Here is a 114,028-nt window from a genome sequence, read left to right on the forward strand (position 1 = left end):
ATAGTAGTTATATTCTTGTACATAGGGGCAATATTATAGTAGTTATATTCTTGTATATAGGGGCAGTATTATAGTAGTGATATTCTTGTACATAGGGGCAGTATTATAGTAGTTATATTCTTGTATATAGGGGCAGTATTATAGTAGTGATATTCTTGTACATAGGGAGTGTGGCGCTCCTGAGGGTTCAGTCGCCACAGAGGTACTGCACCTCCTCCTGAGGTGTGGTACCCCACCATCCAGGTAAGGTGGACACCTGACCACACTCCAACACCTGCACCCCACACCACAAAGTAGTGTAGCAAAGCACCTTTGGCGGCTCCCTGCTTGGAACACGAAACGTGCTGGGAGGTGGGTGGATTTTAGATCACATAAAAGAGCGGGAAGAGTTGAGTCAGTCATTCATTGAGTCAGTGAGTGAGGATGTAGAAGGACAGAGAGTGAGACAGAGAAGATCCCCGGGAGAGGGATGGAAGAAGGAAGTGCTGCAGCAGGCCACAGTGATCTGGGTCTGCTGGCACAGGAAAGAGACAGAGAAAGGAAGCTTGATTCTCCATTGGGAAGAACGATTAGCACGGAACGTAAGGAGAATAAGAGGACTAAGGATCAGGGTTGGAAGAGAGAACCCTTCCCAAGTGCTGAGCGCAAGGCCGGGGTCCGGTCCCCGAGGTTGTATGGATACTAATGGTCCTGCAGCAGACACCGGAGGAATAGAAGTAGTGACCACTTTATTCCCACACAAGACTTGAGGGCACAACAGCAATGATAGTGATCCAGGACTTGGTAGGAGTCCCCGACGCAGGCTACAGCTGTCTGCCGTACAAGTAGAGTTCATAGGAACATCTGACAGGAGGAACTCCAGTGTAACTCAGTACTAGGAGTACTTCACTCAAAGGCTCTATAAGAGGAGACGTTCAGAAAAGGCACACATGTTGACGGAGTGTTGGAAAGGAGGACTTCATCTTGCCTGGAAGTTGGCTGAGCTCCTGACGCGGAGCACACGGCACGGATGCGGCCACCTGTACCTGCAACAGACTGTGAGTAAAGCTTTGAAACTACATGCCCTGGTGTCCTCCACTTATTCCTGCGCCAACTCACCCAGCACTGCTACATCCCTTGCGCCCGACACTACACCATCTACAGTTGTGGCCAAAAGTATTGACACCCCTGCAATTCTGTCAGATAATACTCAGTTTCTTCCTGAAAATGATTGCAAACACAAATTCTTTGGTATTATTATCTTCATTTAATTTGTCTTAAATGAAAAAACACAAAAGAGAATGAAGCAAAAAGCAAAACATTGATCATTTCGCACAAAACTCCAAAAATGGGCCAGACAAAAGTATTGGCACCCTCAGCCTAATACTTGGTTGCACAACCTTTAGCCAAAATAACTGCGACCGACTGCTTCCGGTAACCATCAATGAGTTTCTTACAATGCTCTGCTGGAATTTTAGACCATTATTCTTTGGCAAACTGCTCCAGGGTCAGTATTATAGTAGTTATATTCTTGTACATAGGAGCAGTATTATAGTAGTTATATTCTTGTACATAGGGGCAGTATTATAGTAGTTATATTCTTGTACATAGGGTCAGTATTATAGTAGTTATATTCTTGTACATAGGGTCAGTATTATAGTAGTTATATTCTTGTACATAGGGGGCAGTATTATAGTAGTTATATTCTTGTACATAGGAGCAGTATTATAGTAGTTATATTCTTGTACATAGGGGGCAGTATTATAGTAGTTATATTCTTGTACATAGGAGCAGTATTATAGTAGTTATATTCTTGTACATAGGGGGCAGTATTATAGTAGTTATATTGTTGTACATAGGGTTAGTATTATAGCAGTTATATTCTTGTACATAGGGGGCAGTATTATAGTAGTTATATTATTGTACATAGGAGCAGTATTATAGTAGTTATATTCTTGTACATAGGGGCAGTATTATAGTAGTTATATTCTTGTACATAGGAGCAGTATTATAGTAGTTATATTCTTGTACATAGGGTCAGTATTATAGTAGTTATATTCTTGTACATAGGGTCAGTATTATAGTAGTTATATTCTTGTACATAGGAGCAGTATTATAGTAGTTATATTATTGTACATAGGAGCAGTATTATAGTAGTTATATTCTTGTACATAGGGGGCAGTATTATAAGTAGTTATATTCTTGTACATAGGGTCAGTATTATAGTAGCTATATTCTTGTACATAGGGTCAGTATTATAGTAGTTATATTCTTGTACATAGGGTCAGTATTATAGTAGTTCTATTCTTGTACATAGGGTCAGTATTATAGTAGTTATATTCTTGTACATAGGGTCAGTATTATAGTAGTTATATTCTTGTACATAGGAGCAGAATTATAGTAGTTATATTCTTGTATATAGGGAGCAGTATTATAGTAGTTATATTCTTGTACATAGGGGACAGTATTATAGTAGTTATATTCTTGTACATAGGAGCACTATTCTAGTAGTTATATTCTTGTACATAGGGTCAGTATTATAGTAGTTATATTCTTGTACATAGGGTCAGTATTATAGTAGTTATATTCTTGTACATAGGGGACAGTATTATAGTAATTATATTCTTGTACATAGGGTCAGTATTATAGTAGTAATATTCTTGTACATAGGGGACAGTATTATAGTAGTTATATTCTTGTACATAGGGTCAGTATTATAAGTAGTTATATTCTTGTACATAGGGTCAGTATTATAGTAGTTATAATCTTGTACATAGGAGCAGTATTATAGTAGTTATATTCTTGTACATAGGAGGCAGTATTATAGTAGTTATAATCTTGTACATAGGAGCAGTATTATAGAAGTTATATTCTTGTACATAGGAGCAGTATTATAGTAGTTATATTCTTGTATATAGGAGCAGTATTATAGTAGTTATATTCTTGTACATAGGGGCAGTATTATAGTAGTTATATTCTTGTACATGGGGCAGTATTATAGTAGTTATATTCTTGTACATAGGGACAGTATTATAGTAGTTATATTCTAGTACATAGGAGCAGTATTATAGTAGTTATATTCTTGTACATAGGAGCAGTGTTATAGTAGTTATATTCTTGTACATAGGGGGCAGTATTATAGTAGTTATATTCTTGTACATAGGGGGCAGTATTATAGTAGTTATATTCTTGTAAATAGGGGCAGTGTTATAGTAGTTATATTCTTGTACATAGGGGTAGTATTATAGTAGTTATATTCTTGTACATAGGGACAGTATTATAGTAGTTATATTCTAGTACATAGGAGCAGTATTATAGTAGTTATATTCTTGTATATAGGAGCAGTATTATAGTAGTTATATTCTTGTACATAGGGGCAATATTATAGTAGTGATATTCTTGTACATAGGGAGTGTGGCGCTCCTGAGGGTTCAGTCGCCACAGAGGTACTGCACCTCCTCCTGAGGTGTGGTACCCCACCATCCAGGTAAGGTGGACACCTGACCACACTCCAACACCTGCACCCCACACCACAAAGTAGTGTAGCAAAGCACCTTTGGCGGCTCCCTGCTTGGAACACGAAACGTGCTGGGAGGTGGGTGGATTTTAGATCACATAAAAGAGCGGGAAGAGTTGAGTCAGTCATTCATTGAGTCAGTGAGTGAGGATGTAGAAGGACAGAGAGTGAGACAGAGAAGATCCCCGGGAGAGGGATGAAAGAAGGAAGTGCTGCAGCAGGCCACAGTGATCTGGGTCTGCTGGCACAGGAAAGAGACAGAGAAAGGAAGCTTGATTCTCCATTGGGAAGAACGATTAGCACGGAACGTAAGGAGAATAAGAGGACTAAGGATCAGGGTTGGAAGAGAGAACCCTTCCCAAGTGCTGAGCGCAAGGCCGGGGTCCGGTCCCCGAGGTTGTATGGATACTAATGGTCCTGCAGCAGACACCGGAGGAATAGAAGTAGTGACCACTTTATTCCCACACAAGACTTGAGGGCACAACAGCAATGATAGTGATCCAGGACTTGGTAGGAGTCCCCGACGCAGGCTACAGCTGTCTGCCGTACAAGTAGAGTTCATAGGAACATCTGACAGGAGGAACTCCAGTGTAACTCAGTACTAGGAGTACTTCACTCAAAGGCTCTATAAGAGGAGACGTTCAGAAAAGGCACACATGTTGACGGAGTGTTGGAAAGGAGGACTTCATCTTGCCTGGAAGTTGGCTGAGCTCCTGACGCGGAGCACACGGCACGGATGCGGCCACCTGTACCTGCAACAGACTGTGAGTAAAGCTTTGAAACTACATGCCCTGGTGTCCTCCACTTATTCCTGCGCCAACTCACCCAGCACTGCTACATCCCTTGCGCCCGACACTACACCATCTACAGTTGTGGCCAAAAGTATTGACACCCCTGCAATTCTGTCAGATAATACTCAGTTTCTTCCTGAAAATGATTGCAAACACAAATTCTTTGGTATTATTATCTTCATTTAATTTGTCTTAAATGAAAAAACACAAAAGAGAATGAAGCAAAAAGCAAAACATTGATCATTTCGCACAAAACTCCAAAAATGGGCCAGACAAAAGTATTGGCACCCTCAGCCTAATACTTGGTTGCACAACCTTTAGCCAAAATAACTGCGACCGACTGCTTCCGGTAACCATCAATGAGTTTCTTACAATGCTCTGCTGGAATTTTAGACCATTATTCTTTGGCAAACTGCTCCAGGGTCAGTATTATAGTAGTTATATTCTTGTACATAGGAGCAGTATTATAGTAGTTATATTCTTGTACATAGGGGCAGTATTATAGTAGTTATACTCTTGTACATAGGGTCAGTATTATAGTAGTTATATTCTTGTACATAGGGTCAGTATTATAGTAGTTATATTCTTGTACATAGGGGGCAGTATTATAGTAGTTATATTCTTGTACATAGGGTCAGTATTATAGTAGTTATATTCTTGTACATAGGGTCAGTATTATAGTAGTTATATTCTTGTACATAGGGTCAGTATTATAGTAGTTATATTCTTGTACATAGGGGGCAGTATTATAGTAGTTATATTCTTGTACATAGGGTCAGTATTATAGTAGTTATATTCTTGTACATAGGGGGCAGTATTATAGTAGTTATATTCTTGTACATAGGAGCAGTATTATAGTAGTTATATTATTGTACATAGGGGGCAGTATTATAGTAGTTATATTCTTGTACATAGGGTCAGTATTTTAGTAGTTATATTCTTGTACATAGGGTCAGTATTATAGTTATATTCTTGTACATAGGGTCAGTATTATAGTAGTTATATTCTTGTACATAGGGGGCAGTATTATAGTAGTTATATTCTTGTACATAGGGTCAGTATTATAGTAGTTATATTCTTGTACATAGGGGTCAGTATTATAGTAGTTATATTCTTGTATATAGGGAGCAGTATTATAGTAGTTATATTCTTGTACATAGGGGTCAGTATTATAGTAGTTATATTCTTGTATATAGGGAGCAGTATTATAGTAGTTATATTCTTGTACATAGGTGACAGTATTATAGTAGTTATATTCTTGTACATAGGAGCAGTATTATAGTAGTTATATTCTTGTACATAGGAGCAGTATTATAGTAGTTATATTCTTGTACATAGGGTCAGTATTATAGTAGTTATATTCTTGTACATAGGGTCAGTATTATAGTAGTTATATTCTTGTACATAGGGTCAGTATTATAGTAGTTATATTCTTGTACATAGGGGGCAGTATTATAGTAGTTATATTCTTGTACATAGGGTCAGTATTATAGTAGTTATATTCTTGTACATAGGGTCAGTATTATAGTAATTATATTCTTGTACATAGGGTCAGTATTATAGTAGTAATATTCTTGTACATAGGGGACAGTATTATAGTAGAATCATAGAATCATAGAATCGTAGAGTTGGAAGGGACCTCCTGGGCCATCTGGTCCAACCCCCTGCTCAAAGCAGGATTCGCTAAATCATCCCAGTCAGATGTCTGTCCAGCCTCTGTTTGAAGACTTCCATTGAAGGAGAACTCACCACTTCTCGTGGCAGCCTGTTCCACTCATTGATCACTCTGTCAAAAAGTTTTTTCTAATATCTAATCTGTGTCTCTTCCCATTCAGTTTCATCCCATTGCTTCTAGTCTTTCCTTGTGCAAATGAGAATAAAGTTGATCCTTCTACAATGTGACAGCCCTTTAGATATTTGTAGACAGCTATTAAGTCTCCTCTCAGTCTTCTCTTTTGCAAACTAAACATTCCCAAATCCTGCAACCTTTCCTCATAAGACAGGGTTTGCAGACCGGTCACCATTCTGGTCGCTCTTTTCTGAACTTGCTCCAGTTTGTTGATGTCTTTTTTAAAATGTGGTGCCCAAAACTGGACACAATATTCCAGATGAGGTCTGACCAAAGAGGAGTAGAGGGAAATAATGACTTCACGTGATCTAGACTGTATGCTTCTGTTAATACATCCTAGAATTGCATTTGCCTTTTTTGCTGCTGCATCACACTGTTGACTCATATTCAGTCTGTGATCTATTAGTATACCCAAGTCTTTTTCACATGTGCTGTCACTTAGCCCTATCCCTCCCATTCTATATATGCTTTTTTCATTTTTATTGCCCAGATGTAGTACTTTGCATTTCTCCCTGTTAAAAACCATTCTGTTAGTTGCTGCCCACTTCTCCAGTTTATTTAAATCTTTTTGAATCCTCTCTCTCTCTTCTCTAGTATTAGCTATCCCTCCTAGCTTTGTGTCATCAGCAAATTTAATCAGTTTACCCTCAATTCCTTCATCTAAATCGTTGATAAAGATGTTGAACAATACAGGGCCCAGGACAGAGCCCTGTGGTACCCCACTTGAGACATTCTTCCAACTGGATGTACAGCCATTTACGACCACTCTTTGGGTCCGATCACTAAGCCAGTTATGAATCCACCTAACAGTTGCCTTGTCCATTCCATACTTAGTCATTTTTTCAATAAGGATTGTATGAGAGACTTTGTCAAATGCTTTGCTGAAGTCAAGATATACTATATCTACAGCATTTCCTTGATCCACCCAATCAGTGATACCGTCATAGAAGGAAATTAAGTTAGTCTGACATGACTTATTAGTTAGAAACCCATGCTGACTCTGTTTAATCACTTCATTCTTATCCAGGTATTGACATACATGTTGTTTAATAATTTGTTCAAAGATCTTTCCTGGTATAGAAGTCAGACTCACCGGCCTATAGTTGCCTGGGTCCACCTTATTCCCCTTTTTGAAGATAGGAACAACATTTGCTCTTCTCCAGTCTTCTGGCACTTCTCCTGTTCTCCAAGAATTTTCAAAGATTATGGAGAGGGGTTCAAAAATTTCTTCTGCTATCTCCTTCAGTACTCTGGGGTGTAATTCATCTGGACCTGGAGACTTGAATTCATTTAGGTTAGCTAAGTGTTTCCTCACTATCTTTCTGTTTATAGATATCCTGGATTCTTCTATTCCCTTAATAATAGTAGTTATATTCTTGTACATAGGGTCAGTATTATAAGTAGTTATATTCTTGTACATAGGGTCAGTATTATAGTAGTTATATTCTTGTACATAGGGGACAGTATTATAGTAGTTATATTCTTGTACATAGGAGCAGTATTATAGTAATTATATTCTTGTACATAGGGTCAGTATTATAGTAGTTATATTCTTGCATATAGGGAGCAGTATTATAGTAGTTATATTCTTGTACATAGGGGGCAGTATTATAGTAGTTATATTCTTGTACATAGGAGCAGTATTCTAGTAGTTATATTCTTGTACATAGGGTCAGTATTATAGTAGTTATATTCTTGTACATAGGGGACAGTATTATAGTAGTTATATTCTTGTACATAGGAGCACTATTCTAGTAGTTATATTCTTGTACATAGGGTCAGTATTATAAGTAGTTATATTCTTGTACATAGGGTCAGTATTATAGTAGTTATATTCTTGTACATAGGGGACAGTATTATAGTAATTATATTCTTGTACATAGGGTCAGTATTATAGTAGTTATATTCTTGTACATAGGGGACAGTATTATAGTAGTTATATTCTTGTACATAGGGTCAGTATTTTAGTAGTTATATTCTTGTACATAGGGGACAGTATTATAGTAGTTATATTCTTGTACATAGGGGACAGTATTATAGTAGTTATATTCTTGTACATAGGGTCAGTATTATAGTAGTTATATTCTTGTACATAGGAGCAGTATTATAGTAGTTATATTCTTGTACATAGGAGCAGTATTATAGTAATTATATTCTTGTACATAGGGTCAGTATTATAGTAGTTATATTCTTGTATATAGGGAGCAGTATTATAGTAGTTATATTCTTGTACATAGGGGACAGTATTATAGTAGTTATATTCTTGTACATAGGAGCGGTATTATAGTAGTTATATTCTTGTACATAGGGGCGGTATTATAGTAGTTATATTCTTGTACATAGGGGCGGTATTATAGTAGTTATATTCTTGTACATAGGGTCAGTATTATAGTAGTTATATTCTTGTATATAGAGGACAGTATTATAGTAGTTATATTCTTGTACATAGGGGCAGTATTATAGTAGTAATATTCTTGTATATAGAGGGCAGTATTATAGTAGTTATATTCTTGTACATAGGGAGCAGTATTATAGTAGTTATATTCTTGTACATAGGGCAGTATTATAGTAGTTATATTCTTGTACATAGGGGCAGTATTATAGTAGTTATATTCTTGTACATAGGAGCAGTATTATAGTAGCTATATTGTTGTTTATAAGATATAGCTTTTACCACAATACAGATATTTTAGAATCTATAACTACAGCACCGTGCCATATGTCACATTACAATGCCATGACCTGTTGTCCTCCACCCTTCATATTTTGGTGACAGTGGAAGTCCACTGTCAAAATAATGTCATAAAGAAATATTACTTCCTGTTGTTTGGACATATCTTGTCTCCTAGAGCCGGTAATCAGACGACATCGGAAGGAAGGATCCAGCATGAAGTTAAACGAGTCTGAAAGGAAAAGAATTGTCACATGGACGCCGGCGTAGGATCTAGATAAAATCTGGAATATTTGCATAAAGCAGGAAACAGGGATGTTTGGTATAAATAGAAACCAAACATGCGATAAGTTAGTTTCCTCTGACAGTCACAAGAATTAAGTTTATAAATAACGGCACATACTGGCACAGGGGTGAGGGGGCAACCAGTCCGGTAAAATGCTACCAGATTTCCTCAAAGCCTTTACCATAACACTGCTGTTCTACTGTAGATTGTGAGCCCTCGCGGGCAGGGTCCTTTCTCTTCCTGTAGCAGCCAGTGATTTGTGTAATTTCAGATTATTGTACTCGTTTTTATAATGTATGCCCCTTTTCACATGTAAAGTGCCATGGAATAAATGGCATTATAATAATAAATAATAATCTACCTATCTACATACCAAAAAGTGCAGCAGCCACCGTAGGCTCCACAATATGCCCAAACATTAACTGTTAGGATTATGTCACCGAGGAGGAAAGCCGGGAAATAAGCTAGGCAACCAGATAGGTTGGTAGCTAAGCGGATTGCAGACCCCAAAAACTAAGAACACAACTAGAATTAACCGTGGGACGTACCTACGATGCCCTAGATGCCTCGGCAGAGCCACAGAATTAACTAAGCCTAAAGCAAGAACGGGGAAATCTAAACTGCCCTGGAGTAGACCCCCAAAGGAATAGATAGCCCCCGAACATATATTGCCGGTGAGACAAGATGAGGCACAAACACAGGCAGAAAATAGAGTAAGCAAATGATGGGGCCCAAACTGTCTAGATAGAACAGGACAGGAAAGATACTGTCTGCAATCACACAAAAAACCCTAAGAAAAATACAACACGTCTGATATGCAAAAATACTGAGGCCACATGACCTCTCCCACACTAGATCAGAATTCTGGTGTGAACTGGAAGCAAAACAAAAGAACACTGACATAACAGAGGATTAGCAATACTGAACAGACTGACCTGAGCTGTGGCATATGGAGCGGGGTCCAGCACAGATCCCAACAGGGAACAATGCTGAACCCACGCCAGCAAAGCAGAAATTAGAGAAAGTCCAAAACGGAATCAAATGCAAAAAGCTTCAGCAAACAAATAACTTATCTGAACGATGCAGCACCAAGCAGGCAAGCAGATTCCAAAAATACACAGGAGGAAAACAAACAATCACCAGCAACAACTGATGGAAGGCTGCTCACTTAAATCTTCCCAGTCTGTAACACCTGACCTCCAATCATCCTCTTCAGGTGATTCACCTCTGTCAACCTGACCAGCTCCATTACCCACAGCAACCACCAGAGGGAGCCCAAACTCAGAAGTCAGGTCGCAAGTGTTCACAACAATTAGCTATATGGATTGACATCTGCATTGTTGCCACAAACTATACTTCTAAAATGAAGGTACTTAATTGTCCAGTTGTCAATTATGTGTGCCCACTAGCCACAACATGACGACCTCTCTGTGATGTGTCCCTATTAGACTTCCTGTAAATGTAATGGGCATATACAGTCATATGTTAAAGTTTGGGCACCCCTATTAATGTTAACCTTTTTTCTTTATAACAATTTTGGTTTTTGCAACAGCTATTTCAGTTTCATATATCTAATAACTGATAGACTCAGTTATATTTCTGGATTCAAATGAGGTTTATTGTACTAACAGAAAATGTGCAATCTGCATTTAAACAAAATTTGACCGGTGCAAAAGTATGGGCACCTCAACATAAAAGTGACATTAATATTTCGTAGATCCTCCTTTTGCAAAAATAACAGCCTCTAGTCGCTTCCTGTAGCTATTAATGAGTTCCTGGATGAAGGTATTTGTGACCATTCCTGTTTACAAAGCAATTCCAGTTCAGTTAAGTTTGATGGTCGCCGAGCATGGACAGCCCGCTTCAAATCATCCCACAGATGTTCAATGATATTCAGGTCTGGGGACTGGGATGGCCATTCCAGAACATTGTAATTGTTCCTCTGCATGAATGCCTGAGTAGATTTGGAGCGGTGTTTTGGATCATTGTCTTGCTGAAATATCCATCCCCTGCGTAACTTCAACTTCGTCACTGATTCTTGCACATTATTGTCAAGAATCTACTGATACAGAGTTGAATCCATGCGACCTTCAACTTTAACAAGATTCCCGATGCCGGCATTGGCCACACAGCCCCAAAGCATGATGGAACCTCCACCAAATTTTACTGTGGGTAGCAAGTGTTTTTCTTGGAATGCTGTGTTTTTTAGCGTCCATGCATAACGCCTTTTTGTATGACCAAACAACTCAATCTTTGTTTCATCAGTCCACAGGACCTTCTTCCAAAATGTAACTGGCTTGTCCCAATGTGCTTTTGCATACCTCAGGCGACTCTGTTTGTGGCGTGCTTGCAGAAACGGCTTCTTTCGCATCACTCTCCCATACAGCTTCTCCTTGTGCAAAGTGCGCTGTATTGTTGACCGATGCACAGTGAGACCATCTGCAGCAAGATGATGCTGCAGGTCTTTGGAGGTGGTCTGTGGATTGTCCTTGACTGTTCTCACCATTCTTCTTCTCTGCCTTTCTGATATTTTTCTTGGCCTGCCACTTCTGGGCTTAACAAGAACTGTACCTGTGTTCTTCCATTTCCTTACCATGTTCCTCACAGTGGAAACTGACAGGTTAAATCTCTGAGACAACTTTTTGTGTCCTTCCCCTGAAAAGCTATGATGAATAATCTTTGTTTTCAGATCATTTGAGAGTTGTTTTGAGGAGCCCATGATGCCACTCTTCATAGGAGAATCAAATAGGAGAACTACTTGCAAGTGGCCACCTTAAATACCTTTTCTCATGATTTGATACACCTGGCTATGAAGTTCAAAGCTCAATGAGGTTACAAAACCAATTTAGTGCTTCAGGAAGTCAGTAAAAAGTAGTTAGGAGTGTTCAAATCAAGAAAATGATAAGGGTGCCCATACTTTTGCACCGGTCAAATTTTGTTTAAATGCAGATTGCACATTTTCTGTTAGTACAATAAACCTCATTTGAATCCAGAAATATAACTGCGTCCATCAGTTATTAGATATATGAAACTGAAATAGCTGTTGCAAAAACCAAAATTGTTATAAATAAAAAAGGTTAACATTAATAGGGATGCCCAAACTTTAACATATGACTATAGCAGTAACTAAAATGAAGCCTAAAGCCATGCGCGCAGTCTTTTTGGTGAGTTACGAGAGCAGAAACTTTTGAAAGTTTTTTTTGAAGAGTTTCTGCTTCAAAAGCTCGTAGAAAAGCTGTGTGTGCACGTATGTATTTTTTATGAGGACTTTCAAGATATACTGTTCAGTTTGGCTTGAGGTGTGCTAGGCCAATCGTCGAGGCAGTCACCATCTCCAAATGTAAGCAATAACAATTAATTAGTGCTGAATCCTACCTAACCCGATTGAAAAAAAAAAAGTCCTATCAAAGAAAGGTACACCTTGTCATGGCTGGTGGGCGCACACAAAATGAACAATTTTTGCGGTGGGCACCATCAGTGCAGTTTACACTTCATATGATGCAATTTTCGCATAAGTCTTAGTGCACACAGTGTCTGCTGTTGGTTTGTATGTAGTAGTAAGGTGATGGCATGTCACTAGTGTATACCGTGTCATCCTGATCACTGGCGGTCAGAGCTCTGAACCCTCCACCTATCCGGCCCCTTGGTAATTTCTTCTTCTGCATGTCTGTTCTTTGGACCTGGACAATGCATGGAAATGTCAGTGGTGGAAGCACAACCTCAGGTCCGAGCTCCGCTAGATCTGCAGCAGAGAAAACTCTGACTGTATCACAACTGCTCAACCCAATAACTGACATATCACCAGAATCAGGGTCTCTGCCCTTACATCAGTCTACTGTCAGATTACATGGCAAGAAACCTGCTGACAGATTCCTTTTAAAGAAAAAAAAAAAATACAAAAAACCATAGAAGATGCAATACTCTATATGGTTTTATTGACATAAACTTTGATATCTCTCTTAATACAGCAGGCACGTTGGCATCAATGTTTGGCATAAGACAATCAAAAGAATTGCACTTTGACCATGAATTACATCACTTTGTGGACAGATTTAGTGTCAGATTCCCATTTTGGTCTAAAAACTGACATTCATGAATTGAAATGCGAGGGACGATGCACACAACTGTTGCACTGACGTGCTGTTTCATTTCCACACACGCTTTACGCCTCTCCCTTTAGTCACATTCCTTCTACATTTCGAAACATTGCTTTAGTGAGCTCAAGTGGCAAAAAAACAAAAAAAATTTATAATTCTGGAAAATATATATAAAAAAAAAAAATTAAATTTTTTTTTATATATATTTCTCATTTTTTTATTATTGTTATCCTTAAAATTCCGAGTCATTCCCTGTTCTCCGAGCCAATAGCAAAACTGATCCACTCTTTACACCTAATGTTGAGGCTCGGAGAACAGAGAATGATTCTGAATTAAAAATAATAGTAATAAAAAAAAAAACAAAAAAAAAAAACATAAAAGAATAGAATGGTCCCCTTAGACCCCACACTGGATGTAACCGTTCAAGTTTTATCTAGCGCGTTCCTTCACAAATTTAGCAGTAGACAGTGGTCACAGAGTTTTTAATTTTTAAAGAACACTCTACAAAAGGAGGAACATGAACCACGCTTGTATAAGGGGCAACAATTCGTAAATTACTACCCACCTGTGGCCATACATAACTGGCCCACTATGGAATGGCTGGGGCATTTCCAAGAACAGGGTTCTAAAGGGTTTTACAGAATTAGAAAAAACATGGCTGCCGTGCCATGGATTGTTCCGGTTATTGTATCTCAACTCCATTACAATGAATAGAGGGGACTCATAACCCCGTGACAGGTTGTGGCGTGCTTATATAAAACCTTTACTATGCTCTCACTCCGCTCAAAGAGGCCAACCCCACTAACGATGAATGGGTTTGACAGGACGATCCCAAAGTGGGCGCTAATCGATGGCTTCAGAATTGAATATTTCTCATGAGGCATAGATGAGAACACCAAGCAATGGACCACAGAGGCATAAGAAAGGTTTGGCTCTACACAGTCTGCCGAGAAGGTTACGCAATGCTGTATGCAATTTGTAAAAGGGTGATGCAAAATTGTGTGCGTAAAGAACACCTCAAGTTCCTTTCTGCAACTTGTCCCTCAAGAGGTGCTACTGTTATGTGATGCTAGAGGTTCCAGTTCATAGTGTTCATGTTCTATTTCTGTCTTTGTACTTCGTGTGTCTATCTGATACTTAGTACTGTGATTCGGCTTGTTTTGTCCCCTTTCAGTGGTGGTTGAGGACAACGCTTGTGAAAAGGCTTTGAACTGTAACTTTTTTGGCAATGGAATCTGACCACATCTTCCTTGGGGCCCCAGACAACGGCACATACATTGAAAAAAGAAGGTAGCAAATGCCCAGCTAATGCACATAATCAACATCATGAAAGTACCCAATTGGGTGTAGGCCAGAACAGTTGAAGGCATCATCATTGCTCCAGCCACAAAGGTTGTCAGTGCAGCCATAGCTATAGCGGAACCCATGCGACTTAGAGAAAATACTACTTTCCCTTCTCGATCTGGATCTGGAGCAAGACGATAGGCGACGCCGTAATGTACGGCAAAATCCACAGATAGACCCACGGCAACAGATATAGTGACAGATTCTAGAACGTTGAGTTCCCATCCGAGAAGAACTAAGGAGCCAACAGTAACAAATATAGTGCCCGCTATGGAAACTATGGCATACAGACTTATGATTATGTTCCACGTAGTAAGTAGCATGACGCTAAAGGCTACGGCAACAGATAATCCCATAGCAATCAAGGTTCCATCGGAAAGGCTGTCTTGAAGATCGTAAAATTCAAGGTTGCTGACAAACCATCCATTGCTGAGCCCAACTGGAGCAGACTGGAGCTCCTTTGAGATCCAAGCATCAACCTCCTTGTAGAAGTGGTGCATCTTTTCATATGCGAAGGTGAAAAGGTAAGAACTTTTAAACTCCAATACCACAGCTCTGATGGTGTCATTAATGTCAAACCTCGGGCCGGGGGTCTTGCTGTCTAAATGGTAACCGGTGCTCCTTTCGAGCTCCATGATAGCCCTTTTGATACAGAGCTCAAAAACCTCTTGCTTATATGGAAATCCTGACTGGCTGCAACAAGGGTAAAGTGAAGGTTCGTCACAGTCCTGATTTTCCATCCATTGTTTAAAGGTCTCGATGAAACAACTGGTGAAGTCCTGTTCATCCGTTTGATAGTAGAAAGTTTGGTTTTTCAACTTTTGGCAAAAATTCAAAATCCATTGTTGAGAGGCAGGGCTGGCAATATTAAAGCTACTGTCCAGTTTGAGCTTGCCCTTGCTTTTTGGATTCAAGGGATCTCCATTGTCTTCTGGAGAGATTCCCCAGACGATAGTAATAGGCATATGAAGCTCTTCCCCATGGTGAACACGCTCAAAAATAAACAGCTTTTTGTACTCCGCATCGTATCGCTCAAATGGATGGGAAGACCTAAACACTTGAAATTCTGAAAGTTCTAACGAAGGGAGTTTCATCTTTGGATTGACGCACACGATATAAGCTCCACCGATAGTTATGGCCAGGAAACCAAACACCCATACATATCTGAATTTGATGACAATACAAGGCAATACCTTCTCAAAGAAAATCCTTGATGCTTCCGAAACTGCAAAGAGAAACTCCTGTACCTTCTGGCACATTACATTCCAACAGTTTTTCTTATTATAAGGTCGTTGTTGAGGACCTTTAAAACAGGTAAAAATGTTGAGGAGGTAACGTTCATGTAGGACAACTACGGCAGGTAGCCATGTGACCATCAGAAGATAATTAACCAAAATAGCGGTGCCAGCATAGACTCCAAAACACCTGATTGCAGTGATGTTGCTGACGTAGTTGGCGTAGAAGGCCGCTGCGGTGGTAAAGCTGGTGACAAACATAGAAAGAGCAGCATGTTGCAGAGTGATACTGACCGTCTCTGAGGTCTCCGCGTGAGGTTTGTCAAATTTTGTGTAATTCCAGACGTCACACAAGACAAAAGCATCGTCCGCCCCAATTCCGACGAGAATGATCAGTGCAGTGAGGTTCATGAAGGGGAAAAACTCGAAGTTAAATACGACACGATAGAGAAAATAAGATACAATCAGTGAACTAATTATGGCGAACATGGTCATCAGCGTGATAAACATTGATCTTGTGTATATACACATGACCAAGAGGACAATTAAAATGGCGATTGCCGGATACACGGTATCCATTAAAAGATAGTCTTGAAATAAGCTGTGTTTGATTCCAAACTCTATTCCCGTGACGATCGTTACACCATCAGAACAATTCCAGTTCTCGAAACGATCTAGATAAATGTTCATCATAGACTCCCCTTTTTCGGTCGGGGAGAAGAGCATACTGTGCCTTAAAACTGGACTAGAGAAATCCACATTCTTTGGGTTGAAGAAGTCTTTGTCTACCAGATAATGGAGAATCTGGTACACGGCGTTATACTTGGTACATTTTCGAGGCACGTTTGTACACTTCAGCTGGTCCTTCCTCTTGGCGGCCGTATCCCAGCAGTCTGGTCCCAACGTTCCGTTATGATAATATTTGGCACAGGTACGAATTAATTTTAACGTGTGAGACACGTCCCGCTCTACAATCTTATGGCATGATGATCTGTTGTTAAGGATGGCAATGTAGTTTCCTAAGGTCCAGCTGGGGCAACATGAGTCTGCGGTGGTCCTCTGGCACAGGTCTGAAAACTGCGGGTGGGATCTGATCTGTAGGATGGAAGAAAAAAAAAATTACAAAAAGAGTTTCGGAAGCTCAAACTAAAAACTTGTTCTGGAGGGTCTAAAGTTGACAAAAACTAACCAAGATTTGGGTGATGGTCATCAGGACCAAAATCTCATTAGTTGACCATGATTTTAAAGACTAGCCCTTGATGTTACTGGTAAATTACCATTGACAAATCTGAATTGGCCAGCAATAAAAATTTCATTATACACGTTGTCCACATGCTGAGTAACTGTACACATCGGGGGGGGTTAAATGCCATGTCTTCCATAATTAGATTACTGCTCCAGCGCCCTCTGTAATGAGGCCGTTTTTACTGCTTGGCGTGAACCATAACTAAAAGGGCAAGAACAGTTTGTATTTCATGTTTAATTGCCTGTGTGTCCTACAGTGATTAAGAAAAGTTAAATTAGGAATGTTCGGCATCTGAATTCCATTAGTGACTTGCCCATAATTACCCAGGCCTGGGAATTCAGCAGTTTCCTCAAGTAGAATAGATCCCCCGCCACTTTATATAATCTACGAGCAAAACCCTATAGATCCTAAAAGCGGTCATACACATTAGATTGGAACAGGATGATGGGTGAACAAACATTGAAAGAACATTCGTCTTGTATACGATCATTATGCCAAGGCAACTATACACATATTTGTCCATTTAGTCAAACCTGCCCATACATATCATGGGTGATGGGGCGAGAGGATCTTTTTTGGAACAGTTCTTTCTTATAAAGATTGCTCATGAACTAGCGCCTACTGAATGAGAATTCTAAACTGCGCTGCGCCACATTCCTGATGGCGCAAGCAAGGTGGGAAGACGCCTTGGGTTTCAATGCGGGATGAAGGATGTAGATCGGCTGTCAGGTTTTTTTTTTTTATATGTGCACTATTCTTTATTTCTATGAATAAATCAAGACCTATTATAATCTATGTGCCTTTTCATATGTCCTTCATTTTTGCGGAACGATTGTCCGCGGGAATGAAAAAAAACGGAGACATGTCCTGCTCGTATCTGTGGTGTAAACCAAATTCACAAATCAATAGCCCCGTGGAAAAAACGGGTAGGAAGAGCTAAGAATTTTTTCTTCTACATTTAGGAAAAAGGAATGCAATGAAAAATGGGTCCAGCACACTCGAAAAAAAAAGCAAAACAAGGTCAATAACGTTGTGAGTTTTACCAAGTGGGTTTTCTGAAACTTTGTTGGTTCCTTTGGGTAACAAACTTTTGTCACCGTATAAAAGTTTTTGCCAAGGCAATATGACAACTGACTTTTCCCCAGTTTTGCCCTATGGAATCATTGAGGAATGCCCACATCCCAGTGTGAATTTCCAGTAATTTAACAATTTATTGGGGTTCCCCAAATCACAGTGGGAACGACACTTGGCACTCAGCTCCTTTCCTAACCCGAGACATATGGGAAGAATTCTAAAGGAAACGGCCATCGACCCTCCCCCCATATTTACTCTCAAACATTATCCATGGGACCCATACGAATAGCAGAGACTATCCAAATATCCCAACCCTACGATGTAGAGACCAGAGTGTTGTGCTTACATTTAAACAATTTCAGGAATGCGTCAAATATTTGACTTTTTTTGGTACTTACTCTTGCATTGTCTATATTGCACATGGACTTGATGGCTTGCAAACTCCATAGACTCGGTCCATTCACTGAGGTAAATACAATTCGAGAATAGTGGTCATCTGAAAGACAAAAACAAAAATCTGGTTAATAAAAAGCCAAAAATTAAAATAGTTAAAAAAAAGTTTGTTGGCTTTACATGTGACTCCTAGTTCTAGCCACACTCCAATTCCAGACCTCACCTCTGCTGGTGCTTGGCCACCATTCCCGCTAATGATTCGCAACCTTCAGTTCCTTGAGGGAACCTTTGAAAAGCAACTTGCTAACCCCCATTTTATGGCCTCTCCTCTATATGTACAGTATTTGTACCACATAATAAGCCAAAATACATATTATTGGTCCAAAATGTGTTCGTAATATCACCATTCAGATGTCCATACACCTTCAATAGCGAGATGTATTTTCAATGGAGAGAAACAGTGTAAGCTGCCGCCATCTATGAAGGGAACTTATGTCCTGGGAGAACACACGGATCAGACATTGATATTCTACAAGTCACTCCCTATCCCCCAACATCATCTATTGGGGAAGAGTCAGGTTGCCCCATACGCTTTAGGTGTGCCACCAAAATTGGTGAGCCTTTCTCTAAGTTGTATGGGGGGCTTTAGAGACTATCAGCATGCGCACCCCTTGACAATCCTCTTAAATTACATGAATATTAACCCACCATTCCCTAAGTGAAGGTCAAGTCTAAGCCTACTTGGATAACACTAGGCAGACAAATCAATGTTCTTGGAAGTTATGGCACAGAATTCAGTCGGGTCAGTCTACAACTTCATTTGCAGTTAAGGTTAAATAATTTTGGGGGCATATTTCATCTCAAACCGCTTGGGACCAAAAAAAAAAAATTATATATTTTTATTTCACAGTTAACCCACCCTTACATGGGAGAGACTTACTTGGCACCGCACAGAAAAAGCTGTCCTTATGGAAGTCCCAGTCTACCTGTCTTTTCTCTCTTTCATAGTGATCTTCTGTCCATCGTTCAGGCTGATGACTGTAACAGAGAATGGGATGAATATAGGCTTCTATCAGAAAAAAAAACTTCCACAGAAACAATTGCCTACATTTTATCAAATACACGCAGATATAATATAGCGTCATCTGCAAATCTATACCCAGGAAATTTCAACTGGACATTGCCCACTGGGATAAGGCGTCTTTTTGGAAATGTTCTCGTAAACTACTGTATACTCTGGATATGGGAGCTGTTGACTTCTTTGTTCTGGACAGAAGTTTTTGTTTGTTCTTCGGCAGCATCCGCCTTGTTTAGAGAAGCTGCCCCCCCCCCCACTGATACTTACAAGCCTCTCTTATTGCAAGACACAGCGTGAATCTAAAGACACTGGAAAAACATTGATATGGCCAAACGTGGACTACAAAAGGGAAGCTTATCATTATGAATTTACTTTGTATCTCAAGCCAGACAAATCCCAGGAGTCAAGTAGCCAATGTCAGTCCGTAGCTTCCCATGCACACTGGAATAATCTTGTTATAGTCAGGACATAGCTTGGATAGTGTCTCTCAAGCCCTGATGCTTACGTAAAGTCAGCCATACACAATAGATAGTGTTGGCCAAAAAATGGTTGGTTGTGTTCTTTACGAGAGGATTGTTGCCAGACTCTTCTGGTGGTGGTGGTTTATCTCACCGAGAAACAAGGATCAGCAGTCAAATTAGAAATGCTTTATCCTTCTCTCCTTCAACATCATCTGTAAAGGAAAGTTGGGAGGTCCCCATACATATTAGACTGTCGTGCGAGCCACAGATATTGGCATGTTTGGTCGACTATAGTTTTACGGCCTCTTGTACACGTTAGACTAAAGGCCCCCCTGTGACATAACCATACACCAAATTATACATTATAGTTGGGGGAACCTAATAAAGATTTTTAATTGAGGTCCAAAGTAATCCAGATTAAACTCCAAGATCTCTACGTGACCGATATTCCAGTCTCCCATCACAAGTTCAAACCTTATGGCGTCCGACTACACCCGTAGACTAAACAGTACTGTATGTTGCCAAGGCCACTGTATGACAAAGATCTTAAGGCAACGATGCTTTTTGGGCATTGTATGGTTGCTTTTTTTAAAAAAAAAAAAAAAAATGTTTTCAAAAATATGGCTGGGTTGGGTATCATCAATGTCTGGCTTTGGCTTTCGGGTGTCAAAATCCCGAAGAGGTAGTCAAAATGAACCCCTAAGATCTCCAATGTTCCAGTCTCACACCACAACTTTGTTCGTTACGGTAGAAGGCTCAAACATAACTATGTTTCCAAGGCCAAGTACACAAAGACCTTCATTCTAGAAGCCTATGCAAAGAAGACTTTGAGTTGTTGTACAATAGCTTAGGCAACATTTTTTGCAAAAACATAACGGCTGCCCTTTAGGGTAAGGGCACACGCTGCGGATTGTGCTGCAGATTTTTCCGCCCGGATTTGGCTAAATCCGCAGGTCAAAAGACCTGCGTTTTACCTGCGGATTAGCCTGCATGATCAGGTGATCGGATTCCGCACAAAGAAGTGACATGATGCGGATTTAAAACCGCTGCAAATCCGCCTGGAAAAATCCGTAGCATGTGCACTGCGGTTTTTTATTTCCATTGAATTTAAAGGTACTTTACAACGCAGCAAAATCTGCGCATCCGCATGGCCAAAAACGCTGCGGATCCGCAGCAGAATCCACAACGTGGAGCCTTATGGTTCCAAGCTATTGTTACCCTAAATTTATTGAAGTAGAGCAAAAAACTAGTATTGTGTTAGCCAGAAAAAACACAATTTCAATTTTTCAAGTTAACTATCGCCAACTATTAAGTTTTTGCAATTAATGACACAGAAAATACATATAAACGACTTAACTATTTTTTTGCTTGCTCATCTGCATATTTAAATGGATAATTGGCTAGTGTTGCCTTGTAACCTGTGTTCTCCACCATGTTATTCCACGTCACTAGTCTTTGGCCGATGGCAGTCCCCCTGGGCTCGAACCCCTGTAAGGTAAGATGAAAGGAATGTCATCAATGACAACAATAGAAACACAAACAAGTTGATGTGCAGAAAGAGGTCAGATCCTACAGGTCAGAGGTTACTGCCTCCAACAGGTGGATGACAACTGATGACTCCAGGCTGGAGATGACACGCTCTGTATATTAAATGCCTTGGGCTACAACTGCTGATCATCTCACATGCTTATTATGTCTCCTCACAGACATCTATTCATTCAGTCATCACCCCCCAAGGACATACAAGACTTCAACATCATCGAAAGTCAACTTATCAATAAATTACTCTCATTGTAAAGCACGGTCATTCATCATCAGCCAACAAGCTCAAAAAGAGCCATTTACTCATCACCAAACAGCAGCCCAAGAATCTGATATCTACTGAGGGTTGACCTCTGGAATGAGGATTCCTCCAAAAATACTTGGAAATCACCGGCCACTTTCAACAAATGTCTATGACTGGTTTAAGGAAATACTGCGCCAACTATGGGATCTCTAAGCAAGAGTGTCAGAGTGACTGCATCTACTTTCTCCATGCTTCTGCTTTGATATCCCTTCTTCACAATGTGATATAACTTGGGAATAGGAACAAATTCACCTTCAACTCAAGCAGGTTCCCAAGACTGACTCCCAAGACCAATCCCAAGCTAGTGAAGGACAAGGGGCAGAGAGCTGCGGTGGAAGGTCAGGTGAGAGACAAGCCTAGGACATGTGAGCAGTGTCATTTTATTATCATTATTTTTTATTTATATAGCGCCATTAGTTCCATGGTGCTGTACATGAGAAGGGGGTTACATACAAAGTTATAGATATCGCTAACAGTAAGCAAATTTACAATGACAGACTGGTGCAGAGGGGAGAGGACCCTGTCCTTGCGGACTTACATTCTACGGGATAGTGTGGAAGAGACAGAAGGTCGGGGTGCAGCAGCTCTGGTGGTGATGAGGCGGCAGCTCAGGCGGTGGTGAGGCGGCAGAATGGTCATTGCAGGCTGTAAGCTTTCCTGAAAATATGGGTTTTCAGGTTCCATTTGAAGGATCCGAGGGTGGTGGATAATCGGAAGTGTTGAGGCATGGAATTCCAGAGGATAGGGGATATTCGGGAGAAATCTTGGAGGTGGTTGTGTGAGGAACGAATAAGTGTGGAGGCGAGTAGGAGGTCTTGGGAGGATCGAAGATTACGTGAGGGAAGATATAATTAGTTCAAAGATCTTTCCTGGTATAGAAGTCAGACTCACCGGCCTATAGTTGCCTGGGTCCACCTTCTTCCCCTTTTTGAAGATAGGAATAACATTTGCTCTTCTCCAGTCTTCTGGCACTTCTCCTGTTCTCCAAGAATTTTCAAAGATTATGGAGAGGGGTTCAAAAATTTCTTCTGCTATCTCCTTCAGTACTCTGGGGTGTAATTCATCTGGACCTGGAGACTTGAATTCATTTAGGTTAGCTAAGTGTTTCCTCACTATCTTTCTGTTTATAGATATCCTGGATTCTTCTATTCCCTTAATAGGACAGTGAATAACAGTTGATGTTACATTTCCTTTCTAAGAGAAAACAGATGCAAAATAGGAATTTAAAAGTTCAGCCTTCTCAACATCCTGTCTTACCATTTCATCATTTTCATCCTGTAAAAATCCTATAGCATCTTTGACTTTTCTTTTACTTTTGACATATCCCCAAAATCCTTTATTATTGCTTTTGACATCTCTTGCAAGCCTCAATTCATTTTCAGCTTTAGCTAATCTGATTTGTGCCCTGCAGGTTCTGCAGACAGCATTATATTCTTCTTTAGATATGCCTCCCTCTTTCCATTTTCTAAACATTTTTTTCTTCCTTTTTAGCATGTGCTTAAGTTCTGTGTTCATCCATCCTGGTTTCCTTAAATGCTTCCTATTCTTCCCTCTTTTCGGAATTGTTAACAACTGTGCTTTGAGAATTTCATTTTTCAAGATTTCCCATCCTTCCTGGACATTTTTGTCTTTAAAGATATCCAGCCATTGGATTCCTCCAATTCTCTTTCTGAATCCCTTAAAATCTGCCTTTCTGAAATCTAACCTTGACGTCTGAGTCTTCACAGGTCTTCCGCCTCTAGTTATCCAAAATTCTAAAATAGCATGGTCGCTACCTCCTAGGGTCCCAGCCACTTTTACCTCCTCAACCATTTCCTCCCTGTTTATAAGGATTAGATCCAAGGTAGCAGTTCCCCTTGTTTTCTCCCTTACCTTTTGGAAGATAAAGTTGTCAGCAAGAGAGGATAAGAATTTCCTTGACCTGTTAGTTTTGCCTGAGAGAGATTCCCAACAAATGTCTGGATAGTTGAAATCTCCCATGACAACTATGTCATATTTTTTGGAGAACTTGGCCATTTGATGCATAAAGAGTTCATCCATATCTTCAGCTTGCACAGGCGGCCTGTAGTAAATGCCTACAATGGTGTCCTTTCCATTGTTCTGTCCTTGTATTCTTACCCAAACAGTTTCCACAGAACTCCCAGTCTCTGAAGCTTCAATCTCTGTGCAGATATACGCATTTCTAACATACAATGCGACACCCCCTCCTCGTTTATCAAGTCTGTTTCTTGCAAATAAGTTGTATCCTTCTAGTCTTGTATTCCAATCATGTGTATTGTCCCACCAAGTTTCAGTGATTCCAATGACATCATATTTCTTTTCCTGTGTTAGTAGTTCCAATTCTCCTTGTTTGTTGCCCATGCTTTGTGCATTAGTATAGAAACATTTTAGTTTGTGATTGGTTTCTCTTTCTCCAATATTTTTATTAATTAGATTCTTTTGTCTTTGTTCTTCCTTTCCACTTCTAATAGAGTTCTCAATAGCATTTGTCAGGTGTATGGCTTTTTCTGGTCTTTTGCTTCCCTTCCCATGTTGTTCTAGTTTAAAGCTCTCCTTACAAGTGTAGCAAGGCGACTTCCAAATACCTGCTTTCCAGTCTTCGTAAGGTGCACCCCATCTCTAGCAAGTAGTCCATCGTATAAGTAGTTCACTCCGTGATCCAGAAATCCAAATCGTTGCCGACGGCACCATCGACGTAGCCAGTTGTTCACCTGCAGAATCTTATTCCACCTCCTTGTTCCATGGCCATCCACTGGGAGGATGGAAGAGAAGACCACCTGCGCTCCCAGTTCTTTCACTTTCTTGCCTAAGTCTTCAAAGTCTCTGCAGATGGTTTCCAGGTCGTTTCTTGCGGTGTCATTTGTCCCCACATGTAGTAGCAGGAATGGGTAGTCATCTGTAGGTCTGAAGAGTCCTGATATCCTGTCAGACACATCTTTAATTTTTGCACCTGGAAGACAGCACATTTCTCTTGAAGTTATATCCGGTCTGCAGATAGCGGCCTCTGTTCCTCTCAGCAGGGAATCCCCCATGACCACCACTCTCCGTTTCTTCTTCACAACATTTTTCTTTCTCCATCCAGGAGGACTCTGAAGGCGTACAAGGTTGCTGCTTGTTGGCAAAGTCTTATCCTGATGTATTTCTTCATCGTTTTCCTGCGTGAGAGCCTGGTACTGGTTTCTGAGCAGTATGGGTGCTGACTGCCTCCTGATCCTCCTGCTTCTCTGGGTCACATGTCTCCATTCCTCTGTTTCTTCAGGTGCACTTCGAATTTCTTCTCTTTCTGTAACATGAAGAGATAATTCTGCTCTGTCTAAGAACTCTTCACCTTCCTTAATGATCTTCAACGTAGCTAACCTCTCTTCGAGATTTTGCAACTTTTCCTCCAACAGGGTCACAAGCTTGCATTTGTGGCATGTGAAGTTTGGCTTTTCCACTGGTAAATCTGTGAACATGTAGCAAGAAATGCAGCTCACCAAATGGCTCCTGGCCTCTTCCATCTTGAGATTTCTTAAAAACGATGAAAGATGAGCCAAAATTTGCGCGCCAAGAGGCGCGCGTTTTTTCCGATTTCCTCTTTTCAGCTGCAACGGCCAAAACCCAGTGATCGTTGAGCTCGCGGAGACTCTTCACTTATCCCAGAAGGCACTGGGAATATGCAAATGATCTCCTCAAGACTCTTCCCTTGGTTTTTGAGAGATTAGTTCAGAGATATAGGGAGGGGATAGGTTGTGGATGGCTTTGGAGGTCAGTGTTAGCAGTTTGAACTGGATTCGTTGGGGAATTGGGAGCCAGTGAAGAGATTTACAGAGGGGAGAGACAGGGGAGTAGCGAGCAGAGAGGTGGATTAGTTGGGCAGCAGAGTTGAGGACAGACTGGAGTGGCGCAAGAGAGCTAGCAGGGAGGCCACAGAGGAGATCATTTTATATTTTTAACCCCTTCCAGTGTCTCCAAGGAATCCAGCGAAATGATGCACAGTTGGCCACAATTTCACTGGCTTTCTGCAAATTAAGTACGGTAAATAATACAAAATCTGCTGAACAGAAATTTTCAGCAATTTCATAATGAATTTGATTCAGTAAAAATCCATTGGCTAATCTCTTGTGGCCATACAATCTAGCTATTGGTTATTATGGGTCATCTAAGTAAAAATACAAGACAAAATCATTGCGCAAGTATGGCACTATATTTTGAAGAAAGTAGCCAAGTTTTCCAAAACTGATTAACACCCTTTAGACTGGTCAAATATATAGAGAAAAAAAAAAAAGTAATTTCTGCCATCAACATTGCACTTTTAACATATAGAGTTTTCCTACAATTAATAAATGCAATTATTTTATGCGATTTGTCATTATTACAATATCGGATTGGATTTCACATATTACTAATTAAAAGTCTAATAAAAGTACACACAACTTTAGAAAGTAATGTGCACAAACATACATACCAGCAGAGGATCTGAAAAGTCTGGGAGATCAGGCACCAAAATGCCAATCAGGGCGCAGACGACGATGAGTACGGTACACATTCCGAGAACCACCACGGGCCAATCCGCTATTAAAGCTGCGTAACTAGAAGAAGTAAAAAAAGAGGAGGTTACCAACGTGATAGTCAATGCTGGCCAACATCAAAAGGTGGTCTTTCTCCAATCAGGACTACCATGGTCTATTTGATCTTTTAGGTTGATTACATATATTATAAAGGGGGTCCTTCCACTCATGACTCCACTCTACGAGACAGAAAGCAATTCCCACTTTGGTGGAACCATATATTACATGGTCATCTATGCCAAGAAGTGGCCTCCAACGATCACTGAGGAGAAGGAAAGCCAGGCCTGCAGCAATTGGAAAATTATTGGGGTGGCTTTATTCTAAGGATTGGACACGTAAATTTGTTCAGAGTCATTTTTCCATAACTAAATTCTATTGATTGAAGAGTTTGTGAGTTTTTTTTTCTTCTCATTTGCACATGGAAACACGAGAAGCTATGGAATTAAAACTGAAAGGGAGAAGATACAGATTACATAGTAGAAAAAAAAACAAACCTTTTTGACAGTGAGGGTCAGGATGCCACGAGAGGTGGTGAGTTCTCCTTCAATGGAAGTCAAGGCTGGACAGACATCTTGTCTGAGAAGGTTTAGTGAATCCTGCATTGAGCAGGAGGTTGGACACAATGAACCTGGTGGTCCTTTCCAACCCCACCATTCTATGAGTTACGTTACATGTATAAGCATCTAAATTTCAAGTGTGACAAACTCCAATGTATCACTAATAACTTCTGGTAAGTCCAATTTCGAGTATCAGAATTCAGCATCTGACGTTATAACAATTGTGTAAGTGAAGCCACGCATGGGTCAAGTGAAATGTTGGATTTAAATCTTTGAAATTTGCAAAGTTTTTAAAAAAAAACTTGAGTTTTTGGAAATTAGTAAAAGTCCAAATTGTAAGGACACTACATATGAAACCACATACAAGTTTTATCGACACTAATATGAACTTCCACTGTTTCGGTTGGTCGGGTGTATCTAAGGCTTTACAAATCTGACTTCAATTAATGTCATCATTTTACCCATTTTCAATAGTATTCTTCTATTTTATATGTGACTAACCACAAAAGAAAAAATATTGTAGTTCAGTAAGGGTCACGTAGAGCGGATCGGTCGCTACTAATTTCCTAATAGTTTGTATGAAATGGGATTTTCAACCCTTTACAGTAAGAGATTCGAGAAATAAGCGTTTTCGGTGAAAGTGATGGTTTTTCCAAATGCTGGAATGACCTGTAGGCAGGTGAAGTATTTGTCTTATGTCCGTCCAGTTTCAGAAAACAGAGCACGACGAGCTGACGGCTGTGCAATAACGCGGCATTAGATCGTGGGGCCGCTGATCTCATCCAGGGATTGTCTGCACACAGCTCGGCGCTAATACACACCGTTATTAAGTAGTCAGAGGTGAAAGCGACAAAATCCAGATGATTGAAATGTGAGGACGGAGCAGCCAAAGTACACGGAACGAGACCCAAATATAGACTAAACAAATACTCAGAAACTAGGGATAAGACTCACTGCCGCCTCCTTCTACAGGAGAGAAATACGGAAGTAGAAGGGTGATCGATAGATAATAGATAGAGATAGATGGATAGATAACTAGAGAAATGATAGAAATAGATAGATAATAAATAGATAATAGATATAGATAATAGATAGATAATAGATATGGGATAGATGATAGATAATAGATATGGGATAGATGATAGATAGAATGTTAAGAGTGAGTTGGAAGGGAGATCGTGAGATTTTGAGTGCAAACCTCCTTCCATCAGCAAGGGCATTGATGATGAAACGTGGCTGGGTCTTTCAACATGACAATGATCCAAAGCACACCGCCAGGGCAACGAAGGAGTGGCTTCGTAAGAAGCATTTCAAGGTCCTGGAGTGGCCTAGTCAGTCTCCAGATCCCAACCCTATAGAAAACCTTTGGAGGGAGTTGAAAGTCCGTGTTGCCAAGCGAAAAGCCAAAAACATCACTGCTCTAGAGGAGATCTGCATGGAGGAATGGGCCAACATACCAACAACAGTGTGTGGCAACCTTGTGAAGACTTACAGAAAACGTTTGACCTCTGTCATTGCCAACAAAGGATATATCACAAAGTATTGAGATGAAATTTTGTTTCTGACCAAATACTTATTTTCCACCATAATATGCAAATAAAAAGAAAAAAAAACAGACAATGTGATTTTCTGGATTTTTTTTTCTCAGTTTGTCTCCCATAGTTGAGGTCTACCTATGATGTAAATTACAGACGCCTCTCATCTTTTTAAGTGGTGGAACTTGCACTATTGCTGACTGACTAAATACTTTTTTGCCCCACTGTAGATGGATAGATAGATGGATAGATGGATAGATAGATGGATAGATAGATGGATGGATGGATAGATGGATGGATAGATGGATAGATGGATGGATGGATAGATGGATGGATAGATGGATGGATAGATGGATGGATAGATGGATGGATGGATAGATGGATGGATAGATGGATGGATGGATGGATAGATGGATGGATAGATGGATGGATGGATAGATGGATGGATAGATGGATGGATAGATGGATGGATAGATGGATGGATGGATAGATGGATGGATAGATGGATGGATAGATGGATGGATAGATGGATGGATGGATAGATGGATGGATAGATGGATGGATAGATGGATGGATAGATGGATGGATAGATAGATGATAGATAGATAGATGGATAGATAGATAATAGACAGCTATATACAAGTAGATAGATAATAGATATACACTCACTGGCCACTTTATTAGGTACACCTGTCCAACTGTGTGTTAAGACTTAATTTCTAATCAGCCAATCACATGGCGGCAACTCAGTGCATTTAGGCATGTAGACATGGTCAAGACAATCTCCTGCAGTTCAAACCGAGCATCAGTATGGGGAAGAAAGGTGATTTGAGTGCCTTTGAACGTGGCATGATTGTTGGTGCCAGAAGGGCTGGTCTGAGAATTTCAGAAACTGCTGATCTACTGGGATTTTCACGCACAACCATCTCTAGGGTTTACAGAGAATGGTCCGAAAAAGAAAAAAAATCCAGTGAGCGGCAGTTCTGTGGCCGGAAATGCCATGTTGATGCCAGAGGTCAGAGGAGAATGGGCAGACTGGTTCGAGCTGATAGAAAGGCAACAGTGACTCAAATTGCCACCCGTTACAACCAAGGTAGGCAGAAGAGCATCTCTGAACGCACAGTGCGTCGAACTTTGAGGCAGATGGGCTACAGCAGCAGAAGACCACACTGGGTACCACTCCTCTCAGCTAAGAACAGGAAACTGAGGCTACAATTTGCACAAGCTCATCGAAATTGGACAGTAGAAGATTGGAAAAATGTTGCCTGGTCTGATGAGTCTCGATTTCTGCTGCGACATTCGGATGGTAGGGTCAGAATTTGGCGTAAACAACATGAAAGCATGGATCCATCCTGCCTTGTATCAACGGTTCAGGCTGGTGGTGGTGGTGTCATGGTGTGGGGAATTTTTTCTGGGCACTCTTTGGGCCCCTTGGTACCAATTGAGCATCGTTGCAACGCCACAGCCTACCTGAGTATTGTTGCTGACCATGTCCATCCCTTTATGACCACAATGTACCCAACATCTGATTGCTACTTTCAGCAGGATAATGCGCCATGTCATAAAGCTCGAATCATCTCAGATTGGTTTCTTGAACATGACAATGAGTTTACTGTACTCAAATGGCCTCCTCAGTCACCAGATCTCAATCCAATAGAGCATCTTTGGGATGTGGTGGAACGGGAGATTCGCATCAGGGATGTGCAGCCGACAAATCTGCGCCAACTGTGTGATGCCATCATGTCAATATGGTCCAAAATCTCTGAGGAATGCTTCCAGCACCTTGTTGAATCTCTGCCACGAAGAATTGAGGCAGTTCTGAAGGCAAAAGGGGGTCCAACCCGTTACTAGCATGGTGTACCTAATAAAGTGGCCAGTGAGTGTAGTACAGAGATCAGTAGTCGGAGTAGTTAGGGCCAGACAGATCTTTACCGGGAAAGCTGGGGGCAACAAGGATCTGCACTGCGGAAGTTGGGGGCCACAAAGATCTGTGCTGGGAGCAGTGGAGGCCACAAAGTTCTGTACCAGGAGTAATGGCCGACACTATAACAGCTTTTATAAAAAGGCTGGAGGCTTTTCTCATAACAAATGGCATTGTGGATTATAAATAATTTCTAGTAAGAAAAATTGCATAACTGGTAGAGAAAGGATGATCTTGATGGACCGGTGTCTTTTTTCAACCTATGTAACTAAGTGACAAACTGAAGCAACTCAGAGTGTAGACCCCGTTATAGAGCGGGGGGCCGAGTGATGAGGAGCAGAAGGCAGAAAAGTCACCAACGCTCTGCTGACCCCATAACTGCAGAGTCCAGACCTCCTCTAGTATTACAACAGCACAAACACTGCGCCCCCGCCGGGAGCTTCATGGCCGAGCAGCTGCACACGGCCGTACATCACCAAGCACAATGCCGAGCGTCGGATGGAGTGGTGTAAAGCCGCCACCACTGGACTCTGGAGGAGACGTGTTCTGTGCAGTGACGGATCGCACTTCTCTATCTGCGTCTGATGGAGGAGTCTGGGTTTGGTGATTCCAGGAGGACGTTACCCCCTGACTGCATTGTGCCCCCTGTACAGATAGATGGTGGAGGAGGATAATGTTATGGGCTCCTGGAAAAGTAATGTGTAGGTGTCCCAATAATTTTGTCAATATAGTTTAGATAGATAGAAAATATATAGATCCAAATTCCTCCATATATCAATATTTAATGCTTTTTCATTACATTAAAGATTGAAAAACTTTTATTTTTGGTCCTACAATCTTCCATAACCCCCTCCACGAGTAGATCTCAGTCTGCTCTACATAGGGCCCTTTGTTTTATGGAGGCCACAAGCCTCTCGGATCCCACACACTGAGCTCCGAGCACAGACCCGGCAGTCACGGCTTACAATCTCTTTTCTGCTCATCAAATAGAACAAATTTCCATCAGGAACTGACATTACTTTATGTCTACAGTTAAAAAGGAGCCGGAAATGTCGGCAAACACGACTCAAAATCACTGAAATCTACGAGGAGTGTCCTGCACTGGAGGCCGCCAATCGTCCCAACATAGAAAAAAAAAGAAAAGCAAGGACTACATACATACAGGGGGACAATAAATAACTAAAATGGGGAAGCAGAATGAGATTAGGCAAGAAGAACCTCAAATTTATTTTCAAGAGGTCATTCAGGACCTTCAAGGGATTGTCATAGAATCCTAGAATATTAAGAGTAGGAAGGGACCCCCGGGGTCATCGTGTCCAACCCCCTGCTCAATGCAGGATTCACAAACCCATCTCAGACAGACGTCTGTCCAGCCGCTGTTAGAAGACTTCCATTGAAGGAGAACTCACCACCTCTCGTGGCAGCCTGTCCTGCTCATTGCTCCCCCTCACTGTTAAAATTTTGTCCACTTTTTACTCTTTTTTGTTAAATAGGAGCTCCATGAAAGCGTGGAGGACTAGAAACACAGAGGACCACATTCATCGAGGCTGTGAGTGTTGATAAGATGCGCTAAATGGAAAATCCACCTCGGCGCACCTTTCAGCTGCCGTGCACCCGTGTAAGAAATATCCGTTTCGGTTATAAATTTTGGCGACCTTTGTAATGGAAGTGATAATGTATATTTCAGCAGCGCGCTCCAATACGCCCCATCCCACTTTTCGAAAAGTTGCCGGAACTGGACAGAAATGGCCTAAAAACACCAAATTTTTCATTTATTTTATTAATTTTTACATTATTTTTTTTTACATTATTTCGAGTTGTGCATAACATTTCACAACAGTTTTACGCCAGAATTCAGACGTAAAAATTCTTCGATGATACATGGACAAACTATATTAGAAAGTTGGAAAACTTTCTTTGTTGAAAAAAAAGTAAAGTTTATAAAACAATAAAAAAAAAAAGAAACTTTGACGTTAATTAACAAGGCGGTGTTCTGTGTCCTGAAAATCGAAAAAATTACATCTCAAGTAACAAGTTGACGCCATAAGTCCGATCCATCCAGGAAAACTATGACAAATGCTGAAATAACATTAGAAATCAGTGGGGGAATGACACGGCCGAGTGTGAATTCCGGTGGGGCATTGGAATGGTTCCCACATAAAACGCTCAGCTGTGACGCCCACTCATGTGGGATACTCTCAGCTGACATTTACGGGCTGCGCCGGTCACGTTACGTTAGTCACAGATCAGCGGCAGGAAAAACAATCGCCCCGGATAGATTTAAGCAATTATTAGCTCAAGTCTCACGTAAGAAAATGTCTCTCCATGATGGAGTGGAAGCGTCACATGTGAATGCTGTGTGCCCAACCTGGGGATCTCCAGGTATGGTAAGACTACAAAGCCCAGCACGCCGTTTCACTAGTGTCTCTGCATAAAGAGTCCACTGATATACAGATAACCCTGGCTAGAGACAAGAGGCGCTGCAGCATCTGCACCACGGAGAGCCAAGAACTGCAAGTGCAACATCTGGGAATCCGCAGATTGGAGACCACGCACCGACACATAATTAGGCAGAAAAACCAAGGACGATGGACAGGCGATGATACTGATAAGCGTCATCACTTGCAGACAAGAGGTGCTGCAGCATCTGTGACAAAGGGTCAAAAGCCACTCGTTGTCAGGGCATGATGGAGGGTCGGAGAGACCAAAGTTAGAGACCACCGATACGCAGAATATTCAATGACGAGAAGAGGAAAGGAAAGCCATCGCTGACTGCAGACAAGAGGTGCCGCAGCATCTGGACTATAGACAGAGTGCTCAAAACGGTCAGGTAGGAGACCACTTTTTCACATAATTATGTAAAAAAAAACAAGCACAGTTGAGATGTAGTAGAAATGATCAGCTTCAGTATCTGCAGAAAAGAAGCGCTGCAGCAGCAGCATCTGAGCTATAAGCCACAAGCTGACAGGGCACATTGCTCTGGTGACAGTTTCATATTAGCTTGGGAGCCAAAAGGTTAAAAACTGCTGAACTACATGTAATATCAAGAGCAACTGACAAACAATGGAAAGGAAAGGCATCGCTGACTAGAGACAAGAGGTGCCGCAGCATCTGTGCTATGTATGGAGGGCCCAAGAGATTCAGGCTGTCAGGTAGGAGATCACATATAATTACGCAGAAAAAATAAGCAGCGGAAATAAAAAGGCAGAAAAGAAGCGCTGCAGCATCCGAGCTGCGAAAAGAAGCGCTGCAGCATCCAAGCTGCGGAGAGATACAAGCCAAGCAATGGGAAGGAAAGGTATCATTGACTAGAGACAAGATTCGCTGCAGCATCTGTGCTATGGAGGGCTCAAGAGCATCAGGCTGTCAGGTAGGAGATCACATATAATTATGCAGAAAAAATAAGCAGCGGCAAAAAAAAGGCAGAAAAGAAGCGCTGCAGCATCCAAGCTGCGGAGAGATACAAGCCAAGCAATGGGAAGGAAAGGTATAACTGACTAGAGACAAGAGGCGCTGCAGCATCTGTGCTACGGAGGGCCCAGGAGCTGCAACAGCTGGGAATCCACCAACTGGAGTCCACCTGTATATAATTCAGAGAAAAACAAGAACTGCCAAACAGTGAAAAGTGTAGACAAGAAGCGCTGCAGCATCTGCACTATGGTGAGCCACGAACGGCAGGGGGTTACGGTTTTGCATAATTTGGAGAGACATGGATTGAAAGCCACGCTTATATAATTATGCAGTAAGAAACAAGGATAGGTGAGAGGCAGAAGAAAGAATAGGTATTACTAACTGCAAAAAAAGAGGTGCTGCAGCATCTGGGGTATTGATAGCTACGAGCGACAGAATGCAAAGCCATGCAGGGGTTGTGGTTTCAGAGGTGATGGGAAGTGAGAGGTTGTTATGATTATACACCTAATGGTCAAAAAACAAAAGTGGAATAAAATGGCATCAGTTACTAGAATAAAAAGAGGCGCTGCAGCATCTGTGCTATATAAAAGCTAGAAAATTTGACAAAAAATAATTAGACGACCGGTCAAGAATTCTACAAGATCTCAATATTCACCAAGGAGATTTATTAATTTATTCTTCTCTTCATCAAAGACATTAACGCCAATAACCTGTCGCAAATTTCACGCAAAGTCAGATTTAGCTTCGCCCCTTAGGATGCACAAACATGTCGCAGCACGAGCTTATAAAAGGAGCGTTTCACTTGCACCATTTTCGGAATGTACGTAACGCCACTTTCTAGATCAGATGCCATAATGAGTATTTTATAAACAGTCAGCAACTGGCCCAGCTGGGCTTGTGACAGCCAAGCATATGACATACTAAAAAGCAGAGTGTACTCTAAACAGATTCAATAATTGCTGCTGCTAAATAAAAAAAAAAATATATAAAATATTAAATTTACCTTTTGGGAAGCTGGAATGGTTTTTCAGTTCTGCAATAAAAAAAACAAACACAAATATTAAGAATATAAAATGTATAAAATAAATAAAATATGGAATAAAACGGTGAATATTAATTACAAAGAATAAAGAGAAAAATATAATTATATTCGTGGCCTACAGGTCTGGATTAAAGGGGTTTCCTACAGGTTAAAAATGGCGTTTAAAAGGGCAGAGACTGGCAAAATAAAAATAAAAGTAGTAATCCCCTTCCTTTACTGATTGTCCTATTTAAAAGGTCAGCCGGTTCCTGATGGACTCTGCTTTCCATTTTTGACTTAATACCCTAGAAATAGCCAGAAATTTCCTCTCTGCCAATCAGTGCTGTGTTCAGTGACCGGCTGCGCAGGCGTCTCCATCTAATTCCGGTATGTCGAGACCAGCGGTGATCACTGGAACGGGAACTGAGAGGGTCTCTGGTGATAAGTAGTACTTCTCATTTATTTTTTCGATTAGTCTTTTTAAATATAATTTTAATTTCTGGAAAACCTGTTAAAAGTTAGTGGGGAGTGCAGCAGACCACCTGTGAGCTGGACTTAAAGGGGGACGTCTCACTGGATATTTTTAGTATCTCCTCCAATTGCCACTGTTCTGCTGATTCTTGAGCAGTTTTTCTTTTTCTTCTGCGCCCCTCCATTCCAATGCTATGCCCCCCTGTAACAATGGTGCAAAATTTTGCTATTCGCCCAACTGGATGTGTACCACAGAACTTATTTGGGCGTGGCCAAATTTTGATTGGCCGGGATTTAGAGGAGAAAAAGTAAACGCCCACAGAGATGTTCGGCTGGTTGAAGGAGAAAATTTGCACCGTTATTAACAAGGGGAATAACTTTGCAATGGAGGGGCACGGAAGAAAAAGAAAAACTGTTCCGGAATCAGTGGAATAGCAGCTATTGAATGATGTGATCAGTTTAAATAAAAAAAAATTCTAGTGAAGGATCCCCTTTAATATCATAGCCACATATAACACCCATGTGGCCTCTCCACTGAGGTCTGTATCCCCCCTCCAATAAATCCGTTCCTATATCTACAGTATATATGCACAGTATTCCTCCAATACCGTCCATGATGCAAATGTTACCATACATAAATGACTATAACCCCCAACATTCGAGAATCGTAGGAAAACAACCGGTTTAATTAGGCATTGTTGCTGACTTTGTAGTATTAGATATTACACAGTCATCCAATACCGTGGAAATTTTTTTGCAAATGTCTCTGCCATTTGTGCTTGGCGGCACCAGTCACCAATAAATCCCAGCTACCTCCGATGTCACAAACCTGTTGCGTTCCCAGAAACAAATGGAAGGTCGCAGCCTGGGAATGACATTTGTATAATTATGTGCCCCCCTCCTCCTTCCTTTCAGTGAAAGCAAAACAACGCTCTACTAATTCAAGGGGGGGGGGATGCTGGAAACGCGCCATCACGCGCCATGTTACTAATCTGCATGGGCACCAGATCAATGGCGACCACTCGTTACACAGGTAATAAAACAGACAGCGCATATGAGAATCATAACCATAGAGAATAACCCTGCCGAGAGCAGAAAGCCCTTTGAAGATTTTCAGGGAATGCGCCAACAGATGTGAAACAGCTTTAGGTGGAACTGGAGGATCTCGTTTCTCCTAATCATTTAAGTTTCCAAACTAAAATCACTTTGTTGAAGATCCAAATGGCTACTTGTCTGCAGATTATGCCATTAGTTCTGCAACTCAGCGGGGCGGCGCGTCGGGAGAGGTCAGATCGGCATCGAGCGCCTACATGCGAGGAAATTACCGGTACTCTAACGTAAATACATATATTAAAAAGTTTATCTGCAGACCCATGTAAAAATCACAGAAAAAAAAAAATTTCAAAAATGCATCGGAATATTCCTTTATTCCGACAGTCAATAGTGTAGAATCAAATGAGATACGGACTATAAGGAGCAGAAAAAGAGGAGCAAATCTAGACCCCATAATTCATCCCGATCGGGTCAAGATCACTATAAACTGCTGCCTGAACGGTCCAATGATCGGACTGAAATTTGCCAAATCTTGACAAATCTGTCGCCGGTCAACGACACGAACGTGCGTCGGGAAGAATCCCCCCCACCCCGACGCCTGTGCGGATGAAAAATGTCCACACGGTACCAAATCTGGCAATTTTTGGCCAAAGCCAAAGAAAGAGGAGACTAAAATCCATCATGGACGAGCGAAAATGCAGAGAGGTACCGTCGTGCTCCTCTGTCAGAGTCCAATCTCAATTTTGTTAAAAAGCATAGAAAAAAAAAGTTATTAAAAACAGACTTTTCAAATTGAACATCATTACCAATCCGCTGACATTTTATAAAAGCAGGAAAAGAGGAGCAGATTGATATATAAGTTTGTGTGAAAAGAGTTTACATAACATGTAATTAATCCATTTAAATCCCTGTTTATATTGGGTTTGAGTCCAGTGGGTGGAGTAAGGTTAGGACCGCCCACTGGACTCAGCCAAGAGAAAGCATAGATTTAAAGTAAATTACTACAATTTCTACTGATTCTTTCCTGATAAAACTATATATCAATCTGTTCAGCTGCTCCTGGTCTGTAATATTCTGCCAACAGATAGTAAGAATCTTCAATGTGACGGAATCCTTTAATTCATGGCTCCTTTCCACAATTAAATATGTCAGATATTGTATCATGGCCCCAGTCTTCTTTAACATTTAGGAGGCAATTTATACTTTTTTTTTCTCTTCTGCTGGGAGTTTCAGTATATTTTGGTGAGACTAGAACAGTATTTGCCTTATTTCTGTATTTAACATCATACTAAACACTTCATAAAAGCCGATCGTACAGACGCCAACATTTCCCTTAACCAATCGGTCAAGTAGAATTACAGAGCGGCTCCAGAAGTGTGACCGAGATACGAATCTATGAAACCACCTGTGAAACGGCAAGAAGAACCCTCAGAGATAAATACTGGTTTGCTTTATATTTAAATCAGAGCTTTAGATTATGGGATTGTTTTTATATTTTTTTTTTTTATTAGAGTTTATGTCGTTGAAAAGAAGAAGAAAAGTGAATGTGGACGTCTACAATTTCCAGAACACAATCCCTGCACTGTAACAACGAGAGCTCGGAGCATCAATATCCGACTGCTGGACGGGATCCAAGCGGTGGAGCGGCTGGAATTCTTCCACGGATATTCCCACCGATTCCCGCAGAGAGAGAACGAGTAATGGCCAATTGATGGACTATGGGGTCACGCCACAGAGATAATGTGGTTAGGGCTAGTTTGGGTTCAGTACTACCAATAATACACATCAATCCTGTAGAAGGGATTTTTATTGCTTTTATTATAAATTACTTTTCAAAATTAAAAAAAAAAAATTGTCCATGTAAGACATCACAAAAGGTTACGAATGGGGATAAGTAGGACGTAGGACCCCAATGATGTCCAAAATAAAAGAATCCCAGCACTTGTTAAGCTGAGAGATGGGTCGCCTTCGGGACAACATTTTATCGGGCTGAATACTAGAGATTCTACATGGTCATTGAAAGCTTATCTAAAAAAGCTGACCTTCTGGACAAAAACGCAATGGGACCCAAACACATTATATGAAGTTTTTTGTTGTTTTTTTTTTGTAGGTCACTTTTCTTTTTTTGTCTTGCGATATTCACTGACTTTTTCTTACAAGAAATTTTTCATCGGTTTTTAGAATTTTTTCGCAAAATTGAAAAGATGCTTTTTTTTTTAGGCATTAATCTTTTTTGTGACTTTTTGGGTTTGAAAATTTAATGTTCGGTTAACATTTTGCAAAATTCGTGCACAATAATTTTTTTTTTTTTTTTTACATACATAAAATCACTCTAGGGTGGAGTGTCGTGGGGACTGGAATATATATATATATATATATATATATATATACATATATATATTAGTCCAAAAATTTAGTGACTCAATAAAAACTTGCAATTTATTAATCAGCGGAGAACCTCGCCCATGATGACGAACATAAAATAGAAAAACAACAGACGAACGTGCAAAATACATTTTATAAAAAGGTTCGAATGAAAAACCGCAACAAAAAAAAATACTAAAAAGTCAACAAAAAAAAACGTGCAATTGAAACATTGACTCAGGCCCTTTATGTTAAAAATATAGATTGGGGATATTTAGCAGATCAATCCCTTCCATGATAAGTGGCCAATCTTGGAAGCCGTTTGTAGACCCATCTCATATTCGAGCATTGGCTCAAATTACTTTTTAGTTACGGTCTTAAAAAGTTGGCGCTGTCTGCATCAAACGTTCCAGACACGACTTGATCAATCTGAGGAGCCAAGTGGTCCCCAAGCCTAGTCTGTTGCTTCTGGAATCTAACTGTTTGGATAGTATTAAGGCCTCATGGAGTGTTATGATGCCATTTTCTGGAGTGGCCTAACTGGCTCATAAGTGTACAGTATTTTTGCCACTTCTGATCCCCAGAACTTTTCCAAGTGTTGATGTCGAATTCAGTTAGGACATCCATGAGGGTTCCAGTTTTTGGATCCTCACCCAAAAAAAAAAAAAAAAAAAGCCAAAACTTCTCATTACTCGCAAGTTCAGCTTCATAGAACATCATGAATGGCCAAGGCTGCCATATAGGCAACAAGACTAAGCAAACAGCTACTAGCTGACTTCACCTAACAGATCAGGCTGGCCAATCCACTTGGTTTCAATGGAAATCTGGCTTATCCTCTAAAGCAGATGTTGAAGGATACCTTAATGTCGCCTTATGAACTTTGGATTCCATGGACCTCTTCCATTTGACCTCGCATCTCAGCATTCCGATTCTTGGTTTAGACAAGTGGCTTCAAGTAAAGAAAGTTTTTTTTTATAGAACCCAGTTTAGCTAATAAAGATCTAATGAGTGAACTCATTTATCTCAATCCGAAAAGCAGAATTATAAATGCAGCACCGGATGTAATAAAAATTTTAAACGTTCATTAGTCCTTTTCAAAGGTATCAACATTTAGTTGTGAAATTCAAGCGTTCTTCAAATGAATTTCCTAAAGAGGCACAGACAAACCCTAAAAAAAATAAAAAATTGCAACGGGCATTTTCATCCAAAAGACTTTGGATTCCCACCAATGATAATCTTTGACATGTCAGAATTGTCTCGATTGTATGTTTCTAATCATCTGCAACAGATTTTGTTCTAATCTCAAAAACTACTTTTCGCCCTATGGGCAACACATAGGAGACAACTGGTACATTGTGGAAGTTGGGTCTGGTGATCCTCATTGACATTGTTGTGAGGAGCGGACGGGTCTGCACCACTGTAACCTGTACATGGCGGTGAGTAAAACAAGCCCCGACACTAGACGCGGGGTCAGAGGTCACACCTGCTATCATTAAATATTTTTACTTCTAAGAGGACGCATAACAATATGTGCGCACCAAAGGCATTCCAGCCAAGAAACCAATCCCCTGCAGCTGTTATCTCGGGGTCTGTACCACGCCGCTCAATAAGGAATATTATCCCCCGAAACCATCACTAGAAATTATTTTGCTATGCTCTTAAAGTTGAGAAATGCAAAGCGACGTCCGTCCCCTCCTCCCACACAATGGAGGAATTTCCAGAGTGAAGGCGAAGTAGCGGCACCCGGCAATTTGACCTCGGATCTGTAATTTTGGAATTAGCGCTTTTGTGCGTCCTCGGTCATTACAGATCTATTTCAGACGTGACAGAGGCTGGAAGCAGAAGGGTGGGACACTAGATAAGTGCTATTTAGCTAATGACTAGACTACCGGAGTCACTTTTTGACCAAAATTTTGGTAGGACTTAACATTTCTGTAGACAAATGTATAAGAGTCCAGGAACCCCCGCCAACGCCACGAGTTAAGAACCAACATTAAAATACCGATGGACCTCTAAATCTGGGTTTCATGAGCTTCGAAGAGTTAAGGGTTCGTGCAGACGACTGTGTGATCCGACAAAACATCAGTTCGTACTCGGATCAATGTTACTCTATGGGGCCATGCGCGAATCATTTTTTTCGTCGAATAGAGCCTGTCCAGGAAAAAAAAAAAAACTCGGCAACGCAAGAACAATGAGTCCGTGGATGAAATCGGAGTGCAGTCCTATTTTAGAGAAAATGGAGAAATGCACCCTGATCGCACCCTGATCTTCATGTGCTACTATTCAGGCCTTGCAATAAATTCCGCTTTGTTTTACCATCACAATGGACAATTAGAGTTGAGCAAAATGATTTCCAGGACCCTGGTTCAGGAGGCCATGTTGGTAGTCAGTGGCCACCAAACCAGAGCCCTGCGAACCTCCGACCTGCCGGCATCCCCGGCTTAGTCAGTCTGGCGCAATATCATGCCTGCATGGATACCATGCCAAACCTACTAATCAGAAGAGGGACCGGGAAAACGGGCGGATAGGAGGACGTTCGCAGGAGATTTGGTCCGGTGGCCACGGACTATAGAGCTAACTGGTGAACCACAATCATTTTTCCCCATGTCTACTAAAAAGGCTTAGAGGTCGACAACTACGTTGACACCACTAATCCGCACAGAACAGTTGTCAGTCCCTCTCCCTGCTCTCCTCAAAGCATAGTGGGCAAAAAAGGGTAAATGATAAAAACAATCTGCGGAGACCAGAATAATCTGTGATCCGTACTAAAGCTTTGTTCACGTTACGATTTTTAAATTTGCCGTATTACCAAGATCGTGGAAAAAAACAAAACATCCTAGTGTGAACGCAGCCTAAGGGATGATGGGAGTGACAATAAAAAAAAAGACCACAAACAATATAAAAAAAAATATATATATATTTTTATACTATCTGATATAGAAATGTTACTACATACAGGGAACAGTCTGGTTGCTCTTAAAGAGTCCATTTCACCTTCAATTTAAAAAAAAAAAATAAAGCTTTGGGACTAAATTGCCTGAAAAAGTCAAACTGCAGGGAAAAATAACGTCATCATTTAATACAGCTTAATGTAGAGCTGCGCGGCGAGCATTACATCATACGGCGCGCCATGCCAAGTCTCTGCTGCCTCATGAGAAAAAAAATTGCATTGCGACATCTCACACATTTTTACGAGCTGTGAACAGGCCACATAAACCAGGTTTTCGCTTCTCGCATAACATGACATTGTCCCAGAAACTGGAGGCGTCTCAAAATCTCCACCTGTCGGGACCCTCGTTGCGTCTGGTGGGAAAAACTGTTCCCCTCTCCATGTCTCTGGATCTGTAACCTTAACACGGCTTCTCCATCCACGGCTACGCGGCACATTGCCGGCAGATGTCGTCACACTACTATTGACCCATAGTGTGGTGGTCAAAAAATCCTTCATGGGAAGGTCAACTTTGGACACCCCCTTTCTTGACAATGAGGGATCTGCAGCCATCTTGTTGACACTGCAGGAAAACACGGGAACATTTCCAGTAGAATATCTCGCAACCGATCAGATCATGTGATGACAGCAGCGGTAGAGGAGTATGTTGACCTTGTGGGAGGAAGTGACCTGTTCATCTGTTATTACCAAGCTCACCATTAAAGGTTTATTCCCAGCTTCCAAAATGGAGGTTATGCCACAAAGACCTCGTAAATATAAGCATTTTTGCAAATAAAATTTTCAGCTGTTCTTAACACCTTTCCTATGTTTATCGCTCATTGCCTTGGAGACCGACCACTTCCGCTAAACAACACAACATGCTCAGTGCTTACAAGCTCTATTTTTTTTTTTTTTTAAAAGTGAGCTTGTGAAGCTCATAATTTTGGCCACCTTCCGCTCAGCGCTTACAATCTAGATAGCTGCGATGGTCCGTTTCCCAATGCAGCGAGAGTAAAGGAATAAAAAGAAAAAAAAAAAAAAAAGATAATATCTCAAGAATGCCTGTAAATTTTAATAAGCAGTAAATTGTAAAAAATGTTTGTACCTGTCTGACTATATCCATTTATGAAGCTGCTGATATTTAAATGACAGATCATCTTCTAACTAATCAGATCACAATAGCGATGACAGCAGCAGAAGAGGAGTGTGCTGATCTTGTGTGAGGCAGTGACCTATCCACTTAGAATTAAAAGGATCATTAGAAATGTTCTATAGACATTAAAAGGACAAGGACAAAACCACCTGAGCCAATCAGATCATGAAAAGCAGCATGAGAGGAGTGTGTTGATCTTGTAAGGAGGCAGTTACCTGTGTCTCGTAACTGCAAAAGGTCACTACAACCTTGGGATAGACATTAACTAATTAAATGATCAGACTAAAAAAATATAAGCAGCAGCAGGAAAGTAGTGTGCTGATTTTGAGGGTGGCAGTGACCTGTCCACTTGTAATTGTGAATGTGGCATACACATTAAAAAGGCCGAGGAGAGAACATCTTGAGCCAATCAGATCATGATTATGAACAGCAGCAGGAGAGGGTGTACTGATTCTGAAGGTGGCAGTGACCTGTCAATTTGTAATTGAGAATGTTGCATGCACAATAATAGGCCAAGGAAAGAACAGTTTGAGCCAATCGGATCATTATCATGAACAGCAGCAGGAGAGGGGTGTGCTGATTTTGAGGGTGGCAGTGACCTAATCTACTTACGATTGGGGTTATGTGTGACAACACTGTAATATTTTACGATTAAACGTCTATAAAATGAGTGATTGTCTCGCCCCACCCCAGGAGTCAAATTTGGCCAATAACCTCACGCATTCATTACACTACGCAGGAGGTTTTCTGAGCCTCAATCATTAGTGTTTTGGGCATTGTCAAACACGGAGCAGGCTCCTACTGAGCTACCTGGGGTCCTTAGGAACTCAGGACATACAAAAACACCCTTAAAACCTAAAGCTCAGTGTCCCATCAATAAAAATAATCGCAACAATAAAGACCAAAAAAAAAAAAAAAGTTTCCTAACTCTTTTTCGTAGTGTGTCTGACATGCAGACATCGCACATTCCTCACCCTGATCCCCAAAACTTTTCTTCCTCTCCTGCCCTTTGGCATCAAAGAGCTAAATTAGAGGAACAGAAGTTTGAGTTTCTAAATTAAATTCCTGGCGAGCAGCGCGCCTCGGGGCGACCCTACACTTTTGTTTACAGGTTGAATGGTCACAGAGAGAACAGCGAAGAGGGATGAGATTACACAATGCGGGATCGTTCCGGGAACGGCGCGCCTCTCCGCGGAGCATCACATGGTTTTCATTGGGATATGTTTTGGGTTTACCCACAGTATTAGGAATATCGGCACATGTGGGGCGCAATCTTCTCATCTCATCATATGGGTTGTTTTAGAGTCCGTGAAGTGCAAAAACAAGAGGCCGAGATGTGGGTGGGATGTGAAGAGCGTTGAGCCGAAAGATCTCGGGATTTTCAAGGACCGGATCCCGACTGCCGATATGCCGGAGTATTGTTCCCAGTTTATGACTTCAATGTATAAACCTCTCAGAGTTGTAGGGGATAAAACCAGAAGCCGGAGTGTAGGCATTGCCGTCATCAAGGACGGAGGACATCGGTCTGCATAGGTGCTGAATACACAAAACGGCTGGTGGAGATTTATAATCTGCACTTTATGCATAGACTCCAATGTTTATTTTTCATGAAGCGGACCAATAAAAAGATGGTTGCAAAAGTATTTACACCCTGAAATTAATGAGCCCCTATCCGTGATTGCAACGTATAACGTGGATTCATAGGGTTAGCTGACCCTTCGGCGCTCACTCTTCACCGCCCTACCCCCATCCTTCACCACGAGGTAAAAAAATCGTTAAGATTTTTTAAATGTTCATAAAGCCATAAAATTGTGAATGTCTCCAAATCTGCTGAAAGCTGATACCATGCGTTATGGAGCAGAACTGACAGGCGTCACAGGAGGCAACTATTTTTTGGGCTTTGTCTAAAATTGTCCAATTTATGTAAGTGCAAAATGAGAGCGTGTTATGTGCCAAACTCCCCTGCAATGCAGCAAGCGAGCGTTCAGACAAGGACAGGATGACAACACACCGGGAATGACTGAACCGAAGGAGACGCTGGATTAATATTATAGAACATTCCGCAGGAGCCGCGCACTGACTGATGGTTCTAATTACAACGATATTTACAGTATCTACGCAGGATATCAAATTCTAATGCAAAGTCAACAGGGGATCTTGGTCAACCTGGTTCTTATAACTATTTGTGTGTTATAATACTGCCCCCTATGTACAAGAATATAACTACTATAATACTGCTCCTATGTACAAGAATATAACTACTATAATACTGCCCCCTGTGTACAAGAATATAACTACTATAATACTGCTCCTATGTACAAGAATATAACTACTATAATACTGCTCCTATCTACATGAATATAACTACTATAATACTGTATGTACAAGAATATAACTACTATAATACTGCCCCCAATGTACAAGAATATAACTACTATAATACTGTCCCCCATGTACAAGAATATAACTACTATAATACTGCTCCTATGTACAAGAATATAACTACTATACTACTGCCCCCTATGTACAAGAATATAACTACTATAATGCTGCTCCCATGTACAAGAATATAACTACTATAATACTGCTCCTATGTACAAGAATATAACTACTATAATACTGCTCCAATGTACAGAATATAACTACTATAATACTGCCCCTATGTACAAGAATATAAATACTATAATACTGCCCCTATGTACAAGAATATAACTACTATAATACTGCCGCTATGTACAAGAATATAACTACTATAATACTGCTCCCATGTACAAGAATATAACTACTATAATACTGCCCCTGTGTACAAGAATATAACTACTATAATACTGCCCCCTATGTACAAGAATATAACTACTATAATACTGCCCCCTATGTACAAGAATATAACTACTATAATACTGCCCCCTATGTACAAGAATATAACTACTATAATACTGCCCCCTATGTACAAGAATATAACTACTATAATACTGCCTCTAAGTACAAGAATATAACTACTATAATACTGCCCCTATGTACAAGAATATAACTACTATAATACTGCTCCTATGTACAAGAATATAACTACTATAATACTGCTCCTATGTACAAGAATATAACTACTATAATACTGCCCCCTATGTACAAGAATATAACTACTATAATACTGCTCCCATGTACAAGAATATAACTACTATAATACTGCTCCCATGTACAAGAATATAACTACTATAATACTGCTCCTATGTACAAGAATATAACTACTATAATACTGCTCCTATGTACAAGAATATAACTACTATAATACTGCCCCCTATGTACAAGAATATAACTACTATAATACTGCTCCCATGTACAAGAATATAACTACTATAATACTGCCCCCTATGTACAAGAATATAACTACTATAATACTGCTCCCATGTACAAGAATATAACTACTATAATACTGCCCCCTATGTACAAGAATATAACTACTATAATACTGCTCCCATGTACAAGAATATAACTACTATAATACTGCTCCTATGTACAAGAATATAACTACTATAATACTGCCCCTATGTACAAGAATATAACTACTATAATACTGCCCCTATGTACAAGAATATAACTACTATAATACTGCTCCTATGTACAAGAATATAACTACTATAATACTGCCCCCTATGTACAAGAATATAACTACTATAATACTGCTCCCATGTACAAGAATATAACTACTATAATACTGCTCCTATGTACAAGAATATAACTACTATAATACTGCCCCCTATGTACAAGAATATAACTACTATAATACTGCTCCCATGTACAAGAATATAACTACTATAATACTGCTCCTATGTACAAGAATATAACTACTATAATACTGCTCCCATGTACAAGAATATAACTACTATAATACTGCTCCCATGTACAAGAATATAACTACTATAATACTGCCCCTGTGTACAAGAATATAACTACTATAATACTGCCCCCTATGTACAAGAATAACACTACTATAATACTGCCTCTAAGTACAAGAATATAACTACTATAACACTGCCCCTATGTACAAGAATATAACTACTATAATACTGCTCCTATGTACAAGAATATAACTACTATAATACTGCCCCTATGTACAAGAATATAACTACTATAATACTGCCTCTAAGTACAAGAATATAACTACTATAATACTGCCCCTATGTACAAGAATATAACTACTATAATACTGCTCCTATGTACAAGAATATAACTACTATAATACTGCTCCTATGTACAAGAATATAACTACTATAATACTGCCCCCTATGTACAAGAATATAACTACTATAATACTGCTCCCATGTACAAGAATATAACTACTATAATACTGCTCCTATGTACAAGAATATAACTACTATAATACTGCTCCCATGTACAAGAATATAACTACTATAATACTGCCCCTGTGTACAAGAATATAACTACTATAATACTGCTCCCATGTACAAGAATATAACTACTATAATACTGCCCCTGTGTACAAGAATATAACTACTATAATACTGCCCCCTATGTACAAGAATAACACTACTATAATACTGCCTCTAAGTACAAGAATATAACTACTATAACACTGCCCCTATGTACAAGAATATAACTACTATAATACTGCTCCTATGTACAAGAATATAACTACTATAATACTGCCCCTATGTACAAGAATATAACTACTATAATACTGCCTCTAAGTACAAGAATATAACTACTATAATACTGCCCCTATGTACAAGAATATAACTACTATAATACTGCTCCTATGTACAAGAATATAACTACTATAATACTGCTCCTATGTACAAGAATATAACTACTATAATACTGCTCCTATGTACAAGAATATAACTACTATAATACTGCTCCTATGTACAAGAATATAACTACTATAATACTGCCTCCTATGTACAATAATATAAGTGCTATATAATACTTGCCTTTCTAAATAATGTACAAAAGGGAGCTGAATAAGTAAGGAATTATTCATATTTACACGTTAATAATGGTACAATTCGCTCATTGTTCTGATGAAAACAAATGACAAGTAAAGCTTGAAGAAACTGAAAATAAAGTGCAGAAAATTAAGGGAACTGACATTTGCTTCTTGTCACTTTTCAGAAACAGACGTCATCGGCCCGTAAGTCGGCACAGGAATGTTCCTCTTCTAAAACACTTTGATTTCATCAGGAAAGCTGCCTACTGCTCTGGGAGTCAAATAAAAGCTTTTGAAGGAACAATAAAAAGGCTTTTTAAAAAGCCTCCATGAGTCATTTTCTGAAAAGAAGCCAAAAATAGGAAACGGAGGGCAGCGCAGCACCGGAGGAATCGCTCCTAATTGACCATCAAAAAAAAAACAAAAAACCCAAAACCTCTTGCTCTTTATCGGACTTGTCTAGCAAAGATGAAATCCTACAAGGCGGTCAGTGGACACAATAGATTTGTTTGACAGCTGCAAACTCAAAATAGATATTCTTAAGAGAAAATCCGGAATCGGTCCTGATGAAGGATACCAAGGATCGGGGCAAAACATAATGGTTAGGAGGATGGTTCAATATAAAAAATGGTGCCGAATCATACCGTTCTGCTTCTATAGCGCCCATATATAATGGATAGGTGTTGGTCAAATGATCAGTGGACAGAAATAAACCATCTGCTCCGAGTCCTCCATACACAGGAACACTCATCTTGACCGAATGTATTTCTTTGGTCTTCATGGGAGACTTCTTTTAAGGCTGATTATTTCTTGGAGAAAAAAAAAAAAAGGATCGATGGGAGACCCCCATACAGAGTAGACTGTTGGCGGCCTCATGCTTGGCACCCTTATCCATCATGAAGGTCACATTTTATTAAGAATATCACAGAGCAGATCTATTGATGATGTTTGGATGAAGGCTTTTGACAGCCATGATTGACCAACAATGATGCACCTGTAGCGATGGTCGTCCGGATGGCAATGCCTATCCAATCATCGGCAACAACTTGATGGTTCATCAGTGGGTTGGAAAGTCATTGGAGAATAACCAGACAAAACAAGGTAAAAACAGCCAAAACAGGGCCAATGGGGTTGTGATGTAAAGGGGTAGTGGTATGACCAATAATACTGGCTTAGACAGTTTGTAGCCTTTAAAAAAAAAAAAAAAAAAATGTATTTTGTATTGTGAACAATATTTTTTTTATTCCTCTTGTTAAGTTTATGCCGTTTCTACAAACTTTGCGTAATCAATAGTATAAAGGAATTAAAGAAACTTTGTAATACACCTTATCAAAGAAAAATTCTTCTTTCTCCACTTATGAGCCACTTTATCTCCTCCCCGTCACCTGAACTGGTCGTTCATGCTAAAGAAAACAGCTTAACTTCATCTTGTTCAAAACTCACTGTGGGATCAGATTTCCACTGCCTATTGGAGTCTATAGAGAGGAGAAGAGGGGAGGAGTAGAGTGAAGAGCAGTCAACACAGTGAGAGAGCAGGCAGACACAGGCAGATCGTGCTGCAGGTTCCATAAAATATTTTAGTACTGGATTCACAGCTACACTGCTCGGCGCTGCTGTATAATGTCGTCTGCGGTGCTGTTGCTTCTGAACATGAGCTACATAGAGACAGTAGAGCAGGAGCCCCTCATATCTGTGTGTGCTTTGTATAGGACACATCATAGCACCTAGTCTACAGTTACTAGCTCAGGGACAACTAAAAATTATACACAAAGTCTGAAGAGGAGAAAACTGGTCAAAAACGCATACAATGGCCAAAAATAGTGCTATTCCTCATGTTCAGCCCCACAATCCTCAAAAAAAACAGAAACAAGAGGTCCAGTTTGAGGTGCAATATGTGGTCTGCTGATCATGGACAGTAGAAAAGTAAAAGATAATTGACAACTGTCAACCTCATCTTCTGTCCAGCAGAAATAAAAGGCACTATAGACACAAGATCCCCAGAAAAGATCACCATAAATGTTAGCTAGTAATAAATATCAGGCAAATGTCAACCACAGAACTAACGTCTATAGGGCCGGCCATCGTCTTCTCCAATGTCTGCAGTCTGTAAGGGGTGGGGGAATTGTCCATGTTAGGTTTTGGGAAACTGATCTCCCATTTTCCAGGAAGATTGTCAGGCTGTGCTCATCTCCACCGCCTGTTGGAAGAAACGTACGTCTGGCCGCCTATAGGGAAGACGGGAGAGATAACCAAAACAAACCAAAATCCAAACAAGCCAAATCCTAAAAAAAATCCAAAGCAAACCTAAAGCAAGCCTAAGGCCACGTTCACATCTTCAGTATTTGGTCACTATTTGTAAGCCAAAACCAGGAGTGGGTGAGAAATGTAGAAGCGGTGACGCGTTTCTATTACACTTTTCCTCTGACTGTTCCACTCCTGATTTTGGCTTACAAATATGGATGTAAAACACTGACCAAATACTGAACGTGTGCACGTCGTCTAAAACAAACCCAATTCACCAAACATAAAACATGTTAAAACAAGCCAAAAACCCCGAAACACCAAGCCTAAAAACAAACCCAAAACAAAAAACATCAAACCTAAAAAATAAACCTAAAAACAAGCCAAAATCCAAACAAGCCAAAAGAAAAAAAAAACAAAAAACACAACAACAATTCTACATAGAACACAGGGGGTTAATCTCTTGCTGATCTGTTCTACTTTCAGCTGGGAAATGAGTAAGCAGAGGTAGAGGACAAGAGGCTGTGGTTTTACATTTTTGCCCTAATACAGTGGGGAGGGGGGAGGCTCCTGCTGCAGCCAGTTGTCTTATAGTCAGACACAAAACATTATAGAGGAGGAGGGAGGACTTGATTACATTCCTGAGAGACAAAGAGAAGATTTCTTTATGTATTTCTCATAATTGGTATTGGAGACAAAATAGGATTTTTTTTCTTTGCGATTCTCTATAGCTTTGAGTTCCTTTAAGCAGTTGTGTAATGTTTCACCTAAAGACCTATTTGATGTTATATTCTGGATTACCAGGGGCTCGTACGTTCATAGAACGAGTCAACAAGGAGTGGAGTCAACAATAAACTATCGACGTTGTAGCCGGTTCTCCGCTAATTACCGACGTGCCGTCTGTTATTCCTCCGCCAATATAATTGGACTGCGAGACCTGGACGACAACCAGCACAATGTCTCTCGCGTACCAGACGGAGAAACTGAGATCTTCCACCACATGAGGGACATTATCTTATGAGTCGGGTCACCGGCTCCAGGCTCTGAACAGATAAATATGAAATCTATTTTACTTCTACGTTCTAAGGAACATGTTTTCAGAAAACATTACGCTGAGCTTTTTCTTTAGGTGTTCTTCACCACCATGAATGGTGCCAAGGATGATCATGTTCTCCTGGGAAGATTTTTCGGCAGACGGTTCCCTGGGCCTCTCCATTCAGGAGATATTTACTACACAAAGAATCTGTCAACATATTTTGTGTACTGTAACCGGAGACAAATGGGATTGTCCCTCTTTTACTTTTTAACAAAACCCCATTACACACGGTCCTGAGAATTCCCAGAGCAGACGGAGGACACAAACCTCAACAAGAGTCAGGAGAGGAGGCCTCACCCAAACAGGGCGGAAAGAAAACACCTCAAAGACCCTGGACGAGCTCAGCGGGATCGAATTATCTGAGGTTTTGTTTCGGAGAGAATAAAGTGAAATCTGATTTGAACATGTAATTATCCAACAGAAAGTCTTGGCCCCAGCTTCTCCCATGGCGAGAGGGAGAGTCCAAGGAGGCTGATGACTGAACCTTCTACTGTAGACATCGAGGTTTCTCCATAGATAGAGTTTGTCCAACTTATTTAGCTTACATAAATGCATCTACATTGGGCGAAAATCATTTTTACAATTCAGTTTTTTTTTTCCATTTCCTGGTTCATTCAACTTTGATGTGGTCTGTGATCTTAAATGACCTCAGGAAAAAAAAAAAAAAAAACAGATTAAAGAGTTATAACCGCACCAAAATGCAACACGTTGCGTTCGGCGTAGGCCGCCGCACCGTCAAAATGACGCATGCCGAGGCATCCACATACATTGACATGGCCTGCGTACCTAATGCTAAAGATAGGGTACGCAGGCCGCATGCCGACGGAGGCGGAGCTGACTGGAGAAGGTGCGGCCGTGGGCGGAGCTTCACGGAGGAAATCCGCATCTCCTCCATACGCTAGTGTGAAACTAGCCTTAGTCAGGAGGGGAGTCACTGAGTAGCTCTGGTTTTGTACTCTAGGGTCTCAAGTTTTTGGCAAACTCTTCAAGGGTCCATATCAAGTCTCTGGGGGTCCCGACTAGAGATGAGCAAATAGATTCGATGGACCCTTGTCCAGCGGCCGCGTTATGGTCCATGGCTGCATGACCAGAGCCTTGCAAGCCTCCTCCTACCCAACAGCATCCCTGGCACCTCTTCTGCTTAGTAGGTCTGATGCGGCGATCGATGCGGATCAACAATCGCATGATCCGATAATCAGAATAGATGCCAGCAGGAAAGAAAAGGTTTGCAGCGCTCTGGTCTAGCGGACACGGACCAACACGTGACCACTGGACAAGGGTCCTGCAAATGGAGACCCTTGCCCTGCACCTATTAGAAGTACAGCACGTGATTGTAGCGAGGGGGAGGGGGGTGTTGTACATTGATGAAACGCCTGTCAGTGATGGAGGGGGGGGGTGGGGGGGGGGGATACTCGGCTTAAAAACTTTGGGAAAAGCGTGGTCTAGAGCAAAGTTTCCAAGTTAAATCCAAGTACCCCCAGGCCATCGTCATACATTGTCCAGCACCTATTTAAAGCACGGCATCAGGACATAGCAAGTCCTCGCTAAAGACATGGGGTCCGATTCATTACTGCATTTAGGTCTTTTTTTGGCTCGTTTTTGCGGTTTTTCGCCTGGTTTTCATTTGTTCTTTATTCTTCTTTTTAATTTCTGCCTTTTTTTATAGTCTATTTTATACACTTTCGCCTGTGTTTTTTTTTTCTTCTCTGTTCTTCACCGCGTGCGAAGCTCAGAGTTTCTGGATTTATTCAGCGGATTCATCAATTGCAACTTTAAAAAAAAAAAAATTAAAAAGAATAGTCACAGCATTTTTGAACAAACGCTCCCCAGTTCCACCTTGGAGTGATTTTATATTACGCCTGATTTTCTGAAGCAAACTTTTTTTTGCATTTTTGCAACTTTTAAACACTGCAAAGTTGTTAAAAATGTTAAGTAAATTAAATAGCTTTCTGATTTTGTACAAAATTCAGGGACCGTGGGGGGCTTCCCCTTCTCCTCTCTGTGTCAGCAGATACGGTAACTATTATTGTGCTTGAAGGGGGCTGGCTCTCTGGATCAATTTCTTTTCTCAATCAGCCACTTTTCCATCACAGTTAAGTGAAATAGAAGGAAACTGGATGTCTGATTCTAGCTCAGCCAGCCCCCTTCTCCATCTCAAGTGGCCCTAATGCAAAGGTTCCAACTCGGCCCCCAATTATTGGAAGTCTTTAATAGTAATGGTCTTTTCATAAGGGCCAAAAGGGACTTTATGGGTGTCCTAGACTCCAGCGCCCGGGAACAATTGAAGTCCCTGCACCTATTATAGTTAAGACCCTGTATAGATGGAGGTTGGATCTCTGGCTCTCTTCATGAGCTCAGCCAGCCCCCTTCTCCATCACAACTAATGAGACATTGATTATTACGCTTTGTTATATTGCATCTTATTCCATAGCGCTTCACAGACATTATCATCGCTGTCCCCGACGGGGCTCACAATCTAAATTCCCTATCAGTATGTCTCTGAAGTGTGGGAGAAAACCGGAGAACCTGGAGGAAACCCACGCAAACACGCAGATATTGTCCTTGGTGGGATTGAACCCAGGACCCCAGTGCTGCAAGGCTGCAATGCTAACCACTGAGCCACCGTGCTGCCTAGCTTAGACAACTCCTTTCTTCATCACAGCTAATAAGACATAGGAGGGGCTGGCTCTTTGGTTCTGTTCATTAACTCAGCCAAAGAGATGTAGAAGAGGGCAGGCTGAGATCATGATCGGAGCCAAAGACATAGAAGGGGCTGGATCTTTGGTACTCGTCATTAACTCAGCTAAAGACAAGTAGAAGGGGGATGAATAGCTGGCTCTAATCATTAGCTCAGCCAGCCCCCTTCTCCATCACAGTCACAGTAAATTATCCACCTGCTTTCTACATCACAGCTAATGAGACATAGAAGTAGGATGACTAAAGCTTTGGTACAATTTATTTTCTCAAACAGCCGCTTCTTTGTCACAGCCAAGAGATGTAGATGAGGGTCGGAGCTCTGGCTCTCTTCGTTAGCTCAGCCAGCCCCCTTCTCCATCACAACTATTAAGACATAGATGGGGGATGGATCTCTGGCTCCCTTCTCCATCACAACTAATGAGATATAGACTGGACTGAATAGCTGGCTATGTTTATTAGTTCAGCCCTTCTGCACCACAGCTAATGAGACATAGACGGGGCTGGAATTCTGGCTCTTTTCATTAGCCCCACCTTCTCCTTCACCGTTAAACAGACATACAAGGGGACTGTTGGCTAGATTCTGGCTCATCCAGCTGATGCACAGACATAGAAGGGGGCTGGCTTAGCCAATTGAATAAGCATGACAGCCAGCCCCCTTCATACACATTACTTATCACACTGACACAGAGTTGAGTAAAGCCCCCTTTCCAAGTCAAAACAAACCTAAGAAATTTAGGGAGAGGGACAGTGAAATTGTGACGCCATTACATCCCCTTTAAGCAAAGTATTTGCATCTATCACCATGAAAACCCAGATAACCAATGGCATCCCTATGACTTCTGGGTAGGATTAACATGGATCTCAGGCCAATGTAGCAAAAATAAATATGAGCAAATACACCAACATGGGCAATAAAATTAATATTCAAAGGTATTACACAGCAGGGGGCGACAACGAGCACCAAGGAAAGCTCCTCCCTGGATAATAGATCCCACAGTGTCGCTGTATAGAAGGACCATTAACCACATTAAACCGGTTATGCAAACCCATTCTGTAAAAACGTCACCACTACCCAACCTGGGAAAGAGAACGGTGCAACTGACGCGAATATCGACAGGGAGTGGAGATGCCCTTTAAATCCTCAATACTTCTTGGAGGCCTGATCGTAAGCCACCATAGACAACTTGCACAGGGCGATCATAAATAATATCACAGATAATAATCCACTGACCTGAGGTTCACTAGATGAGGCGGCACTTGCTGGTGCTGGAAATGGTCGCGCCATTGGTGGAGGCCGAACGACGTGGGGGGCTGCACGCAGCAGACGGGGTGATACACAGGCGGATGGTTCGGACAGACGGAGTTTGGAGAGAATTCCGAGTGCTGCTGAGAGCAGCCAGTGTTCAGGGCACACAGCGTAGTCCCTCCGTTACGGGGAGCGCAGTCAGGCCGACTGGTCAATGGAGGATGATAGGAGCAGTGGTGGCAGCACTGGGGGACAATCGTTGGTCTCTGGTGCTCTCGAAACATCGGGCACGGTGGTTTGGCCGCACCATTGTGGGAGGGGCATCCGTTGGGACTCGTTTTCAGTTTCGGTTCCTCTGTGGTCGGAGGGGTTTGGTCTCCATCGCTGGGGGTGGTTTGATCCGTACAATGCGTTTTGGATGGGAGGCTACCGTTCCCGAGAGTTACACAATCGCTGTTCCTGCTGTTCACCGCCATCTTATCAATGCCTTACAATCATGGAAGAGTCTAGCAAGAAAAAAAAGACAAAACTGGCAATAAGTACCAATACGGAAAAATTATACACAAGTCACATCCAAAGCTTTATTCAAAACTCAGCACCAGAGGGTTTAAAAAAAAAAAAAAACAACTAGAGCGTTCGAACAAATGCCATATTGTCGGAAAGAAGGTGTAAAAACAAGCACTTTTGCAATTTAATGCTTGCTACAATTTTCAGCCGTTCTTGAGATATTTGAACTTTTCCTTCCAGCTCGTTGCCTTGGTAACTGACCACCGCTGTTAGATAGCAGAACATAATACAGTGCTTACAAGCTCTTTTTTAGTGAGCTTGTAAGCGCTGTTTTAAAGCTTGCTTGTATCGCAGGAACGTGCAGTTACCTCCCAATCCCGGCCAGCTTCAGTGGAGTGCTGTGCTTACAAGCTATACATAGCTGCGGTGGTCGGTATCTTAGGCGACAAGATGTAAACAAAAGAAAAGTGTAACTATCTAAAGATCGGCTACAAATTTTAATAACCAGTGAATTGCAAGATTCTCAGACTTTATCCGTTTATGATGATGGGAAGGACTCTTTATATCCGCCACCACCATGCACTCTTACTTAAGACACTCCTTTTTTCACAGTAATTTCACAAAACTCAAAAAACACCAGAACAAAAAACAAAAGCTAAAAAATCCAGACGACAAAAACAAAACAAATTTTGAAAGCAGATAGAAGACATCCCCAGATGTAACAGTGGGCTTTGGGGAATGCCAAGTATGTCGACTAAAAGAGCAAATGGAGAAACCGACCGAAAGGACATAACCCACATTCCTCAAAAAAAATGCCAGCGTCCTGACGGACACAGCGCCGCCGCCGCCTCCCACACCAAAATTTTGGCACCATCTGTTTCCCTCTGGACTTGCATCATTCACATATCTTTTCCTGACCTATATGACTTCCTATGCCAGCTGGTAAAAGGCAAAAAAGACAATACCCCAGAAGACTTGCATCCAGTTAACCTGTACCTGCTGCGTAGGGACGAGGGGCAAGAATCCCAAAACAAATGTATACAGATGGGTGGCCTTTTCTTTTGGAGGAAAATCTGGTTTGTTTGAAAGGCTGTTAAAAGGTCGGATATTGACATATAAGGCTTAATAAAGGGTCGGCCGTTGACCTATAAGGCTTACTAAAGGGCCGGACATTGCCATATTAGGCTTCACACAGGGCCAGACGTCGACATATAAGGCTTATTAAAGGGCCGGATGTTGACAAATTAGGCTTAATAAAGGGCTGGACGTTGACCTATAAGGCTTAATAAAGGGCCGGACATTGACATATTACGCTTCACAGCCGGACGTCGACATATTATCCTTGATAAAGGGCCGGATGTTGACATATTAGGCTTAACAATGGGCCGGATGTTGACATATTAGGCTTAACAAAGGGCCGGATGTTGACATATTAGGCTTAACAATGGGCCGGATGTTGACATATTAGGCTTAATAAAGGACCGGACGTTGACCTATAAGGCTTAATAAAGGGCTGGACATTGACATATTAAGCTTGACAAAGGGCTGGAGGTTGACATATTAGGCTTGATAAAGGGCCGGACATTGACATATTAGGCTTGATAAAGGGCTGCATGTTGACATATTAGGCTTAATAAAGGGTCGGATGTTGACCTATAAGGCTTAATAAAGGACTGGACGTTGACATATTTGGCTTAATAAAGGGCCGGACATTGACATATTTGGCTTAATAAAGGGCCGGACATTGACATATTAGGCTTGATAAAGGGCCGGACATTGACATATTAGGCTTGATAAAGGGCTGCATGTTGACATATTAGGCTTAATAAAAGGGTCGGACGTTGACCTATAAGGCTTAATAAAGGGCTGGACGTTGACATATTAGGCTTGATAAAGGGCTGTACATTGATTAGGCTTGATAAAGGGCTGGACATTGATTAGGCTTGATAAAGTGCTGCATGTTGACATATTAGGCTTCACACAGGGCCGGACGTCGACATATAAGGCTTGATAAAGGGCTGGACGTTGACATATTAGGCTTGACAAAGGGCCGGACATTGACATATTAGGCTTGATAAAGGGCTGCATGTTGACATATTAGGCTTCACACAGGGCCGGACGTCAACATATAAGGCTTGATAAAGGGTTGGACATAGACATACAAGACAGCTACCCTCAAATATGTGACACTACGTGCCTGATTCATTTATAGGTTGTTTTTTTTAAGTCACTTCTTTTCTTGGTCTTGTGGAGTTTGTTGACTTTTTGGAGCCAAATTCTTAAAACTGGAGCAAGCTGTTCCTGAACTGTTGCACCAAACCAAAAAGAAAAAAAAAAAATGCTTTTTGCTGTGTCCTTTCACTTTTATTTGCGCCTTTTTAAAAATGGAAAAATTGAATGTTCCGCTAAATTGTCACAAAATTTGAGCAAAAAATTTCATCAATACAAAAACAAAAAAAATAAATCAACGGAGAAGAGGAGGGTTGAGGGGCTGGAGTAACGTTTGAACAAAACTTTTGCGTTGTCTTAAAATAATCGCAATTGATGAATTAGCTGAAAATCTGGAGACCCCCAGACCACAGCCACAATAGTGAACATAAAAAAAACTAGCTAAAACACACAGACTTTAAAAATATTGCACATTAAAAGTGAAAATCAAAGAGATAAAAAAGCAAAAAAAAAAACAAACAAAACACAAAAAGCAGCCAAAAAAAAAGGTGCAAATGCAATAATAAATTGAGCCCTTTGACTCTAGAGAGACATTTTTCTTCCTTCTGGAGGGGAGCTAATTTGTCTACGTGTGAATTTTTATAAATATTAAAGAAACACTACTTTCCATTGGTTGTCCTGGAGAGTGAGGAGACATAGCGGCCAGAAGACCGACTGTATGGCCGACAGCCATGTAATGTGTATGGCCGGATTACGCATATTGAACAGTCATTTAGATAATTTTCCAGTCATTTTAGGAAGGGAAATTTTAAGTGGACACCACCCCGGAGTTTATAAAATGTCCCTGTAGGCGTCAAGATTCAGACATGACAAGTCTCACAGACGTGTGTGGGCGAGAGGGTTTCCGTCCGAATCTGTGTAATCTGTCATAATTCAGAAGCCAGACGGACACATCCTAAAGCCAGAGGGAATTCGTAAGCCAGAGAGGATCTAAATTGACTTCTATAATGGTTCCCGGATCAGATTATACACAGAATCATGCTCCAAAAAGTTTAGAGTAATAAATGTTAGGTAATCCGATAACTGGAGTGAGACACCGGAAAAAAGCAGGCTTAAAGGGGACGTGTCAGCAGGTTTTAACATATCAAATAAGTGGAATGGCTGGGTAGGGGCTCATTTCCCGATTAAAACGATACCCTTTTTGTTGTAATCTGATGACCCAGTCATGAGAAATCTAGTGTTGAAGTCGCATGAAAACCAGGCAGGAAGTGCACTGGAGGGCGTGTCTAAAAAAAAACCTGTCCAAGTGCTTGGATACGCCCCCAGCCGTATTGGCTTGTGACTTCTACACTAGATATCTCATGATTGGTACATCGGATTACAACAAAAAAGGTAACATTTTTATTGGGAGGCGAGCGCCTACACAGGCATACCACTACTTCAACATGTAAAACGTGCCAACAGATTCCCTTTAAGGGACCACTAAGACTACCCCCTTTAATAATGACCAAGCACATGGTTAGTAGATGGATAAGTGGACATTGCTGCAGTCTCAGGACTAAATAGACCTTTATAAACTAGAGCCAATCAAATCCTAGGCAAGAACATTTTAGAATTTTTTTCTACAAATATTTTTGCCCAATCCTCTCCCAACTCCTGAGAAAAGCGTCACTCGAGACACTTAGCTGCTCCTCCTCTATAGAAATATTTATATTTGGTCAGAAAGAAAAGAAAAAAAAAAAAAGATGCCTATTAATCGGTATTGCTATACCAGACACAGCCTGTAAAAAAAAAAAAAAAAAAGTGGCGCTGTTTTGGGTGAAAAACAAAAAAAAGTTATAACCTATAGTGGGTATTAGGGGAAACATCTACTAAAACTTCTTCAAGCTGGAACTGATCCTCTCTCTAAACATATAGGTCCCCTTTAAAAAAACAAAAATTGGGATCAACACGTGCTGATAGTATTGATGGAGGGGTCCAGCCCAAAAATGCCGCAGAGACACGGGAGAACACAAGACCCCCGAATATCAGCAGATTGGAACTCGGCGCTTCGATGCTTTTGCTCCCGACACATCATGAATGTAACGTGGTGATAATGAATGCGGGGAAGTGTCGGCTCGTTCCTGTGGACGATACGTGTTTGTTCTGCGCACAAGACTTGAACACATTCCTGTCTCAGAAATGAATGGGCTTTCTGTAAGGGAGCGTCCGCGGGATCTCTGGGTGCGCGTCTGGCCTCTTTCAAGTCGGAAAATCTCCTCGCAGCCATAGGCCGGAGAAGACTTATAGAAAAGTTACCTTAAACCTTACATCTCGGCCTGGCACCGCGCCAGCGCGTCTAGCACTTTACAATGATTTAATTTCCTTCACTGGCAGCCAGAAGAAAAAGCCAAAACCTATGACGGGGAGCTTTCCGCCGAAAAGAAAGATCTGGCCGCGCGGCTCCAACTCACAGGAGAAAATCACCTTAAAGGGAACCGGTCCCCAGATTTGTCATATATCAACTAAACCCATCACCTTATTCAGCGCCTGTGCTGCAGACCGTAAATGCTTATATAACCGCTGACTCCCCCTGTATACCGCCCAAAAACCTCTTCAAGTTCTCCTGTGCTGTATGGTAACTGGGTCGGTCCGATGTGTGCAGTTTCGGGCCTCTTCATCCCGCCCCCCCGCTGTCCTTCTCCTTCTTTAATTGACTTGGAAAACTGCTCACGTCATCCACATTGCCGGGTGAAATCTCGCACCTGCGCCCTGCCGCGGGCAGAGCTGAAAGCATAAGCGTGCACGCGCCCACAATAGGGCAGAGCATAGTGTGCAGGTGCGACACACGATTTCTGGATTTTGCCCAGAGATGTGGATGGCGCGAGGCGTCTTACATGTCAATTAAAGAAGGACGACGGAGAGCAGCAGCCGGAGGGAGGGATGGAGAGGCCCAAAATCACACCCATCGGACCGGCCCGACCAGATCACCATACAGCGCAGGAGAACTTAAAAAGGTTTCTGGATGGTAGACAGGGAGTCTGGGGACAGGTTCTCTTTAACTATGATAGATAGATATTCATTCCTTTTATCTGACAATCCAGAACATTTCAGAATCTGGAACTTGTTTTAAGAACTGAAACAATGTGAAAACACTAAAAAAATCATATTCCGCTTTATTTCTCTGCATTAGAGACGATTCTTCCGTGACCTTCGGATTATCCAGAATATGTGACAATCTCGCTCCTACCGTTGTCAGAATGAAGACATTGGACACTGGATCTATCGGCCCCCAAACGCCTCTCCACTTAGGTGAGAAGAGTGAAGGTAATGAGCAACGAAAGGGAAAGAACTGTGACTGAGAAACGAGCGACATGGATCATTTACATCCAGCGCTAAAGGACCCTGCAGAAAGAACAGGGGGGAGTCTACAGGGTTATACTAGAAGGGTCCGCTCAGGATTCATCATCATCATCTAGTAACAATGCAAGAATAACAAATGTATCTATTATTTATAGCTCATCAAGTATTAATGACCCGCAGCCACGAACACAGAATCCAAAACCAGGTATGCTGCGGAGAGAAAGAGAGAAAGAGAGAGAGAAAGCGAGAGCGAGAGCGAGAGAGAGAGAGCGAGAGAGAGAAAGAAAGAAAGCGAGAGAAAGAAAGAAAGCGAGAGAGAAAGCGCGAGAGAGAGAGTGAGGATGCGCGAGAGAGAGAGCGAGAGAGAGAAAGAGAAAGAGAAGGAGAGAGAGAGAAAGCGAGAGAGAAAGCGAGAGAGAAAGCGAGAGAGAAAGCGAGAGAGAAAGCGAGAGAGAAAGCGAGAGAGAAAGCGAGAGAGAAAGCGAGAGAGAAAGCGAGAGAGAAAGCGAGAGAGAAAGCGAGAGAGAGAGAGAGAAAGCGAGAGAGAGAGAGAAAGCGAGAGAGAGAGAGAGAAAGCGAGAGAGAGAGAGAGAAAGCGAGAGAGAGAGAGAGAAAGCGAGAGAGAGAGAGAGAAAGCGAGAGAGAGAGAGAGAAAGCGAGAGAGAGAGAGAGAGAGAAAGCGAGAGAGAGAGAAAGCGAGAGAGAGAGAAAGCGAGAGAGAGAGAAAGCGAGAGAGAGAGAAAGCGAGAGAGAGAGAGAGAAAGCGAGAGAGAGAGAAAGCGAGAGAGAGAAAGCGAGAGAGAGAGAGAGAAAGCGAGAGAGAGAAAGCGAGAGAGAGAGAGAAAGCGAGAGAGAGAGAGAAAGCGAGAGAGAGAAAGCGAGAGAGAGAGAGAGAGAAAGCGAGAGAGAGAGAGAGAGAAAGCGAGAGAGAGAGAGAAAGCGAGAGAGAGAGAGAGAGAAAGCGAGAGAGAGAGAGAGAAAGCGAGAGAGAGAGAAAGCGAGAGGGAGAGAAAGCGAGAGAGAGAGAGAAAGCGTGAGAGAGAAAGCGAAATAGAGAAAGCGAGCGAGAGAAAGCGAGAGAGAGAGATAGAAAGAAAGAGAAAGAAAGAGGAGAGAGAGAAAACGAGAGAGAAAGCGAGAGAGAGAGAGAGAAAGCGAGAGAGAGAGATAGAGAGATAGAGAGAAAGAGAAAGAAAAGGAGAGAGAAAGAAAGAAAGAAAGAAAAGAAAAGAAAAAGAAAAAGAAAAGAAAAAGAAAAGAAAGAAAGAAAAGAAAGAAAAGAAAGAAAGAAAAGAAAGAAAAGAAAGAAAGAAAAAAGAAAAAAAAGAAAAAAAGAAAGAAAAAAAGAGAGAATAAAAAAAAAAAAAAAAAAAAAAAAAGAGAGACTCCAAATTCCCAAAAACTATTCAGGTGTTTGTTGGAATTTGGAGCGTTACCTTTTGTTTTTCATTTGTCTAATATTAATCTTGACACCAGTTCGTAGGGCTGATTTTTCTTCTCTGACAGAATGACGGACAGAGCGGCCCTATCCCGGGTCTCTACAGTTCTCATCTCACAATTCCCCACTTGCCTCGGTAATGCTCATCTACATTTGCTCCTGTCAATAAAGCTTCTTTAGATACAGATAAGAAAAACAGATCCGGCAGACAGAGGTTTTTCAAAAAAAATTAGACCACCATGTGTGCACACTATTATACGTAGATAAAGAGACCGATAAATAGAGATATTTTTCATGACAGCCATGTATGCGGAATTGATGGAAACAAAAAAAGAAACCAGCAAAATAGAAAGTTATTAGTGAATATTGAATTAAGAGTGGGGCTAACACTGTAAGGGCAGGATTCTGTAACTTTTTGGCTAGATAAATAATCGCTAGGTAGATGATAAATAGATATGAGATCGATAATAGAGGTGATCCCTGATCTCCGGGCACAGTAGGTGCAGCCTCCGCTCCATGCCGCACGGAGGACATTGCTGACGTTTCCCCCCTTGGCTGCAGGGATCTGGGATTTGCTCGGGGCCACCACCCTCGGCTGTATAGTGGTCGTACCTTGAGAGCCCCAGCAGCAGGCAGTCAGGGGCCCGTCCTCCAGAGGTGGCCCATAGATGAAGTCCTTCCACCGCCGGGAGCTGACTGACAAGCTCATGTTGACTCCACAGGCTGGACATGAAGGGATGGAGAATTCCAGGCGGAGGCAGCCAATGGGACAGCAGAGGCCGGCCTCCTCTCTAGTGTAACCCCGGGGGCTATGTGTTTAGTGGTAACAGCTGGGATGGGAAGAGCCTCCCGAGAACACAGGGTCACCAAGTCAGGATATGAAGGTGACATGTAATTTCTAGGCTCTTCCTGCTTCCATAGAGGGGATCCATGGAGCTGCTTTGTGTTACTTTCCGCCTTTGATCTGTTTCTCTAGAACGTTTCATTTCAGCGATTTCCTCAAATGTGAAGAATAACGTTCTGGAGATGGTTAAAATAATTCCACTCCCATTATTGTAATATCTGCCTCCGGGAAAGCTGGGTGACAACCGATGTGGTAGCCATAAGGCGTCTCCTGACCCCCAAATGGTAAATTCGCCTGGATATGAAACCTCATCTCAGGGTTCGTACAAGAACGCTGCAGTCTAAAAAAAATATATTGCTGTTGTCAAAAATATTGCACCCAAAGGAAAACCTGACAGACCCAATAGAAAGACAACGGCGTCCATACGGATCTGTCACTAAAATTTGGGTCCATGGTGAAACAGGCCGAAGGGTCGGCAAAAAGGGGGACCGAAGGGTCGGCAAAAGGGGGACCGAAGGGTCGGCAAAAGGGGGACCGAAGGGTCAGGGAAAGTAGGTCACAGCGGCAGCAAAAATGTGTCAAAAAGACAGCAAAAATGTATGACAGAGGCAGGAAAAACGTGTCACAGAGGCAGCAAAAACATGTCAAAAAGGCAGCAAAAAAAAACTGTCACAGAGGTAGCAAAAAAAAAAAAACAGTCACAGAGGAATCAAAAACACGGGTCACAGAGGCAGCAAAAAAATGGGTAGATGTGACACTGAATGTGGACATGTGGCACTGCACATAAGAATAAGTGGCACTGCAAACAGCAAGAAGTGGAACTGTGCACAAGATGAAAGAAATCCCGCATACAGAGGAGGAGCAGTGGTACTGTGCACTGGGAAGTTTCACCGTGTGAGCGTCCATCCTTCATTACAGTGTATGTGATCTAGAGATCTCTTCATTGCCAGCGGCCTCAGAATGTTCTTCCTGTCACACGATTCCTGCCATCCGCTGACGCTGGCATCATCCGTATGATGCATAAAATGCAGCCACTTATTGGATGATGTTCATTTTAGGTGTTAATCCCCGTGCGGTGCTCCTGGCAGGACACAGAATGATGTGAGACTCCGCAGGAAACGCTCCACCTGGCAGGGGTGTCAACTTCCAATTAGCAGCAATTAAGCTGGAAAGAGCCCAGGACATTACTTTACCCGGAGCTCAGCTTGGGAGGTGAGGTTTAATCCGTAGGGAAACCAGCGGCATCAAAGGATAAAACCACTGAAGATCTCCTGGGGACATCAGACCCAGAAAAAGCAGCACAGAGGATGACAGTAAAACCACATGGCATTTACCCACCATGGAGACATTAGTGCCTATCAGACCCCAGTAACCACATTGTTCAGATGAATAGAAGCACTATTTTATTGCAGAAGCAGATAGCGCCTCCTTCGACCATGTGGTTGTGTCTGGTACTGCAGTAAAAACCTCATTCGTTGCAATGCTACCGAGTCACAAGACTAAAAGCCACAGTAAAATATCACAGCATTGGGTAGGGATAGGAGCAGAATAAACCTGGTGCATTTTAGGAGCAGAGAGTGCTCATCTAATAGAAACAGTTACTAATACCAACAGCTGGGGATTTGTTACAATTGTATGTGATCTAGACAACCCTGTAAACTGCATAGTCAGCTACAATGTTTCAATCCGGAGTCATGTCTGTTCTGCTCACAGGATATTGGGAAGAATGGATACAAATGTGTCAAACCCTCAGCAGTGACAAGTACTAGGCTAGTGCAGGTTGTGGCTCATAGCTTCAGCTGCTGCCTGCAATGATGTAGGTTGAGGGTTCAACTCTTGGAAGAGACTAGATCTCACTAAAAAAAAAAAAAATACAAAACTAGGCCATCAAGTCTGAGAGGTCTGTTTTAGTAAATGCTAGTATTACAAAGTATTACCTAAAAACAACTATTTCACAGCATCTTTGCTTAAAACAGTGCAATGTTCTATTCCCCTGTTACTCATCCCGGAAATTTAGGATTAAAGGGGTTGACTGCTGCAGCCAATCACAGCGCTCAGCTCCTTCTACATCGGCTTCATCATAATTGATGGGGTATGTCAAAAGCAAAAAAAAAAAAAAAGTCAAAGATGCTATAGGATTATACAGGAAGAAAAGGGTTAAGAGGTCAAAATGATGTAGAGAATACCAAATTTTTAAATTCTCACTTCGCATCTGTATTCTCTAAGAAAGCAAATGCAACATCAACTGATCTTCACGGTGCCATTGAAGGAATAAAAGAATCCACACCATTTATACACAGAGAGATGGTGAGAGAACACTTGGGTAATTTACATGAATTTAAGTCTCCTGGTCCAGATGAATTACGGTACATCCTAGTGCAGAACCACTAGTCAGAATCTTTGAGAAATCCTGGAGAACACGAGAAGTCCCAGAAGATTGGAGAAGGGAAAATGTTGCCCCTAACTTCAAGACAGGAAAGAAGACGGAGCTAGGAAATTACAGGCCAGAGAGCCTTACTTCTATACCAGGAAAGATCTTTGTACAAATTATTAGACAGCATGTGTCTAAGTACTTGGATAAGAATACAGTAATTAACCTGAGCCAGCATGGGTTTGTAGCAAACAAGTCATGCCAGACTAATCTAAATTCCTTCTATGATGGAATCACTGACTGGGTGGAACAGGGAAATGCAATAGATATAGTATATCTCAACATCAGCAAATCATTTGATACAGTATCTCATACCATCCTTATTGAAAAAATGAAAAAGTATGGGATTGACAAAGCTATGGTTAGGTGAATTTATAACTGGCTCAGTGATTGCACTCAAAGAGTGGTAATAAATGGTTGAACATCTGACTGTTTCAAAGTGGGGTACCACAAGGCTCTGTTCTGGCCCCAGTGTTGTTCAACATTGTTTTTAAAGATAAGGGAACTGAATGTAAACTAGTCAAACTCATGGACGATGCAAAGCTAGGAGGTATAGCTAAAGGTACTGTCACACTTAGCGATGTACCAGCGATCCCGACCAGCGATATGACGCGGTCAGGATCGCTGGTACATCGCTAAGTGGTCGCTAGTGAGCTGCCACACAGGCAGATCTCACCAGCGACATCGCTGGGGACGGGGATCGCTACTTACCTGTCACACTAGGCGATCCTGCGTCCTCCCGCCCGGCTCCACGCTCGTCGCTCGTCTCTCCACAGGAAGCGCCGCAGGAAGCAGACGACGAGAAACAGTCCTGGACGTTCTCGCGCGATCAGCGATAACCAGCGGGGGAGCCGGTCGTAGGTAAGTAAGATGCTAACCTCAGGTCATCAGCAGAACGGAGGGCGCGGGTAGGGTGGTAGACTGAGATGAGGGAGGAGATGTAGGGTGGTGCTGAGCCATGGAGGGCTTTTTGGGTGAAGTATTATGAGAAGCATAGAGTCTAGATCACGTGAATTAATTATCCCCTCTACTCCTGTTTGGTCAGACCTCATCTGGAATACTGTGTCCAGTTCTGGGCACCACATTTTAAAAAAGACATTGAAAAACTGGAGCAAGTTCAGAGAAGAGCGACCAGAATGGTGAGCGGACTGAAAACTATGTCCTACAAGGAACAGTTACAGGATGTGGGAATGTTTAGCTTGCAAAAAAGAAGGGTAAGAGGAGACTTAATAGCTGTCTACAAATATCTGAAGGGTTGTCACAGTGTAGAAGAATCAGCTTTATTCTCATTTGCACAAGGAAAGACTAGAAGCAATGGGATGAAACTGAATGGGAGGAGACACAGATTAGATATTAGAAAAATTTTTTTGTCAATGAGGGTGATCAATGAGTGACACCAGACTGTGCAGAGACACATGACAATTGATGGCACCACAGGAAGAAAAACAGAGGAACAGTACAATGTAGAGTTTAAAAAAAATAAATTGAGAATCATCATTTCATGGGAGAACATAATATTTGATAAGACGGACGTGTCAAGAGAACAACCAAAAACTCTGGATTTCAACAAAAAAACGTCTGTTCACTGACGGCAAGCGGAGATATTGAAAAAAAAAATTGTATCCATAACTTATTAGGAAGTAGCAGAAGCGGCACTTTCTGAATACAGTAATGTGTGGTGATATCTCCCCGTCCACGTCGGGCTATCTAGGGAATGTGTTTTTTTTTTTCTTGAACGTCTTATTTTTTCCTTTTTCATCTGTTTCTCATGTAGTTTACACCACAAGCCTCATCTATCAATGTCTGCTCCAAACACAACCAAAGAGACATAAAACACGACCGCAGGGGGAGGGGGTGGACGCACCATCTTGTCCCATTAGCTCCATGTGCCAGGAGGCGGCGTGGAGGAAACGTCACATTCCTCGCTTCCCTCCATTGTTGGGTCCTTGGTAAATATTGATCACAAAGTGACAACACGGATAATTTGAAGCGGAGACTTCTGGGGGCGCCGTACAGATACTGGGGGTGCAGACTTCACATGGGATTCCTCCGATTACCCCTCTGTCCTCCGACACGGAAAGACAAAGCCCAAACAACAAGAAAGGCAACACTAAGAGTTAAAGGTGTCACCCAAAAGTCACAACAATTGCAACTTTGTGGCCACTCTCCACCTCTTTTGTAAAAAAAAAAAAAAAAAAAAAAGCGGATGGAGATCAGGAGACTGGGTCGGGCTGCTCACAGCCCTATGGATTTACCCTATAAAATAACTCTCTGACATCTTTTCTTAGATTGTGCCGTCCCTCTATTCCTCCTCCTGGAAATATATCAATTAATAGAAGGCCGTTGTGACCACTCACTGGAGCTTGTCCCAATGGTGTCAGAGACACAACCGCAGGACATGAAGAATGGGGACACTTAGGGGTTAACTGACGGAGATTATTTATACATTTCCAGTACGAAGAACAGAGAAATTGCCCCAAAGATACCACAAAAAGAGCAACGACAAAGCTGCAGCCCAAGATGGAAAGAGGCCACCTAGATTTCCTAAGAAAAGAGGTTTTCTTCTGCTAGATTCACAAAAATTGCAACTTTTTGCCCATTTATCTAATCAATCACATCCATCGATTCATCAATTTCATATCCAACAATCCATGCATCCATCCATCCAAGCGTCCATCCATGCGTCCATCCATGCGTCCATCCATGCGTCCATCCATCCAAGCGTCCATTCATGCATCCATCCATCCAAGCGTCCACTCATCCATCCATCCAAGCGTCCACTCATCCATCCATCCAAGCGTCCACTCATCCATCCATCCAAGCGTCCACTCATCCATCCAAGCGTCCACTCATCCATCCAAGCGTCCACTCATCCATCCATCCAAGCATCCATCCATGCATTCATCCAACCAAGCGTCCAATCATGCATCCATCCATCCAAGCGTCCACTCATCCATCCATTCATGCATCCATCCATCCAAGCATCCACTCATCCATCCATCCAAGCATCCATCCATGCGTCCATCCATGCGTCCATCCATGCGTCCATCCATGCGTCCATTCATGCGTCCATTCATGCGTCCATTCATGCATCCAAGCATGCATCCATCCATCCAAGCGTCCATCCATCCAAGCGTCCACTCATCCATCCATCCAAGCGTCCACTCATCCATCCATCCAAGCGTCCACTCATCCATCCATCCAAGCGTCCACTCATCCATCCATCCAAGCGTCCACTCATCCATCCATCCAAGCGTCCACTCATCCATCCATCCAAGCGTCCACTCATCCATCCATCCAAGCGTCCACTCATCCATCCATCCATCCAAGCATCCATCCATGCATTCATCCAACCAAGCGTCCAATCATGCATCCATCCAACCAAGCGTCCAATCATGCATCCATCCATCCAAGCGTCCACTCATCCATCCATTCATGCATCCATCCATCCATCCAAGCATCCACTCATCCATCCATCCAAGCATCCACTCATCCAAGCATCCATCCATGCGTCCATCCATGCATCCATCCATCCAAGCGTCCACTCATCCATGCGTCCATCCATGCGTCCATCCATCCAAGCGTCCAAGCGTCCACTCATCCAAGCGTCCAGTCATCCATCCATCCAAGCGTCCAGTCATCCATCCATCCAAGCGTCCAGTCATCCATCCATCCAAGCGTCCAGTCATCCATCCATCCAAGCGTCCAGTCATCCATCCATCCAAGCGTCCAGTCATCCATCCATCCAAGCGTCCAGTCATCCATCCATCCAAGCGTCCAGTCATCCATCCATCCAAGCGTCCAGTCATCCATCCATCCAAGCGTCCAGTCATCCATCCATCCAAGCGTCCAGTCATCCATCCATCCAAGCGTCCAGTCATCCATCCATCCAAGCGCCAGTCATCCATCCATCCAAGCGTCCAGTCATCCATCCATCCAAGCGTCCAGTCATCCATCCATCCAAGCGTCCAGTCATCCATCCATCCATGCGTCCAGTCATCCATCCATCCATGCGTCCAGTCATCCATCCATCCATGCGTCCAGTCATCCATCCATCCATCCGTCCAAGCGTCCACTCATCCATCCATCCAAGCGTCCACTCATCCATCCATCCAAGCGTCCACTCATCCATCCATCCAAGCGTCCACTCATCCATCCATCCAAGCGTCCACTCATCCATCCAAGCGTCCACTCATCCATCCAAGCGTCCACTCATCCATCCAAGCGTCCACTCATCCATCCATCCAAGCGTCCACTCATCCATCCATCCATGCGTCCACTCATCCATCCATCCATGCGTCCAATCATGCATCCATGCATCAAGCGTCCATCCATGCATCCATCAAAGGTGGAACTGGTGAGAAAGGGATTGGGCCAAACATGGCTTCATGCCCTTATTATAACTTACCTTATAAAATAACAATTCAACATCTTAGAACTTTGTGCCGTCCCTCTGTAACTACTCTGGAAAATATAAATCGTCACCATTCACAGGAGCTTGTCCCAAAGTTATCATTACTAGGTGGACGGTGTTGGGCCAAGCTCCTGTGAATGGTGACAGTTTACCGTATATTTTCCAGAGTAGTTACAGAGGGACGACACAGAGTTCTAAGACGTTGAATTGTTATTTTATTAGATAAACTATAATAAGGGCATGAAGCCGTGTTCGTCGGCCCAATCTCTTCTCACCAAGTCCACACTATCCCCCTAGTAATGATAGACGCCCACAAGTGACACGGACGATGGGGACACCGAGTTGTCAATTTATTTAAAACATTTCCAATAGGAAGAACAGAGGAATAAGAAAAACCCAAGCAGCAAGAAAAACATGAGCTACAACCTAGCATTAAAGTGGAAAGGTGTCACCCAGCAAATTGAGCCGCTCGTGACTTGAAAATTTATCCTAATTTGTCCAATTCTGGAGCATCTTCCCTTAGAATTCTGCATTGGGCGGCCCCTCGGTTACTCCTCCTGGAAACACAAATAGACTGGTGTCACCGTTCAAAAGGAGCGGGTGCCAACACTATCCAACCAGCAGCAACAGTGCCAGAGACGCCACCTACTGGCACAGGCAGGGAGATGGTAACAGAGGAACGGCACCATTCCGACTTTTTTTTTTATTATTATTTTTAGGAATGAAATGAGTATTCTCTATTACTGACATGTCAGGAGAGATGACGGTCTACTTTTAATTTACTTTTTTTGGGTGGAGTGGGGAGTTCTTTACGTGATGGGTCTTTAGTTCAGTAGCGGAGACCCCCCCCTGGATATAATGAGGGTCCGCCAGACTTAAATCCTCAGGCTGTAAGATCAAACACTGACCTGTGACCCCGCAGATCAGATCTTGCTCTGTGATACTCAGCACCTATTATCCAGCTGCCCAGCAGGAGGCGCCACTTCTCTCCAGCAAATCATAAAAAGCAGTTTAAGCCCTTTTTTTTTTTTTTTTAATTATATTTTTAGTTTTTGGGGTTTTTTTTTAATCATTTTCCCAAACAGTTAACAAGATTTCAGAATTCTTTGGATGCGCATAGAGTAGAAGATACAATGGAGCAAAAGACGAGCAAAGTTTGGAAAAACAAAAAAACAAAAAACCTTTACCAAAACTTTCCAACCATATTTTCGGAAATTCAACAAAAATCAATATAAAATGCCCCCCCCCCCCCAACCCCTGGGTTTGTCCTTTTTTTTTTTTTTTGTCCACCAATTTTATTTTTTTTACATAACTATGTATTTCGAGCCAAAAATCATTTTTTAAAAAAAGGGATTCATTAAAAAAGTAAATAAAAAAATTGCACAGGCTTCTGGTTTCCGTCAACATTCAACTTTGATGTGGTCTGTGCTGATAAATCAGCTGAGAGGAGCCGAGCAAAAGAAAAGGGTCACAAACTCCCCGTCAGAATGAGCTCACTGATGGATCCTTAGTTTACTCATTCTGCAGCCAGAAATAGAGCAGCACAAAAGGTTATAGAAGGCAAACGGTGCAAAATTTTGAATGACCTCCAACTGCGAAAAAATGATTTTTAGCCCCAAATACACATACTTAAAGGGGGGGGTCGTATATTTTTAAATGGGTGCAATTGTGCTGGAAAAACGACGGAGCAATGTTGCAATTTAACTTTTCTTAAAAATCCTTTCTGTTCTCAATTTTATTTTGCAGTGTACAACGCTTACATGAGACAACCTCTTTAGGTAAAAGAAAACAAAACTGTCCCCAAAAGGTGGACAACCCCTTTAAGGAATGATCGTACTGCCCCTAAAAAAACCATCATATTGCTATGCATCTATACTTCCATATTTAAAAGGCAAGAAAATTGCATTTTTAGGGCTCCCAAAAGGCAACTAGTCATCCCCCGTGGCTTATACATGGGTCTACTATGACTAGCATATGCTTTTTTTTTATCACATATTTCAACATTTTTAACTTGCAGTAACAAAAAACTCTTAAATCTTCTGCCTGAGCGAGTGTGAACGAGCTGAATGTGACCTGAGCGTAAGTGCGAACCGTGGTAAGTGTGTGACTTGTGATTCAGTGACTTTGGATTCAGGGAGTTTCCAAGTTTTCATGTATCCTTTAATAAGATGTGTAGTAGAGGGGTTACAAGGACACTAAACTTCAGGAAGGCAAATTTCCAACGGATGAGAGATGATCTTGGTGCAATTAACTGGGACGATATCCTGAGACATAAAAATACAGAAAGAAAATGGGAGACGTTTATTAGCATCCTGAATAGGACCTGTGCACAATATATACCGTATGGGAATAAACCTGCTAGAAATAGGAGGAAACCACTATGGCTAAATAGAGCTGTAAGGGGCGCAATAAGGGACAAAAATAAAGCATTTAGAGAATTAAAGCAAGTAGGTAGTGATGAGGCATTAACTAAATACAGAAGATTAAATAAATTCTGTAAAAAGCAGATCAAAGCAGCAAAGATTGAGACAGAGAGACTCATTGCCAGAGAAAGTAAAAATAATCCCAAAATATTCTTTAACTACATAAATAGTAAGAAACTAAAAATTGATAGTGTTGGCCCCCTTAAAAATAGTGTTGGCCCCCTTAAAAATAGTCTGGGTGAAATGGTGGATGAGGATGAGGAAAAAGCCAATATGCTAAATGACTTTTTTTCCAACAGTATTTACACAAGAAAATCCCATGACGGATAACATGATCAGGGATAAAATTCTCCATTAAATGTCACCTGCCTAACCCAGCAGGAAGTACGGCGGCGTCTAAAAATCACTAAAATTGACAAATCCCCGGGCCCGGATGGGATACACCCCCGAGTACTGCAGGAATTAAGCACAGTTATAGATAGACCATTATTTTCAATCTTTAAAGATTCCATAATAACAGGGTCTGTACCACAGGACTGGCGTATAGCAAATGTGGTGCCAATATTCAAAAAGGGGACAAAAACTGAACTTGGAAATTATAGGCCAGTAAGTTTAACCTCAACTGTGGGTAAAATCCTGGAGGGTTTTCTAAGAAATACTATACTGGAGTATCTGGAGAAGAATAACCTCATGACCCAATATCAACATGGGTTTACAAGGGACCGTTCCTGTCAGACTAATCTGATAAGCTTTTATGAAGCGGTAAGTTCAGGACTGGACCAAGGGAATGCAGTGGACGTGGTGTACATGGACTTTTCAAAAGCTTTTGATACGGTGCCACACAAATGGTTGATACATAAAATGAGAACAATGGGGATAGGGGAAAATATGTGTTGGTGGGTTAAGAGCTGGCTCAGGGATAGGAAACAAAGGGTGGTTATTAATGGAGCACACTCGGACTGGGTCACGGTTAGCAGTGGGGTACTGCAGGGGTCAGTTTTGGGCCCGCTTCTTTTTAACATATTTATTAATGACCTTGTAGGGGGCATAGAGAGTAGAATTTCAATATTTGCAGATGACACCAAACTCTGCAGGGTAATCAATACACAGGAGGACAATTTTATATTACAGGAGGATTTATGTAAACTAGAAGCTTGGGCTGATAAATGGCAAATGAGCTTTAATGGGGATAAATGTAAGGTCATGCACTTGGGTAGAATGAATAAGATGTATAATTATGTGCTTAATTGTAAAACACTGGGCAAAACAGTCACTGAAAAAGACCTGGGTGTATGGGTGGACGACAAACTCACATTTAGTGGCCAGTGTCAGGCAGATGCTGCAAAGGCAAATAAAATAATGGGATGCATTAAAAGAGGCATAGATGCTCATGAGGAGAACATAATTTTACCTCTATATAAGTCACTAGTGCGACCACACTTAGAATACTGTGTACAGTTCTGATCTCCGGTGTATAAGAAAGACATAGCTGAACTGGAGCGGGTGCAGAGAAGAGCAACCAAGGTTATTAGGGAACTAGGGGGTCTGCAATACCAAGACAGGTTATTACATTTGGGGTTATTTAGTTTGGAGAATCGAAGGCTTAGGGGTGATCTTATTACAATGTATAAATATATGCGGGGACAATACAAAGACCTTTCTAATGATCTTTTTACTCTTAGACCTGTGACGGGGACAAGGGGGCATCCTCTACGTCTGGAGGAAAGAAGGTTTAAGCATACTCACAGACGCGGATTCTTTACTGTAAGAGCAGTGAGACTATGGAGCTCTCTGCCATATGATGTTGTAATGAGTGATTCCCTACTAAAATTTAAGAGGGGACTGGATGCCTTTCTTGAAAAGTATAATATTACAGGGTATATACACTAGTCTCCTTAATATTGCGTTGATCCAGGGAGCTAGTCTGATTGCCGTATGTGGAGTCGGGAAGGAATTTTTTTTCCCAATATGAAGCTTACTGTTTGCCACATGGGTTTTTTTTCAACATGTTAGGGCAGGTTAAGATAGGATATGGGTTGATCTAGATGGACATAAAGTCTCCCTTCAACCTTAATAACTAATGTTACTATGTTACTTTTCACCATTTTCAGATTCAAAGACTTTCCATAGACTTTAATGAAACAGCGCCCCCCCAAACTTAGGGTACATTTTTGTTGCAAATCCAAACACTAACTCAGTACGTTTGGAGTAAAGCAGCTCTTGTAAAGGCATTGCGGTCGCCTATAATGTTTTTATTTAGTGTTAATCAACTGCTACGACTGTTCTCATCTTTTTATAAGATACAAAAGTATAAAACGAGTCTAAATATATTATATACATGTGCAATGCATGCAACACACAAAAACATTTATATGCAAATAACAAAAAAAAAGGGGACTGGTGACACGATGGTAATTCTTTATGGACGGACATAATGAACCACATATTTATTTAGTGGGATTGCGAGGGCAGCCGCTTTGCCCCCATTTCCTCCAGCCAAAAAGCTGGCTTCAATTGCTGGTAAACCGTAGGAATAAAAGCGAATAGCATGAAATTATACACAGCTGTGAGCCAAGAAATGTCTTATTGGGAAATGTTTTACTTTATTCTCAATTATTTACAGCTTGCGACTTTTCTGAAACCATCCCCGATGGGCGCGCGTAGAGGCGGCGGGGGCGGTTAGGGAAAACGCTCTGCAACGTTCTGTCCGATGGCTTTCATTAGCAGTCGCTTCAATGCCGCGTTCACCGCACTCGCGAGAAGTACAAGCCGGACACAATAGGTTAAGCGTGTCCACGAACCCAAGATACATTCCGTCCTCTTGTTGTCTCCTGCTCTCCGATGCGTTTTGGAATTTTCCCCCCTCTAAAATAAAGCTAAAACTTAAAAAATAAAACTAGAAAGAAAGAAAAAAAAAAGACAAAACTTTTCACCCATTTACAAAACTTTCTAGGGTTTCAGAAGTTCCGACAAAAAAAAAGCAAACGGGATCTAATTTCCTATACCTTTGAAACGACTTTCAAAGGGGGCGTGGCTTAATTAAAGCAGCATGGTCTGTCTAGCTCGGCCCGTTAACGTAAGGCTTTCCTATTTCTCCAGGAAACGGAAAAGACTGGAAGAGAGAAGGAGCCGGGAGAGATAAAATGTATATAGTCCTTGCACAAAGTGATGCCTTATTTTGGGTAATTTTTTTTTTAATTAAACTCATATGACCCCTTTAATACAGAGGTGTAAACAGACCGCTCTCATATGACCCCTTTAATACGGAGGTGTAAACAGACCGCTCTCATATGACCCCTTTAATACGGAGGTGTGAACAGACCGCTCGTATGACCCCTTTAATACAGAGGTGTAAACAGACCGCTGTCGTATGACCCCTTTAATACGGAGGTGTAAACAGACCGCTCTCATATGACCCCTTTAATACGGAGGTGTAAACAGACCGCTCTCGTATGACCCCTTTAATACGGAGGTGTAAACAGACCGCTCTCGTATGACCCCTTTAATACGGAGGTGTAAACAGACCGCTCTCATATGACCCCTTTAATACGGAGGTGTAAACAGACCGCTCTCATATGACCCCTTTAATACGGAGGTGTAAACAGACCGCTCTCGTATGACCCCTTTAATACGGAGGTGTAAACAGACCGCTCTCATATGACCCCTTTAATACGGAGGTGTAAACAGACCGCTCTCATATGACCCCTTTAATACGGAGGTGTAAACAGACCGCTCTCATATGACCCCTTTAATACGGAGGTGTAAACAGACCGCTCTCATATGACCCCTTTAATACGGAGGTGTAAACAGACCGCTCTCATATGACCCCTTTAATAAGGAGGTGTAAACAGACCGCTCTCATATGACCCCTTTAATACGGAGGTGTAAACAGACCGCTCTCATATGACCCCTTTAATACGGAGGTGTAAACAGACCTCTCTCATATGACCCCTTTAATACGGAGGTGTGAACAGATCGCTCGTATGACCCCTTTAATACGGAGGTGTGAACAGACCGCTCTCGTATGACCCCTTTAATACGGAGGTGTAAACAGACCGCTCTCATATGACCCCTTTAATACAGAGGTGTAAACAGACCGCTCTCTTATGACGCCTTTAATACAGAGGTGTAAACAGACCGCTCTCTTATGACCCCTTTAATACGGAGGTGTAAATAGATCTCGAGTTCTCCTGACTGGTCTCATGTGGAACATGACATCAACCATGGTGTAAGGCAGCTGCACGACTTATAGACAGAACTGTGTCATGTGACCACTTTATGCACAAGAGGTTCACGCCCCTGAGGAGCCAGGCAAGAAAACCACCGGATTTAAATCGTAGTGCGCGGTCCAGTCAGGAAAACAGATTAGATCCACTCTTGCTAAAAGGTTGGATGTGCAGTCTTACTCCAAAAGAAAAAGAGCAACAAAACAGTCACTGGTCGTGTGTGCGAGAGAAAATGGGAACTATTTATGGAAGTGAGTAACTCTCACTATTCACATCAATGACAATAGAAAGGTTTAAGTTCTGTTTCAGGAAGAGCTGAGCTGCAATACATGAGACAACCTATAGATAAGAGTGGTGCCACTTCAAAACAATAAAAAAAAAAAAAGCAGCTATGTTTTTATAAAGTAGCTTAACCCCTTTAAATGGATTGTGTAAGGTGAGAAAAAAAACACGCCTGCTTTTATTTTTTAACTCCTATGGGCTGTGTGTGGAATTGCAGCTCAGTCTCATTAACATACATCAGATAGCCCAAAGTGATGTACTTTTTTGTCCATTTTTATCTAAACTCATGACCCCTTTAAATCAGAGGTGCACGTATAGTCTGACCAAAGGTTTATAAATCTGAGGCGTTCTCATGTGGAGTATGACATCACCAACATTGGTGTGAAGCAGAAAAACAGTCATAAAACAAATTTGTGTCACGTGACCAGTTTATGCAGATGAAGCTCACGCCCCCGAGGAACAAGGCAAGAGAACCATAGAGATCTACTCATCACAGGTAGGTTTTTAAGGACTGCAACATCAACGATTACCCAAGTAGATAACATAATTATCAGTCCCAGCCGACAGCATCACTGTATAAGGGTATGTGCACACGCTACGGATCCGCAGCGGCTTTGGCCCTGTGGATCCGCAGCAGTTCCACAGGCATTGTACAGTACAATGTTAAGCAATGGGATTTCAAACCCGCAGTGCACATGCTGAGAATTTTTCCGTGCGGATTTGCTGCGGTTTTAAATCCGCCTGTCAATTCTTTCTGCGGATTCCGCAGCGGTTTGCCACCTGTTCCATTGTCCAGGTGTCAATCCACAGGGGAAACCCGCAGGAAAATCCGCAGATAAACTGCAGGTCACTTTACCTGCAGTTTTACCTGCAAATCCGCGCGTAAAAATCCGCGGGTGAATCCGCAGGGTGTGCACGCAGCCTAAAAGGTACCGTAGGTATCCAGGAGGTCACAAAAAAAAAAAATTCTTAAAAAGAGGCGCCCAGCTATTATTAGGCAAAAACCAGCCACCAAGTTTTTTTTGGTGGAGGGGGGGGGAGATTAGGCTTTCTTCCAATCCTCAGAGACAATTTTTAAATTAAGAATACTATTTTGCCGGCACAAATTGTAACATTTGCAGATCATTAGTGTTGGACAAACAGAAAACTGGGAAGGTTCCAACTATGTTTTGTCAGTAATGTGCAGCTCTGCTGGAGAAAGATGGAAGCGGTGTTTGCCGGGTAATATGGAGCCGGCCAAATCCATTCTGTACGGCACATCCCTGCCTTGGAAAAACGACGCGGGTTCATTTATTAGAATTATCAGACACACAGGAGAACAATGACTCGACTGACGCGTTTCACTGGATGGCACAATGGTAACATGTTGCAGCGACGCGCGTTCTACCAGACCTAACCCAAGAAACTCTTATTTTTTTTTATTTTTATTGTTTTTCATTTTTATTATGACAACCATTCAGTGTGAAGATTTCATAACAAAAGGAGACAAAAAAAAAAATAAAAGCTTTAATTACGAAAACTTAATCCTTTTGCCTTACAACAAACTGGGGAAAAAAAAAGGAAAAACACAAGCGAACACCAAGTACTCAACGTCCAAGATTCGGCTCACGGTGCCGTAAGTGGAAAAGAATTACACGCAGGGATTCCAATGGAGAAATAAACGGTGCTCCAAATTATTATGCAAAAAGAGTTTAGGATTAAGAGTGATAAGGTTAGAATGTTTTTTGTTTGTCATTTACACTCATTGCTGGTGATGTGTGTCAGGGCTCTTTATATCACTGAAAGCAATTGCAGACACCTGTGCAGATTAGTTTAGCAGGTGTGTCCAAATAAAGGCAAGACTACTGAAGAAGGCTGTTCCACATTATTAAGCAGCCTACATTTTTTGCCAAAATGGGAAAGAAACAGGATGTGTCGGCTGCTGAGAAGCAACAAATTGTGGAGTATTTAGGTCAAGGCATGACTACAATCAACATTGCCAAGACACTTCATCGTGATCATCGCACAATCACGAAGTATGTAGCTGATTCCCAGCACACACGTGGGCGTGCTGATAAGGAAAAATTGAGGACTCTTTCCAACAGGCAATTGCGTCAGGTTAAAAGAGCAGCTGCAAAAATGCCTTGTCAGAGCAGCAGACAAGTTTTTGAAGCTGCTGGTGCCTCCAACGTCCCCCGAACAACAAAATGCAGGGTCCTTCAGAGGTTTGCAGCTGTGCGTAACCCATCCTGTCGACCACCTCTATCCACTGCACACAAGCAGAAATGGCTCCAGTGGGCCAAACGAGACATGAAGACTGACTTCCAAACTGTTCTGTTCACCGATGAGTGCCGTGCAACGCTCGATGGTCCAGATGGATGGAGTGGAGGATGGCTGGTTGATGGACACCCCATGAAAACACGGCTAAGGCGCCAACAAGGAGGAGGTGGAGTAATGTTTTGGGCTGGAATCATGGGGAGAGAGATTGTCGGCCCCTTTAGGATCCCTGAAGGGGTAAAGATGAACTCCATAATCTATGTGGAGCTTCTAAAACAGCACTTCCTGCCATGGTCCAAGAGGAAGAACCGTGCTTTCCGCAGCTAGATCATTTTCATGCCTGATAATGCACCGTCTCATGCTGCAAATAACACATCTGCATCTCTGGCTGCTATGGGCATAAAAGAGGACAAACTTATGGTGTGGCCACCATCTTCCCCTGACCTCAACCCCATTGAGAACCTCTGGAGCATCATCAAAAGGAGCGTCTATGATGGCGGGAGGCAGCTCACATCTAAGCAACAGCTCTGGGAGGGGATTCTGTCCACATGCAAAACAACTGAAGCACAAACCATCCAAAAACTGACAAATTCAATGGACGAGAGTGTTCAGAAGCTTCTTTCCAACAAGGGTCCTATGTGCAAATGTAACATCACCGAGAAGAAAGTTTTGACTTGAAAACTGTTTGATTTCATTTTGTAATAAGCTGATAATGCTTATAACTTCACAACTGACCATTTTTTTTGTTCAAAATAAAAATAAAAAGGTTAAACTCTGCTGTTCATAATAATTTGGAACATGCATTTTGAGTGTTTCTTATTTTTAAAAATATACAGTTTTCATGGGCAGTTTGTTCAAAAACATTGCAATTACACTAGAATATTAGAGGACTGGAAAATAACAATGACTGCAATTCATATAGGTAATTTAGAGAAAATATAAGGAAATATTTTTTGCATAATAATTTGGAACACAGTGTAGTCACTTGTGTTCCATTTAACGTAAAAAGTTGTATCTAAAAGGTTTCCTTTTATAGATTGCACAGCGCCACTTTTCTATGTGGTTGAGTCCGGTACTGCAGCTCAGTCCATTCACTTGGGCTTTGTTCATACAAGCGGATTAGATGGACAGCAATGCTCAGATCAATTGCAAATTTTTTACCCCCCATGAAATATCAACCTCATATGAATATGTATAAGTTAGGATCAGGACACCCCCCGATCGTTCCTGGCGTCGCGGTCCATACACGGACTGTTTTAATACTTTCACGGGAACGTAGCCTAAATTATAGAACGTGACTTGTGTATTAACTAAAGTCAAAAGTTGCATCCAATAAGTCCCATTTACTGTATTTCCCAGCTCAGCACCACTTATCTATGTGGTGGAGTCTAGTACTGCAGCTCAGCCCATTTGCACAAATAGAAAAAGTAATTTACTAGCTGAAGTAAATGGCTGCACATCCAGTTGGAAGAATGTCTCAAGTGGGGTACCACAGGGCTCTGTCCTGGGCCCTGTATTGTTCAACATCTTTATCAACGATTTAGATGAAGGAATTGAGGGTAAACTGATTAAATTTGCTGATGACACAAAGCTAGGAGGGATAGCTAATACTAGAGAAGAGAGAGAGAGGATTCAAAAAGATATAAATAAACTGGAGAAGTGGGCAGCAACTAACAGAATGGTTTTTAACAAGGAAAAATGCAAAGTACTACATCTGGGAAATAAAAATGAAAAAAGCATATACAGAATGGGAGGAATAGGGCTAAGCAACAGCACATGTGAAAAAGACTTGGGTTTACTAATAGATCACAGACTGAATACGAGTCAACAGTGTGATGCAGCAGCAAAAAAGGCAAATGCAATTCTAGGATGTATTAACAGAAGCATACAGTCTAGATCACGTGAAGTCATTATTTCCCTCTACTCCTCTTTGGTCAGACCTCATCTGGAATATTGTGTCCAGTTTTGGGCACCACATTTTAAAAAAGACATCAACAAACTGGAGCAAGTTCAGAAAAGAGCGACCAGAATGGTGACCGGTCTGCAAAACCTGTCTTATGAGGAAAGGTTGCAGGATTTGGGAATGTTTAGTTTGCAAAAGAGAAGACTGAGAGGAGACTTAATAGCTGTCTACAAATATCTCAAGGGCTGTCACATTGTAGAAGGATCAACTTTATTCTCATTTGCACAAGGAAAGACTAGAAGCAATGGGATGAAACTGAATGGGAGGAGACACAGATTAGATATTAGAAAAAACATTTTGACAGTTAGAGTGATCAATGAGTGGAACAGGCTGCCACGAGAAGTGGTGAGTTCTCCTTCAATAGAAGTCTTCAAACAGAGGCTGGACAGACATCTGACTGGGATGATTTAGCGAATCCTGCTTTGAGCAGGGGGTTGGACCAGATGGCCCAGGAGGTCCCTTCCAACTCTACGATTCTATGAAGTCATTAATGGCATCTAATAAAAGTTCCTGTCATTGTAAATTACTTGTCACAGTGCCACTACTGTTCATGTGGCTGACTCTGGTACTGCATCTCGGCGGTCAGATATCAAACTGGTTATTCCCAAGCTATAAGATTGGTGGTCTGACCACCAGGAATGCCACCTAATCTTTAGAAGGAAGTCAGAGTCTGCTGTACTAGCGCACACAACATAGCGCCACCTTTCTTTATGTGGCTGTGTGTGGTAATGCAGTTTTATTTAATTGGACTTGAATGTGTCCAGCAGCTAATACTGTCACACGGATATAAAAGGAGAGACAGGCTGTCAGGGCATGCTGGGAGTTGTAGTTTAGCAGCAGCTAGAAAGCTACAGGCAGCCAACCCTTGCAATGCATCATCTAAAAATATTGGATATTAGTGCATCTAAGCAGATAGGGTACTCGTGACCATTTGCAGAAAAAAAAAAATCCAAAATTTATGGTCTAATTCTCCAAAGAACAGACAAATCCCCCACATTGTTCATGTCACTTCTCCTCATCCAATAGACATAAGTCAGGCCTCCCCTTATCCCGGAGTCACAGATTGCTTCCCAAGAGATCAGGAAATCACAACCCATCCTGTACAAGAGGCAGGAAAGACACAAACCAGACGATCCCACAATGTATACGACTGTGACCAAAAAAAAAAAAAAAAGAGTGTGCACAAATGTGACGTAAAGAATCCTTCCCTAAGGAAAGAAAGAGCCGGAAGAACTGGCATCCCCATGATGGCGGCGTACAGACAATGCTTTACCGCCAGTCATGGGCATGAATTTATCCTAAAAAAGGTGGATCCAAAAAAATGTAGGATTATAAAGGCTTGCTATTTATTCAGTAGTTACAAGTATACCTACAAACAGATCGGGAAGTAGCAATATTTTTTTGATTACCATACTTTTAAAAGGCGTTGTCGTCCCCTTTCAGAAAATCACATTTGCAGTTAGAAGAAAAAAATAATACTGGACTTTACTCACACTCCCTGGGTCCAGCCATGAGTCTCTGCTGCTCCTCACGGTATTAAATATTGGTTACTGACTGTTAGCGCTGCAGCCGATCAGTGAACTCAGGAGCGCTATTCGTGCCTGTAAGTTGTCCTTACAATGCAGGACAGGATTGGCGACAGCGAGGACTGGCCTACGCACCGGGGAGGGGGACGGAAGAGGACTGGCCTACGCACCGGGGAGGGGGACGGAAGAGGACTGGCCTACGCACCGGGGAGGGGGACGGAAGAGGACTGGCCTACGCACCGGGGAGGGGGACGGAAGAGGACTGGCCTACGCACCGGGGAGGGGGACGGAAGAGGACTGGCCTACGCACCGGGGAGGGGGACGGAAGAGGACTGGCCTACGCACCGGGGAGGGGGACGGAAGAGGACTGGCCTACGCACCGGGGAGGGGGACGGAAGAGGACTGGCCTACGCACCGGGGAGGGGGACGGAAGAGGACTGGCCTACGCACCGGGGAGGGGGACGGAAGAGGACTGGCCTACGCACCGGGGAGGGGGACGGAAGAGGACTGGCCTACGCACCGGGGAGGGGGACGGAAGAGGACTGGCCTACGCACCGGGGAGGGGGACGGAAGAGGACTGGCCTACGCACCGGGGAGGGGGACGGAAGAGGACTGGCCTACGCACCGGGGAGGGGGACGGAAGAGGACTGGCCTACGCACCGGGAAGGGGGACGGAAGAGGACTGGCCTACGCACCGGGAAGGGGGACGGAAGAGGACTGGCCTACGCACCGGGAAGGGGGACGGAAGAGGACTGGCCTACGCACCGGGAAGGGGGACGGAAGAGGACTGGCCTACGCACCGGGAAGGGGGACGGAAGAGGACTGGCCTACGCACCGGGAAGGGGGACGGAAGAGGACTGGCCTACGCACCGGGAAGGGGGACGGAAGAGGACTGGCCTACGCACCGGGAAGGGGGACGGAAGAGGACTGGCCTACGCACCGGGAAGGGGGACGGAAGAGGACTGGCCTACGCACCGGGAAGGGGGACGGAAGAGGACTGGCCTACGCACCGGGAAGGGGGACGGAAGAGGACTGGCCTACGCACCGGGAAGGGGGACGGAAGAGGACTGGCCTACGCACCGGGAAGGGGGACGGAAGAGGACTGGCCTACGCACCGGGAAGGGGGACGGAAGAGGACTGGCCTACGCACCGGGAAGGGGGACGGAAGAGGACTGGCCTACGCACCGGGAAGGGGGACGGAAGAGGACTGGCCTACGCACCGGGAAGGGGGACGGAAGAGGACTGGCCTACGCACCGGGAAGGGGGACGGAAGAGGACTGGCCTACGCACCGGGAAGGGGGACGGAAGAGGACTGGCCTACGCACCGGGAAGGGGGACGGAAGAGGACTGGCCTACGCACCGGGAAGGGGGACGGAAGAGGACTGGCCTACGCACCGGGAAGGGGGACGGAAGAGGACTGGCCTACGCACCGGGAAGGGGGACGGAAGAGGACTGGCCTACGCACCGGGAAGGGGGACGGAAGAGGACTGGCCTACGCACCGGGAAGGGGGACGGAAGAGGACTGGCCTACGCACCGGGAAGGGGGACGGAAGAGGACTGGCCTACGCACCGGGAAGGGGGACGGAAGAGGACTGGCCTACGCACCGGGAAGGGGGACGGAAGAGGACTGGCCTACGCACCGGGAAGGGGGACGGAAGAGGACTGGCCTACGCACCGGGAAGGGGGACGGAAGAGGACTGGCCTACGCACCGGGAAGGGGGACGGAAGAGGACTGGCCTACGCACCGGGAAGGGGGACGGAAGAGGACTGGCCTACGCACCGGGAAGGGGGACGGAAGAGGACTGGCCTACGCACCGGGAAGGGGGACGGAAGAGGACTGGCCTACGCACCGGGAAGGGGGACGGAAGAGGACTGGCCTACGCACCGGGAAGGGGGACGGAAGAGGACTGGCCTACGCACCGGGAAGGGGGACGGAAGAGGACTGGCCTACGCACCGGGAAGGGGGACGGAAGAGGACTGGCCTACGCACCGGGAAGGGGGACGGAAGAGGACTGGCCTACGCACCGGGAAGGGGGACGGAAGAGGACTGGCCTACGCACCGGGAAGGGGGACGGAAGAGGACTGGCCTACGCACCGGGAAGGGGGACGGAAGAGGACTGGCCTACGCACCGGGAAGGGGGACGGAAGAGGACTGGCCTACGCACCGGGAAGGGGGACGGAAGAGGACTGGCCTACGCACCGGGAAGGGGGACGGAAGAGGACTGGCCTACGCACCGGGAAGGGGGACGGAAGAGGACTGGCCTACGCACCGGGAAGGGGGACGGAAGAGGACTGGCCTACGCACCGGGAAGGGGGACGGAAGAGGACTGGCCTACGCACCGGGAAGGGGGACGGAAGAGGACTGGCCTACGCACCGGGAAGGGGGACGGAAGAGGACTGGCCTACGCACCGGGAAGGGGGACGGAAGAGGACTGGCCTACGCACCGGGAAGGGGGACGGAAGAGGACTGGCCTACGCACCGGGAAGGGGGACGGAAGAGGACTGGCCTACGCACCGGGAAGGGGGACGGAAGAGGACTGGCCTACGCACCGGGAAGGGGGACGGAAGAGGACTGGCCTACGAACCGGGAAGGGGGACGGAAGAGGACTGGCCTACGCACCAGGAAGGGGGACGGAAGAGGACTGGCATATGCACCGGGGAGGGGACAGAAGAGAACTGGGCTACGTACCAAAAGGGAACGGTGATGATTGGCCAATAAGAGAGGGGATGGAAAAGTACTGGGCCATGTACCGGGAGAGGACATCAGCACGGGTCCTCCAGAGCGAGGGACACTCTTTGCTCAGGATACTGCTGTATGAAAACATGTATTAGCCTATATATAGTTCTGCTACTATGTTCATGAACCAGAAAGCTCTGGATTAACGGTACTACAATTCCTGTGTCCGTTATGGATTGTTGTAGGCCATACAATGGGGACACACATACATATTATATATACACACACACAAACACACACACACTGCTCAAAAGCATAAAGGGAACACTTAAACAACAGAATATAACTCCAAGTAAATCATATTTCTGTGAAATCAAACTGTCCACTTAGGAAGCAACACTGATTGACAATCAATTTCACATGCTGTTGTGCAAATGGAATAGACAACAGATGGAAATTATTGGCAATTATCAAGACACCCTCAATAAAGGAGTAATTCTGCAGGTGGGGACCACAGACCACATCTCAGTACCAATGCTTTCTGGCTGAAGTTTTGATCACTTTTGAATGTTGGTTGTGCTTTCACACTCGTGGTAGCATGAGACGGACTCTACAACCCACACAAGTGGCTCAGGTAGTGCAGCTCATCCAGGATGGCACATCGATGCGAGCTGTGGCAAGAAGGTTTGCTGTGTCTGTCAGCGTAGTTTCCAGAGGCTGGAGGCACTACCAGTAGACAGGCCAGTAAACCAGGAGACGTGGAGGGAGCCATAGGGGGGCAACAACCCAGCAGCAAGACCGCTACCTCCGCCTTTGTGCAAAAGAGGAACAGGAGGATCACTGCCAGAGCCCTGCAAAATGACCTCCAGCAGGCCACAAATGTGCATGTGTCTGCACAAACGGTTAGAAACCGACTCCATGAGGATGGTCTGAGTGCCCGGCGTCCACAGATGGGGGTTGTGCTCACAGCTCAACACCGTGCAGGACGTGTGGCATTTGCCACAGAACACAAGGATTGGCAAATTCGCTACTAGCGCCCTGTGCTCTTCACAGAGGAAAGCAGGTTCACACTGCGCACGTGACAGACGTGACAGAGTCTGGAGATGCCGAGGAGAGCGATCTGCTGCCTGCAACATCCTTCAGCATGACCAGTTTAGCAGCGGGTCAGTAATGGTGTAGGGTGGCATTTCTTTGGAGGGCCGCATGGTGTTGGGCTGTGAACATCCTACTATATCCTACTGATGTGGATCTCTAAGGCTATTTCCACACTAGCGTTTGGAGGCGCAGCGGACGCTCGCTGTGAAGCTCCGCCCTCTGCCGCGCCTCCTCCGGTCAGCTCCGCCTATGGACGCATGCGGCCTGTGTACCCTATCATTGGGTACGCTCGCCGTGCGCAGGTATGCTTTTGCGGCCGCATGTGTCCTTTTGACGGTGCGCCGACCTGCGCCAAACGCAACGTGTTGCACTACGGTGCAGCCGCCGCACCATCAAAGGGACGCATGCAGCGGCAAAAGCATACCTGCGCACGGCCTGCGTACCCAATGCTAAAGACAGGGTAGACATGGGCGGAGCTGGCTGGAGGAGGCGGAGCTTCACGGCCTTAATTGAGCTGTGTGCGGTGAGTAAGAGCCGTAGGGAAACGGGTCTATAGCCAGAAACAGCTCCTGACGTGATATTCCCATGATCCCAATATATTATCACCGTCCGATTAATAAGCAGCACAGGCCAAGATTGCGAGCCGATAAGGCTGGAATGAGGCGTGGAGCGACCTCCGCACAGACGCACCACCTGCACACAGACACTGAAAGCGTGAAGAGGGATCAGCAAACAGTGCAGACAATGGTAGCATTAGGCCCGGGACGGCGTCATAGCACAGAAAGCATTCCGTACCTGCGAGCAAAGTCTGGGGCGTATTCGCAGATATGTGAGAGTCCGTGCAGAAGCTCAGGGCAGATCAGTCAGCCGACAGCACAGAGAGGCCTCCTGCAAGACAAAGGCAAATATTTAGCGCTATGGAGGGGAAGCATAACATTTACCTGCAAATTCAGGGTAGGACAACTGGTCCGGTGATGTCAGGGAACAAGATGGACACCACAGTATCTCCATGTACTTATGAAACCTCGGCCTTTTCCCCAGTCTATTTACTGCCTTCGGCCGCATTGACATCAGGACGCACTCACTTGGAGTACAGATGATGGCAGTGATCGGTCAGCACCAGTGATGAGCGAACATGCTCAGATAAGTTGTTATATTATCATGCTCGTGTGCTAATGGAGCATCGCTGGCGTGTTCGAAAAATAAGATCCAGTCCCCGCAGCTGCATGTCTCGCAGCTGATCGACAACCATAACACATGGAGTGATTGCCTGTTTGTTAGTTAATCGATGCAAGTAATTTTTTCGTCATCTTCTCCCATCAGTCCATGAAAGACGGACAGCACTCTGATGCCATCCAAGTATGGCCCGAGTTTTGCACTGACCCATAGACTTTCATCGCCTAGTTTTATCCGACATGTTTCCGCAATTTTGCATGGACCACTCAGCCAGCAAAAAATTACGAATATGTGGGCAGTCCCACAGACTTTCATAGATACGAGCGCTATCCGTGAAAAAGAGCAATTTTACGAGAAAAAAAAACTGACTTGTGAATGAGCCGTTACAGGAGCGGAGTTGACTCTTTCACTGCCATCATCAGTACGCCAAATGAGAGCATTCAGATATCAGCGCTACAGAAAGCAGGAAAACAGACGGGGGAAAAACAACATCTTGAAAACCAATTACGGTACATGTAATTATTTTAAACTTTAGCTACTCTTTAATCTCATAAGACAAAAATCAGCTGGAGGTGGCGGACGGAAAACACTTCAGATGGTCTATCTGGCCCACCAAACCAGCCGGGGTCTGCTGACCTTCATCTAATATGCATGAAGGCCCTTCGGGGTACATTCACACATCGAAGATGCAAGGCAGAAATCGAGAATTTCTTCTGTGGATCTGCAGGAGGATTAGCGACATTTATTCCTACTGGTTATTCCATGTTTTGGGCTTTTGTTTTTTTTTCCTTCGCCTTCTCTCAAGAGCCATAACTTTTTTATTTTTCTGACGACATAGCCGTAGGAGAGCTTGTTTTTTTGTGCGACAAGTTGTAGATTTGAATAACATAATTCACTTTTAGAATATAATATACTAGCTGAAGAGCCCGGCGCTGCCCAGGCACAGTAACCCCTAATATCCCACATCATCCCGTCAGCCAGAGCCACCGGACTACTACCCCTAATATCCCACATCATCCCGTCAGCCAGAGCTACCGGACTACTACCCCTAATATCCCACATCATCCCGTCAGCCAGAGCCACCGGACTACTACCCCTAATATCCCACATCATCCCGTCAGCCAGAGCCACCGGACTACTACCCCTAATATCCCACATCATCCCGTCAGCCAGAGCCACCGGACTACTACCCCTAATATCCCACATCATCCCGTCAGCCAGAGCCACCGGACTACTACCCCTAATATCCCACATCATCCCGTCAGCCAGAGCTACCGGACTACTACCCCTAATATCCCACATCATCCCATCAGCCAGAGTCACCGGACTACTACCCCTAATATCCCACATCATCCCGTCAGCCAGAGCTACCGGACTACTACCCCTAATATCCCACATCATCCCGTCAGCCAGAGCTACCGGACTACTACCCCTAATATCCCACATCATCCCGTCAGCCAGAGCCACCGGACTACTACCCCTAATATCCCACATCATCCCGTCAGTCAGAGCCACCGGACTACTACCCCTAATATCCCACATCATCCCGTCAGCCAGAGCCACCAGACTACTCCCCCTAATATCCCACATCATCCCGTCAGCCAGAGCTACCGGACTACTACCACTAATATCCCACATCATCCCGTCAGCCAGAGCCACCGGACTACTACCCCTAATATCCCACATCATCCCATCAGCCAGAGCTACCGGACTACTACCCCTAATATCCCACATCATCCCATCAGCCAGAGTCACCGGACTACTACCCCTAATATCCCACATCATCCCATCAGCCAGAGTCACCGGACTACTACCCCTAATATCCCACATCATCCCGTCAGCCAGAGCTACCGGACTACTACCCCTAATATCCCACATCATCCCGTCAGCCAGAGCTACCGGACTACTACCCCTAATATCCCACATCATCCCGTCAGCCAGAGCCACCGGACTACTACCCCTAATATCCCACATCATCCCGTCAGTCAGAGCCACCGGACTACTACCCCTAATATCCCACATCATCCCGTCAGCCAGAGCTACCGGACTACTACCCCTAATATCCCACATCATCCCGTCAGCCAGAGCCACCGGACTACTACCCCTAATATCCCACGTCATCCCGTCAGCCAGAGCCACCGGACTACTACCCCTAATATCCCACATCATCCCGTCAGCCAGAGCCACCGGACTACTACCCCTAATATCCCACATCATCCCGTCAGCCAGAGCCACCGGACTACTACCCCTAATATCCCACATCATCCCGACAGCCAGAGCCACCGGACTACTACCCCTAATATCCCACATCATCCCGTCAGCCAGAGCTACCGGACTACTACCCCTAATATCCCACATCATCCCGTCAGCCAGAGCCACCGGACTACTACCCCTAATATCCCACATCATCCCGTCAGCCAGAGCTACCGGACTACTACCCCTAATATCCCACATCATCCCGTCAGAGCCACCGGACTACTACTCCTAATATCCCACATCATCCCGTCAGCCAGAGCCACCGGACAACTACCCCTAACATCCCACATCATCCCGTCAGCCAGAGCCACCGGACTACTACCCCTAATATCCCACATCATCCCGTCAGCCAGAGCCACCGGACTACTACCCCTAATATCCCACATCATCCCGTCAGTCAGAGCCACCGGACTACTACCCCTAATATCACACATCATCCCGTCAGCCAGAGCCACCGGACTACTACCACTAATATCCCTCATCATCCCGTCAGCCAGAGCCACCGGACAACTACTCCTAATATCCCACATCATCCCGTCAGTCAGAGCCACCGGACTACTACCCCTAATATCCCACATCATCCCGTCAGCCAGAGCTACCGGACTACTACCACTAATATCCCTCATCATCCCGTCAGCCAGAGCCACCGGACTACTACCCCTAATATCCCACATCATCCCATCAGCCAGAGCCACCGGACTACTACCACTAATATCCCTCATCATCCCGTCAGCCAGAGCCACCGGACAACTACTCCTAATATCCCACATCATCCCGTCAGTCAGAGCCACCGGACTACTACCCCTAATATCCCACATCATCCCGTCAGCCAGAGCCACCGGACAACTACTCCTAATATCCCACATCATCCCGTCAGTCAGAGCCACCGGACTACTACACCTAATATCCCACATCATCCCATCAGCCAGAGCCACCGGACTACTACCACTAATATCCCACATCATCCCGTCAGCCAGAGCCACCGGACTACTATCACTAATATCCCACATCATCCCGTCAGCCAGAGCCACCGGACTACTACCCCTAATATCCCACATCATCAAGGCAGCCAGAGCCACCGGACTACTACCCCTAATATCCCACATCATCCCGTCAGCCAGAGCCACCGGACTATTACCACTAATATCCCTCATCATCCCGTCAGCCAGAGCTACCGGGCTACTACCACTAATATCCCACATCATCCCATCAGCCAGAGCCACCGGACTACTACCCCTAATATCCCACATCATCAAGGCAGCCAGAGCCACCGGACAACTACTCCTAATATCCCACATCATCCCGTCAGTCAGAGCCACCGGACTACTACCCCTAATATCCCACATCATCCCGTCAGCCAGAGCCACCGGACTACTACCACTAATATCCCTCATCATCCCGTCAGCCAGAGCCACCGGACTACTACCCCTAATATCCCACATCATCAAGGCAGCCAGAGCCACCGGACAACTACTCCTAATATCCCACATCATCCCGTCAGTCAGAGCCACCGGACTACTACCCCTAATATCCCACATCATCCCGTCAGCCAGAGCCACCGGACTATTACCACTAATATCCCACATCATCCCGTCAGCCAGAGCCACCGGACTACTACCCCTAATATCCCACATCATCAAGGCAGCCAGAGCCACCGGACAACTACTCCTAATATCCCACATCATCCCGTCAGTCAGAGCCACCGGACTACTACCCCTAATATCCCACATCATCCCGTCAGCCAGAGCCACCGGACTACTACCACTAATATCCCTCATCATCCCGTCAGCCAGAGCCACCGGACAACTACTCCTAATATCCCACATCATCCCGTCAGTCAGAGCCACCGGACTACTACCCCTAATATCCCACATCATCCCATCAGCCAGAGCCACCGGACTACTACCACTAATATCCCTCATCATCCCGTCAGCCAGAGCCACCGGACTACTACCCCTAATATCCCACATCATCAAGGCAGCCAGAGCCACCGGACTACTACCCCTAATATCCCACATCATCCCGTCAGCCAGAGCCACCGGACTATTACCACTAATATCCCACATCATCCCGTCAGCCAGAGCCACCGGACTACTACCCCTAATATCCCACATCATCCCATCAGCCAGAGCCACCGGACTACTACCCCTAATATCCCACATCATCCCGAGCCACCGGACTAATACCACTAATATCCCACATCATCCCATCAGCCAGAGCCACCGGACTACTACCCCTAATATCCCACATCATCCTGTCAGCCAGAGCCACCGGACTACTACCCCTAATATCCCACATCATCCCATCAGCCAGAGCCACCGGACTACTACCCCTAATATCCCACATCATCCCATCAGCCAGAGCCACCGGACTACTACCCCTAATATCCCACATCATGCCGAGCCACCGGACTAATACCACTAATATCCCACATCATCCCGTCAGCCAGAGCCACCGGACTACTACCCCTAATATCCCACATCATCCCATCAGCCAGAGCCACCGGACTACTACCCCTAATATCCCACATCATCCCGAGCCACCGGACTAATACCACTAATATCCCACATCATCCCATCAGCCAGAGCCACCGGACTACTACCCCTAATATCCCACATCATCCCATCAGCCAGAGCCACCGGACTACTACCCCTAATATCCCACATCATCCCATCAGCCAGAGCCACCGGACTACTACCCCTAATATCCCACATCATCCCGAGCCACCGGACTAATACCACTAATATCCCACGTCATCCCGTCAGCCAGAGCCACCGGACTACTACCCCTAATATCCCACATCATCCCGTCAGCCAGAGCCACCGGACTACTACCCCTAATATCCCACATCATCCCGTCAGCCAGAGCCACCGGACTACTACCCCTAATATCCCACATCATCCCGTCAGCCAGAGCCACCGGACTACTACCACTAATATCCCTCATCATCCCGTCAGCCAGAGCCACCGGACTACTCCCCCTAATATCCCACATCATCCCGTCAGCCAGAGCCACCGGACTACTACCCCTAATATCCCACATCATCCCGTCAGCCAGAGCCACCGGACTAATACCACTAATATCCCACGTCATCCCGTCAGCCAGAGCCACCGGACAACTACTCCTAATATCCCACATCATCCCGTCAGCCAGAGCCACCGGACTACTACTCCTAATATCTCACATCATCCCGTCAGCCAGAGCCACCGGACTACTACTCCTAATATCCCACATCATCCCATCAGCCAGAGCCACCGGACTACTACCACTAATATCCCTCATCATCCCGTCAGCCAGAGCCACCGGACAACTACTCCTAATATCCCACATCATCCCGTCAGCCAGAGCCACCGGACTACTACCCCTAATATCTCACATCATCCCGTCAGCCAGAGCCACCGGACTACTACTCCTAATATCCCACATCATCCCATCAGCCAGAGCCACCGGACTACTACCACTAATATCCCTCATCATCCCGTCAGCCAGAGCCACCGGACTACTCCCCCTAATATCCCACATCATCCCGTCAGCCAGAGCCACCGGACTACTACCCCTAATATCCCACATCATCCCGTCAGCCAGAGCCACCGGACTACTACCCCTAATATCCCACATCATCCCGTCAGCCAGAGCCACCGGACTAATACCACTAATATCCCACGTCATCCCGTCAGCCAGAGCCACCGGACTACTACCCCTAATATCTCACATCATCCCGTCAGCCAGAGCCACCGGACTACTACTCCTAATATCCCACATCATCCCGTCAGCCAGAGCCACCGGACTACTCCCCCTAATATCCCACATCATCCCGTCAGCCTGGGGTCAGAACCAGAGCACTGAGTGGAACGGTCCTAACTTCCATACCAATGATCCCTTTATGAGGGAAGATGTGCCTATAGGATGGAGGATGTGTGAGGCCATGTGCACACGTTGCGGATTCTGCTGCGCAGCGTTTCAGGCTTTGCGGGTCCGCAGCAGATTTAGGTGCGTTGTACAGTACCATTGTTTTCAAAAAACGTAGTGCACATGCTGAAGATTTTTCCACGCGGATTTGCTGCGGGTTCAAATCCGCAGCATGTTAATTCTTTGTGCGGAATCCGCAGCGGTTTCACACCTCCATTGTAAAGGTGTGAAACCGCAGGCTAATACGCAGGTAAACCGCAGGACTTTTGACCAGAGAATTTACCTGCCGATTTTTCCAAATCCGCAGCATCTAAAACTACGTGTGCCATAGCCTGTATATGGGTACAGGAGGGGGGGGATTAATTTCTGTTATGTGCTCTCTTCTCTTTTTTTGGGGGGCAGACAGTGGCTGGGAGCTTATGTTCCCAGGGATGCTAGATTTCTCCCACCATGTCAGTGTCTGCTGAGATGTTGTCAAGTGGGAAAACTTGCTCATAGCAACCAATCACAGCTCAGCTTCTTTTAACCAGCTCTGGTGAAATGAAAGATGCTTCGTGATTGGTTGGTGATACACACACACACATTCAGTTTTATATAAATAGATTGAAAAAAATTGAAGAAAAAAAATGAAATAAAGTGAAGGAGTAAAAGGAAAAAGGAAAAAAAAAGCAATTCTGCCATTGTTATTTTTTTATCTGGTTTTTCTTAACGTCATCATTAGTCGGTAAAAATTACTACGCAATAGATAAAAAAAAAATGATATGGCAAAACCAAAATTATATTTTTTCTTTAACTTTAATGGGACAATTTTTTTTTTATTTTGATGTTAACATTTTTATTTGCAATGCAATTTTATGAGATCCTTCATTCTCTATTTTTCTTTATCTATTGATGGTGTTGTGTGGCGAGCCTCAGTTTTTATTGGTACTGTTCTGGAGTACATATGATGTTTCATCACTTATTAGTGATTTATTTTTATTTTTTTTTGGGGGGGGGGGTACAATGACGGAAAAACAGCAATTCTGAAGTTTCGGTTGCCTCTTCCTACGCTTATCATATAGGTTAATTAATTTCATAGATTGAACTTTTGCATAATGTAATATAAAATGCGCTTTTTGTTAAAAATTATATATATATATATATATATATATTTTAAGAGGACACTGCAAAATTTTCAGTTTGTCTGATTTTTCTCTTTATATTTTTGAGTAAAATGTAAATTGCTTTTTTTTAAATTTTGCTTTTATTTTCAGAAAATGAGAAATGGTCAAGAGAAAAATATGCAGAGTGCTTGCAGACCTCAAATAATGCTAAGAAAACAAGTTCATAATCATTTAGAAACAACAATACTAATGTTTTAACTCAGGAAGAGTTCAGAAATCAATATTTTGTGGAATAACTATGAATGTTAATCACAGCTTTCCTGCGTCTTGGCTGCTTTCCACCAGTCTTTCACACTGCTTTTGGGTGACCTTATGCCACTCCTGGAACACATATGTAAGCAGTTCTTCTTTGTGTGATGGCTTTTGACTTTCCATCCTCCTCTTGATTACATTCCAGAGGTTTTCAATGGGGTTCAGGTCTGGAGATTGGGCTGGCCATGACAGGGATTAGTTGTGGTGCTCCTTCATCCACACATTGTTTGACCTAGCTGTGTGGCATGGCACATTGTCCTCAGAGGGAACGTTGCCTGGTCAGAAGGAATCAACTGTTTTTCCAGGATAACCTTGTATGCGGTTTCATTCATACGTCCTTCACAAAGATTAACCTGCCCAATTCCAGCCTTGCTGAAGCATCCCCAGATCATCACCGATCCGCTACCAAATTTCACAGTGGGTACAAGACACTGTCTTGTACGCCTCTCCAGGACTTGGGAAAAGCTGAAAATTAGACTCATCAGAGAAGATTACCTTACTCCAGTCCTCTACGGTCCAATCCTTATGGTCTTTGGCAATCTTCAGCCTGGCTCTCCTTTGCTTCTCATTGATGAAAGGCTTTTTTCGAGCGTTACATGACTTGAGACCTGCCTCTAGGAGCCGGTTACAAACTGTTCTTGCCGTGCACTTCACCCCAGCTGCCATTTGCTATTTCTTTTGTAGGTCACTTGATGTCATCCTGCGGTTGCTGAGTGACATTTGAATAAGATGACGGTCATCGTGGTCAGTGGAGAGTCGTTTTCGCCCTCTGCCGGTCTGTAGCTTTGTTGTCCCCAATGTCTGCTGCTTGACATTGCTGTAATGGACTGCTGTCTTAGCAATTTTAAGGATGGAGGCAACATGACGATCACTGTATCCCTCCGTAGTAAAGCCAGAATTGAGCTCTTCTTTTCCTCACTCAAAACTTTTCTTTTCAACTCCTTTGGCATGGTTAAGTTATTTTTTCATTGCTTTAGCACTGCGGTGACTAGCAAAATTAACAATCTGCTTGAGCCGAGCCACAAGTCATACTGCACGAAGAGGACAGTGATTGGGACCTTTGGTAGCCCCCGCGTGCCATTGTTAACCCATTGGCAAGCTTTGTTTGCATTGCAGAAAAGGTGGGTGTAAAGAAGCGAGGCGCTCCAAAATGAAACAACTTCCGCAACGTTTCAAACTGTTTAAATATCACTGTCAGGTTCTGACAGCAGCATGTGAACAGTTAAAAGAGCAGCGATCAATACCATTGACCTCTGCCAATCAGCAGAACAAAAGGAGTGGCAGTGCTTGACCCCAACATACTGCCACTCTTGCTCATGTGGTAGTGTATGGTACTGCAGCTCAGGTACATGGGGCTAAGCTGCAGTCACACATTCGTTTTTAGTGCAGTTCCGCAGCAAAAACACCATAGTAACAAATATACAGTTTTTATCTGCAGGTTTTTTGCATATAATGTGGTTTTAATTGGAAGATTTAAACATAAGTTACATATCCACAAGTCAAATTGGCACATTGCGGATTTCCAAAATGCACCACAAGTCAGAATATGATGAGGTAAAAAAAAAGTGGGCATTAGAATTCTAAAAATCCCAGAAACTTCCAGCAGCTGTAAATGCAAAGAATATATGCGTAGAATTAAAAAACAACAGAAACCTTAATATCCAAAATGAAACTGTATCATATCAGTGACAAAGTATTGGTTGCCGATGGTGTCCATCATCTGTTTGTTATAGACAGAAAAAAAAAAAAGTATTGCTAAATTATATACACAGACACAAACACACTATAACAAAAGCATATGACCAATCACAGCGCAGCTTTCATTTTTTTAACAGCAGTTTCAGAAAAGGAAGCAAAGATCCGATAGGTTGCTATGAGCAAGGCCAGGTTACTGTTAGCGACAATTTGATAACTAAGGCCTTATAGATGCGGTTGATCTAGGCACAGGACAAAGTTTCATCAAAACGTCCAGACTGGTTTATTATTGCCACACCACACCCCGGGGTGGGGATATGTGAGCAATCAGTCCCACCTATCTCTGACTGCTTGTAAACCCGGCCCTAATACGCCTTATTAACCCTCTCAGCGCTATAAGTGCTGGAGCCTTCTTTCCCGGGCTTACATAACCGAAGCTAACAACCTTGATGATACATATCTCCCCTCAAAGACCTGTCCCAGTGGCCGCCTTACATACCCCCCCGTACCCAAAGCCAGGGGGCTTGGCACCTTCCACCAAACAGTGGACACTCGACAGTGCGTCAACATTGAAATGCAATTTTCCAGGTCTATGACCTACATGGAGGTTAAAATCCTGAAATGCTAGGTACCACCTGGTCACTCGGGCATTGTCTCCCTTCTTTTCCCTTATCCAAATCAGGGGGGAATGGTCTGACACAAACCTGAATTTCCTGCCTGAGAGGTAGAAACCTTAGCCTGTCCCAACGCCCACTTGATGGCCAAACATTCCTTTTTCCACTATGGAGTGATTCTTCTCGCAGGAGAACAGCTTTTGACTTAAGATACCCTATGGGGTGCTCTTCCTCGTTCACCTCTTGTAATAAGACAGCACCCAGCCAGACATCTGACGCATCCGTTTGGACTACAAACTCCTTAGAGAAATCTGGTGCCACCATCACTGTCTGTTTCCTGTAAGGCAGTCTCAGCTTCTCGAGACCAGAAATAGCCGATTTTGTCCCTTTAATGAGGTCCATCAGAGTGGCAGCTATCATGACAAAGTTAAGGACAAACTGGCAACTAGTACCCTATGATGCCCAGGAACGCTCTGACCTGCTTCTTTGAGAGGGGTTGTGGCCAACTCTGAGTCGCGTCAACTTTATTTGGGGCTTTATCTCATCTCTGCCTACGACATAGCTCAAGTATTTAGCATCCTCCATCCCCATGGCACATTTCTTTGGTTTATGGAAAACCTTGTCTTACGTAGAGCATCCAGTATCACCTGGACTTTGCTCAGATGGCTTCCACAATCCTGGCTGAAGATCATGATGTCATCCAGGTTGGCCGCTATGTGCTTCTTTTGGAGAGTTAGGATCCAGTCCATGGCTTTCTGAAACGTGGCTGGCGCTCCTTGCAATCCAAATGGCATCCTTCTGTACTAGAAACAACCATCTGGTGTGAGAAGGCCGTCTTCTCATTGGCATCCTGGGACATGGGAATTTGCCAATACCCTTTCGTTAGGTCATAGCTGGTAATGTACCTGGCCAGCCCTACTCATTCAAACAGTTCATCGACATGGGGCATTGTATACGTATCAAGCTGCCAGTTTCAGCATTCGCTTCACCTCTTTCAAGATCATCTCTCGTTGGGCTTCGGGAATCCGATACGACTTCCAAGTTCACCAGAACCCGAGGCTCTGTGAGTACCTCATGTTCTATGACCTGAGTACAACCCTGTAATTCTGTTCTGAGAACAGGTCTCTGTTATGATGCCTGTGGGGCTTCTCTAATGGTGAATAAAACGTACGGCAACAGACAGTCACAGTCTCGTCTGAACTCTCTTATTATCTTTTACATAAATGGAGTCACTCTGTCTGCTAGGATCTCTATAGGCAACCCCATTCTAGAAAAGATCTGGACCAACTTGGCTGTGAGTTTTTGTAGTGGTAAGGCCTCTGGATATTGTGTAGCATTGTCCAGGACCAACAAGATATACTGATGCCCTCTGGCGGACTAGATCAGGGGGTCCCACTAGATCTATAGCTATGTGATCAAATGGAACCTCAATGATAGGCAACGGCACTAAGGGGCTATGGAAGTGGGCCACCAGGGAGGCCAGCTGGCAGGTGGGACAGGACCTACACTATTTCAAGATTTCTCTGTGGCAACCGGGACAGTAGAACCTGTGGAAAATCAGTTCTTGGGGGTTTTTTTACCCCCAGATGACCACCTAACACACGAATATGGGCCATGTCTATCACCCTGTGTCTATACACCCTGGCACCAGTAACTGCTCAATTACCTCCCCTCTCTGCTTGGTGACCTGTTATAGCATCTCCTCATTTACAGTGAAATATCATGTGTTGGTTTCTGGCTCTTGAGCAACACCATCAAGTACAGCCACATTATCAAATGCTGTCTTTAGCGTTAAGTACCTGAGTTCGGCTTCTACAAACTTTCCCCCGGACACCTCCAGCTGTAGCCTGTGACGAGCTTTCTTAAGGAACGACCTAGCTGTCGGCCGGGGAACCAGGTGTCCTACCTTTCCCCCCACAAGTCCCAAAACAATGCAGGTCTAACAGGTCTTTGACTACGCCAACCTCATTGTGTTTATGACCACTAGGCCACAGGGTAGTCTTTAGCATCCCCGTGGTTACAGTGGATGCCCATCATCTTCCCAGGAGTCAGCCGATGAGGAATTTTGGCCCTTACCAAGGTTACCAAACTGCCTGATTCCAAACAGACCAGGTCATTTGCACACCGCTCACGGATACGGGACATGCTTGTGGGCCTCGTCTGGTTGAGGGACAGCACTGCAGGCAGGATATACAAAAAACAAGCAGTGCGGTCCTATGCTGCAGTCCATCGGTTCAGTGGTCATGGGGTAACGGGCGGGTATGTGACCCGAGATGACCCCCCTTTTGAAAACCCTCAGGAACACCTCGATGTCATCCCCTGTGATCATCATTTGTAAGACTCTCCTTACAGTTTTCCAGGGAATGGGGCCAAGCTTAGACTGGCCCACAGGAGAACCCTCCGGTGGGCCCATGTGCGAGAGAGTGGGCCACCACCTCTTATACGAGCAGCACTTGGCCCAATATACACTGCTCAAAAAATAAAGGGAACACTTAAACAACAGAATATAACTCCAAGTAAATCAAACTTCTGTGAAATCAAACTGTCCACTTAGGAAGCAACACTGATTGACAATCAATTTCACATGCTGTTGTGCAAATGGAATAGACAACAGATGGAAATTATTGGCAATTATCAAGACACCCTTAATAAAGGAGTGGTTCTGCAGGTGGGGACCACATCTCAGTACCAATGCTTTCTGGCTGGATGTTTTGGTCACTCTTGAATGTTGGTTGTGCTTTCACACTCGTGGTAGCATGAGAAAGACTCCACAACCCACACAAGTGGCTCAGGTAGTGCAGCTCATCCAGGATGGCACATCAATGCGAGCTGTGGTAAGGATGTTTGCTGTGTCTGTCAGCGTAGTGTCCAGAGGCTGGAAGCACTACCAGGAGATAGGCCAGTACACCAGGAGACGTGGAGGGGGCCGTATGAGGGCAACAACCCATCAGCAGGACCGCTACCTCAGCCTTTGTGCAAGGAGGAACAGTAGGAGCACTGCCAGAGCCCTGCAAAATGACCTCCAGCAGGCCACAAATGTGCATGTGTCTGCACAAATGGCTGGAAACCAACTCCATGAGGATGGTCTGAGTGTCCGACATCCACAGATGGGGGTTGTGCTCACAGCCCAACACCGTGCAGGACGCTTGGCATTTGCCACAGAACACCAGGATTGGCAAATTCGCCACTGGTGCCCTGTGCTCTTCACAGATGAAAGCAGGCTCTCACTGAGCACTTGTGACAGACGTGACAGAGTCTGGAAACGCCGCGGAGAGCGATCTGCTGCCTGCAACATCCTTCAGCATGACCGGTTTGGCAGTGAGTCAGTAATGGTGTGGGGTGGCATTTCTTTGAAGGGCCGCATGGTGTTGGGCTCCACAGGTGTGCTGCAAATGTTTTTGGGGGACATTGCAATGAACTGACCTGCCGTCAAAGCAGAAGCCAAACATCAGTAGTCGGCAGTGCGCCTAAGGCCGGTTTCACATTAGCGCTTTTTAAGCGCACGCACGGCCGGGGGTAGCTCCGCCCCCGAGCCGGCTCTCTGCCCGGCGTGCCCGCCCCTTGCTTGTAGCGCCGCCTACTAGCGGACAGCGGCGCCTGCGATCGGCGCACCCTATCTTTAGCATAGGGTGCGCAGATCGTGCGCAGGCCGTGCGCTAGTTGCGCTTTGACCTGCGCTGCGCACTTTTGACGGTGCGCCGTGCGCTCCAAAATCCGTAGTTTGATTTTGGCGCGCACGGCGCACCGTCAAAAGTGCGCAGCGCAGGTCAAAGCGCAACTAGCGCACGGCCTGCGCACGATCTGCGCACCCTATGCTAAAGATAGGGTGCGCCGATCACAGGCGCCTCTGTCCGCTAATAGGCGGCGCTACAAGCAAGGGGCGGGCACGCCGGGCAGAGAGCCGGCTCGGGGGCGGAGCTACCCCCGGCCGTGCGTGCGCTTAAAAAGCGCTAATGTGAAACCGGCCTTAGAAGTCGGGTAACCTGTTCTTGGCTTCATGGCGTACTGATATGAAATGACGAAAGTCACGAATGCCCGAGAGTTGCCGAGTCGGTAGTGACGCCAGGAATTAAATAAGCTGTCAAGCCATCCATTTTCGACTTGGTGACAAGCTCCTCTTTATCCACCTGGCTATGCGGCCAGTTTACATTCTTGAACTTTAGTGTATTCCTCCCGTCCCTCCAAGAGCATTGCACGGCAAATAAGCCTCCTTACCTTGACAAGTCAGAGCTGGTATGTCACTCTCCACAAGGAGAAACCTTACCCCTTAGACCTCAGTCCAGAGCCTCTCACCTAGCCAAATCAGATCTCATAATTTGCACTGACGAGGGACAATGGCCCAAAACATGGTGTCTGCCAATTGAGATTCTGATCTGGCTTTTATCCCAAGTCATAACACAAGACTCGTTAAAGAGTTGATTGTGACTTGTAGGATCGCTGCTTCCAACAGGTGGCGCTATAGAGATCAAGTCCTCTTTCTCTCTGAAGAGGCAATTTGCATATTAAAAGTCACTCCAAGAGTCATAACTTTTAGAGTGAACTGAATTTTAGAAATTTACTCCTGAAAAAAAAAAAAAAAAATACGATTCTCCAGATCAGTACATTTATGGCGATACCAAACTTGTAAAGATTTTTTAAATTTAATTATTGGTTATAAAAAAAAAATAAAAATCCAGAAGATTGAAAATCCTGTTTGTTCCGAAACGCATAACCTTTTTATTTTTACGCCGGATGAGCTTTTCTTTTCCTGATACTAATTAGGGATACGTATTACATGTTGATCGCTTTTTGTTGCATTTTTATGGGGCTGCCATTGTCCTATTTTTTTTCAGCATTTACCGCATAGATGAACTGATAAATTTTATATTTTCATGGATCTGGCGATGCCAAATGTGTTTACTTTTTGAAAGTCATTAATTTTAAATGGGTAGGGGGCGATTCAAGTCTTTATACTTTTTTTTTTTTTTTTAATCTTTTTACTTTATTTTTTTAAGTCGATCACAAAAGCAACAAGAGGTCAAGAGATCAGGGGCCTCGCGATAAAGTGGGAAGGGGCCAATACAAGCAGCATCATTTGATTGACAGCCGCATTTAGCGCTACAATTCGTGATGAGCGTACGTGCACGGATAAGGCGTTATCTGGGCATGCTCAGGTCCTAATTGTCTTTGGCGTGCTCGAAAAATAGGTTCAAGTCCCCGCAGCTGCCTGAGTCGCTGCACATGAAGGGGTTGCCTAACAAACAGGATGTTGCACAGCTGCAGGGACTTGACTATATTATGTTATTCGAGCCCACCGAAGACACTCTGTTAGCACATGAGCATGCTCAGATAACACCTCATCCCATCACTAGTTACAATGCTGCCTGACAACCTTAATGAAAAGGCAGCTACTGGGAGAAAATGAATTTATTTCCTCCCAGGAGCTGCCAGCTTTCAGTCATGGGGGCGGTATCTTGAGCACGCCCTGGTACTTTGATTGACGGCTAGCTCGGCACAGAGGCAGTCTCTGCAATCGATGTGCTGGGGTGTGCACAAGTTGCTGCTCCCGCTATAGCGAGCAGAGCTATGAGCGATGACTGTTCTAATCAAGCAGAGGCGCTCGGTGCACCCTCGGGGCGGCCAAACTGTTCAGTGCACCTTTCCACCTCCTTGGTTTCCCCACCGGCTCCATTCCCCTCTTCTTTGATTGACAGCTCTGGATTTCTAGAGCCACAAGTGGACGGGGATAGATTAAGGGCTCATACTCACATGCGAGAAACTTGGAGGAGTCTCGCACCTCGATACCCGGCACTCGGATCGGAGTGTGCGGCTCCATGTATTTCTATGCAGTTGAACGCTCCGATCCGAGTGCCGGGTATTGAGGTGCGAGACTTGTCTGCATGTATGAGCCCTTAAGAAGTAGGTGGGAAGATGCGCAGAACTTTCGGCCACACCAAGGGTGCACCAAGGACTTTGTTTGAACAGTCATGTGCGACTTTCAGTGCTTTCTGCAACCATCCCCTCATACACCACTATGGAACACCCTGAAAAACAAAAATCCAAATATGTCAGAAATCATAGCGCTTCTTCACTTAAAAAAACGCATCAAACAAACGCAGAGTCAAATCTGCACCAAAAAATCAAATAAAACACAAAAAAAAAATTGGCACCGTATCAGTGCAGTCATGCAAAAGAAATGCAGAGATTGCACCGCGCGGCCGGTCCTGTCCCCACATTATAAATCGCTTCTTTTTTTATAGTGTGAATTTTCAAAAAATAAATATTAAGTAAAAAAAAAAAAGAAAAAAAAAAAAAAGTAAAAAATTATTTTCGTACAGTTTAAAGGTGGGGAACACAGAGACCCCCGTGTCACAAAGATGGTATTCTGTGTTCACTCAACAAGTAAAAAAAATCGATCCATTCAATATCAATAAAAAGTGTCATTTTAGCAGCCGAACCGCCCGGGGAGTTGGGGAACGTTCACACGGTCTTGGTTTTTTTGGCCTTTTTTCTGTTTGCCGTTACGGTAAAACGCTGCATTTTCTTTTTCCACCCAAAGTTTAAAAAAAAAAAATCCCATCAAGTTTGCAGTATGTGAACAATCCCCTACGGAGATAGTATTCTATTAGTTATACGTTGCTGGGAAAGCATGACGGTAAACCGCCAAAAACGTTTCCACCCAGCTTTCCCATACCACAGAACGACAGATCGGGAAAGCCCAAAGTATGGCTGGGTAACAGCAAGAAAAATGGCAAAAACTCTGCCACAGAAGAGCAGATCAGGAATGTGCAGGGAAAGTAAAGGTAACACCCTCACCTACCCAGCTTTCCCACACCACAGAACGACAGATCTGGAAAGAGCAGGGGAATGCTGGGTGACAGCCAATAAAAAGGCAAAAAACTGCCAGAGAAGAGCAGATCCGGAAAGTGCAGGGTAAAGTCCTCACCTACCCAGCTTTCCCAGGCCACAGAAGAGCAGATCCAGAAAGAGTGACGTCTGGCTGGGTGACAATCAGTGCAGCTTTGCAGAGTCCAGAGTGGCAGCCATGGCTAAAGCCAACCCAGAACCTCCAGGTCCCAGCTGCAGGCGGTGACGTCCTGCTGGGAGTTGTAGTACTACACCCGCCGCAGAGCGCCAGTCACAACTACACTCCTGAGCTGTGGAGACAATCTCACGTCAGACAATCACTTCTCTTCCTCTCTGGGACAAAAGGGAAAAGTTTTGTTTCTTTTCCTGATTTTCTCCTGCTCCCTGCGGCAGGAGGTGTGTGGCCAGGACTGCTGGCACCTGTAGTTCCCCAGCCCCTGACTCCCCGCCCCCCGTACCTGCTGTGTGTCCATGCTGCTGCTCACAGCCTCCTTGTCCCCCACATCCAGGCAGCTGTGGGCAGCTCATCGCCCCCGTGTGCCGCCTCCGGCTCCTCCTCCGCTCCCTGCACAGGAAGCCATGGAGCTTGTGCTTCCTGGGTCACTGCTCCCTGGGGCCGCGCACACAGCATGCACACAGCCGCACCATGCACACAGCCGCACCACGCAGCATGCACACAGCCGCAACACACAGCATGCACACAGCCGCACCACACAGCATGCACACAGCCGCACCACACAGCATGCACACAGCCGCACCACACAGCATGCACACAGCCGCACCATGCACAGGGAGATGGGTGCACCTTAACCCCTGCGGCTCTGGAGTGCAGGGTTCTCACTGCCTGGGGAGTGGGGGGCTTATAATGAGAAGGGGATTTGTGCGGTGGTCTCGGTGTGTCACAATCCAAGGAACATTCTTGGCCAACAGCAGTGATTCCGATCACCACCATTATGGGATGTATCCCAGGCAAGAAAAGAGCCAGCGGCCCTGTGCTGGGATCTGCTGGACTGCAGTGACACCTAGTGGTAGGAAAGGGGATTTACCATCTGCAATGACTACAAGGATGCCCATATTCGGGACTGTGGAGCCCAGTGTTGGTGCTGTGGGGTCCCAGGTGAAACACTGGGAGGCTATCACCTCTGGGGGCTCCTTATCAGACACAGCTGCTGCAAAAGTCTTTTATGATGAAAACATTTCTGGATGAAAATCCAACTGATTCTTGTTATACTGTCATGGAACCACGGCCTAAAGGCAAGAGTCCTGTTGTAAATGAGGTTCAGCAGCAGCTGAGGTGAATTATGAGGTTCTGCCGCAGCTGAGGTGTATTATGGGGTTCTGCAGCAGATGAGGTGTATTATGAGGTTCTGCAGCAGCTGAGACGTATTATGAGGTTCTGCAGCAGCTGAGCTGTATTATGAGGTTCTGCAGCAGCTGAGCTGTATTATGAGGTTCTGCAGCAGCTGAGCTGTATTATGAGGTTCTGCAGCAGCTGAGCTGTATTATGAGGTTCTGCAGCAGCTGAGCTGTATTATGAGGTTCTGCAGCAGCTGAGCTGTATTATGAGGTTCTGCAGCAGCTGAGGTGTATTATGAGGTTCTGCAGCAGCTGAGGTGTATTATGAGGTTCTGCAGCAGCTGAGGTGTATTATGAGGTTCTGCAGCAGCTGAGGTGTATTATGAGGTTCTGCAGCAGCTGTGGTGTATTATGAGGTTCTGTAGCAGCTGTGGTGTATTATGAGGTTCTGCAGCAGCTGTGGTGTATTATGAGGTTCTGCAGCAGCTGAGGTGTATTATGAGGTTCTGCAGCAGCTGAGGTGTATTATGAGGTTCTGCAGCAGCTGTGGTGAATTATGAGGTTCTGCAGCAGCTGAGGTGTATTATGAGGTTCTGCAGCAGCTGAGCTGTATTATGAGGTTCTGCAGCAGATGAGGTGTATTATGGGGTTCTGCAGCAGCTGAGGTGTATTATGAGGTTCTGCAGCAGCTGAGACGTATTATGAGGTTCTGCAGCAGCTGAGCTGTATTATGAGGTTCTGCAGCAGCTGAGCTGTATTATGAGGTTCTGTAGCAGCTGTGGTGTATTATGAGGTTCTGCAGCAGCTGAGCTGTATTATGAGGTTCTGCAGCAGCTGAGCTGTATTATGAGGTTCTGCAGCAGCTGAGCTGTATTATGAGGTTCTGCAGCAGCTGAGGTGTATTATGAGGTTCTGCAGCAGCTGAGGTGTATTATGAGGTTCTGCAGCAGCTGAGGTGTATACTATGAGGTTCTGCAGCAGCTGAGGTGTATTGTGAGGTTCTGCAGCAGCTGAGGTGTATTATGGGGTTCTGCAGCAGCTGAGGTGTATTATGAGGTTCTGTAGCAGCTGTGGTGTATACTATGAGGTTCTGCAGCAGCTGAGGTGTATTATGAGGTTCTGTAGCAGCTGTGGTGTATACTATGAGGTTCTGTAGCAGCTGAGGTGTATTATGAGGTTCTGCAGCAGCTGAGCTGTATTATGGGGTTCTGCAGCAGCTGAGGTGTATTATGAGGTTCTGCAGCAGCTGAGCTGTATTATGAGGTTCTGCAGCAGCTGAGGTGTATTATGAGGTTCTGCAGCAGCTGAGGTGTATTATGAGGTTCTGCAGCAGCTGAGCTGTATTATGAGGTTCTGCAGCAGCTGAGCTGTATTATGAGGTTCTGTAGCAGCTGTGGTGTATACTATGAGGTTCTGCAGCAGCTGAGGTGTATTATGAGGTTCTGCAGCAGCTGAGGTGTATTATGAGGTTCTGCAGCAGCTGAGGTGTATTATGAGGTTCTGCAGCAGCTGTGGTGTATTATGAGGTTCTGCAGCAGCTGAGGTGTATTATGAGGTTCTGCAGCAGCTGAGGTGTATTATGAGGTTCTGCAGCAGCTGTGGTGTATTATGAGGTTCTGCAGCAGCTGAGGTGTATTATGAGGTTCTGCAGCAGCTGAGGTGTATTATGAGGTTCTGCAGCAGCTGAGGTGTATTATGAGGTTCTGCAGCAGCTGAGGTGTATTATGAGGTTATGCAGCAGCTGAGACGTATTATGAGGTTCTGCAGCAGCTGAGGTGTATTATGAGGTTCTGCAGCAGCTGAGGTGTATTATGAGGTTCTGCAGCAGCTGAGGTGTATTATGAGGTTCTGCAGCAGCTGAGGTGTATTATGAGGTTCTGCAGCAGCTGAGGTGTATTATGAGGTTCTGCAGCAGCTGAGGTGTATTATGAGGTTCTGCAGCAGCTGAAGTGTATTATGAGGTTCTGCAGCAGCTGAGGTGTACTATGAGGTTATGCAGCTGAGACGTATTATGAGGTTCTGCAGCAGATGAGGTGTATTATGGGGTTCTGCAGCAGATGAGGTGTATTATGAGGTTCTGCAGCAGATGAGGTGTATTATGGGGTTCTGCAGCAGCTGAGGTGTATTATGATGTTCTGCAGCGGCTGAGGTGTAATATGAGGTTCTGCAGCAGCTGAGGTGTATTATGGGGTTCTGCAGCAGATGAGGTGTATTATGAGGTTCTGCAGCAGCTGTGGTGTATTATGAGGTTCTGCAGCAGCTGTGGTGTATTATGAGGTTCTGCAGCAGCTGAGGTGTATTATGAGGTTCTGCAGCAGCTGAGGTGTATTATGAGGTTCTGCAGCAGCTGAGGTGTATTATGAGGTTCTGCAGCAGATGAGGTGTATTATGAGGTTCTGCAGCAGCTGAGGTGTATTATGAGGTTATGCAGCAGCTGAGGTGTATTATGAGGTTCTGCAGCAGCTGAGCTGTATTATGAGGTTCTGCAGCAGCTGAGGTGTATTATGAGGTTCTGCAGCAGCTGAGGTGTATTATGGGGTTCTGCAGCAGCTGAGGTGTATTATGGGGTTCTGCAGCAGCTGAGGTGTATTATGAGGTTCTGCAGCAGCTGAGGTGAATTATGAGGTTCTGCAGCAGCTGAGGTGTATTATGGGGTTCTGCAGCAGCTGAGCTGTATTATGATGTTCTGCAGCAGCTGAGCTGTATTATGATGTTCTGCAGCAGCTGAGGTGTATTATGGGGTTCTGCAGCAGCTGAGGTGTATTATGGGGTTCTGCAGCAGCTGAGGTGTATTATGATGTTCTGCAGCAGCTGAGGTGTATTATGATGTTCTGCAGCAGCTGAGGTGTATTATGAGGTTCTGCAGCAGCTGAGGTGTATTATGATGTTCTGCAGCAGCTGAGGTGTAATATGAGGTTCTGCAGCAGCTGAGGTGTATTATGGGGTTCTGCAGCAGATGAGGTGTACTATGAGGTTCTGCAGCAGATGAGGTGTATTATGATGTTCTGCAGCAGCTGAGGTGTATTATGGGGTTCTGCAGCAGCTGAAGTGTATTATGATGTTCTGCAGCAGCTGAGGTGTATTATGAGGTTCTGCAGCAGCTGAGGTGTATTATGGTGTTCTGCAGCAGCTGAGGTGTAATATGAGGTTCTGCAGCAGCTGAGGTGTATTATGGGGTTCTGCAGCAGATGAGGTGTACTATGAGGTTCTGCAGCAGATGAGGTGTATTATGAGGTTCTGCAGCAGCTGTGGTGTATTATGAGGTTCTGCAGCAGCTGTGGTGTATTATGAGGTTCTGCAGCAGCTGAGGTGTATTATGAGGTTCTGCAGCAGCTGAGGTGTATTATGAGGTTCTGCAGCAGCTGAGGTGTATTATGAGGTTCTGCAGCAGATGAGGTGTATTATGAGGTTCTGCAGCAGCTGAGGTGTATTATGAGGTTCTGCAGCAGATGAGATGTATTATGAGGTTCTGCAGCAGCTGAGGTGTATTATGGGGTTCTGCAGCAGCTGAGGTGTATTATGGGGTTCTGCAGCAGCTGAGGTGTATTATGAGGTTCTGCAGCAGCTGAGGTGTATTATGAGGTTATGCAGCAGCTGAGGTGTATTATGAGGTTATGCAGCAGCTGAGGTGTATTATGAGGTTCTGCAGCAGCTGAGGTGTATTATGAGGTTCTGCAGCAGCTGAGCTGTATTATGAGGTTCTGCAGCAGCTGAGCTGTATTATGAGGTTCTGCAGCAGCTGAGGTGTATTATGAGGTTCTGTAGCAGCTGTGGTGTATACTATGAGGTTCTGCAGCAGCTGAGGTGTATTATGAGGTTCTGTAGCAGCTGTGGTGTATACTATGAGGTTCTGCAGCAGCTGAGGTGTATTATGAGGTTCTGCAGCAGCTGAGGTGTATTATGGGGTTCTGCAGCAGCTGAGGTGTATTATGAGGTTCTGCAGCAGCTGAGCTGTATTATGAGGTTCTGCAGCAGCTGAGGTGTATTATGAGGTTCTGCAGCAGCTGAGGTGTATTATGAGGTTCTGCAGCAGCTGAGGTGTATTATGAGGTTCTGCAGCAGCTAAGGTGTATTATGAGGTTCTGCAGCAGCTGAGGTGTATTATGAGGTTCTGCAGCAGCTGAGCTGTATTATGAGGTTCTGCAGCAGCTGAGGTGTATACTATGAGGTTCTGCAGCAGCTGAGGTGTATTATGAGGTTCTGCAGCAGCTGAGGTGTATTATGAGGTTCTGCAGCAGCTGAGGTGTATTATGAGGTTCTGCAGCAGCTGAGGTGTATTATGAGGTTCTGCAGCAGCTGAGGTGTATTATGAGGTTCTGCAGCAGCTGAGGTGTATTATGAGGTTCTGCAGCAGATGAGGTGTATTATGTGGTTCTGCAGCAGATGAGGTGTATTATGTGGTTCTGCAGCAGATGAGGTGTATTATGGGGTTCTGCAGCAGATGAGGTGTATTATGAGGTTCTGCAGCAGATGAGGTGTATTATGTGGTTCTGCAGCAGATGAGGTGTATTATGTGGTTCTGCAGCAGATGAGGTGTATTATGTGGTTCTGCAGCAGATGAGGTGTATTATGAGGTTCTGCAGCAGATGAGGTGTATTATGAGGTTCTGCAGCAGCTGAGGTGTATTATGAGGTTCTGCAGCAGCTGAGGTGTATTATGAGGTTCTGCAGCAGCTGAGGTGTATTATGAGGTTCTGCAGCAGCTGAGGTGTATTATGAGGTTCTGCAGCAGCTGAGGTGTATTATGTGGTTCTGCAGCAGATGAGGTGTATTATGAGGTTCTGCAGCAGCTGAGGTGTATTATGAGGTTCTGCAGCAGCTGAGGTGTATTATGAGGTTCTGCAGCAGCTGAGGTGTATTATGAGGTTCTGCAGCAGCTGAGGTGTATTATGAGGTTCTGCAGCAGCTGAGGTGTATTATGAGGTTCTGCAGCAGATGAGGTGTATTATGAGGTTCTGCAGCAGCTGAGGTGTATTATGAGGTTCTGCAGCAGATGAGGTGTATTATGTGGTTCTGCAGCAGATGAGGTGTATTATGAGGTTCTGCAGCAGATGAGGTGTATTATGAGGTTCTGCAGCAGATGAGGTGTATTATGAGGTTCTGCAGCAGCTGTGGTGTATTATGGGGTTCTGCAGCAGATGAGGTGTATTATGAGGTTCTGCAGCAGATGAGGTGTATTATGAGGTTCTGCAGCAGCTGAGGTGTATTATGAGGTTCTGCAGCAGCTGAGGTGTATTATGAGGTTCTGCAGCAGCTGAGGTGTATTATGAGGTTCTGCAGCAGCTGAGGTGTATTATGAGGTTCTGCAGCAGCTGAGGTGTATTATGAGGTTCTGCAGCAGCTGAGGTGTATTATGAGGTTCTGCAGCAGCTGAGGTGTATTATGAGGTTCTGCAGCAGCTGAGGTGTATTATGAGGTTCTGCAGCAGCTGAGGTGTATTATGAGGTTCTGCAGCAGCTGAGGTGTATTATGAGGTTCTGCAGCAGATGAGGTGTATTATGAGGTTCTGCAGCAGCTGAGGTGTATTATGAGGTTCTGCAGCAGATGAGGTGTATTATGTGGTTCTGCAGCAGATGAGGTGTATTATGAGGTTCTGCAGCAGATGAGGTGTATTATGAGGTTCTGCAGCAGATGAGGTGTATTATGAGGTTCTGCAGCAGCTGTGGTGTATTATGTGGTTCTGCAGCAGATGAGGTGTATTATGAGGTTCTGCAGCAGATGAGGTGTATTATGAGGTTCTGCAGCAGCTGAGGTGTATTATGAGGTTCTGCAGCAGCTGAGGTGTATTATGAGGTTCTGCAGCAGCTGAGGTGTATTATGAGGTTCTGCAGCAGCTGAGGTGTATTATGAGGTTCTGCAGCAGCTGAGGTGTATTATGAGGTTCTGCAGCAGCTGAGGTGTATTATGTGGTTCTGCAGCAGATGAGGTGTATTATGAGGTTCTGCAGCAGCTGAGGTGTATTATGAGGTTCTGCAGCAGCTGAGGTGTATTATGAGGTTCTGCAGCAGCTGAGGTGTATTATGAGGTTCTGCAGCAGCTGAGGTGTATTATGAGGTTCTGCAGCAGATGAGGTGTATTATGAGGTTCTGCAGCAGCTGAGGTGTATTATGAGGTTCTGCAGCAGATGAGGTGTATTATGTGGTTCTGCAGCAGATGAGGTGTATTATGAGGTTCTGCAGCAGATGAGGTGTATTATGAGGTTCTGCAGCAGATGAGGTGTATTATGAGGTTCTGCAGCAGCTGTGGTGTATTATGAGGTTCTGCAGCAGATGAGGTGTATTATGAGGTTCTGCAGCAGCTGAGGTGTATTATGGGGTTCTGCAGCAGATGAGGTGTATTATGAGGTTCTGCAGCAGATGAGGTGTATTATGAGGTTCTGCAGCAGCTGAGGTGTATTATGAGGTTCTGCAGCAGATGAGGTGTATTATGAGGTTCTGCAGCAGCTGAGGTGTATTATGAGGTTCTGCAGCAGATGAGGTGTATTATGAGGTTCTGCAGCAGATGAGGTGTATTATGAGGTTCTGCAGCAGATGAGGTGTATTATGAGGTTCTGCAGCAGCTGAGCTGTATTATGAGGTTCTGCAGCAGCTGTGGTGTATTATGGGGTTCTGCAGCAGCTGAGGTATGGGTGCATTGACGTAGAGGCTACAGAAGGTAAACAGTGCAAGATGTTTAATGAAACCTAATTCTGAAAATTATTTTTAGCCTCAGATATGTATATTTACTATTTAAGTAAAAAAAAACACAAACCTTATATATTCTAAATGGGCGCAGTCATATGCTGATAGAAATCAGACCGATATATTGGTCACAGTCAGGTCAGGAGATTCCCCCCCCCCCCGGTCTGTGCAGTGTGGTCCAATTTATATGGACGTCTGAGTGCGTCCACAGAATCACAACTGTAGTACTCTCTATGACCACCAGGTGGCGATGTTACAAGGTTTTTTGTTTTTTTACTTTTTTATTCTTTTTTATCCATTTTCTATCACCGTAGTTTTTGCCCTGATTGATTAAATCCGCGCAGAAAACCTGAATCGCTGCCTTCACACTCCGCAGAGGCGTCATTAGGGAATAAATCTCATTGCAGAATGTTCCCTTAGAAAAGCTCCTAGAATTTGGGAAGTCAATCAGGTGACATTATAAGAACAGAAGTCGCTCAGTCACAGCAATGAGCGGGTGAAATAAAGACTTTGTACAAAGCCCGACGGTATCAGCGGCTTTTTACTCCAGAGAACAAGTATTTGGCTGTGAAGACGTTATCCTGGTGACGAACGAATGAAGAACGTCCTGATCTCGGAGAATAGGGATGAGATATTCGCTATCACTGGGAACAATGGCGGACGCCGCGCTGAATGGAGACGTAACGGTATCTATTACCCGGAGATCACACAGAGGGCGGATAACGACCATATTCTACAAGACCCTACGTCAAGGGACGTGACGTCACCTCCTCACACCGTCCTCCGATCACGTACTCAGCCCTGGTTTGTGCCAAGTTTTTTGGTCCCCGCCTTTTTTTTTTTTGCAACGTCCATCTCGGGATCAGCGGTGGTCCCAGGGATCAGAACCTACAGATAGGGGATACCTTCAAAAACTTGGCACAAACCTTATAAGGGTGTGTGCAGACGCTGCGGAATCCGCTGCGGATAAATCCGCATGGATTTTGCAAAAACCGCAGATAAACCGCAGGTCAAAAGACCTGCGGATTATCTGCGGTTTGGTCCTGCGGATTCACCATGGAGATAGGAACCCGCTGCGGATTCCGCAGAAAGAATTGACATGTCACTTCTTTCTGCGGTTTCAAAACCGCAGCAAATCAGCGTGGATTTTTCCGCAACGTCTACACAGCGATTTTTTTTTTACCATTCATTTGAATGGTACTGTACACCACAGCTAAAACTGCTGCGGCTCCGCAGCGGCCAAAAACACAGCGGAATCCGCAGCGTGTGCACATACCCTTATAGTCCATTGGCTCCATCCGCACCATCACATCGTGACCCAGCCCTGAAATCTACATCCTAACGGCATGGATTGTACAGAAGCGGCCTCTCCTTAAATACTTTGCGATGCTGGTGACTCTATTCCTTCCATGTTTTTTTCCACGTGGGAGCCTCTCATAGATGGGCAGTTTTATCCCAGGGATTGGTGGTCGTCCCAGTGCGGGATTAATCA

The 114,028-nt window shown here is 44.0% G+C and overlaps 1 protein-coding gene across 4 annotated transcripts; it reads right to left on the reverse strand.

The window, feature by feature from the left end:
- Positions 1-13,001: 13,001 nt before the first annotated feature.
- DISP1 (dispatched RND transporter family member 1) lies at positions 13,002-105,273 on the reverse strand. Of its 4 annotated transcripts, none has more exons than XM_073556760.1 (9): positions 105,020-105,273; positions 87,446-87,538; positions 55,043-55,563; positions 34,845-34,874; positions 26,315-26,438; positions 21,379-21,509; positions 19,423-19,520; positions 18,488-18,585; positions 13,002-16,864 (listed from the first exon to the last, which is right to left on the reverse strand). In XM_073556760.1, exons 3-9 carry the CDS (start codon positions 55,531-55,533, stop codon positions 14,234-14,236), a joined length of 3,603 nt encoding a protein of 1,200 aa, XP_073412861.1. In that variant the 5' UTR covers positions 55,534-55,563; positions 87,446-87,538; positions 105,020-105,273; the 3' UTR covers positions 13,002-14,233. The 4 variants fall into 4 exon arrangements, with proteins under 4 accessions (XP_073412861.1, XP_073412862.1, XP_073412863.1 ...); XM_073556761.1 differs by lacking the exon at positions 105,020-105,273 and adding an exon at positions 104,645-104,974; XM_073556762.1 differs by lacking the exon at positions 105,020-105,273 and adding an exon at positions 104,641-104,974.
- Positions 105,274-114,028: the final 8,755 nt, after the last annotated feature.

This window comes from Dendrobates tinctorius, unplaced genomic scaffold (genome assembly GCF_039654945.1).
Source record: "Dendrobates tinctorius isolate UK_male_01 unplaced genomic scaffold, ASM3965494v1 ptg000239l, whole genome shotgun sequence".
In the NCBI taxonomy this organism is placed as follows: Eukaryota; Metazoa; Chordata; class Amphibia; order Anura; family Dendrobatidae; genus Dendrobates; species Dendrobates tinctorius.

What these genes read in the sequence shown, in the direction of transcription:
- DISP1 (XM_073556760.1), bottom strand. Translation starts at nt 55,533, where the DNA reads ATGGCGGTGAACAGCAGGAACAGCGATTGTGTAACTCTCGGGAACGGT. An exon ending in ACTTTTCAGATCCTCTGCTG is followed by an intron (nt 21,510 to 26,314) that starts GTATGTATGTTT and finishes CTTACCTTACAG; the next exon opens with GGGTTCGAGCCCAGGGGGAC. An exon ending in CTTTTTCTGTGCGGTGCCAA is followed by an intron (nt 18,586 to 19,422) that starts GTAAGTCTCTCC and finishes TTTGTCTTTCAG; the next exon opens with ATGACCACTATTCTCGAATT.